Source organism: Clarias gariepinus, chromosome 28, assembly GCF_024256425.1.
Source record: "Clarias gariepinus isolate MV-2021 ecotype Netherlands chromosome 28, CGAR_prim_01v2, whole genome shotgun sequence".
Lineage (NCBI taxonomy): Eukaryota > Metazoa > Chordata > Actinopteri > Siluriformes > Clariidae > Clarias > Clarias gariepinus.
This window is the reverse complement of record NC_071127.1, coordinates 17535506-17679684: the sequence shown is the minus strand read 5'-3', so window position 1 is coordinate 17679684 and position 144179 is coordinate 17535506. Positions and strand designations below refer to the sequence as shown.

Here is a 144179-nt window from a genome sequence, read left to right as displayed (position 1 = left end):
GAAGGTCAGCATTGCGCATTTCTTCAGCAGGTAAACCCTGTACTTCTACGTGCTACAAGTTCAGTATCGTGGTGGCAGGAAAGGTCTTTTTGGCGGGAAGAAAGGACCCGCGGGTCTTGAAGGACCACCGAATGGAGCGGCGAGTCGCTTCCCTCTTTGGAAAGGTGGCTCGCCGTGATGAGAGACATGCGGCGGTGGAGGACGACGGAGCGGTCCCTGCGGTGGAAAGGGACCAGGACGTGGAGGGCGATAGTGATGTGGAGGATGAGGAGTCCTGTGCTCGAGGCGCGGACGTAACCTCGGTTCCGGATGATGCAGCGGTAAAGCTCTTTCTTCAGGAAAAAACGTGCGCGTATGAGATGAGACAGGGTGCTCAACGTTGTAAGGAGGAGGAGGAGAAGAAGAGCTGTTTGGGGGAGCATCACTGTGTGGATCCAAATAGGCGTCCTCAGAACTCGAAGCCTCGTGGTACCCTCGGACATGCCCCGGGGGGGTTGGCCGGGGCATACCAGGGTGGTGCTGATTGTGCACAGGGACTCTGGGACGATGGTTGAAGTCCCCAGGGCCGTTCTGGGGACCCGGACAAACTGGACGTGGCGCGACTGTGCCGCAATGCCGTGGCCCTGGGGCGTTCAAATGGGGATGGAAAGTCTCTTTTGCCGGGATCCGGTTGGGAAGACGCTCATCGTAATCATCGTGAGAGACAGGATTCGTTGAGCGATACGGCGGGACGTCGCCACTGGCCTGTACGTTGTCACCCATTTTTCCCAGCTCACTAGGATCTTTGACTCCGCCTACCACTGAGGGGAGGAAGTCTTGTGGAGGAGGTGGAAGCTGAGGGATCGGTGGAGGGGGAGGTAGTGGGTTGTTGAAGAAATTTGTCTGGTTGGTGTCGTGTCTACGTTCTTCAGATTGGTGCTGGTTTTCTTTATATGGTTCGGAGTTGGCACCAGAATGCTGGTTCTGATCGTGTCCACGCGGATCACGATACCAGCCATCGTTTGCCGAACTGGCACCGTCTGCTCCACCAACGGAGAATGGTGTCGTCAGGATCTCATTGTTCTTAGTAGTTTTCAGATTACTGTCTGTCATTGACGACGGCAACAAAGATTCAACAAGCTGAGACCGCCCTGTTACCCCTGAGCTTGGGAAGTCCTGTTTTAACGTAAAATCCCTCTGGTAACGATTTCCAGCTTGCTGCGACCCCGGACCATACTGCAAAGCATGCCTGTTCTGCTCCTGCCAGGAATTGTTAGTGTATGCGGACATGGGCAGTCCACCGCCCGCTCTAGGGACAGGACCAGCTGGTGCTGAAGTTGTTTGCGCAGGTCTTTCTTGATACGAGAGCGGTTGTGCTGCGGGCTCATCCATGACCTCGTCTTGCGTCGGTGTTGCGCCGGACTCATCCCTGACAGGAGTTCCCCCTAGGTTTTCTGTGCTCGCTAAGGGACTATCAACAGCTTTAGCGCCCCAGGGAAGAACAGGTGGGAAATTCATATTGAAGCCTTGCAACCCGGGATTCCCCTGAAGGAACCCATCGATTTTGGAGTCCAGTGTAGAGTTGACAGGCTTGTCTTTCTGTTCCGCTGCATCTTTTTGAGGATCCTTGGACTGCATAGTGCTGGGAGACTGAGAAGACTGGAGAGACACGGTCGTTTGAGGGGTAGAGGCTTGAACCACTTTGGGAGCAGGGGGCAGTGGATTGGTATTGGGAGACGCATGACTTTTGTAAGTGGGGTTTGGGGCTGTGTCCAAACTCAAGCCTGAAGGAGTTGAGTTCTGACTTGACAGGAAGGAAGACAGTCCTAAATGAGAGAAAACAGAGAGATTGTATTATAGCAAAGTCAACAATGCTCATGATTCTCTATTGTGAAGTGTTCTCTTGTACCTCATGAGATAAATCTAACTTCAAGACCTTATTATAGATTGTTTAAAGCGCTGTATAAACAATACTGAATTGATTGATGTTACAGTTAATCCTCACCAAACTGTTACTGAGTTAAATAAGTAAAATTCTCTGAGCATAAACTTGATGGCCACTAGCCCACATTCAAATAGTAGTGCATAATTCCCTCGTAATAACCAAGGAAAGATGAAAACAACAGCAAACAGCAAATAATACCTAGTCAATGTGTGTTTCAAAAGTTATACAAAATTCCTTTGTGCAGGTTCCTTTAAAAACTAACCAGCTTATTTGTAAATCTTTATAATGTTTACCAAAAATTTTTTAATGTTTGGGGAGGAAAGTCACTGGTTTACTGATTTGGTATTGCAACCAGCTTCTTAGAACAGCGCAAGAGGGCGTTAACGAGGCGGGGCTTATTTCTTTAGTCATCGCAGGGAATCACGCCCCGCGCGCGGGCAGGAACCCGTCATGGTGGCTGTAGGAGTAAAATTTTAGATCACACCGTAACTTTAGATGGCCTTTCTGTTCCATCAAATGCAACAGTGAAAGACCTTGGTGTGATTATTGATTCCAGCCTTTCATTTGAAGCACATGTAGATAATATTACCAGGATAGCATTCTTTCACCTCAGAAATATTGCCAGAATAAGAAATTTATTGTCGCTAAACGACGCAGAAAAACTAGTTCATGCTTTTATCACCTCTAGGTTGGACTATTGTAATGCCTTACTGTCTGGTTGTTCAGCTAGATGCATAAATAAGCTTCAGCTAGTCCAGAATGCAGCAGCGAGAGTCCTCACCAGAACCAGAAGATATGAGCACATCACCCCTATTTTATCTTCACTCCATTGGCTCCCTGTGAAATTTCGCATTGATTTTAAAATACTACTCTTGACATATAAAGCATTAAATGGTCTCGCGCCGCAGTACCTGAGCGAAATGCTAGTGTCTTACGATCCGCCACGCCTACTTCGATCAAAGGATGCAGGCTGCTTGTCAGTACCGCGTATTATGAAAAATACAGCTGGGGGCAGAGCTTTTTCTTATAAAGCCCCAAAGTTATGGAATAGTCTTCCAAATAGTGTTCGGGACTCAGACACAGTCTCAGTGTTTAAGTCCAGGCTAAAAACCTATTTATTTAGCCAAGCATTTTTATAAATAGATTTGCCATAGGTAAAGGAGCAGATCTGGGGGACTCATGGACGTAGAGTATTATGGTGAACTGGTATGTTTGGATGCTGTCTTCCTCACTCTCATTGATCACTCAGGTTTGCTGACGGTGAGGTGATTGTTTGCTTTACATCTCAGGAAGCCCTCATGTTTGTGTTTCCTTCTGGCTCTCCCTTTTAGTTATGCTGTCATAGTTAGTCCTGCCGGAGTCTCTGCTTGCACTCTACAGTTAATATACATTCACATTATACATTGTGTGACTGTGACCATACCTAACTGCCATCTCTCCTCTTCTTCTCTTTCCCCCCCTCTTTCTTTTTCCTCTCTCCTCCTGTCCCCCCCTTTCACTCTTTCTCTCTCTCTCTGTCGAGCTACACATGTCGTTCCTGAGCTGCCAGTGATCCAGACTCCCTCTGCCCTCCGGACCTGTCTGACCCATCCTGGTGCCCCGCTTCTGGCTGAAGATCTCGTCACATGGATGCCCCGTGTGTCTCTCTGGGATGCGTCTGGTGTCTGGGAATGATTCTCTCTAACTAGAAAATGGTTCTGGCCTTGACTGGTGTTGGCAACTGTTTCTCTGGGGACTTGACAGTTCGATAGTTCATGACTGGAACTTCTTACAAGTCTACCTGGGTCTTCAATAACTACCTGGACTCCATATTAACATCAATTAACATCAGCTATTATAGCTGAACTGCCTCCCACCCTACACACTGTATAAATGCAGATCATTTACTGCTTTCTGTTTCACCCAAATGAGGATGGGTTCCCTGTTGAGTCTGGTTCCTCTCAAGGTTTCTTCCTATTACCATCTCAGGGAGTTTTTCCTTGCCACTGTCGCCCTCGGCTTGCTCACCAGGGACAAACTGACCATTTTGATTCATACAAATTCACATTTCATACAAACTTAAATAATTCTTTAGACTATGTAAAGCTGCTTTGCGGCAATGAAAATTGCTAAAAGCGCTATACAAATAAAATTGAATTGAATTGTTTGAAAGGGAGTACACATTACTGTACCCGTTACAGTAACCACAAAGTTTTTCACAAGCTTTACAAAAGACTCAGTCTCATACCCTGAAAGCCAATCCCTTGTGCTTGGGTTTTAGACAGGACGTTTAGCAGGGTGCCAGGGTTAATGTCCACCCTGGATAGTATTTTGGCCAGAGAGTTAGATGCAGGAGCTGCTGGTGAAGAAGACACTGGTGGGCTTTTCATCGTTGAACTTGTTGAGGGAAGAGTATTCGAAGTACTGGTGGAGGGCCGACTTGCTGGGTTGACTCCTGTACCTAGAATGTAGGGAGGGAAAGAAAAAAAAAATGTATAAAATGCGTAACTGCAGAGGCAATATATGGTTATTACCATGGTTTAAGTGAGTCAGTATTTTGAGTCAGTGACATGTAGTCACAATGTTATAATATACAGTACAAACGTGCGCGAATGTTGATGCACGCCTACCGAGACGATTACCCACAATCCTGCACCGTGCAAAAAAGAAAAACCATACTATAGGATGCACATGTGATGATGGTCTTACCGGTGTTCTTCATAGCGTTTGTGAGTGTGCTAATAATAGAGCTGATTTTGCCCAGATCCACACCAGCCAGGTTAATGGGAAGCGACCCTGTTGTCGGGGTTGTGGCCGGCGCTGGGGTTGTAGTTCCGTTCTCCGGGGCAGCCTGACTAGCTTGAGGTGGTTCGGTGACACTAGGAGCCAGAGTCTGACTGGAGACACTGGCAGGACCGGGCTGCTCTTTCCTTTCCTCGACTTTGCAATTAAAAAACAGTAAAACAAAAAAGTTTGTCATATGTTTTTTACAATAAATTGCACATGATGCTATGCAATACAATACTCTTTCCTCTTACCTATAATGGCCGGTTCCACTAACTCCTCAACATCTGAGAGGTCCATGTCCTCTACATCCCGATTGTCTTTGTCCCCAGGAGAGGAAAGAGGACTAGGGACATCACAAAGGGCGATCATGTCGTCATCCAGTGCCTGCCCGTCCAGCTCTGGGTCTGGGGAATTGGTCTGCGTTAAACCGTGGAAAGGTGACTCGGAACCCGTGGGGGATGGAGCGTCCTCCGAAGGAGAAGGGATTGGCGAGTCGTCTGGATCAGGTAAGGAAGATTTGATTGCGTCCAGTTTCTTCTTAAGATGTAAGACTCTGTTGGCGAAAGTCTGATAGGCCTAAGAAAAAGGAAAATTTCTTTAGAGGGAACGTGCTGACCCTAACCCTAAACTTACAAGTTCCTGTTCAGCAAGCACGTTCGTAAGTCAGATTTGTTCTCAAGTACGACAAAGTGAATTTATACGCCTTTAACAGGAATATACGATGTAAAGGATACCAATCCACTTGACTAAATTCCTGTTCCGTTTCCCAACACTGCCACCATGTGGCCATAAATCAAAACTGTGCCTAAGGAAATCAATCTCACACGTCAAATGTGACAATGTTGTGCGAGGGGGAATCCTGAATGCCAATTTGTGTAAGCGTTGTTTTCCACTGTACTGGACTGTGAACTCTGTTCTGATTTTCCGAAAATAGGATTATTCACCATCAGGACAGCTTTAAAGGACGGACATTTTCCATTATTGTGTTCCCCGGACTAATTCATTTCTTGCGCACCCCCACACGCTGACACACACATACAGTATACCAGACATTTTATACATTCACTTACACACTGAAATTATTGCATATAATTGTAAATATTGGAATCTAGTCTATTTTCTTTGGACAATACACATGAGCTACGTCCGCGATTGGACCGGAAGTAAAACCGTGGTCTGTTCATGTCTGAGAAAAATTCGTAATTTGAAATGTTGGTAAGTCGGGGACTACCTGTACAAACTATACAAACAATGGGACTTACATTGGTAACAATCTTGACCTCTTTGTACTGCATCTCATAGAAAATGTCGGCGTTCTCCAGAGCCTCGATCAGTGCAGGTCCCTTTTTGACCTCTCTGTCTAGGAAGGCCACAAAGTCCTGCAGTTTTGCACTGCCGTCTTCAAAATCTTTAGAAAACCGTTTGCCACCTGCTTTATCTAAATAAACAAATGAGGGAAAGAAGAAGATTATGATTTAATTCCATATTAAGTCATGCAGAACATTCAATGTATAAGTATCACAAAGTTACTACAGAGTAAACATGATGCATTAATAACGTATGACTGCATCAACGCCCATGTGCACGCAGGACCAACCTTTGAGTTTCTTCAGAGCGACTGTGCTGCAGACGTCCACCCTCATCGCAGCTAGCTGCTTCTCCCTGAGCTCAACCTCATCCATGGAGCTCCTGTACTTGTTGAGGTGCTCAATAATTGCTGAGGGCTGCACCAAAAGGAAACGTCAGGCAGTGCGTACACTACAGCGCTACACGAAATATGGCATTTTAATTACATGATGTTAATTTGCAACATAGTAAAAGACACTCACCACAAACTCAGCAACTATCTTGGATCTTAAAGCAGCCTTCTGGTTGACAGGAGCTGAAACTAAAATTTTGATGCATGTTACTCATCTGAATACATCTGTTTTGTCACGCAACTTAAAAACGGTGTAGAGTGAAGAACACAGTGCCATCTACAACTACTGTGCAGTTCTTTAAAGTACACAAGACTTGACTGTCAACCACAAACCTTTATTAAATCACCAAATAATTCCTATATAAAACACATTTATTGATTGGAAAAATACAGATAAATACAGTTAAACCTCGGATTGTAAGCATAATTCATTCCGTGCTTGTATATCAATGCACTCAAATATCAATGTATCTCAAAGCGAATTTCGCCCCATAAGAGATAACAGAAACTCAGACGATTCGTTCCACAACCCAAAAATATTAATATAAAAACTAATTATTACAAAATATGAAGTAATAACAAAAATTTCCCTTTAAAAAGAATCGTGGCTGGTGTAAGGGAGACCAGAGAGAGGAGAGGAGGAGAAAGATGGGGGTTTATTGTGTAGGATGACTTTCTCACACACAAACTGAAATCATCTTTTTGTGTGACTTTAACAAGGTGCCTCTCTCTTATGACACTTGTGCTATTGCCTTGTTTTGAGGATTTTGAGAAAAATGTGACGTTGCGTTGACGCAAAACAGGTTAATCTTCCACACTGCTAGAGTCTTTTTAACCTTTTTTTATTTATGCAACCTGTTGTTGCGGTACAGTTACTAAAGAACAGTCACTACACTTGGACACAAAATATAATAAAAAAAAATACTTTACACACGCGCACACACATGTGGTCACAATGTTATAATATACAGTACAAACGAGACCTCGTTCGTTTATCTGTTTTACCACATTCAGGTTGTCCACTAGTAACGGACAGACCTTACCTTTGTGGAACCTATGGTGAAAGACAGTTACCTGGGGGTTCTTCTCGCTGGACGAGACCATCTTTTAGCTGGTTAATAAGCTCCTCAGAGTAAACGTTTCTCTCTTCCCAGATGGACAGAATCCTGTCCACTGATTTACGCACCTTGGAGTCTTTCCCAATACTGCAGAGAGAACAAGACGGAGAGACCGTAAGAAAGAGACAGCACACAATCAGCATACAAGATAATTAGAAACATCTTTCAAAGCTTTAGTCGAAGGTTCGGAAAAGTTCTCACCTGACGAGCTTCACAGCTTCGGGCAGAACGTCCGTGAAGGTGGTGCGGTAGACAATGGCGTTTCTCCTCTTGCAGTTCTGAATGACATCATTGGCCAGGTAGAAGAGATTGAGCCTGTGAGAAGGATCGGCTGAAAACGGAAAAAAAAGGAAAATCCAGTTTAGAAAATTCACACTCATTTATATGTTTCAGATTTGAGGACACTTCCATTAGATTCAAGAATCTTAAACATTTTGGTTATGAATCTTATACGATACCATAGTCATAGTAGTTAAAATAAAATGATTCTTAGACCATTTTCCCGCACAAGCTATCATTTTTACAGAAGATGCTTAGATATGGAATAAAATGCCCCCTTGTGGTAAAAAAACAGTAAATCAGGAGAAAATAGGGAAAAACATGCTTTGTATTAGGGCTGCAACTAACGATTATTTTGATAATCGATTAGTTGGGCGATTATGTTTTCGATTAATCGGATAAAACCTAACCGCTTCTTTCATTTGATATTTGCTATTTAAAAAAAAAAAACATTAATTAGGGTATTATTTATTTATAAAGATAAACATTTAAAAATGCAAAAGCCACATATAGAGTTTAATAATCTTTAATTTTGACATTTTAAACCTTAAATGAAATGTAGTATATAATATATACAATATATATATATATACATACACACACACACGCACGCACGCACGCACATAGTACATATATATATATATTAGTGCTGTCAAAATTAGTGCGTTAACGCATGCGATTAATTTAAAATATTTAACGCATTAAAAAAATTTAACGCAATTAACGCGGTTGCAGTTTTTTTTTTTTTTCTGTTGTGGCCGACGTGTGTTCAACGTGCAAAGAAGTATGGATAAGACCAAGGAAGGACTTTTAGACGGAAAGTTTCAGTATAAAACTCTGCCGGATGGTTCTGTGGATAAAACAAAAGTAATCTGTACATTTTGCAAAGCCGAATTTAAATACCACAGAAGTAATTCGTCTTTGACATATCACTTAAAAGCAAAACACCCCACCGAAACAAACTCTACAGGGCCTAGCCAATGTAAATTGCATTGATTGTTTTAAAATTCAAATGACACAAATGGCACATACCTGTGTTTTTATTTCTGTAATAAATATGGCTTTCAAGCCAACAGTTAATTTGGAGAATATTGATGGTTTATTGCAGGTATGTTGTTTACATGAGAAAATCTGTGTTACAAGTTAAACAAAAATCAATCATATTTGAATTTAAATAGTTTTATTGTCTTGAGTTTACATTAATTATTTACATTTACATATCCAAAAAGTTTCAGTCTTTTAATTGTGATTAATCGCGATTAATTGCAAAAAATTGTGCGATTAATTAGTTAATTTTTTTAATCGATTGACAGCACTAATATATATATATATATAGTTTAAAAAATACACTGATATATTCAGTTGTTAAGATATAAACAGCTAAAATAATTTAATTTTGTATAATAAAATGATGTATGCATAAGTAAAACCACAGTAAATTGCAAGTTAACTTTGTAGTGGACTATTAAAAAAACTGTAGAAATGCAAAAAGCTAATAGTCACAAATATACTGTTATTTGCATTCGCTGAAAACCACAACAATCACTAAATGTAATAATCTACTGTTATTCACACCGTGTAAATTAAGATAATCTAAAGTAGCCCCATTTAACTAATCACTATTGCTCATGAGGTGATTGCGCAATGTGATGTTAGCGAGTAGCACGTGAACAGATCTAGCGCGACTGTGCCGAAGTTAGCAAACAGTGTAAACAAAAGCACTTAAACAATACAACTTTTACAAGATGGAGATACAGTTTTTACTGACCCTGCTGACGTTTCGCCATCTGTAACACCAACACGTTTTCAGTTTAAGTGTTCGTGCATGACATGCCATGAAAGCTCGGTCTTACATAGCGTGCAGGTTACCGTCTTATTAGAGGCGTTTAATGTAAATTGCTATCAAACCTTGGAGGACTCGGGGCGCGCTTATTCCTGCAGATGCTTCTGGGCTCAGCGAGCGGCTGTGTATCTGTGTGTATTTGTGCATCTTGTGGTCGCGCGCCTCAGTGACGTGAGCAGCCCAACTAATCGATAACGGCATTCGTTGACAACGAATTTCATTATCGTTAATTATCGATTTTATCGATTAGTTGTTGCAGCCCTACTTTGTATATTGTACAAGTTTACTTTCAAATGTTTAAAGGATAAGTCTGCTCTTTAAATTACTGTAATCTTCGAGTTATCATCAAAGACGTTCTGGTATTTTAATGACTGAGAAAACATAAGATACATTTCATAAGAAACATAGGGTTCCTTTCACTTTTTTCTTCTTTTCTTACAGTGTATTACATCATTCTACAAAAATAAAAAAATAAAAAATATGCAAACATCTGCAATCAAACCAGTCCCATCAGCAATCAGCAGCAGCTGTTTGTTACTCGAGTGTGACTTTTCTTAACCCTTCACTGCTCAGCTGTACAATAAATATGAATGAATTGTTGCCGCAGATCTAATACACAATTCAATATTGTTGATATTAAGTTTTTTATTCTTTTTTATTACTCTTAGGAATTTTGCATATATCTAAGAGTAATAAATATTAGATATAGCCTTGTGTAGTTCAGTGTTGTTTTATTTAGCACCATATTTCTCGAGAAGTGTTGTTTTGTTTCACTATGTGCTGTTCTGGTTGTATACGGTTGAAACGACAACAACAGACACTTTGACCCAAAACATGTTTAAAAAGCAGAATTGATAAAAAAAAAAAAAAAAAAAAGGCTAACCCTAATCCTGCAATGGGCAGCTCAAATGCTTTCTAGTAACGATAAAGTCAGGGGAACAGCTCTCAAAAGTTTGGCATTGTTGTTGTGCTTACCAATAGCATTGCTGTGAAAGTAGAGACGTACATGGACATACATAGTGATGTAATGATGTGAATCTTTGGCACATAAAAAAACAGAGCAAGTTCTATGGAGATATGATCTAGCACATGATCCTGGTTAACTTTGGTGGAAATTCAAATTCAAGTTTTATTTGTCACGTACATGGTCGTACACAGTATATGACATAAAATATATATGAAATAGTATATGAAGTAAAATGCTTATACAACCGCAAATTTTTTTTACAAATATAAAAATAAAATAAAAAAAGAGTTTTCAATAAGAATATAAAGTATGGAATAAAATTTAAAAAAAATTCCAAGTTAGAAATATTTAAACCATTTCCAGTCATGAGCAAGACAATGTGAAGAATAATTTACAAAGTCTTAGTTCAAAGTTTAAATGACCATCTGTGATTGTTAAGCGTGATGAAGCATCATCACATGTATTTGTTTGGAATTACGCCTAGACCGGGCCAATGGCATGACCGAGAGACCTCCATGAAATACTAACAGACGCCTGAACTCACACAAAGACAACCGAAGTAGGTTTTAGGTCTGTAACAAACAGTGCATGTACCGTAACCATGCTATCTATGGAAACTTTGCCGCTGCTAATTCTGAAGTCTGTCGGCCAGGAAACTCAGTAAAGACGAGAAACGGCTATAAATAACGAGCGAACGGAAGTTCTTAACAGACTTGGGTGGATGCAAAAAGGAAACGCGCATCATCAGCACCCGACCTTTTAGAGCAAAAAGGGAAATAAATTATACATGACAGGAGTGAGATCTACTTATTACATTTATTTAGATCATTTCTGACTGTGCGGTTTGGCCCTGAGGCTGATAAGGCAATCTTATTGTTGATTTCACACAGCAAAGAATAACGTTCTTTATTTGGATCAGTGACATGCCGCATGTAATGTTCAAAAAAAAAAAAAAAACAAAAAAAAAAACCCTACATAAATAAAATATAAAAATAATTTGTCCAAACGTAACTTTTATGAGCTTTGTGTCACTCAGTGTTAGTAAAATGTCTCTGACTAAATGCCTTTTTCTCGCTACTTTTAAACAGTTAGGACACCGATGGAGCTATCCTACATCTTGGTGCAAATACCTAGGAGTAATAAATAGCTTTTACTCCTACTCCTAAAATTAGGACCAAAATAGCGTCATTCTGAGAATTTTTAAGCCACTTGGAGGGATTTTTCCACTCTGAGACACTTAGTTAATACGGGCCCTGATATTAACCTGTCGCCTCAGCATGCTTCACTAACCAACAAACTACCGTTGTGTCTCAGATAACGTACTCTGGACCACTATTGAGCACAATCACTAAGCAGCTTTTCTACCGCAGGTACTGCTTAAACTTTTTGTCAAAAAACCTTCAATTATAACAAACAGTCTGACCGATTTAAAGAGTAACAGAGTTTATCAGGATGGTTAATGTGACATTCTTACAGTTCACACGATGGAATGTTTTGGCTTCGACACATATTTCAGTACTAGATGTTGTCATGAGCTGCATGCGCAGGCGAGTCACGTCACGTTTTGAGTTTTAAGTTGGACATTAGACTAATGAAAATCCATTTCATTCACACACCCTCAAGGTCGAAGCTTATTTCAGGTCATGTCTTGTGAAATGTACTGATCGGGAGTGCACATTGTAGGTGTAGGAGATTTACAGATATGCAAAACAATAAAAAAAAAAAGAAAACTACAACCCCCACTGATGTACTTGACTTTCACTTCATCAGGTTTATTTTGTGACCAAAACCCATGTACAGCGAGTAACGCAATCCGAGTGTTCCGCAAGACAAACAATATATATATATATATATATATATATATATATATATATATATATATATATATATATATATATATAATTTCTTTTTTTTTTTTTTTTTACTTGGAAAACGAACAAGTCTTGGTTTACAAGTACCGCGTATAATGTATCATGCATGTGTTTCTTGTTTTGATGCCAAGCATCACATGATCACACCTTAGCAAACGTTTTTTCTCTCTCTCGTGTTTTCTCTCACACTGCAGAATTGTGGGTAATTGACTCCCCTGCTGGATCTTAGTGCCTAATTCCTCCTCTCCTCTTACCTTAACACACAGCGCCTGCACGCATAAACAAACACTTATCTGTTGCAATTTATTTTTACTTTTTTATTTTTTATTATTTTTATGTATTTATTTTTTGAGCTTCCATTATTTCTTATGGGGAAATTCGCTTTGGTTCACAAGTCTTGAAATACCAACCCACTTCAAAACCCACTGCTCGTAATCCAAGGTTCCACTGTAGTTAAAACCCAAAAAAACTCCAAAGCATGAATTCTTAAGAAAACAGAGGCAGAGCTTTAATCTAAGAACACTGAACAGTCACTAATCAATTTACATTTAGCGAAATGCAACATTGTAGCTGTGTATTGATTTGATAGAGTTGCTGTTGCTGGCTGCAAAATGAAAGGGAGCGATAAAAATAGCGAGCCAAGACAAGAAAAAAGCAACAAGAGAAAACAACAGAAATTGTCAGTAAAGGCCTATTTTATGCCTGAGCTGTAGATTTTAAAACTTTTTGTTCTGAAAGTTAAGTTGCACAACTTCGTGTTTTTGTAAAATTATTTATTTTAATGTGTGCGTTATGCGCTAAAATCCCCCCTGCCACGGAGCTGTTTTCCGCTGTATTAGACTGTGAACTTCTCCATCAAGATAGCTTTAAAGGACAGTCTTTTTTTTTTTATATCGTGCTCTCAGACTGATTTATTGAAAATGGTGAGGTTGACTTATTTCTCCCACACACACGATATACCGGACTTTAGACATTTTATACATTCACTTACACTTAAAAAATAATGTACATAATTGTAAATATTGGGATCTGATGCACTGCAGTGTCTATTTTTTGTACAATACACAAGCTACTTCCATGATTTTTTTAGAAGGAATAAAAAAAATTGTTGACCATCAACGTCTACAGAGAATTTTATTATGAAAAATGATCAGATCGTCTCTTATTCGCATCTGTGCGTATCTCTTTCCCACACTTCTCTCTTTAGCAGTTTTGATGCCTGACAAAATTAGGCTAATGTCACAAGCTGACTCTAGAGAAGCTGGAGAGGTTCTTTGAAAAATGAGATGACAGATGAGACTCAGACTGAAAACAAAAAGAAAGCTGCAATTAAAAAGACAAATGCTGAGAGTCCTACCTAAATTATGGCTTTATATCTCAACAAGGGGAAAAAAAAGGGGGGAAAAAAAACAGTTGAAGCCAAAAGAAAAGTTGAAAAGAAAAGCCAGTGCAGCACAAACCACAGAAAAAGCCAAACACCAGTCATAATGAAAAGTGCACATCAGTCTGTCGTGTCCAATCCAATTTAAATCCAAATTCCACAGATCTTAAACCATCAAAACCCACAGGATCCACTGCTAACATCCCTGTGCCAGACACCACAGCGCCCCCCAGAGGTCTTGTCGAGTCACACCCGAAGGATGTTAAGGCTGAGTGATGTGTATTTGTTTAAATTGCGGTTAATTATCAGATTAGCGTTAAAAATAAAACGTGTGCAAAAACACTGATCTACAACATCTAGTGATTTCACACACCAACCTGCAATTGCTTCATTTATTAGCTATTATTTGCACAAGAACTCTTTTCAATGTTTGCTGCGACTTGAACTAGAAATGTTTAACACTTCATGCTGTCTTTTGTATAGTACCAGGATAATTTTATTTTATGGTGGCAATTTGTTTTCTCTCAGCTGGTCAGCTAGTCAGGTGTCTTAGTTAGCTAGTTAGTTTTGTTAAATCTATGTCCTGGAGGAACGCTGGTTTGTTTCACTGTGTAGTGAACTGTACGTGTGTGAATTGACTTGACTTGAATAACTGCATATGATTTTTGTCTCCATAATCCTACCTGGGTCAAACTTACTACAATAACTGAAAATGTACTTGTACAGTTAGTGTCTTAGTGTCTTAGTACAGTTGTGACTACCACCGTCTAGATGAGAACATGGAAACGCAGAACGAAATTATTACTGAAATTTAATTCGCATTTTCTCCAGAACTGCACGAGGTCACAGGACTCGCTACTGTTCGAACAAATCTCACAAGCGTTCCAAGATTACTGGACAGAGTAAAAACCTTGTTTAACCTGGAGAGAGCGCGTGCATCATCGGCACAGAACAGGCCACATGTGACGCTAATCAGGCGACTACCGGTCACGGCTGCTTGATCTGTGCAACTTAGATTACTCTTTACTATTCAAGTTTTGTCCAAAGTCTTATAAATGATCAGTGAACTACTGATCAGTGAATTCTAGCTTCCATGTGGCGCAACAGAAACGCATTTTTATGCCGTTATGTTATCAAAAATCTTGCACATTAAAAGTTTCCGGTGTACCTTTTTCTCCAAACCCTGTGAGTGATTTTGTCTATTTTCATCCCCTAAAGCATATTTATGTGCTCTCTCTCTCCACTTTTATTAAAATTATTATTATTTTTTTTAAAATCATGTAAATCGGAGATGCACCAATTGCAATTTTCTTGGGCGAATTCGATTGTACTTTTCTTTCCTTTTTTTTATGTGGCCGATCTCATTTTTCTTTCCTTTTAAAAAACTATAAATGACAGGAGACTGGGGCAAAAATGATAATCACAATTATTAGATCACTACTGACTTCGGAAACATTGTGTATTTATTTATTTACAACTTGAAAAAAAAAGCCACCTGGTGTTTTTGACAGTGGTAATAACCATCAGCAACCTACTCATTACACACGCTTACACCAGTCTCTAATCCTGCTCACTCACTGTTGCGTTTTGAGGCTTTGAAGGCGTTTGAAGAGGTAAAACGTTGCTGTTCCTTTATAATCCTACAGGTCGCGCACTCTAAACTATTTACAATTACAATTTTTATTACGTTGGCTGATAGATACGAGCGTCTCAGTTTAAATGTTAAACTCTTGTATTTGATGTTAGTTTGTAGTGTTTAAATTCTGCGTTCGATTTTCAAGTGAGAAAAAAAAAAGTACTTAATAATGAATTTGTATAATTACTCGTAAAATGTTTTAAAAGGTTTAGAATTGTAATCGGGATATTTTTAAAAAATCATGAAACTTGTAGAATCTTAATTTTATTCCCAGCCCTACAAAATTAATAGATTCATATCTAGAATACGCTTTTTTTTTTTAATATATATATATATATATATATATATATATATATATATATATATATATATATATATATATATATATACACATTTACAGCGTCCAGCAGACAGCATTATTAAGAGGGACTTGCAGAGGAGCTTTGAAGTCTTAATCTCCTCACTCTGTCACCATCAGGGACAAAAAGCTCCACCTCCACATTTGCTAAAAATCACTCACTCATCGTCTATACCGCTAAATCCTGTGTATAGGGTCGCGGGAAGCCTGGAGCCTATCCCAGAAGACTTGGGGTATAAGGTAGGGTACTGTAAATTCTGGACAGGGTGCCAAACCATCAAAGTGCGCGCACACATATACACGAGACCCCAAGGGGGGAATCAAACCCGGACCCTGGAGTTGCGAGGCGACATTGCTATCCACACCAAGCCTTGGTTAAAACCAGTGGCTTTATATTATCGTCATTAACTACAGAATATATGAGACAATCAAAAAAATTAAACAGAGCTAATTTGAACATGCCAAAAAATAAAAATAAAAAAAACATGCTTGACCCATTATATTACACACCAAAACAATTAAACAACTTAGCTAGAGGTAAGGATCTCGTCAAGTGGTAATGGGTGTTATCAGTTATCAGTAAGCAGACGACTCCACCGTATTGCTACAGGACAAGCTTGCCATAAGTAAAACTTTCGGTTTTACTTTCAAACCTTTCAGCTTTCCCATGCCACGACAGTTGGCTTTGGTCAAGTCTTTTCAAAACTCTACACACCTGCAGTAGTTACAACGTGCACCTTTTACTTTTCATTTTGCTTCACAGTAACGATGTTGAACTACATAAATGTTAAAGCACCAGAGCTCGATCTGAAGCTCGATCACGCACTGTTTGCATACACACAGTCCTAGTCCTAATCATCTATTCCAAATAAAACTAAAGGATATTTTGCAGTCTCGTTTTTGTTAGTTATCGTTAGTTACTTACAACTGTGCTGCTGAAATCCTACAAGTGAAACAGGATGTCAAATTAATCCAAAGGCTATACACAGTTTAAGCAAGAGTTTTATTTTTTATGGCCTTTCTTGCAGGTCATGAGCTTTACCAGGTTATTGACTGGATCTTCAGGTGCTTAAGTAAATCTATATAAACTTTAAATAAGTTTTGAATATTATTTCTCCTTACTTTAACAAACCAAATGGAGCCTTGTTCGATAGCACCTTAAATCTCTCGTCACTGAAATCCTCCATTTTTCTTAGCACGAAATGTTGATGAGTGTTGTGTTGTATTGGGATAAACGTTAGATGAATTCCAATTTGAGCTCACGTTGCAATAAAAATCTAATCCGTATCACATTAAAGACACAAATGGAAAGATACCGTGTGGTTTACCATGAAAAGGAAAAGGAAAAAAGATCTGAGTCACATCTGAGAAACAAATCAGATTCGTCAGTGTGAACGCAGCCTAAGAGCCCCACCACAGGATCGGTCCACAAGTGTTTGTAAGATATGTTTATACTATTTTAGATTCCTGTTTTAATTACTAACGCAAAAATTCCGTTATTTGTATATGGGTATTATTTTACCCATATTTTATACTAGAAATTATCATGTTTTTTAAAAAATAACTTAATAATTTGTACTTTACTCCATATAGGTTAATTTTTTATTTTTTACATCATTAAACCATTTCTAAAACTGAGAAAAAAAAGGCGTCTGTGAATTGGACCTTTAATGGCGTTTTATGAGCGTCAGTGTAGGAAAAAGAGCTTCAGGAACACAATACAAACTACTTACACATGCACAAACATCATCAGCAAGACACTATCGGTTTGGTTTACACACACATTTAAACACAATTTTACTTAAAGATAAAAAGAATTACAATTAAAACTAGACCAATTGTCTTCTTTTTTTCTTCAACAAATTCTTTGAGAAAAAAAACAAAAAACATGAAATTCTGACTGAGAGGACAAAGTAAACATCAGAATAATTTCTTTTAATGTCTAAGACGAGGCGACGCTCGATGTATGATCACTATTTCTATCAAGACACAAATTTCCCGAGCGGCACATTCTGCATTTTTTTTTTTTATCACTTAAAACCTGATCTGTGATCAGGTGGTGGACTTTTGGGACATTTTGAAAAGAAAAACAAAAAAAGTATACAGAAGCCCCGCCCCCTTTACCCCAAGTTTTCACACACAGCTCTCTCGGTTTCTGTCACAGGAAATAGAGAATATTTTAAGTTTTGAGTAATGTAGAAAAGTCCATCAGCAGTGCACAAATTTCTTAACTTTTTCCTCAACAAAAAGAGAAACATCAGTAACAATCAAAAATTTATTCATTATTCATTGATCTATCAATAGCTGTTTTATTTAAACACTACTATAGACACAATCCAGTACTTCCCCACATGGTAATTTATTAGTGGAGACCTATAACAGTATCGACACACCAACCTGCACATATTCATCTTTTATAAAAGTTTTATGGGAAACTTCTGGTTCACTAAAGCCAAAAATATTTAGGAGCTAAAACGTGACACTTTAGATAACGTAAACAGGTGAAGGCATGTATGTATTAACACTGATTACAACAGAAATCCTGGATACTAGAAATTCAGAGAGTTTTCACATTACGACCCCTCAATCACAAAGTCTGGTTCGTTTTGATCAGTGAGAACACAATCGTTCCGCGCTCAGTAAGCAAAGCCTTCATAACACTACATTTATGAGTTAAACATGAACTGTAGAATATGGCCTGAGAAATATAACTTGTCTATGCGCCTTTTAATCACATAAATATCGGTATCTGGTGCACTGGTACAATATACGTAAGCTACTTTTTTTGATTTTTGATTTTTTGATTTTTGTGATTTTTTTGCATCTACGAATGTTTGTAGACTTGCGGTCTGTTTACATCTGCGGAACTTTGTAACTCGAATGTTCGTAAGTCGGGTAATACCTGTACTAAACATTATTTAAATGGAAAAAACACTACAGAAATAAATGTAGTCACTTCTTTTGTTTAGCAACTCACTTAATAAACTGCTCGTCAATTAAAAAATTGCAAATTACAGTCACTGTCTATCATTACAGGGCATGAGGATACAGTTATGGTGCAGCAATGATGGCGCTTAAGGATAGACAGGGCAGTTGAATGATCTGAAAGTTGTAATTAAATGCAGCCCCGCTGTACCATAAGATGCGCTCATGCTGGCAGATAGCCGCAGGAAATGAGAGACTATCACAGGATTTTTATGGAATAAAATAAAATGCATTATTTGCAGGAGACAGATGCGACAGGTGATGGTCAGGATGGAAAAAACTAAATCGTGGCAGTGGCACTGAAGAAAAGACAGGAGGCAGAGCTGGAGATATTGAGGTTCTCTTTGGGAGTGACTCAGCACTTAGATACCCAAATGTAAGTTTGTCTTTTTATGTAAATCCCTAATGTGTAATTAAAATTATGGCCAGTTTCCCTGTTGACAAGTTTATACAAGTTGAAAAGTTAAAGGAAGTAAAGAAATACAGAAAGAAAGTAAGCCAGCCAAAAACGTACCAAACAATGAACTTAAAGAAAATGTCATTAAAAGTGTGATTTTTTTTTTTACTTATTCTGGACTTACAGTAAATTCCCTCTAATTTCACCTTAACTATATCATGTACAGACTATTGTTCTATTCATACACAAAAAACAACAAGCAAAAACAAGGTTCATGTGTAAAGCTTCAACATTCGAGTCAGATAAACATGCTGGGATTTCTCTTTCCTGTCGTCTTTAATAAAGCACAGAACTGTGAGACCTGCAGTTTTTAAACCCATTATTAAATCAAAATAGAGCTGTATTGACATTTATCATAACTAGACCACCCCAACAATGTCAGCAGGAATACCTTCACCTCTTATCTGTCTAATACGAACACTACAATATAATCTACTCTGAAGCTTCCTAAAATCCAGAGTTTCTGTTTTTATCTGCTTAAAGCACATAGAGCATCTTATTCATATTCATAAAGTGCAATATGAGAATGTTATAATACTATAGTAGCGTGATATTAGATTAATAATAGTAAACAGTATATGTTGCATAAATGTATAAAGTAAAAACGTACAAGTATAATAAAAATAACAGCATGACATGTCATACTGTATACTGTATCATCACATCATATACTGTGTATGGTTGTGTATGTAATGAATGAAAATTTAAATTTTAATTTAAATATCTGTAACAGACATAACAGAAAAAAAGACTGTTATTAATTCCAAACTGCCTTTCCTCAAAGTGCTGCGTGTATAAAAAGTATAAAACATCACCTAAACTAATCGAAGATCATAAACACCTGAATATAAAAACAACAAACTGAAATCAGTTAAGGAACGTTCTAGAGCTTTTCACCCACAAAACCCACAGCTAGTGATGAGAATCATTAGTTACCTATTCAATTAAATTGCTATTTTTTTAATTATCCCAATTCAATATAGCTTTTTTTTTTGGGGGGGGGGGGGGGGACCACTGAGAAGGTTGTGCCATTGGTACAGAATCAGTTATATACGAGCTGAAAAACAGCTAATTCCAGTCACTTTCTGATTGATGAGCACATCACTATTATAAAACTAATACATAATTAAATAAAAAAAAAAAAAAAAAGAAGGAGTCAATGGCGCGATACACATCACTAAGGTCTCACTAATAATTATGTTTGCTTACAGGACAGCTTCTTAAACCTGAAACAATATGGCAGACTCACTGACATACAACTGACAAAAGACGCACTTACATATTGATGTCACAATGCTTTTCACCACCACTCCAATACACTTCTAGTGGTTTTGTACAAGACGAATTTTTAAAAAGTCCATCTCTCATCAATAACACGGATTCTAACATGCATCTTCCCTGTGAACGCACTTTGCAAAGTAACTGCTTATTCTTTAAAAAGTGTATAAATATCACACTGTTGCGATTTAAGGCTAATTTAGGAAAACTGAAAAACAGAAACTGGCCATGTTTCGATACAAAAAACAACAACAATATTTATCTGTTTGAACAGCCACAAAATATAAGGGTCCCTGGAGAGACACTACTGATGGAGGGAAAACTAAAGCACTTTTCTTTTGGCAGCTTTGGTTTTTGCGACACTTTGAGGCAACATTGATTACATAAACACATCAGCTTTCATGGAGAGTGCTTCAATCCCTAAAAATCTGAACACCATTGTATGTGTGTAATGCTCTGAACTGAAATTTAAAGGCTCACCACAGGCTGCGCGCGCACACACACACACGAGCTTCTCAGGAGAAAACATTTGTGTCTGACCTCAAAACAACAAGACAGCAAGTGTGTATTAGAGTGTGTTTATTGGTAATTCGCTGTGCACGCATCAGCTGCATTTTAGACAAGAACTCAAAGATTTTCCAGAGCAGATGCAAACATCTAACCTTGCGATACCACTTCAGAGTGCATTGGCAAGTTTTAAACAGTTAGTTAATGCTCGTTTAGATTTTTTAAACACTAAGCAGTTGAAGTTTGTTAAATTTCAGGTTAAAATAGGTAATAAATGTCTGAGCCTTTTTGAGCCGAACACAAAAACCATTTCATTTTGTGTTTTTCCCCCCCAACAAATATTTTTGATATATAAATTTCTTCAGTCACTATTCGCCCCACATAAATACCAGATTTTTTTCATGCTTGACCTTTTTTTTTTTAAATGTGTCAAAAAATTGTGTGTAAAATTAGTATTTTTTCATGAGAACATGCTTAAATAAAAAAATGAAAGAATAAATATTAAAGCCATGGTTATTATTTAATACTTATATTTATTATCACTAGCAAGTGATAAATATAAGTAATAAATAATATTACTAGATTAAAGAGATTGACAGATTGACAAATTTGACAGATGCCTCATAATTCCCTATCCAGTTAAAAAAAAAAAAAAAAAAAAAACTGTAAGTAAACAATTGACTATGGAGATTGCACAATGTTTGGAAAACTATCGCCAAGCAATAACCCCCCCCAACTGTTGCACTAAGCGCTGATAAACTCACAAGAAGAAAAAGCAGCAGCAAATGGAAGCTATTTGTGTCGTCTCCAAAAGCAGCGGTATATTTTTAAGAAACTTATTGCAACTGTAGACCATTAACCATTCGTGTGTGTGTACCTAAATAAATAAGGTGTAAAGTATAAATCAGTCAATCTAATCGACTGTAATGAGATTAATTAAAAAACCACAGAGCTGTACACAGCGCAGCTGATTCTGACTTGATTTTCATATCGAGAAATTTGCACATTAAAAACCTTTCTGTCTTTATATCTTAATGCGGTTATTTCAGAAAGTGTTTAATAATTTATACACCCTGTTTCACCTAAGTATATATTTTAATTTTTCAGACATAAAAAAATATATACATTGACTAAAATCACCGGAAACTAGGGCTGCAACTAACGATTATTTTAATAATAGATTAATCTGTCGATTATTTTTTTCCGATTAATCGGACAAGACCCAGCAGCCTCCGCTACGTATCTTTCCTCTAACTTCGCTCGTTTTTTTTTTTTGCTCTGCCCTGTCTATGAGGCGCCGAACTCTGCTAGCATTAGTGCGCGAGACCGAGTGTGTTCACTCAGCTCCGCACTCAAAGATATTTTTAATAATCAAATGTCTCCGCATCGCGCGACACAACGAAACGATTATGAAATTCGTTGCCAACAATTTTAGTAATCGATTTTTATTGATTCGTTGTTGCAGCCCTACCGGGGATGTCCTGATACAAAATTATAACAATTCGATATGTATTGCAATTCTTTTGGCATCATAATTAAATAGACTTCAAAATAGATTTTCTTTTAAAATATTTTTACATTTACAATAGAGATAAACATTGAACATTCCGTATTTTGAAGCGTTAAACGTAGCCATTTCTTTATAATCCTACAGGTGGCACACTTCTATCCCGTGTGGTAGGAGTGCATTACTACTTATATTATTATAAGGGACGGACTACGTTTAATTAATCATTTTAAAGTTTTAAAATTTTAGCAATATCTGGGGAATGTAATAGCGAATCAGGATGATTATAAAATCACAATTTTAATCGAGTTAGCATCTAGGTATCGTGATATCGTATCAGGAAGTAACTGGTGATTCCCATCCCTAATAAATAAACCTATATAAATATTTTAATACTAAATTTACTGCTATGCATTATATATGATAATGTTATAACATTATTAACACTACATTTGCCCACAACTTTATTTGAGTAAAATTGAATTGCACAATCATAAGCGTGTTTTATAAAAAAATTTGATAAAAAAAATTTTTAGAACAAGGTTTTTTTTAATTTTTTATTATCATGTCTTCTTTTCCTGTGGGCTGATCGCAATGAAACAAAGCCTATATGTTACCTCAAGTTTTTACGTGATCAATGCACAAACAGACAAAAATTCCCAAAAACATCTTGATGTGTTTTATTACTCATCTTACGTCAACACTAAATTATTATTATTTTGCAATCAATGTAGAGTCAAGCCATATTATTCGTATAATATACATCCTACTATTTCCTTGACCTGAAGTGTGTATACATTTTTTGGCTGACTCTGTATATTTTTATACTACATTTATTTATACGTGCCAGTAAATAAATCAGCAAACAAAAGCATTGTGATACATCACTGAATCAATCCATCCAATCACTGTGATCCACATTCACTGTGATACTCTGAGGTAAAATGCAAAAACCAAACAAGTTCAATATTTAACTAAAAAACTAACCAACCAAGCCATACCGTCAGATACCTTACACAGTGCTTACAGAATAGTGAGGGGTTTTATTTATTTACTCAATGATATTTAATCATTAATTATAATTAAGATCAAAAAAATTAAGGAACATACACACGAGTTGACTGGAACTCGTGATTAATTAGAATTAAGACACACAAAACAGACAGAAATCAGAAAAATTAATAAAAACAACAAAAATAAATAAATAAACACTATATACTTCTAAAACTTCTGTTTACTAAAACTTTACTCTCAAGTGTGTGCCCAATTTGTTCACTAACACTTGTTTATCGGCGCAGCACCGAAAACCGAAAGCGTACTCCAGTTACCAGGACGCTAACGCTATAGCTTTGTAGGATTAGCCAACTAATGTAGCTTAGCATTAGCGGAGAGGAGCGCTATATTAACATAAATAAAAATTAAATTAATGAATTCAAGTGTTACCTTCATAAAAATGCAGATAATGTCAATTTACAACCAGATTAAAGGTTAAATATAACCCTTTTCCCTGACAGTACTCTTTTATAAACACGCTAACATGCTAACAGATCACACGCTAGCTAAGCTAGCTGACGGTTTAGCCGTTGCTCTGCACTCAGTTAGCCAAACTGCTACTCACATTTTCGCATCCACTTGAGCCACGAGCGCACGATTAAGCTGTGGTATTTCTTGTTCTCGATGCACCAGGTGGATAATCCCTGAATGGACTCCATGGTGTTCGAAAGGCCCTGAAATCGCCGGTCTAAGGTGGACTCGAGGACCGCGCTAGAGCCGCGGCTATTCCCGCTAACAGCTTCACCGCCGGCCGCCATTTTACAGCAGCAGCAGCAGAGCCTCAGTGTATGTGTGTGTGTGACAGAGAAAGTGTGTGTGAGGTTCTGTCTCCTCACCGCCTCTGCTGTTTACCTCACACACAGCAACCAGGCGATGCTGTGGGAATACCCAAACACCACTCTTAAACACACTCAATCTTTATAATTAAATAATAATAATAATAATATCTGATATATTCACTGATTCACCTGTTATGTTCCTCTCTGACGTCACAGGGGAACATCTCTAGCAGTTCCCACTTTTTAACTCAAATTCAGATTTAATCATTGAAACTCTGTGATTATTTTCTCCTGCTATTTAGTTCAGGTGTTTGTTTATTGTTTTTTTATTGTTATTTATTTACATATTTATTTACATAAGTGTGCTTAAACTGTATAGCTTCTATTTACTCTTTATTCTGTTGACTATGGATAGTTAATTGCATGATTACAATTTTTTTCACACTTGAATCTTGTAAGTTATACTTTTATTCTTTCAATATGAAGGTTGTATTTTTTGTTTTGGATTAGAAAACAATCGTGTTAAACTACAGAAACTTTAACCAATTTGTTTGTTTGTTTGTTTGTTTAAGAGTGAGAAGACAAAGAAAGAGTTTTAACTTTTTCAAAATGTCATCTCTCAGACCACCTCAACATATCTCACACCATTAGTATTAGCCCTTAATTCAGAGCATTTTAGCCATTTATATTGTTTTGCTGTTTATTTAATAATCTATATAAATAAATGGAAGCTTCTGTCTGTACATCCGTACATCACTCTTCCAGTGATATCTTTATGTTTCATACATTAAAAGACCTGAAACCAGTTTTATGTCTGTCCAACCAGATTCACACCATAGTGCAAAACTGGCTGGACAGAATTTAATAGGACTTTGCCGGTCCTTAGGTATTCGCCTGCACATAAATAAAATCAACATGTTGAGTAGAAGTGAAGTTATGAAACCGTGAAAAAAGTTTTGACAGCGTAGTGCAGATGCGTCAAACTGTGTCAACCGCTGGACAGAATTTAAAGAAACTTTTCCAGTCCTTAAATATCTGCCTGATGTTTGACCTGCACTATAAGAGAAATGAAAATGTTAAGTAATAGCAATGTTATAAACAGTTATTTGCCAGATTTAATAACGACGTCGTGTCCCTGGCCAAAAAAAGTCGCAGTAGGACGGCAGTAATTGGTAAAGACTTTACCATATTAATTAAAAGCTAAACTGAATATTTTCACTGCTGAAATAACAGTACTGAAGTGGTATAAATTAATTTAAACACGTTGGGGTCGTTTGAAGCAAACAAAACTTCACCTTTATCTGATCTACCTTTTCAATTTCTCATTTGTGATTCACTCTCCGATTACTGAACAGGAAGCGTATTTGGCTGATGAAAGAAGTACACCTTAGTGAAAACAAGATACTCAAACTTACAAGTTTATTTCTTTGTATTTATTAATAAGTTAGAGAGTTCTGTCGAACAGAAAGACATGTACGTGAGCTTCAACCTGAAATAATATCACTGATTACATTAAAACTGATAAGCTCATTTTTATCTTTTAAATCTTTAACCATCAACGATGTGTATTTACCCTAGTAGATGATAAATGCTCCTTTTGTGATACACTAGAGGAAATGCTTCTTTTTTTCTAAAATGTCATCTCTTCGACCATTTCAATGTATCTTACTCCATTTGTATTAAAAATACAATTATTTCTTATAAAAATTCAAAAAATAACCTTTCCAACATGTAGTTAATTACTTACAGCACTTCTTTATTCTCTTAAACTTATTAGATTTAATAAAAAATAACATTAGACTTCCACATTTCTATGAAGGAAACTTGTCTCTTGGTTACACATCCCTCATTGTGTATATCTCATATCTATTCTCTCGTGTCTTTTTTCCTTTATTTTATACACTTACATTATTAATAGCGGCACAGTGGTGTAGTGGTTAGCACTGTCACCTGCACCTCCAGGTTCCAGGTTCAGTTCCTGCCTTGGAGTCTGTGTGCAAAGTTTTTGCATGTTCTTCCTTTGTTAAAGGATTTTCCTTCCACAGTCCAAAGACATGCATATTAGGCTAAAATAGTGTTCCCAAATTGCCTGCGGTGTGTTAGAGTGTGTAAATGTTGACCCGATGTCCTACCACGGTCATACAAAATAAGAATAAATACACTGGCCTCCACCGGTCCCTAGTTGGACTACAGAGGTTCCTAGATGGATGAATGGATATTATTAATACTTATGTTATTAATTATTTTATTGATGTACAAACATACAGACTGTCAGTCTGTCAATATTTTTGTTTAGGTCAAAATAAACAAAATAAAAATACTAAATATGAATTTTAAAATTTGCTTTAACATTGCTTAATTTTGTGCATTTTACAGCTTTTTCAAAGCGGGTTTACAGGGAATAGTCTGAAAAAAAAAAGAGGAAATATCCAGTGAAGGCAGTTCTTTGGGTGAAAATTCCTTGTTGATGCCAGAGGTCAGATGAGAACAAGCTAATAGAAATGCTATGGTAAATCAAATAGGATATCATTACAACCGTGGTATACTGAAAAGCATCTCACGTACAACACATCAAACATTAAATCAGATGTTCTACAGCAGCAAAAGAACAAATAAGAATAAATAAGCTACTGCAGAGGCACGCCCTTCTAGAGAACAGCATCAACTGAGCTACAAGCTGGGGGAAGTGGGAACTTCTTATATGAGGTCACAATAGGGTGACAATCCAATACACTATCAGACAACAAATTTGACCCTTTGCATTTGGCACTTTTTAAAGGAGACTGGACTGGAAGATCAGCTTTAAAAGGACGGCTAGAGAAGGGAGGATGAGACCTACAGTTGGTGGTAATAAATTTCCATAACTTGGTATACCTCAACTAGAGACAAAATAAGAAAAAGAAATCCAGAAAATCACATTGTAGGATTTTTAAAGAATTTATTCGCAAATTATGGTGGAAAATAAGTATTTGGTCAATAACACAACTTCATCTTAATACTTTGTTATATACCATTTGTTGGCAATGATAAAACATGGCAGTGATGTTTTGCGGTCACTGGGCAACACAGACTTTCAACTCTCTTTAAAGATTTTCTATGGGGTTGAGATCTGGAGACTGGCTAGGCCACTCCAGGACCTTGAAATGCTTCTTACGAAGCCACTTCTTCGTTGCCCAGGCGGTGTGTTTGGGATTATTGTCATGCTGAAAGACCCAGCCACGTTCCATCTTCAATGCCTTTGCTTATGGAAGGAGGTTTTCACTCAAAATCTCACTATACATGGCCCCATTCATTCTTTTCTTTACACGTCGTCCTGGTCCCTTTCGAGAAAAACAGCCCCTAAGTATGATGTTTCCACCCCCATGCTTCACAGTAGGTATGGTGTTCTTTGGTTGCAACTCAACATTCTTTCTCCTCCAAACATGACAAGTTGATTTTTTACCAAAAAGTTATATTTTGGTTTCATCTGACCATATGACATTCTCCCAGTCCTCTTCTGGATCATCCAAATTCTCCCTAGCAAAGATCAGACGGGCCTGGACATATACTGGCTTAAGCAGGGGGACACGTCTGGCACTGCAGGATTTGAGTCCCTGGCGGCGCAGTGTGTTACTGATTGTAGCCTTTGTTACTTTGGTCCCAGCTCTCTGCAGGTCATTCACTAGGTCCCCTCTTGTGGTTCTGGGATTTTTGCTCACAGTTCTTGTGATCATTTTGACCCCACGGGATAAGATCTTGCGTGGAGCCCCAGATCGAGGGAGATTTATCAGTGGTCTTGTATGTCTTCCATTTTCTAATAATTGCTCCCACAGTTTATTTCATAACACCAAGCTGCTTACCTATTGCAGATTTAGGCTTCCCAGCCTGGTGCAGGTCTACAATTTTGTTTCTGGTGTCCTTTGACAGCTCTTTGGTCTTGGCCATAGTGGAGTGTAACTGTTTGAGGTTGTGGACAGGTGTCTTTCATACTGATAACGAGTTCAAACAGATGCCATTAATGCAGGTAACGAGTGGAGGACAGAGGAGCCTCTTAAAGATAAAGTTACAGGTCTGTGAGAGCCAAAAATCTTCCTTGTTTGTAGGTGACCAAATACTTATTTTACAGAGGAATTTGCAAATAAATTCTTAAAAATCCTACAAGTTGATTTTCTGGATTTTTTTTATTTTATTTTGTCTCTCGTAGTTGAGGTATACCTATGATAAAAATTACAGGCCTCTCTCATCTTTTTACATGGGAGAACTTGCACAACTGGTGGCTGACTAAATACTTTTTTTCCCCACTGTATAATAAAACTGTTTGGTGTGTCTGTAGATTGAAGATATTTGCCTATCTTACGTAATAGAACTAAGATAAGTAATAGAACACATTTTAGGGGGAATTTTTTTTTGTCATGCATCTCGTAAATACTACCGAACACATTTTAATGAGGTTCTTACAGGTCTATTTGGCCGAGTTTGAGGTGATATATAAGCTTTGTTTCATCGCATTGCAAAGAGAGGATATGCTAATTTGAAATTTAAATGAATTGAAATCAAACGGATGACACTTTACATTTTTAAATACACGCTTACGTGTGCGCAATTGAAATTCACTTAATAAACATGATCTCACACCTTCCTTTCACACACTTAACGTTAACATGTAAATTTTTTTGTTCAATCCAAACTTCAACAGATGGCACTGTACATTTTTTAAATACGCCCTTATGAGTGTGCAGTTATATTCCACGCGAACCAAGTCACGGGCACATCTAGTATTAAATATTTAGTAAAAATATAAAGCTTTTTTATTATTATTTATTTATAAATAAAAAGTAAATATTAGTATAAACCTATTAAGAAATATTTAAATCTTTCAAAGCCAACACAGTTTACTGAATTGAGAAGGTAACTCATCATAGTTAGCCAGCTAGCTTGTTGCTAAGAGAAGATGTTACTGATGAGATTATGATGCCCCCCCACTCCCGACATTCAGTAGCTCAAACTAACAGAAGTGTAAAAAAAAAAAAAAGAAAAAAATGACATCATGACCAGGAATGCATCATTAAATCACATGACAAAAAAAAAAAAAATCAGAAAAGACACACACATCATCGTTTCACAGAGACGTTTAATAATTATGGAAAAGCATATAAAGAAAGTCCACACTGAACAGGAACATGATGGAAGAAAACTCTCGTGTGATCATCTTGTACAAGCATCACGATCATCTCCTTTTTCCGCCAAGAGCATTTTTTCACTCTCGACACGAACTGTCCGATCTGTCCGTCTTCGGCGCCAATCAACACCCCAGCCAAGGGTCCTGCCTGTTTGTCCTGGAGACGAACGAGATCTTGCGCGCCATTTCCATGTTGTAGATCCTCTTGCAGTTCTCGTAGTTCTCCCTCTGTCTCTGTCTGCACGGCTTCTCGAAGTAACGCCTGCGCTTTACGGTTTCGATGATCCCGTCCAGCGATAACACTCTGAAACCAGACAAAGGATGAGATTTAAGAATCGGAATCAGAGTTAAAGTGAGCAGAAAAACAGAAATGATCACAGAAACAAAAACTTAACATAAATGAAACTTGAGCAGGATATCCATCGCTTAGTAGATATATGACGCATATAAGGGACAAAGACAGATGATGTGATGGAACCACATGAGACCGAGTGTTGTTATCGGTGTATACACATTACAACGGATTTTAAAATCCCATTTTAATTCCAAACATAAAAAAATAATAGCTCATAACAGTAAGGTGCTTGTCTTGTAGTAACAAAATGCATTTCCTGTGCAAAAGTTTGTGCGCCCATGATAATCAAACTCCTGTGTCCTTATTGAACATCCCGTTCTTCACTGTTACACAGTAGCCATTAACGCTCCACTCTTCTCTCCTTTAAAGGCTTTCCACTGATGGGGTGCACATACTTTTTGGCCATATAGTGCATGATTACTCAGTGGTGTAGTTTTCCCACTAAAAACGGCTCCAGGATTTCCGTATACACACTTAAACTATAAAAATATATAAAATTAAACTATCTAAGATCAGACCCAGTCACCACACACACCTGCCTAACAAATACGTACACTCTCCGGCATTGCTCTGGAAAATACTGTAGAAAATAAATCCAAGCTTGTGCAAAAGTCGAAACTTTTGATTGGTACTCCATGTTTGCAACTGAGGTGAAAAAATATTGCATAAAAAGCAGTAATGTAAAACGCCACTGTTACAATACGGATTAGAGCAAGAATATATTGGCAGCAGTCCGAGACGAGGGCGTGTAAAATACCTGAACTGAGAGCGCAGTATGACAGATCAACCAGAATTCTCATTTATTTACAACCCAGTAGCATACAAATTAAAGTAGTTACTTATAATTGACAATAAATATTATTAAAATCCTAAAAATTTTTTATTGCTTATGTTTCTTATCGACTTACGACGACTGCTTATATAGAGAGATCTAAATTCTGACACAAATATACATTTCAGACGCCAGCGCGGAAAAAATTATATTGACCGGACCTTCTCAAATTTTAATTTGGTACCCCTGGTATAGAACATAGAAAATAAATACAAACTTGCGTCCAAAATTTTGACCAGTCCTGTACATTCACATTTGAGGTGGTAAAATGTCGCAGTTCCTCTATGATCCTACAGGTGGTGCTCACGAAACTGTAACACACTCATTTGTCCATTTAAATGAGCTATTTTGTCTTTTGTACGACTAAGTTTTTATATTTCTTATATATATTAAGTTTATATGTTTATATTTTGTTCTATTTTCTTATGCTTCAGCAATTTTTTTCTTGTTAATTGTTTTTATATTTATATAAGCATTTCACTGCATATCGTACTGTGTATGACTGTATATGTGACAAATAAAATTTTAATTTGAACTATGTGCAATTTGGGAATGCCATTTAGCCAATGTCTTTGGACAGTGGGAGGAAACTGGAGAACCCAGAAGAAACCCACCAAGCAAGTTTTGTCCTAAAATGACTCCAGCGCATTCAAATTCACTTATACCACTTCAGCGGTGTTATTTCAGCAGTAAAAATATGAACTAATCCCAGTAAAATTATTTAGTTTAGCTTTTCTAATTAAGATATATTGGTGCAGGTGTTTGTTTACATTGAGCAGGTAGATTATGAATAGATTATTTTAAAGTGGATTATTAAATCTGGCATTTATGGATAATTTTTACTAACATTAATTTTACTCAACAACAATGGATTTATGGTGTTTATGGAGTGTGACTCGAGACTCGAGACTCATCACACAATAAATATCAGACTGCACCAGAGCTTTTATCAACTTACTGTTTCCGGAACCGGAAGTAGAACGTCGTTGACAATTACAAAATAAAAGTCTTCTCGTATCTGTCATTTACATATTATTACACCATTCTTTAATAATATATTTGTAGCTCTTTAAAGTTTGTGTTATATAATATGTCTATACTGATCTTTAATATAACTAGCATTACAGAATAACATTAATTTTCTACCTTACATACACAGAATGTTAGCACAGATGACATGCTAACCACAGAAAAATAAAACTGGACCGGAATCGACTTGCTGATATTCATAGACATGAACATGAAGGTTAAATACCTATTAAGAGCTTTATATGCAGCGTCGACGTTTCCATCCTGAACCATCACTGTCCGGGCAACGAAGCGAAGGTGGTTCGCCATTTTGTTCTGGTGCACCAGGAAACGCTGCTCGGGCGGAAACTACAACCGCTTAGTAACTAGTTCCATGTGACTGTGAGTCAGGGTTTATTTATAAACAAATTTATTTATTTATTTATTTTTTAATTATTTGAAGGTGAGTCAAAATTTATCCGCACTCATGGTTATATTAAAACTTCTTATTTCATGGGTGCTTTTTCTTTCGCCCGAGTCACTGCTGTTCAGGTGTGAACGTGTGACATCAGTTCATTTGTAACTGCGGTGCGAGCAAAAATGAATGCTCCACTTTTTTATTCATTTAGATTTTTTTTTGTGGTCCGGGGGGTATACCTAGTACTGAAACAGCCTAAACAGAATCGGCGATCTACAAACAAAATTTGTGCCCACACCCTTAAGCAAGGTGTAACAGAGCACTGGTGGTCCTGTTGCCATGTGAAAGGCCAAGGTTCAGTTCCCACCCGATGCCCGAACCCCATCCACTGGATGCAGTGGCACTCCCAAGCCCGGATGAAAATGGGAGGGTTCCATCAGACATGGCATCTTGTGTAAAAACCTGTGCCAATCAGTGTGCGTGGAGCTGGTGGTCAACTGTGGTGACCCTTCTACCAGGGCAGCTGAAAGACCAACAACTCAGACTTAAAGAGAATCGTTACTGGTCCTGAGACATGGATTTATCACTACAAGCCTGACAGTAAACTAGAGTGTATGAAATTTAAACATCCTTAGGAAAAAAAAGTCCAAAATTTAACCATTACCTGGAAAATTCATCAATGCTTTCAGTTTTCTGGGATTCTCAAGGGCCAGTATTGGAACATTATCAGAAAAAAGGTTTAACAATCAACAGTGCTCATTACAATGAGATGCTTATTGAAGAACTAAAGCCTAAACTTCAGATTAAACGCAGAGGACTGCTATCTAAGGGTGTTGTGATCTTGGATGACAATGCATGTCCGCACACATCTGCCCACACTGTCGGTATTCACAGTAATAACTTGGGTTTGAGGTGTTAAAACATCCTTCCTAAAGTCCTGATCTCACTCCATCAGACTGCTGAAATCAGCCCTACGAGGATAAGGATTCACCCCTAATAAAGAAGTGAAGACAGCGGTGCATTCGTGGCTCGCAGCTCTTATACACCTGAACCCAGTATAAGGATCTATCCAATGATGGCACTTAAGCACTTTTGTAAGTCGTTCTGAATAGAAGCATCAGCCAAATGCCTAAATGTAAAATAAATTCTACACCCAGCGTGCAGATAAATTTTGACTCTCCCTCGTACATAGCCAAAATATTACAGCATTACTGTACTGTACTGTATTATCTCAGCATTACTGAGGTCAGGTGTTAATGTCAGGGGTCAAAGTCTGGCTTGCAATTACTAACAGAGTTCCAGTCTGCAAGTAGTTCCATGCAAAGTGGACTGCACAGTGTATTATGCTACATAAAGCCTGATTCCAAACCGTAGGTCCTTTGCAGAACCGCTCAGTTTAAAGGGAACTGTTAATGGTATAGGGAACTAGTGCACAACAGTTCAAGACTTTGCTGGAAGTCAACATGCAAAATTTCCCACCAGTCATTGTGGCTGCAGGGATTTATATATTATCATTATTATTGAGGACAACATAATAGATTTACATTTAGGCATTTGGCAGACGCTCTTATCCAGAGCAACTTACAAAAGTGCCTTGTAGTTTCCATCATTAGATAGATTCTTACACTGGGTTACTGGGTTACTAACTAAGTACCATCAGTCAAACACTGTTGGGGATTTTTTTTTTTGGTCAGAAATGAGGTTATTGTCTATATAACTTCTTGCTAAACAAGGAATTATTACATAATTCCCCATAATATTAATCCCATAATATTAATATGAACAACAGAATTTGTAATAAAATATAAATATAATGGATTAGAAGGATTGGCACCCTGTCCAGGGTGTACCCTGCCTTGTGCCCTGGGTCTCTTGGGATAGCCTCCGGGAGGGCCCCCCATGAACCTGCACACAGCATAAGCGGTATAAAAAATGAGTAAATTAATTAGTTAATTAAAAAATCTATTCAAATCTTTACTATTGCATAGGCTAGTAATCTGTAATTTACAAAAAAACAAACAGCACAATAATAATTTCTCCTTACATCTTGTAAATAAATCAAATAATTATTCACAAGCTGAACACATTTCAGTAGTATACGTTTTGCAGTGGTATACTACTGAAATGCTTGGTATTAGTTTTTATTTAAATAAATATTCAATATTTCATTTCATCCTTATAAAATTTCCACAGTAGCAGGAACAGGTATCCGGAGTGCTTACGTTACCAGTGGAGTCCCCTTACCTAACATTCCCTGCACAAGGAGCAGAATTCAGTTCATCCCAAATGTGTTCAAAGGGGCTTGAGGTCAGTGCTCTGTGTAGGTCAAGTATACTGTTGTCTGAAACACCTGAAAACGCCTCCAGACCATTATTCAGACATTATTGTTGGCTATATGCAGTATGCCAGTGGGTAGTGTTCTCATAGTAACCTGCCAGAACTTTCTAATTTATCTCTCTTGAAAAGTCCAGTGACGTGCTTTACATCACTACACTAGTGAGGTGATAAAAAATAACCTGGGTGGCTCAAAAGTTTGAATCACCCTAAATTTGAGCAAACACTGAAGTTAGCTACCCCTGACTTTGACACCTGTCTATATGCTCAATGCAAGCACAACAAGCATTTCTTAATGCATCAACATTTGTGTTGATGTCTTTGGACTGTGGGGATGAAACCCACCAAGCACACAGACCCTGAAGCGGGAATCAAACCCTCAATTCTGGAGGTGTAAGACCACAGTGCTAACCACTATGTCACCATGTTGCCCCTGCTGAGCTCCTGTGGTAAAAATGGTCAGTGGCTGGGAGATGGGCACCAATAGTTAGTGGTGTGGTTTCACCACATTTTACAGGGCTTCTCTTTTAGATACTGTATAAGGTTTTCTAATATTGAGTGAAATTTTTCATGTCTATATGTCCATAAAACAACCCCCTCATTGCACTTCCTTATTCTTGGGTAATACTTCCTATAGCCTGTGTCCAGACAAATGTACATATAAATGGTTGCAACCCATTTTTCTAACTGAAAATTACTAATGCGCTTCCTATTGTCTTAATGTTTCTGAGTTTCCATATGACTTACATGGTAATGACTTGTTCTTTTGTTGCACGAGATTTGCACTGTATGGAGGCACGGAGGAAAGTATTTGGCCAAACCTGTTAATTATTGCATTCAGGTGTTTCAATCAGGCCTCTTACCCCCAGTGAAGGGCAATCTTAATGCTTCAGCAGAAGACCCTTTTTAAATTCAACATGATTGTGCCCCAGTGCACAAAGTAAAAACTATAAAGACATGGTTTGATGAGTTCGATGTGGAAAAACTTGACTGGCCCGCACAAAGCACTGACCTCAACCCCATCAGATCTTTGGTATGAATTGGACCATAGATTTTGAGCCAGGCCTTTTCGTCCAACATCAGTGTCTGACCTCATAAATGCTCTACTAAATAAACGGGCACGAATTCCCACGGAAACACTCCGAAATCTTGTGGACAGCCTTCCAAAAAGAGTGGAAGCTGTTGTAGCTGCAGAAGGGGGACCAACTCCATATTGAAGTATATGTGTTTGGATACATTGTCATTGCAGGTTTGGCCGAATACGTTTATCCATGTAGTGGCACCTGACCAAAAGCATAAATAAGCTCTCTTTACTAATAATACTTAATCCTTTGGCCACTTGTTGTAATCTAACCTAGCATCCTGTAAAGCTGCTTTCATTGGTGCAGCACAAGAAACCTGTCAAGCTCTAGAATGTCATATGAACCCTGTTCATTCTCTTCAGACAGTAAAGAGACTGTTGTGGCTCTCTAACCAAAAGTATCAGATAGTATTATGGTACAAGGACTGGTCCTCAGAGGAGTGTGGAGACCTAGGAACTTAAAGCTGGACTCCAAAAGTTCTGCTGCTGGCTGCTGTAGATATTTAGAAGTTCACAATAAGCTTTTTGACCTTTCTGGTTGTTGGTGATAGATCAAGCTGGTAAACATGGTATCATTTGCAAACACTGTGATGATGGTGTACAAAACAGAAGAAGGCAGGAGGCCACCAAACTTTTGGGGATCAGGTCCACCATAAGGAACCTTACTCACTCATTTATTTACACCGCTTTGTTCTGTATTTAGGGTCACGGGGGCCCCAAAGCCTATAACAGGAGGCTTAGTGCACAAGGCAGGGTACACCCTGGACAGGGTGCCAATCCATCACAGGGCACACACACATACACTCATTCACACACCATGGGCAATTTGGGAACGCCAATTAGCCTAATCTGCATGTCTTTGGACTGTGGGAGGAAACCAGAGTACCCGGTGGAAACCCACAGAGCACATGGAGGACACGCAAACTCCATGCACACAGAGACGGGAATCGAGCCTGGCCGGGAATCAAACCCTGGAGCCTGAAGGTGCTAATCTCTACACCACTGTGCCGCCCCGTAGGGAACCATGGACATTAAAAGAAAATTTATGTTTTTTTCTCATTGTATCATAAATCCTCTGGAGAAGAGTGGTCACAAAACAAATCATAGCAGAGAAAGATTAGTCATTTTAATATTAATACTTTCAAAATACTTTGTTCAGCACCAGGAAAGAAGGCCAGTACTAGGTGACATTCATCTTTATTCTGGTTCAGAATATTGGTCACAGAAAAAAGTAGAAAAAGCATGCTAGACCTGACTGAACTTCTGCCACTGACTTGATGGCGGAAGGGGTACTGGAGTAAAAAAAAAAAAAAAAAGAATGCAACCCTTCCCCGTCCAACTTTTTTCCATATCCCTTTCTCATTCACTCTCCCCGTCCTTGTTTCTCTCTGTTCGTTTTTCCAGGGGTATCATTTATGCAGCCATGCTGAAATGGAGCTTTTGAAATGGGCCTGAGGGAGGGGGAAACCCAGAAAGAGAAAACCAGGTGAGAATGGGACGAGTGGAAAAAGGAGGACTTGGTAATTATCTCTGACTTTTTGGAGCAACAGGATCCCGTTTCCCGTTTTACGACCTCCCTTATCTACAAATTTCTTCCTTTATTCAACCCGTTTTCTCTCTCAACCTCTTTGTTTGCTTTAAATCAGTCTGTGCTTCTGTCAAGTGCACACACAGCAGCTGTAACGAGTATCTTTTACAATTTCTTTCCAATACATGCAAAAAAAATTATTATTTTTTAAATATTAAATGGGAGGGGCTAACCTTCTTTATCCTGCTGTAAAGTGAATGTGAGAGGATAATGTGCTGTAAAGTAACCTGATCTAAAGTTTATGGCTGTGGCTAACCTGATGTAAAGTTAATGGGTGTGGCTAACATGCTGTAAAGTAAATAAAAGGGGCTAACCTGCTTTAATCTGCTGTAAAATAAATGGGTGTGGCTAACCTGCTGTAAAATAAATGGGTGTGGCTGACATGCTATAAAGTAAATGGGAGTGGCTAACCTGCTGTAAAGTAAATGGGAGTGGCTAACCTGCTGTAAAGTAAATGGGAGTGGCTAACCTGCTGTAAAGTAAATGGGAGTGGCTAACCTGCTGTAAAGTAAATGGGAGTGGCTAACCTGCTGTAAAGTAAATGGGAGTGGCTAACCTGCTGTAAAGTAAATGGGAGTGGCTAACCTGCTGTAAAGTTAATAGGTGTTGCTTTTTTGGTGGTTTTGGCTTCACAATAAGGGGGATTGATGGGGAGAATCTTGATAATGTACTTCAGAGGGCCAAAATTAAGCTAAAGAAAAAATATTTTGGGAAAAAATTGAGAATTTGGAAACAAATAAGACTTCAGAAATCTAAAAGTCACATAATAAACTTTACGTGAGTTAATAATGTGTTGAAACAGGGCACATGATGGCATCAGAGATTTCAGGGATTACGATTAGGATAGTCTGTTGTCCTCCCTTCTCATGGGACTGCTGAATCCTCTTTCCCTTGCCTCATTAGCACACTTCTGCGCAGTGCATCAATCGCAGTGTGGTGTAGGCTACAGAGGGTAGAGACTTCTTTCATCAAATAATCAGAGCAGCTTAGTGTACAGTCATTTATTTTCGCTGGCTGAAGTTGTGATAGCTCATGTAGCCAACGAAAGTTTTTTTTTTTTCCAGGCCTCATGAGAGGATGTTAAATCTAGCAGGCCATGTGTTGTTTCCATTAACTACAACATGCAGCTTTTGAGAACTAAGCCGGGCAGATCTCCTAAAATATGTCACTGGATCTCTAGTATATTCTTTATATGTAAAAAAAATTCAGTTCTTTGTAATTTAGCATTTGTGTATCCTTCAGTCAAGCATACTGAGGCTTAAATGTTATAAATATTAGTTATGAAAAGTATTTTTCTTCTCTATCCACATGACCAGGCAGATGAGACAGGGTGCCATGTGGTTTCTGAATGGCAGGGAACCACTAGGAGTGTTTGCAAACATGCATACACATAGTACAGTATATATATTTCGAAAATTTGTTATATTAAGATCACAAGAAACATAAGCTATTGGTTAAAAAAACTATTTTGATCCCTTTGGAAAACCCCTTTGTTATGTCAAAAAATTCACAAGAAACATAAGTTGTTAATAAAAAATGTCAAAAATCATAAAAACAAAAAGTTCCTGAAAAACTCTTTTATCTGAAAAACAGCATGCATTATTTTAGAGATTAAGTCATTCACCTTCTATAGTATTAATCTGTACAGGCTTGCAGGGAACTAAAGGATATCCCAGTAGACTATGGGCAAAAGGCAGAGTACTCCCTGGATATGGTGCAAATCCATCACAGGGCACACACACACTACAGGCAACTTCAGAATGCCAACTATTCTAATCTGCATGTGTTTGGGCGGTGGGTGGAAACAGGAGTACCCGGAGGAAACCTACCAAGCACGGGGAGAACATGCAAACTCCACGCACACAGACCCTGAGGCGGGAATCAAACCCTCAACCGCAGGTGGTGCGACAACAGTGCTAACTATTACACCATCATGCTGCTCTGGGTTAATCAACAATTCATAATAAATACAATCGTCTTGAAAAACTTATGAATACAGTAAAATATGCAGTGTAATGCACATCTCAAAAATGTCTTTGTTGTGTAGATATCACAATAAAATATTTATCAAAAAGAATGAATTGTTAGCCCTAAAATGTTATATTGAGACTACAAGAAAGATAACGTATTAAAACAACAAGCAAAAACTATTTGTTACATCAAGTTGTTAACTTGTCATGAATAATTTATAACCTTTCTGTAAAGAGTATAACAGCTAAAGTAAAGTACAGTACTGCAGAACTGAGCTCAAGGACAATCTGGCACAATTTCTGAGTAGAGCTCTCAGCCAATCGGAGAGAGAGAGAGAGAGAGTTGGTGTTGTTAATATTGATGGTTGTGTTGTGTTTCTTTTCTATTGTTTATCTACTATGCTATTCTTTCAGATTTAATATGTTTATGATGTTTATAAATGCAGATTGATGTTATGTATAATGTAACCCAGATGGATTACGTTATATACATGCATATGTAGGCCTATATGTATATATACAATAAATCCCTTCTGAACTGAGAGAGAGAGAGAACAGAGATAGAAAGAGGGAGAGAGGAGAGAGAGCGACAGACAGGCAGACAGAGATAGGGAGAGACAGAGAGAGAGAAAGTGAGGGGAGAGAGACTGAAAAAGGAAAGAGAATGAAAGACAGAACAGAGACAGGCAGAGGGAGAGAGAGAGAGAGAGTTGTTGGTAATATTGATGTATTGTTTGTTTTTAATTTGTATCTACTATGTTATTCTTTTATATTTAATATGTTTAGCATTTTTATGTTTATAAATGCAGATTGATGTTATATAATGTAATCCATCTTTTATAATTGCTTTGTAACTGAAAGGAGAGAGGACAGAAAGACAGAGAGAGAGAGAGAGAGAGAGAGAGAGAAAGAAAGAGAGAGAGAGAGACAGAGAGAAAAAGAGAAGAGAGGGAGAGAGAATGTGGGAGAGGGTGGGAGATGGAGGAGAGATAGAGACTGAAAAAGGAGAAAAAAGACAGAAAACGAGAGAGAGAGAGAGAGAGAGAAAGACAGAAAGAGAGAGAGACAGAGAGAAAAAGAGAAGAGAGGGAGAGAGAATGTGGGAGAGGGTGGGAGATGGAGGAGAGATAGAGACTGAAAAAGGAGAAAAAAGACAGAAAACGAGAGAGAGAGAGAGAAAGAAAGAAAAAAGAAAGAGAGAGAGAGAGAGACAGAGAGAAACAGAGAAGAGAGGGAGAGAGAATGTGGGAGAGGGTGGGAGATGGAGGAGAGATAGAGAGAGCGCGTGAAGAGAGAGAGACAGAGAGAAAAAGAGAAGAGAGGGAGAGAGAATGTGGGAGAGGGTGGGAGATGGAGGAGAGATAGAGACTGAAAAAGGAGAAAAAAGACAGAAAACGAGAGAGAGAGAGAGAAAGAAAGAAAAAAGAAAGAGAGAGAGAGAGAGACAGAGAGAAACAGAGAAGAGAGGGAGAGAGAATGTGGGAGAGGGTGGGAGATGGAGGAGAGATAGAGAGAGCGCGTGAAGAGAGAGAGAGCGCGCGAGCGCGCGCGCGAGGAGGGAGAAAGACAGACAGCGAGAGAGAGCGCGCGCGCGCTTGAGGTTGGAGAGCTCTGTAACGGAGAGTGTGAGCTCGTGCACAGCGGCGCTTCAGAGCAGTAAATGAACATGAGCGAGTCGGTGGTGAATTTTTCCGGCAGCTGGAGGATGAGAAGCTCAGAGAACTTTGAGGAGCTGCTAAAAGCGCTGGGTGAGGATGTAGTTATCTAATTAATTAATTAATTAAAACGCATGAGCGCGTGCCAATGCTCACTTCTTGCGGAGTTTATTGGATGTTATTTAATAAAGCTGTGTGTGGTGAGTCTGTAGTCCACTGTACACATGAAAGAGCATTAAACACGTTGTACAGGATCAAACGATTCCGGATTTGTAAATATCACCATCACCATCCCTTTGTTCTGTAACGGATCCTCCAACTCTGTTTCTCTTTTGTTGTGCGCGAGCGGGGAAAACTTTTTTATTTTTTCAAAACTTTGGTCGCAAAGTGAAAAAAAAAAGGTCCTGCAATGAAAGACCATTAAAAAAAAAGTGTATTATGAAATTATGATGAGTGTGTAATTCACACCCAGTGCAGTGTGTAAATGCTGGGCAGTCATGAACACACCAGTCAGCCATAACATTAAAACCATTTGACTAATATTGAGTAGGTCCTCCTTGTGTCATCAAAACAGCTCTGGTCTTTCAAAACATGGACGCTACAGGACTACTGTAAGTGTGCTGTGGTATTTGGCACCAAGACGTTAGCATCCATCCATCTGGGACTGTGGAGGCCAGTGGTGATTACCGTTGTATTTATTCCCAAATTACAACCATGTGGGACCTATGGTTAACATTCACCCGTGCATTCACACCAATGACATGTCTTTGGAAGGAAGGAAGAAACCTACCAATTACAGGGAAATCATGCCAACTCTATGCACACAGACCCCAATGCACAAATCGAACCCAGACCCTGAAGGTGCAAGGTGACGTTAGTAGCAAACACTTCCAAATTAAAACTCAAGCGGCACAGGTATGTGTCAGCAACCCTACGTTGGTCAATGACGATTAAAAAAATATATATGTGCTTATATGGAAATTATGTCGCAAAAATATAGAATTCTTAAAGTGAGAACATGTCCTGCCGATTAAGATCTGGTGAATCTGGAGTCCAAGTCAACACCTTGAACTCTTTGTCATGTTTTAGGGTATCGGTGTGCTTTAACCTGCTGAAAGAGTTCACTGATATTAAGAGAATACTATACTCATGAAGGGGTGTATTTGGTCTGCAACAGTGCTTAGGTGTTTAAGTAACATCCAGAGGAATGCTCAAGGAACCCAGGTTTTCTCAGCAAAATGTTGCCCAGAGCAGCACACGTTCTTCATGCATCCTGGTGCCATCTTTTCCCCACATATGCAAAATACATACACTAAGTAAAATAAAGAATAATTCATCAGACCAGGTCTCTATTTCCCATTGCTTTATAGTCATGATTCAATTGCCCATTGTAGGAGCTTTTGGTTGTGGACACGGGGACTTCTTTTTATCACAGCCAGTGTTAACTTTTTCAGCAATTTGTGTTACAGTGGGAGCTACAGTGGTGTAGTGGTTAGTACTCTGGCCTTACACCTCCATGATCGAGGGTTCGATTTCCGCCTCAGGTTAGTGTGCATGGAGTTGCTTGGTGGGTTTCCTCCAACAATCCAAAGACGTGCAGGTTAGGCTAATAGTTTTTTTTTTTATTGGTCATAGTGTGTGATTGCATGTGTGTGTTTGTGCCCTGCGATGGGCTGGCAACCTGTCCAGGGTGTACTCTGCCTAGTGCTCATAGTCTCTGTAGACAGGCTCCTCAAAGTCTGTTAGGATAGGCTCCCTGAAGTCTTGGGGATAGGCTCCCCAAAGTCTCTGGGGATAGGCTTTCCAAAGCCTCCAGAGATAGGCTCCCCAAAGTCTCTGGGGATAGGCTTCTTGAAGTCACTGGGGATAGGCTTCCCAAAGCCTCCAGAGATAGGCTCCCTAAAATCTCTGGGGATAGGCTCCTTAAAGTCTCTGGAATAGGCTTCCTGAAGTCTCTGGGGATAGGCTCCCTGAATTCTCCAGGGATAGTCTCCCTAGAGTCACTGGGGATAGGCTTTCCGAAGTCTCCGAAGATAGGCTCCCTGATGTCTCTGGGGATAGGTTTCCTGTGACCCTGTGCAGGATAAGCGGTATGGAAGATTAATGAATTGATGAATTATGCTATAGTAAGTTTTCTGTAGTCCAAATGGACTAGCCTTTACTCCCTATGCACATCAATAAATTTTGAATGGCCACAACATTCACTGGTTCACCAGTAGTCCTTTCTTCACTAGCAGTTCTGTATGTATTAATGTTTTTGGCATTGCGGCTTTTTGACTTCAATAAAAGTAACATTCCTATTTCTTCATGCTAGTGAATTCCTTAGCCATTGCTCTTTTCTTTAAGTGAATAAAGCTCCTAACACGATGTCTCTCATGGCCAAATAATTATTCATGACTCGATATTTCCTTGACCGAGCTGCAAGAAATGAGGTTTGGTGAATCTGGTTTTAATTACTTCCAGGAATGTTTCTAGGAAACACATTCCATTACATTGAATGCCCTCAGGCAGGAAATCAGGTAACCACAAGAAGCAGTCTTTTGATCCAGCTACATTCTTATTCCTTTTTCTGTGTGTGTTTTCTGGAAGGCGTAAATGTCTTCTTGAGGAAAATCGCAGTAGCCGCAGCGTCCAGGCCCTCGGTTCAGATCGAGCAGCAAGGAGAGACTCTGTCGATACAGACATCCACCAGCGTCCGCACTACTCACGTGATCTTCACCGTGGGCCAGATGTTCAACGAGACCACTGTAGATGGACGACCATGCACAGTAAATTTAGTCAATTTATTTATTATTAATACACATCCATGCCTTGAAGTGAAACTTACTGGCTTTTCTTCGTGGTCAGCTTGTCTTTGTCTTTCCTTCAATTTAGAGTTTTCCGAAATGGGACTCTGACAGAAAGATCACCTGTGAGCAGACGCTGCTGAAAGGCGAGGGACCTCGGACATCCTGGACTCGTGAGCTGACCGATAACGGGGAGCTCATTTTAGTAAGGCAGTCATGGAATTCGTTGAATAAGTCTTAGTCACAAAACAAGGCATCCATGCCACCCTGCATATGGCACTCTTTTATTTATAGTGCATTTAGAAAGTTTTTCATTTTTCAAGCTACCACCTCAGCTGAATATCCTTAAGGCCTTTTCACATCCTTAGAGATGGGGGTTCAAATCTCACATCTGGTTTGTGTGTGGAGCTTGGTGGGTTTCGTCCCACAGTATAAAGACATGCACATTATATTATAATTAAAAACATTCTGAATGCACTATAGATTGCATATAAACTGAACAGAACTAACCAGAATGTACCAACTATGTACACATACTTTTTGCCATATAGTATAGTTCGGTTTATTTTGTAAGACAGTGCACCTAAAAAAAATAAATTAAAAAAAGCCTGAGACAAGGTTGATTAGCCAGATATCAGAACTAACCTTGTAAATCCATTAGGTTGGGCTGGTCATCCAACTCTCATTTAGTTAAATCCAGTAGTTTGTCAAGAAAAAATACAACATGGCACCTTTAGTTTGAACCAATATATATTTCATGTGGTTAAAACAATTGGAACCTATGGATGACCGGTGTTTCTGGTCGCCAAGGTGAATGTTTAAACAATTTATAGCGCTAAATGTTTGCTCTTGGTTTCAGCACTGGATTTTTTTAAAAATTGATAAACCAGCATGAAGCCCAGAGAGTTGTCTATGGGAACAACAGTAATTAAATAAGTACTACATGGACAAAAAGCAAATAAGGCTCTAGGTTGTTGATTTGAGGATCCGAGGATCGGGGTTCGAGCGCATCCATCGGTGGAATAAATGGGAAGGTTGCGTCAGTAAGAGCATGTGGTTTAAAACCTGTGCCAAGTTCTGTGCAGATCGGATGGTCTGCTGTGGCGACCCCTTGATGTCAGCAGACAAACGGAAGTTTACTGCATGTACAAATAAGCGATGTAACTTTATAGGTCAGTGTAAGAGATTGTATATAGTGCATAAGGCCTGGTCCATAGTGAAATCCTGAACCCTTAACTGAATTAATCTCACTTGCTTAATAATTCAATAAATCTATTGATTGTTTTTGACATTTTTTAAAATGTATTCTTTGTTTCAGACTATGAGTGCTGGAGACGTTGTCTGTACCCGTGTCTACGAGCGAGAGTGAGGGATCTCACAATATTTGGTTAAAAACTTCATTTAATCATGAATGCTGTGGTACAAGTGTTTATCTTGTATGTCTGCTATCTACTATCGGCCGCTCTCCATCTACAGCACCATGAAAAAGTGTTTGCCCCTTACAGATTCCTGCTCACTTTGCATATTTGGCACACTTACTTATTCCAGATCTTAATTTAAACAGTATTTAAAAAATGACTGAAATAGATCCTGACCAGCAATGTGAAGTATGAAAAATGAGAAATACGGTTATTGAAATACATCAGTCTGGAAGCCATTGCAAAGGCTCTGGTGCTTTATTTAAGGAAATTTAGGCTTTGTTCTTCCCAGATAGGGTCGTTATCCATGATGTTAACGGCGAAGAGCTACTACTAACACAAAGGATCATTAAAGGGATAGTTTTGTTTGTCTGCCTTAAATCATATACATTAAGTACATTAAAACAGGTCTTGGTCGTCCTCATTTTTTTAATTTAAGACAGACTTGAGCTATCCCTTTTAGGGGTTTGTTGTACATTTGGGGACATAAGGAAGACCTGGATAATGATCCAAACCTTTTGCAATAATTATAATGGCATAAAGATCCTTTCATCCATCCAGCTTGAAACCTCTGTATTCCCACTTAGGACCATGGAGGCCAATGGTGACCATTGTCTCTATTACTATTATTAAGACATTCTCTGGACAACATTTACACATGCTCTTACACACTTTACTCACTTTGGGAGCGCCGATTAGCCTAATCTGCATGTCTTTGGAGAATGAGAAAAGTCATAAAGATAACCCTGCATTTCACATGAAAAAACTTATGCCAGCCATGAAACATGGTGGTGGTAGCATGATAGTGTGTGGATACTTTGCAGGCTTGGCAGACTTGAAATTAATTGATTGATAATTGATAGACCCAGGAATTCTTTCATCCACAAAAAAGACAGCGATCATAAGCCCAAAAGGTTTGGGCTAAAAGGTTTGGTCTAGTTGGATCAACTTAAAGTTCCGAACCTTGTTGAGATGCAGGTTATTCTAGAAAGCCCTCGAGTGTGGTTGAATTAAAATTCTCCCTTCAAAAGGATGATCTCCAGTTATCGGTAGCACTGGGTTGCTGTTACTGTATTTCAGCAAGAAGTTATTAAATTTGGCGGGACAATCGCTTTTTTCAAATTGGGTGATACCGGTGTTGCATGACACTTTTCTTTCCTTTATAAGCTGTGTATATGTGTTTCCTCTTGCTCTTCTTTTTGTCTTATTTTACAGTGAGACAAATATGCAAATGTGTCAGTGTGACAAATATGCAAAAATACCTTAAAATGCACTCTATGTGAGAGGACTTGTACAGCATGTACAGCATAAGATAAAAGTGTACGTTTGTATGTTTAAAGCCCACTATTTCGGCCAGTTCATGACAGAAAATCTGCATGTTTTATAATCAATAAAAAAATTTTTAGAAAAATTGAAAATATATGTAGAGGCTCATCCTATTTGACTCAGCTTTTTATTGTGATGAGTGTGTAAATGTGAATGTTGTTAGTCTTTTGGCTACTCCCGTCGAGAGTATCTGGGCTTGGGACCAGTGGCTGGGGTTTGGTCACTAGCTGAGACCTGGGTCTTCCGCATGGGCAGGCGAGAAACCTACTACTGTGTTATTCAATTCAATTCAATTCAATTTTATTTGTATAGCGCTTTTAGCAATTTTCATTGCCGCAAAGCAGCTTTACACAGTCAAAAAAAATTTTTAAGTTTGTATGAAATGTGAATTTGTATGAATCAAAATGGTCAGTTTGTCCCTGGTGAGCAAGCCGAGGGCAACAGTGGCAAGGAAAAACTCCCTGAGATGATAATAGGAAGAAACCTTGAGAGGAACCAGACTCAACAGGGAACCCATCCTCATTTGGGTGAAACAGAAAGCAGTAAATGATCTGCATTTATACAGTGTGTAGGGTTAGGGGCAGTTCAGCTATAAAAGCTGATGTTAATTGAGGTTAATATGGAGTCCAGGTAATTATTGAAGACCCAGGTAGACTTGTAAGAAGTTCCAGTCATGAACTATCGAACTGTCAAGTCCCCAGAGAAACAGTTGCCAACACCAGTCAAGGCCAGAACCGTCTTCTAGGTAGAGAGAACCATCCCCAGACACCAGACGCATCCCAGAGAGACACACGGGGCATCCATGTGACGAGATCTTCAGCCAGAAGCGGGGCACCAGGATGTTATTAATACCCCAAAGTGTGTAAATGTGAATTGAACTTGTTAAGAGGATGAAGTTACAGGAAGTGGGTTGATTTAAGGCTCTGAGGATCCAGGTTCAAGCTCTGCCATTGGTGGGTTGCCACACCCCAAGGCCAGGTAGGAAAGATGGGAGGGTTTCATCAGGAAGGGCATCCAACGTAAACCCTGTACTGAGTTGTTTGTAGATTGGATGGTCTGCTGTGGCAACCCTTGATGAGAGCATAAAAGGATGAAGTTGGTATAAAACACACGTACTTCAATTTTTAAGTCATACTTATATATAGGAAATTTTCATAATAGACTGTCAGGCGAAAATAATACATTATGTGTTTGCCTTGTTTAATTCTCAGATAAAAATAAATAAATACACCACATTTATTGAAACATTTGAGAAATGTGGTTTGGCCATTTTTGGAAGCAAGTGACTTTAGTAAAAGGAAGCCCAAATTCTTTCACTCATCATTGGATCTGAGCGCTCGCTGATGTTTTGTCCATGGTGTACCTCGCCTCATGCCCTGGCATAGGCTCCAGACCTCCCCGTGACTTTGTATACAGAATAAAGCAATATGAGTGAGTGAGAGAGTGAGTGAGTGAGGCAGACGCCCCTCTCCGACAGCACATACTTACTGACTCATTAAAAGAATATGAGCGAGGCAAAATTAAATCCAGGTGTGTCTAATTAAATTTTAAGAAAACAAGCAGGCCCACACACAAATGTAAAAAAAGAATAAAAAGAATAAAAAGAAGAAAGCTAGAATCACAAGAAGCAGAAACACTGGGGGAAAAACAAAACACATAGACTAATGTAAGATCCATCTGACTACTTGGCACTTTCCTTGGCTAAATATTAAAAAAAAAACAAAAAAAAACATGTGGTTCTCAGAAATTTAAACAGGCGCAATGTTAATCATCATGTCGTCTTACAGCGGGTCACTGACTTCTTTCTGTGTGAAAACACTCTCTGTTGGTTTGGTTTGAATGGGGCCCTGTTTTCATCCCCCCACTAATCGAAACCATACTGACTGGAAACGGGGTACAAAACCCACAAGACATCCAGAATATGCTTCCAACCTCTGCCTGTTGTCATAGCAACTCGGCTCATTCCGGAGACGGTGATGTCATAATGCTGCATACCCCTTCATTGGCTGAGGATTTCATTTTTTATTTTTTAGAGCTGATGGCAAAGAAGGGTAGGTGAGCCGTAAAAGGAAAAAAACAAGCAAAGAATTGCAAGGTTTTTTTCTTTTCTTTTTTTTTAACATGCTGCATATTATGTTTCCATAGGTTGATAATGCAAAAATATGGAAACCCTTATATCCAATATTTAACACAATTTTGCAAATTACTTTAACATGTCAGGAGTTGCATGTTCGATTAGATAGGACAAATCATGACACAATTTTATGTGCATCTAATGTGTCATCATGTGTTTCTGTACCCACAGCCATTAATATACTGTAGCTTAATCATACAAAATATAGGAAAATATATACAGCACATTTGCAGGTGTGTTTTCAATACATCGATATGAAACAGTAGTGACTATGTAATTATCAGTGATTTTTTCTTTTTTTACAACCATGCCTTCCTCTGTTCAACATTCACACACCACAGGCATTTTGGGAACACCAATTAGCCTAATGTGCATGTTTTTGGGAGTAAACCAGAGCACTTGGAGAAAATCCACTAAGCACAAGAAGAACATGCAACCTCCATGCACACAGACCCCAAAGCGGAAAATGAACCCAGAACCTAGAGGTGCAAGGCGACAGACGACATTGTATTTCTGAACATGTACAGATGTGCATGTGTGTAAATGCCGTCCTTTGATGAACTGACCTTCATTCCTGCTTTACACCCAGTTTTTCCAGGATAGAATTTGAATCTTCTGCCCACCTTTAGTTCTGATTCCTTTCTATCTAAATCTTTTCAGCAATTTAAGCTATGGCAGCTGTTCTATTGAATCTGATTACACTCCATGTGTGCATTAGTGAGCTTTGACCACCCACGACCTTCTCACTGGTTCACAGGTTGAATTGTGATGGCTAGACGATGGCTAGCCAAATTGTGATGGCTAGACGACAAGGTCAGAGCAACTCCCAAAATGGAGTAAATATATAATAGATCATACAGTATAACTGAACTTTCAACTATTTTACAGCACAAAAATACATATGGTGGCACTGTCTGGTATCCCTGCTGAGTCTTGGCCAACGGCAATTATCCTAATCTGCATTTCTTTCTTTGGATTGCTTGAGGAAACCCACCAAGCATAGGGAGAACATGCAAACTCCATGGACACGATCCCGAGGCGGGAATCGAACCCGGACCTGAGAGGTGCAAGACGCCTTTTTTTTTAATTTAATTGAAAAGATTTTGTGTGTGATTCCTATGCAAGTACGCGCTTAGCTGCTAAGCCTCAACCTCTTCCTAGGAGAATGGATTATTGGAATATTGGCACAAATCTTAATAACTGCTTAAATATTAAGTACCATTTAGCTGATGCTTAGCCATCATTTTATTATTTATAAAAACGCACAGTATTTTAAAAGAGGCATACTGTACTTACAAAAGTGCATTTTATTATATCTGCATGTCTGACATGATTAATTCTCGTGGTTGTCATGTTTCAATGTTAACTGTTAAACCCATCTTTAAAGACAACAAAAATGAGCTGCTCAGGAAACATTACAAGGAAGAAGGATATCCTTAGACGGTCCACTGACACCAAACTATTACATTCTTCCTTTTGTTATGCTTTTCCACTCTTGTAGAGCAACTTCTTTCAGGTGTTGTGTGTTTTGGGAGGTTTCTCCATTCAGTCTCCTCATCAGGAGGTGAAATGCTGCTCAGTTCAGTTAAGGTCTGCTGATGGACTTGGCCAGTCTATAACCTTCCTGTTTTTTGTGTTACAATGTGTTTTGGCTCGTTGTATTTCTCTGTAAATGATCACACAGTATGTTTCATTTAGACTATGTGTGTATGTGATTTCTGTAGATGTAAATTGATTTTGCTGACCCATGATGAGTTTCATCATTAATAAAGATTCTGTTCCAGATGCAGACATGCAAGCCCAAGCCATGACTCTACATACACCGAGCTTCACCCATCAGCTCGTATATTTCAGGATCATCAACAGATCCTTTTTTTATAAACACTGTGGCCTCTCCATCACTTTGGTAGAGATTGTTTTCAGTTTACATTTACATTACAGGCATTAGGCCGTTTTACAACATTTGTGGCCTGTCTTTGTGAATTCCAGTCTGGCCCTCTAATTCTTACTGCTGATGAGAGGTTTACATCTTGTGGTTTGGTCTCTTTATTTTAGCTCTGAAAGTCTTCTTTGAGCATTGGATTGTGGGACCTTCATCCCTGCCCTGTAGAGGTTGTTTGAGATGTCACCGGCTGTTGTTTGGTTTTTTTTTTCTTCTTCACAGCTTTCACAATGTTTCTAGCATCAGCTGCTGTTTTTGCTTGGCTGACCTGTTCAGTGCCTGGTTGTTCGTACACCATTGGTTCCTTTCTTTTTCAGGATATTCTGAATTGTTGTTGAAGTATACCCATTGCTTATAAAAAAAAAAGCTATGATGGATTTTCCCTCTTTTGGTAGCTTTAAATTGGATTGTTTCCCCCAAGAGGCAGCTCTCTGATTGTCATATTAATTTATCCTTTTAAACACAAGTAAAACTCAGTCCTCAAACTAAGAGCAAAGTTTTTAAATTGTTTAAACAACCAACTGAACACCTTCATAATCACCTCCAATAATTCTGACTACATGAAAGATATGTGCATTCAAACCTGAATGTTGAAAATGAATGCTCAGAATTAGCTTTATCTTCTTATACAGGTAGTCCCCGACTTACAAACATTCAAGTTATGATTTTCCAGAGATATGAACGGACCGCGGTTCTACTTCTGGTTTAATCACAGAACTACCTCACGTGTACTGTACATAAATTAGACACTGCAGTGCGCAGATACCAATATTTACAATTATTTACAATATTGTCAGTGTGTATGTGAATGCATAAAATGTCTAAAGTTCTGTATATCGTATGTGTGTGCAGGCGAAATGAGACGGCCTCACCGGTTTCAATGAATCAGTCTGGGAGCACAATGATAGAAAATGTCTGTCCTGTAAAGCTGTCCTGATGGCGAATTATCCTATTTTCGGGAAATCCCTGAGAGGACAGAGTTCACAGTCCAATACAGTGGAAAACAGCTGGATTGGTATGCTTTACATTGTATATTCGTGTCAAAGGCGTATATGATTCACTTTGTCCGACTTGTCAGTTTACTCTCAGTTGAGAGGGTTTTGGGTCCACTGCTTTTTAAGTAATTGTGAAGCACATATAGTTTTTAATGAGTTTTATTTTGCTGATAGCTCGCGTCAAGTCACCGTAACTGATAAGAAGTGTTTGGCATTTTGACGGCACGGACACATGGAGGGCTGGGACAAGCTGAAATGTTTATATATATATATATATATATATATATATATATATATATATATATATATGATTTATATAAATCATGCAAATACACTACCAGTGCGTAGTGGCCTTGTACACCCCTGGTAGTGTAGCAATTTGACCTTACACCTCCAGGATTGAGGGTTCGATTCATGCCTCATAGGCTAATTCATCATCTTCTTATCTTTACCATTTTATCCTGTATGGAGTAACGGAGGCCATGGAGCCTATCCCACGAGGTGGTATACACCCTGGATGCAGTGCCAATCCATTAGGATTATACGAATTGCTATTTCCAAATTTCCCAAAGTGTGCCTGTAAGTGTGTGTGTGTGTGTGTGCCCTGTGATGGATTGGCACCCTGTCCAGGGTGTAGCCCTGTATGGAGAATTAACAGTATGGAAGATGAATTATTGAATGAATAAAATAATTTTATTGTCGTTGGTCCTTCCTCAAAAAAAAAAGGGGGTAAATAATCTTACTGCAGGCTACTTTGAAGTGACATTTGGACATTTACCTCCTAGAATCAGCCTCCACCAGGCCTCCATTTTAGGACGTGAACTGTTGCGACACAAACGCGCGCGCGCGCACGCGCTACGCCTCTTCCTCCAGATTCTCAGAACCGTCTCCGCTCGCGCGCGCTCCAGCTCCAGTTCTCTAGACTCTCTCCTTACGTAAACGACGCACGCGTTCTTCCGACCAATCAGATCCGAGCCTACAGATTACGTCAGTACTACTGCTGATCCTGCTGCGGCGGCTGCTGCTGCCGCTGCAGCTGCCGAGAGACACGCCCTCGCTCGCTGCTCACGTGCTCCGTAGCTGCAGTCACATGACTGTGCACTTCCGTGTTCCGGTCTTTCCTGCGATACGACAGAACAACAACACTGTAATGCTGTTCGGCGTTAAACGCACCGCGTTGAGAGGATAGAGAGGATAAATAAACACGCCTCAGACGCAAACAAGACGAGTGAGTTTTATTGACACGGAGGAATCTCTGTTAAAACACGTAAAAACACGTTTTCTCTGATCTCTAGTGCTAGGAACTGATCAGACATGTCCAAGTACACAAGTTTCCCTGAACCCAGTGAGGACCACAACCCATTCCAGGTGATTATTATTATTATTATTATTATTATTATTATTATTATTGTTATTCCTGAGTGTAGAATTTTTTCTTTTAATAAGGGTTAATCTTTGATCTCTCTTGCTCTCTATCTTTGTGTGTGTGTGTGTGTGTGTGTGTGGTTTTTTGAAATCTTCTACAGGATCCCTCAGTGACCCAACACAGCAGCTCAGACTACCCCACATTGGACCTCTACAATCCCTTCGACAACAAGGTAAAGAGGAGAAATCGCACATCTCATACACCATATGGTGGCTCAGTGATGGGTTTCTTGCTTCATCGATTCCCACCCAATGCCCAAACTCCAGCCACTGAATGCAATGCCGGTCTCAAGCCCTAATAAATCGTGAGGGTTGCGTCAGGAAGGATATCCGGCGTAAAAACCTGCGCCTAAGTTGATGTCCGGATCGTATGGTCCGCTGTGCTGACCCCTTGAAACTTCGGGGCAGCTGAAAGACTAACAGCAACCCCATGATTTTAAAGATCGACTAATCTTTCTCCAGTATCACTAACGCCTCCTTTAAATAATGCATGATCACCACACAAAACCAGGCTTTTTTGCGGTCGATTTTTTTTTTTTGTTTACTGGTTTGTGTATTTAGTCATCCAATGACCAAACCCCAGCCACTGGATTCAGTGCCGGTCCCAAGCCTGGATAAATCCGGTGTAAAAACCTGTGCCAAAGTTGATGTGCTGATCGGATGGCCCCAGGTTCAAACTCCACGACCACCAAGTTGCTACTTGTGGGCTCTTGAGCAAGGCTCTTAACCCTCAACTGGTCAGATGTATAATGAGATAAAAATGTAAGTCTCTCTGGATAAGGGTGTCTGCTAAATGTAAGGTAACTTTAACTCTAGAGGACTATTATCACGATTATTAATGCAAAAAATGATTCTCCACACAAACATGACTAAATTTCGTTGTTGGTCTTTGCTTTGGTCCTGTTGGATGCTCCCCTCGAGTGGATCGTCACAGCGGACCATCCAATCCGCACAACAGCTTGGCACAGGTTTTACTCCGGATACCCTTCCCATCCTGATGCAACCCTCCCATTTTATCCGGGCTTTGAAACGGCGCTGCATTCAGTCAGCTGGGGTTTGGGCATCGGGTAGGAATCAAACCCGGACCTACCGCATGGCAGCCGAGAAACCTGGACACTGTGCATGCTCCTGAATAAACGTCCATAATAATCAATCTTATGCAGATTATTTTGTGCAGATCTCAGGTTATTTTTTAATCTTTCGAATTTTTGAAGCTTTACAATCAGGGTTGTTTTCAAATTTTATTCACGGAGCGCTTTTATTGGTGGTCATTGGTGCAAAGCGGCGATACAGTATCAAAAGAACAATTAATAGAAATAATGAGTACACTACTGCTCAAAAGTTTGGTATCACTTGTAAATTTCTTTGTTTTTGTTTAGTGATTTATTTTTTACATTGTACAATAATAATGAGGATTTTAAAACCACACATATACAGTTAGGTAATTATGTAACAACAACATAAATTGTTGTTATTTTAGCAGCTGATCTGGACCAGTTCTTGCCAGAACAGTTTTTGTCAAGTGCATTTGCAAAACCCAACAAGCATCATGATGAAACTGTCTCTCATGAAGACCTTCCCAGGAAAGCAAGACCAAAACGTACCTCTGCTGCAGAGGAGAAGTTCATTTAGAGTCACCAGTTACCTCAGGAATCACCAATTAACAACCAGCACCTCAGATTAGAGGCGTTATGAAGGATTTACAGAGCAGAAGTAGCAGATATACATCTCAATATCAACTGTTTAATGGAGCTTATCGCATATTATAAGATTGTCCCTGATGAGCAAGCCAAGGGCGATAGTGGAAAGATGACGGGTCCAGAGGGCAGATGACTTTCATAGGGCTCAGGTTATGACTTTGTGGATTTGATCTTTAAGTTGAACATTAATCTTGAACTTTAATCGTAGAAAGTGATGTTTGTTTTAAGATGCCTACCTGTTTGTCTCTGGGACCGCCCACCATCAGACCCAACAAGAACCTGACCTCTTTTAATATCAGGAAAGATTTCAGTTTTCATCTTGGGTCTGAAAAATAGCAGGCGAGAGTCACGATGCGGATTTGGTGCCTTTGTTTTTATCGTAAAACTACAGGGTTGTCTTTTTATTTCTTGCATGTTTGTACATGTGTCTGAATAATAGAGAAAGGCCATACTGACTCTTAAAAGAACAAAAAATTTTATTTCTTTGTGGTTATCTCAATAACACACCATATCTCAAGATGGCATATATTGTTTTCTTGGGATAATAAAAGTCCCCCCCCCCACACACACACACTTTGCAACTTAAACACCAAACTATTTTGCTCGTGATGTCGAAATGCATGATTATGCATGAATGTGTGCATCCGTTTTTTTCCTTTTTTTTTTTTTTACTGTAATCAGCGATTGACATAGGAGGAACTCGTCTGGGTGGCGACAGCGTTGCTGTCTCTAGTTGACTTTCTCAAATATCATTTCTCAGCATTTATAAAGGGAAACTATCTGTCTAGCTAGCCTTATGATTGTCAGTGCTACACTGTTTCCAGATTGATGTCTGCCACAAATTTACAAACAGTGTGACTGCAAAACAATCCCTGTTATCACCCAGATGAGACTGGGTTCCTTGTTAAGTCTGGGTTCTCTCCAGGTTTCTTGCTATTGCCGTTCTGGGGCAGTTTTCCCGCGACCGTCACCCTCGGCTTACTCGTCTGAGACCATCTGATTATTTTTATCCATTATGGACAGTGCAGAGATCCAGAACAATGTACATTTGAGAGACGGAGACGTCTCTGCCGTTACCGTTTCTTGTTGAAAAGATGTGCATTTAAGCATGCAGTGCTTAAATGACATGTCAGAGTCAAGACCATGTCCTGAACACTGTCTAACTACATCGTGTAAATGAGGAATTTGGTGATAGAGAGCTTGTGTTTTAAGCTTGTGTGGGTTTAGTACAGACCTGAGACTTAATTGGTGTTGGGCAAAGTACAAAAAGAAGTCCTCTCTTAAACAAGAGAACTCAACCTCAAATTTACTTAAGTTTCAAAAGTACAGGGCTTGTTTTAGCTCAAAGTCTCCTTCCTCCCTCAACCCCGATTGTGAAAATTTTTATCGCTTTCATCGCTTCTGTATTCCACAGGTCTGCTTCTCATTTTAAACACCTGTTATGTTAAGTGTCTCAAAGGAAAGGGAAAGTCATCTAGTTACCATAATAGTCAGCAGATTGGTCAAATTCCCACTTCGGGCCGAGTTTTAGTACAGAGTCAGTTTTAATGCAGGCCGAGTTTTAGTACGGAGCCTAGTTTTAATGCAGGGCCGAGTTTTAGTACAGACCTTAGTATTAATACAGGGCTGAGTTTAAGTACAGAGCCTAGATTTAATGCAGGGCCGAGTTTTAGTACAGACCTTAGTATTAATACAGGGCTGAGTTTTAGTACAGAGCCTAGTTTTAATGCAGCGCTGAGTTTTAGTACGGAGCCTAGTTTTAATGCAGGGCAGAGTTTTAATGCAAGGCCGAGTTTTAGTACAGACCTTAGTATTAATACAGGGCTGAGGTTTAGTACAGAGCCTAGATTTAATGCAGGGCCGAGTTTTAGTACAGAGCCTAGATTTAATGCAGGGCCGAGTTTTAGTACGGAGCCTAGTTTTAATGCAGGGCTGAGTTTTAGTACAGAGCCTAGTTTTAATGCAGGGCCGAGTTTTAGTACAGACCTTAGTATTAATACAGGGCCGAGTTTTAGTACGGAGCCTAGTTCTAATGCAGGGCCGAGTTTTAGTACAGAGCCTAGTTTTAATGCAGGGCAGAGTTTTAATGCAGGGCCGAGTTTTAGTACAGACCTTAGTATTAATACAGGGCTGAGTTTTAGTACAGAGCCTAGTTTTAATGCAGAGCCGAGTTTTAGTACAGACCTTAGTATTAATACAGGGCTGAGGTTTAGTACAGAGCCTAGATTTAATGCAGGGCCGAGTTTTAGTACAGAGCCCAGTTTTAATGCAGGGCCGAGTTTTAGTACGGAGCCTAGTTTTAATGCAGGGCCGAGTTTTAGTACAGACCTTAGTATTAATGCAGGGCCGAGTTTTAGTACGGAGCCTAGTTCTAATGCAGGGCCGAGTTTTAGTACGGAGCCTAGTTTTAATGCAGGGCAGAGTTTTAATGCAGGGCCGAGTTTTAGTACAGACCTTAGTATTAATACAGGGCCGAGTTTTAGTACAGAGCCTAGTTCTAATGCAGGGCCGAGTTTTAGTACACCGCCTAGTTTTAATGCAGGGCCGAGTTTTAGTACAGACCTTAGTATTAATACAGGGCCGAGTTTTAGTACAGAGCCTAGTTCTAATGCAGGGCCGAGTTTTAGTACACCGCCTAGTTTTAATGCAGGGCCGAGTTTTAGTACAGACCTTAGTATTAATACAGGGCTGAGGTTTAGTACAGAGCCTAGATTTAATGCAGGGCCGAGTTTTAGTACAGAGCCTAGTTTTATTGCAGGTCTGAGTTTTAGTACAGAGCCTAGTTTTAATGCAGGGCAGAGGTTTAGTACAGAGCCTAGTTTTAATGCAGGGCAGAGGTTTAGTACAGATCTTTAGAAGTTTTAATGCAGGGATGAATTTTAACACAGTGGTTAGTATAAATGCAGGGCAGAGTTTTAATTCTGATTTTAGTTTAGATACAGACCTTAGTTTTAATACAGACCTTAGTTTTAATACAGAACATAGTTTCAATACAGAACATAGTTTTATTACAGACTTTAGTTTACATACAGACCTTACTTTTAATGCAGTAAAATGCCTTTTATTCAGAACATAGTTTTAATACAGAGTTTAGTTTTAATCCAGGGCCGTGTTTAACACAGGACAGAGTATTATTACGAGGCTGACCTTTATTATGGAGACCAGTAAAGGTTAATGCTCTGGATGCATGCTCTGATCGTGTCTAATTTGATCATGCTAATAGAGATGACGCACCACATCTATGCTCAACATGAATCATGTCAGAGTTGTATTACAAAAACACGAGCTACATCATAAGCAGCGATGTGTATATGGGAAATGACGACTTCGGTAGGATAATAGCGATCAGTATTATCAGCGGTCCCATTAGTCATTTCTTCCTGCACATTTGTATCATTCGGTTAATGTTTCAGGCCGAATGTGACGCGTCTCACAGCTCATGTTAAACATGTACAGTAGGCTCCCTGAGTAGCTTCGGTAAAATCTGTGTCTTATCATTAATCATTGTAGTGTTTCACTTAATGAATTGTAACAGCATGTGTCCTATTATTATATGACATCATTCCGTTAAACATGTCATTTATACTCTGATAAATGTATATCAGATGCCTGACAGTATATTAGAAACACATCTACTCATGACTGTGTATTAACAGTAAATCCCGGATGATGTTGATTCACTTCGTAATCATATTGATTTAGTATAATAATTCTTCTTATTTATTTTGTATATTACAGCCTCCGCCTCCTTATCAGGCCACGCCTCCAACATTACCACCGACCGCACCACCGACCCTCCCGCCTCAGACCCTGCCTACCAGGACTACACCCACAGAACCCAGGAATTATGGATCCTACAGCACACAGGTGTGTGTGTGTGTGTTTTTTTTTTGTTTTTTTTTTTTTATTCAACATGGCCATGGACGGTAGACACAGCGCTACTTTTTACTTTTAAATAAGTTACACGTGAAAAAGTATTTACCCCCGATTGAAAATTTTTAATATTCCACAAAGGAAACCAAAGTAAATACAAAATGCAATAAAAAAAATTATATGTGAAAAGGTGATTGCCCCCTAATAAGATAACCTAATAACTGGTTGTGACAACGACCCTTGGCGGCAACAACTGCAGTCAAGCATTTGCAATAACTGGTTAATCTTTGACATCGCTGTGGAGGAATTTTGGCCCGCTTTTCTATGCGGAATTGTTATAAATCAGCCACATTAAAGGGTTTGCAAGCATGAACAGCCTGTTTAAGGATCTCAATCGGATTTTTGTTGGACTTTGACTAGGCCGCTCCAAAATGTTATTTTATTTTTATAAAGCAATTCAGAGGTGGACTTGCTAGTTGTTGTGTTTCGGGTCATTATCTTTCTGCATAACCGAAGCGCATTTGAGCTTAAGGTCATAAACTGATGGCCAGGTTTCTGGTAGAACGCAGACTTCATGGTTCCATCAATGGCAAGTCGCCCAGATCCTGAAGTTGCAAAGCTGCATTTCGTATTTACTCAGGTTATCTTTGTGTATTGTTTCTGTAACACGCAGGTCTCAGAGCTTCTCCAGCTGACATGGCCTTCAGATAATGACATTTTTAACCCTAAATCCCTTTATTTCACTCCTCGTCCGAATGTGCTGTTCTGTTGTCTATGTAAATGAGCTACTGCTGAGCCACGCCTCAGAAAACTGCACAGCTAAAAAACAACCTGAAGGAGGAGTACTTATATGATGTCACAATAGGAGAAAAAAAAATGCTTGTTTAAGCCCCTGGCTAATACAAAAAAAAAACCCAAAAAACAGAGAATGTATTTATGAATTACAAAAATGTTTAATAGCTCCCCATTAAGATTGCACATAATCTAGGAAGAGCTTTATCATTGTAAGCTTTTTCAGCTTTTTTTTTGCGGACGCATCGAGTTTAACAGATAAATCAGCATCCTAGCACTCCGCTCTATAGTCATGTACGATACAGCAACATTGTTTACAACACAGTGCAATCAGTTAAGTGGCTTCTTTAATTTCGTTTTCTCGAAGCAATCTGCAGTGAACGCCACAACAGCCGACTTGCTGAAGAAGCAGGAGGAGTTGGAGAGGAAAGCGAAGGAGCTGGAGAGGCGGGAGAGAGAGCTCGACTCCCAGAGCCGTAGCACCGGAGCTTGTGAGTGAACTACACGAGTCAGATGGACGGACGTGCACGGACGACTCCGGCAGATAGTTTCGTTAAACACAATGCTTGAGCTTTCACTTTTCGTTTTTCTTAGTCTAACAGATTGAAATATTTGTGTAGTCATGTGACTTTCAGCCTCACATCAAGGCGTCATAGAAAAGAATACAGAAAAATTGTTTATTCTTTCTGCAGCTTTGTCTTTAATTTAAATTTAGTTTATCAAAGTATTTCCTCAACCTTGCTCTTGGACATCCCCTTTTACATTTTAGTCTTTTCACCAAAGCGAAAGTGATAGAGCATGGAAAACACTAGAATATACTGTACGTACACTACCGCTTAAAAGTTTAGGTTTACTTTCTAATTCCATGGTTGTTCCTGATTTTATTTATTGTTTTTTATTTATTGATTTTATTTTATGATATCATGATGTGTCTGCTACTTATACACTGTAAAGCCTTCATAATGGCTCTAATCTGAGGTAGGTTTTGGTCTTGGTTTCCTGGAATGGTCTTCCTGAGAGCCAAATTTGCAAGCGATCCCAAACATTTGAGCGGTAGTGTATATTTGGGCCAGATGATCCCCTAGGACCAAAGTCAGAACCCGCTGTTTTAACAGACCATCACTTGTTAGTCTCTTTGGATAAAGTGAATAATATCTTGATGTTTTTTTTCTACAATGTTGAATGACATTTAGTAACTCTGTTTTTCGTCTAAGCCTCCCAGAAGAATTGGCCTCCGTTGCCATCTTTCTGTCCGGTGGGCCCGTGCTTCTATCATGACATTAACGTGGAGATCAGTCAGAGCTTTCAGCGCATCGTCACCAATGTGTACTACTTCTGGATGGGTACGTATCACCCTGTTTGTTGACGCATGGACTAATGTGTCTGACGGGCCATGTTGTAAAGGTTTAATACCAAATACTAATACTTGGCTGTCCTGATGGTGAATAATCCTAATTTCTGAAAATCCTCAACAAAACAGTGTTTACAGTCCAATACAGTGGAAAACAGCTCTGAGACGAAATGGCGTCCGGGATTCCCCTCGCGATTTAAAGGCGCAGAGACAACACTTACATTTTACGCGAGATTAATTTCCTTAGGCACGATTACGGTTTTTGGCCACATGATGGCAGTGTGGGGACAGAGATTTTTAGTCAGGTGGATTGGTATGCTTTACGTTGTACATTCGCGTCAAAGGCGTATAAAGGGGGTTGGGATGTCATCACGGACATACGGTCTTCTTTAAACTATTTGCACCTCTCACGTGTTTTACTGCGGCTTAAAGTCGGTGCTCTGGAAATGAATTACATGGTCATTTACCAAAGATTTCATGATATCGTTTGATAATAATGCGGTGAATAGATTTTTTTTATTTAGTTTAAAATAATATTTTAGTATTTATATTTTCCTTATGGAATATAATGTATAAATCTTACGTTTTGCTCTGTGAGGAATTGATATTAATGCTTGCAGTAACCTATTTTCACCACTAGATGTCAAAATGTCACATTCACTTTTAATATTTAAAATATTCTTTATAATCAATTTAACTCCTACTTTAAGATGAATGCCTAAATTTCAGAATTCATGATTAATTAAAGAACTGACTGCTTAAAACTTGCTGTATTTATAAGTTTGCCTTTTGTTATTCTGTCCTTTTTTTTTTTTATTATTATTTTGGTTCCTCCATAAAGGTACAGCTTGCACTCTGGCCTTCAATGTCCTCTCCTGCCTTGCTCTGTTTTGTGTGGACACGGATAAAGGTGTAGACTTCGGCCTGGCCATCCTCTGGATTCTGCTCTTCACGCCCTGCTCCTTCGTCTGTTGGTACAGGCCTGTGTATAAAGCGTTCAGGTACAAACCAGTACTTAGTCCGTCTGCCTGACACCCTGGTCATGAGCCGTCTGCATCTCAGACAGTGAATACAGTAGCAGAGAGAGAGTGCCTTGCACATTTTATAGTGTTATACAAATCTGTCGGGACATTAATATATATTTAAAAATAATTTAAAACACAAAAACTTTTGAGTGCGTAAGTGTACACTTCTATTACTAGAGCCATTAAATTGGTTCTAGTGCAAACCACTGCAGAAGTTGAGAAGTTACTGTCGACTTTTGTGCAGTTAAAGCACTATACAAGGGGCGTTCAAGTCAAAACGGGACTTTAAATTGTACAGAATAACAAACACTGATATGAGAGTAAACCTCTTATCCTGCTACACTAATGTACTTATCCCAGTGCTTGGGTCCCATCAAGGTAGAAAGTTTTCTCATCACGCCGGAGCCATTAATGAGAAATGCCTGATTCACGTCGAAAACGCTGGCCTCCCAGGAATTCCTTAAATGTCCCAAACATGTGGAAATGTCTCAGAGCAAGGTCAGGACCGTACGGGAGATGTTGGCGATAACTACCAGCCGAGTTCCTGTAACGCTCCCGTGACGTACGGCCTTCTTTAAAACAATTGCACCGTTTAAATGTCTTACTGTGAGTAAGAGTCTCATCGCCGTGCTTGAAGTCTCCTCTAAATGTCAATCACTTTCATTACCCAGAAATTTCATCACAAGTCCTGGTTTGACTCGAACGCCCCTCGTACATTTGTTCCTGGACAGTCACAAAGATTGATAAAGAGCAAAAAAAAATATTTTTAATTCTAAAAGACAACGTGCTACCGGAGCAATTTTTGAATTTGTAAAATAACATTCACAGAGCATTCACATAAGGTCATACTTTTGCTTCTCTAACTAATGCACTTCTGGTCTACCTCGTCCTGGAATTTGACTGGGTAAGCCTCCATTGGTCCATGTTGTGTCATATTCTGTCATTTTTCAAGTTTAGAGGGGAGGGAATACTTCTGCACACCACTGTAATGTTATTTAAAGTAGGAAAAGCTGCTCATATTGTACAACATTTCCTAGAATTAGTTTAAGACAATGTGTGGATCTCTCTGTTTCTCCTCAGGAGCGATAGTTCCTTCAACTTCTTTGTCTTCTTCTTCATCTTCTTCGTCCAAGTAGTGCTGTACGTCCTTATGACTATCGGCATTCCTGGCTGGGGCTTCAGGTGACACGGATATCTCATTAAAGGTCCTGAACTTTCCAGCGTCCGTCCCTCTCCCTCATCTCACTCTGGTCTTCTCTGTCTCTTGTCTTTCTCTGTGCTTCCGCAGCGGGTGGATAGTGAGCCTCGCCGCGCTGAAAAAGAGTACCGGAGTCGGGGTGATCATGCTCTTGAACGCTTTGGTCTTCACTGCTCAGGCTGCCATGGGAGTGGTTCTGCTCAAGAAGGTAGACTCAGATCCTGTCTTTCTTTCTTTTCTTTTTTTCTCTCTGCTTAACAAACTGTGTGTTCAAACACCTTTCAGCATTAACATTTCTCCGAACACCCCATGTGCATCAATGAGCCCTGGCCCCCCATGATCCTGTCTCCGGTCTTCCTTCTTTGAAGCACTTTTGGTACATCCTGACCACTGTAGATGGGGAACATCTCACAAGAGCTGCTGTTTTAGAGTTGCTCTAGCCATCACAATTCGGCCCTTGTCAAAGTCGATCAAATTCCTTACATTCGGCCACTTTAGGAACAAAATGTTCACCAGTTGCATCATATCATATCGCTACCACTCCCAGGTGTCACTGTAACGAGAGAACCAATGTTATTCACATCACCTGTTGCCGATCATGGCGTTATGGCTGATTGATGTATGGTTGAGGATAAAGGTTTAAATAAGCCAACGCTAACACATTTCATATTATTTCTGTGGTCAATCAGTTCAAGGCACGTTTATTTAATCTTTAATTCGATCAAATTGTTATTGTAAGATCGATGGTCTTATGGAGAATTGGTATTTTTATTTTATTGAGAAAATAAGGAAAAGAATAAGTTTTAAGGATGGAGGGAGGAAAGAAGTGAGGATGTGCACGTGCAGGTCCGGAGAAAGGCTAAGATTCTTGCGAATTCCTGTCGGCCAGTGCTATAAGACGTCTTCATTGAGAGTGCACACTTTTAAAACCCCTGCTCTATTTTTGTCCTTATAACCGTATTTAAATCCCAGTCTGGTTCTTACCGAGAAGCAATTTCCAAACAACCGACGATACCATGAAGCATCTGCGCAAACAACTGTGTGCAAATATAAAGATCTTGGGAATTCCCCTTTGTTGCTGTCGATGGTGTCCCGCTGCGCTACAGAATGTTTATGGAGATGACACCATTAACAAGAGCGGTGTGCACAGACGGAGTAAGAAGTTTAAAGGAGAAGAAACCAACATTCAAGACAAAGAGGATTTTAATAAAAGAGGATTTGAGAGTTGGGTTCAAAATGGCACAAAGGCTTCACTTATCAAGTCGTACATTTGTATAGAGAGACTTACTTTACCAACACGTGCAAATCAAACCTCCTTTTTCAGGTAATAAAAAAAGTTACACCCACTTTCCTATGCATAACTTTCGGTAAAACTTTTATAACGTTGACTGAAGCTCGAGGCACATGTTCAGTGTTAACATATTGTATCAAGAAGGGAACGTATAGTGACATCGAATAAGATTTTTTTTGTCTGTCCAACTTGGCCAATTTAGATTTCACATAAAAAGATCTAAACCTGAAATTGTGTTTTATACTATAATGTAAAATTGTTACGATATTGCAACGTGAATTTGACACGGTTACGGACACTACCGTTTTGCTTTATAAGCTTTTACGGACAAAAAAAACAATTAAAGCAACAATATTTACAGGTCATATGCTTCTAGAAGCTTACACCAATTTTAGCATCAATACTTAAAGAAATATGAATCATTTACATTTTAACCTATAACGCATTTTTGGGGCACATTTTAAATCATCTCTTTAAAAACGTCAAAATGTTAAAAAAATTAAATAAAATCAGCACCAATACTTTGTTTTGTGCGCACACAAACATCTAGGATGTTGTAACGGTTCTCAGCATGCGACGAGCCATGATTCGTGCTTAAACAGTCGAGCCCTGAAGCCGTGCGCCTTTTTTAATGTCCTCTTCAGTTAGGAAAAGCAGCTACCGAACGATAGCCTCGACTCATGCAAAGTAGAGTAACATTCAGTCAGCTTGTCTCATTTCCCTATCTGCCTTAATCGCCCGCAGTAAAGACTCAAGCCCTCTCGTTTGCATGATGTCTTTGCTTGAACGGTCACTCCTTCACTGCGCTCTTTTATCTCCCTCGCCCAGGTTCACTCTCTCTACAGGCAGACCGGCGCCAGTTTCCAGAAGGCCCAGGCGGAGTTTACCACGGGAGTGCTTTCAAACGACGCCGTGCGCCAAGCCGCCGTGAACGCCACCGCCACGGCGGCGCAAGGAGCCTTCACCGGGGCACATTAGAGCGAAACGAGGGATGGTGGGGGGAATGGAGAATGAGTACGAGCACCCCCTTACAAAAACAAACAAACAAAAAAAAATAATAATTCTACAGGTATAGAGAGATGTCTGTATATTTTGCTACTTGCAGTCTGACACTGTTACAAACTAGACGCTTGGGTGATACAAGAGATCAAGGCAAAATAAATAAAACATTTTCCTTTATAATTAGGCTTGTTTATCATAATCGCGACATCTCGGCTGTCATTTCTGATAGATAGTCTAAGAGTCAGTAAGTTTTGTTTCTTATTGATGACTCGTATCGTGACTAATAGGAAATGAAGGAATGCACTGCCAAATAGATTCAACTGCACCACACAGGCATCTCTCTCTTTCTTTTGTTAGAATGTAAATGCTGTGTAAATGGCAACAAAAAAAAAATCAATGACTCAGATCTGACTCAATCAAGCAAAAGTCCAAAAACACACATGATAAAATAAAACGGTTATCTCCTTACCACTGTAGGACATGTAATCGCTTGTTAATCCGCCAGAATCATCAGAAATGGTATACGAGTCAAGTTCCAGTCATATCTCCACCACATCGTCTTCTTCGTAAGCCCCATTTCTGGGGTTGGGGGGGGGGATGGAACCCTATAGTAATGGTGCTCCCTGTAGGCAAGGAAACAAATGACTAGTGTATGCTTTTAAAAACTGATATTAGATCATATAAAAGTTGCTTCATGGTCTCGCTGTGTAATCTAATACCATGTGCCAAACTTCCCTAGACTCTGTAGACAAATCTGCAAGGAGAAAGATGAATTATTTTAAGCTCTTGTCTACAAACAGGGTTATTTGTAAAAGATTAGTCGCTTCATTCGAGTGTGACGCTGCGGCTCGCTCCTCACGCCTTACACTTCCAAGATTTTGTTTGCTCTGCATGCCAGATAATTTTTTTTTATTTTATTTTTTTTTACCCCAGTCTACCTTGACGTTAATAGACGTAGCCGCGTTTTAAACCATGTCTGCCCTCTCGAGACAGTTCATTACTTACCGACATAAAACTGTAAATTGTACATATCGCCAATTCTGAATTAACCGCCTAGCTTTTTCACTGTGTCGTCGTGAGAGTGAAACACTTCCAGACTGTTAAGAGTGAAGCAACCTGTCGACGCCCATCATCATAACTATATTCAGTGAATTTTTTGTTGTTGTTGTTGTTGTTGTTTTGTATGGAAATGTGTAAATGCTACCTAACCGTCTAAACATTCTGTGCTCTTCTATTGTTTTCCTCTGATCTCCAGTTTTGTTTTGTTTTTTGCACATTGCCAAATGTATTTATCCAAGTATGTGTAATTTTTGTTTTTTTCAGATTTTTTATATATATACTACTAGACTATATATACTTTCTCCAACGCACTTGATTTAAGCCTGTCTGTTTTTGATATATGTATGTTGTGAGATCAGGTGAACACTAAAAATGTGCTGCTTGTCATGTTTGTCCGTGTTGTTTATTTGTTTTAATAAAAATTAATACATTTGCCTCAAAGCATTGGAGCTTTCTTTATATTATCTCTGTAGGATTTTTCCATATGGATTATAAGATTATTTCTTAGAATAACTAGTTCCTTGATCAAAGTGCTGTTCGTCATGTCCGGACTCAGGAAATCCTTCGTTCCCAGGGCCGTGCGCTGCTTTAGCACCTCTTGACGTGATTGAGATTTTTGGTCGTTTTTTTTGGTCGATTTTTGGTTTGTTCTTCAGCCACTACTCACTCTTAGTTATTCATGTAGTTTTCCTTTCATAACAGACTTATACCATTCATCATGTACCCTCATCTACATCGAGCTTCATTATCTCATTCATGCATCACTCACTTTGGGCATTGCTGTCACTTTTAATTTGCCATGTCACAGTTTTTGCACATCTCAATTTGCACTGATTATACAAGCTTATTCGCTTTTATTTTGCACATATTCACCTCACAATTTAGAAACACCAAATAGTGTAAACTGCATGTCTTTGGACTATGGGAGGAAACCCACCAAGCACGGGGAGAACATGCAAACTCCACGTACACAGATTTCCAAGATGGGAATCAGACCCTGACCCTGATGTTAACCACTATACCACCCTACCGTTGACTGAAGTCACTACTAATGTAATCATATGCAGTCACCATTGAGGGACCACAAGTTAGACAAATTGCTAGCCGTATACATGACGTAATTACATAAAACTGTGTTTTGTCATTAAAAAAATCATTTACAGATTGTGAAATCTGCTTTTTCTACGGCGGGGAATAAAATCCTATTTTTACACTTTCTGGATTTTTTCTTTTTTTTGTAATAATAATACTGTAGTAATAATAGTAATTATCATTATTATTAGTTTGTTTTTTGTTGTTTTATTGCTTTCTAAGCTCCAATTTAGTCTGCCTAACAAAGCCCTTTTAAGTATTTTACATTCCAACATAACATTCATACAGGAAATACTTTACTGTAGTGGGTGTTAAGTTAACCTAATAAAGTCCAAATTTATACTGGTGCCAGAAAAGAAAGAAATAGCGTGAGTGGTAATAGGCAGGCACGGGAAACACGTCAGATTTTGACAGCTGAACTACTGTCATCCGTCGGTTTAAGCCGATGGTTAACCGCAATGATCTATGACTTTATGCCAGCAGTCACTTCTGTAGGGGAACCCAGTCACTACACACTGTGGGCAATTTGGAAACGCCAATCATCATTCTACGTTGTAGGTCTAACTGTCAGAGAAAACCAAAGTACCCACCAATCACCCAAGGGGGAAAACATGCAAACTCCATACACACAGACCAGAGGTGAGATTTGAATCTCCAACCTTGGGTATGTGAGGTGACTGCATACCACTAAAGCACCATGACTTAAACAATTTTTGTTTCTTGGGTCCTTGGCATCCCAACAAATTTAAAAGCTCTGTCCAAATTCACTCAACACGGCCATTTGGTAAGTTGTGGACGTTTAGACACAAGGCTTTTGCGTGTGATCTACACTAGACATTTCCGTATTACAGTAGGCATAGCAACTTGAGTTGTTGGACATTGAGTAGCATTGCATCTTGACATTTTCAGGGTCCGTAGTTAGATTCTGAATGCATGTCATTAACTCTATTTCTCCTAAATGTGTGCGTGTATATGAAGATGTGCGGATGGATGCTTGCAATGGATTAGCGTTCCATCCTGGCTGTACCTCAAAATAGGCTTTGGCTCCACCATGACCCTGGCCATGATCAACCGGTTGCTGGAATTGAATGAATGAAATTGCATGAAATTGGCAATGACTCAGTAGTTCAACCACACTATTGCTATTTCTTTCCTGGCTGTAAAGCTGAAGCGGAGCCCAAATTCTTTTTGTCCTTATACGTCTGAGTATAAAAATGGGTTGAATGTGTTGTCCAAGACGTGACGCCTTAGGCGTTAATGTGCAAACTGCTCATATTCAACTAATATTCAAGTTACAACCAACCGATTTGTGTTTGAGCCCTGCTGCTTGACAGTAAATTCTTAAGAATGTCATTAAAAATGGTTTAGAAATATAATTGAAGGGAAATATTGGAACCGCATGGATTACAGAAGGCAATCAGAAAAAGGAATTTTGAAGGAAAAGAACATTTCATGGCTCATGTCAATGACCTACTTGTGACTTGTATAACTGGATGTCGTAGATAAAATGCATTAAATAATCTATGTCACCTTAGTAATATGAAGGGGCTAGCGAGTTACTTGCGAGTAAAGCTGAGATGAAAGAAATTTCAGCGAAGTCATTTATTCATAGAAGAGTTGAGATGTTCAAAGCCAAAGAAGTTAATTGTCACATAGCGTTTCTCTTAGAATCCTGACACGTTGCAATTCTTGCAATTAGCACAATTAATTATTTCTCTGATTACACGGGCAAATTAATTTGGTAAATGAAAAGGGACGATTTAAAGAGCTGGAAACTAATGTGTTTTCATTGACAGCAATGAGATATGTGTGTGTCTCATTTGTTAAGAGACTGCGGAGAATGCGGTAATAAATAGCGATGCTCCCAACCACTAATAATATTTTGGTGACTGGCCCTCAACTGAGGTGATGTGGTCTAATCTGGTCCACTTTGAACACCTCTATCCCAAATCAAACATAAAATGCATTTGTTTTCACGTGATAATTGCCTGTAAAGTCTCAAGGCCCTAGACTTCAGTCCAACGCATCTAACCCACAGGCAAAGGTCGGAAACCTGTTAACCAGTTTAAAATCCTAAATATATTCAAGCTGGCACATGGTCCACCATGGGGCCCCAAGCCAGACATGGCCTTAAAGGAAGCAATGTGTAAGAGGCCAGCTTGACTGACAGGACGTTAAAACCCCTTGATCCTTTACTTCCCTGGCACCTCCTGTGGTCGAGGGTTCGATTCCTGCCTCAGGACCGTGCTTGGTGGGTGTTCTCTAGGTACCCTCCATCTGAAGACAGGCAGATTGGGCTAATTAGCCTTCCCCAAATTGCCTGTTGTTTGTGTCTGTATGTGTGTGTGTGTGTCCTGCAATGGGTTGGCACCCTGTCCAGTGTGCACCCTACCTTGGATCCAAAATCTTCTGGGATATGCTCCAGGCCCATAACAACCCTGTACAGGATAAGCAATATAAAAGATGAATGAATAAACAAATTATCTATGTCCAGTAATTTATTTACTCAGTGATGTTACCTTTGGGTCAGGAGTCAGCTTGCGGCCTGGTGAGTAATACAGCGGGCCATCACAACATTATCCAAATAGACTCATGCACAGTGGTGTCTCAAAAGTAGACCAAGGAGTGTTTTACTGCGACAATTTCCAGCTGTATGTTTTATTTCCACACAGCTGTTGCACAGGCCTCCTGGGACTTTCTCTGTAACACCACACCGTCCCCAACCAGTGATGGGTACGTTCATGCTGGCTGACTCTGTCCCATTGGGCTCTATTCTCAAGTGGACTCGTTTTGTAAGAAAAGCTGTGTCTCCACCAGAACTCCAACAGGACTACTGTTTTAACTGGTAAATATCCCTCCTTATCCGGGCTTAAGACAAATACACACACTCTGCCACTCATTTACACCCTACGAACGATTTGGAAACATCAATTAGCTTACCCTGCATGTCTGTGACACTCATATATTTAACTCGGGTGCTGTACATTTCTTCTGATCATCCTTGAGATGAAGAAGGTTCTACACCTTCATTTGAGTCCGACTGTGTTTGATTATACTGATTGGACTTGATTAGGAAAGCCACACACCTGTCTATATAAAACCTTACAGCTCACAATGCATGTTAGAGCAAATAAAAACCTGAGGTCAAAGGAACTCCCTGAAGAGCTCAGAGACTGAACTGTGGCAAGGCACAGATCTGGCCAATTTCTGCTGCTCTTAAGGTTCCTAAGAGTACAGTGGCCTCCATAATCCTTAAATGGAAGATGTTTGGGACGACCAGAAACCTTCCTAGAGCTGGCCGTCCGGCCAAACTGAGCTATTGGGGGAGAAGAGCCTTGGTGAGAGAGGTAAAGAAGAACATAAAGATCACTGTGGCTGAGCTCCAGAGATGCAGTCGGGAGATGGGAGAAAGTTGCAGAAAGTCAACCATCACTGCAGCCCTCCACCAGTCAGGGCTTTATGGCAGAGCGGCCCGACGGAAGCCTTAGTGCAAGACACATGTTGCATCTTTCCCAAAAATACGCATGGCTGTTTTAGATTAAAAGGGTGCGTCTACTAAATACTGAGCAAAGGGTCTGAATACCTAGGACCATGTGAAATGTCAAGAATTTTATTCTGTGTTTTTCTGTCAATATGGGGTGCTGTGTGTACATTAATGAGGGAAAAACTAACTTAAATGATTTTAATATAACAAAGAGTGAATGGGTTTAAATGGGTCTGAATACTTTCCATACCCACTGTTCGTTTAGGAAAGGATGCCAACCAGAGCCCCTTATTTTCTGTTGATGTTGATCCTCTTTAGGAGTCAACAATGGAACAATCCTAGGTATGGCAAATATCTGGCAAGGGTGAAACTATGATCAAGAATATGTTTCACCCAAGGTAAGGCTCAGACATTGCACTGGGGCAGTGCTGACCCTTAAGAACTCCCCAAATGTAGGAATTTAAACTACATAGTTTATGACAGTGAGGGACTGCAGGTTAAGGCTTTGGGTTACTGATCAGAAGGTCAGCAGTTCAAGCCCCAGGTCCATTAAACTGCGACTGTTGGGCTCTTGAGCAAGCCCCTCAACCCTTGCTGCTCCATGGGTGTCATACCATGGCTGACCCTGTGCTCTCACTCCAGCTTCCTAACAGGCTAGGTTATATGAGGAAAATCATTTTACTGTGCTGTAAAGAACATGTCACAAATAAAGGCTTTTTCTAATTTATTTGTGAGTAAATTAGGGGTCAAGGGCTGCAGAACCAATCACAGGCAACAGACTCCCAGATGCATAAGACATTTACCCATCATGGTAGCTGGGGACGGCTCACATGGTTACACCAAACTTCAGTGACTCAGCACACAAGCTGTTTTCCAGACTGCCATATGGACGATGTTACCAGGACACTCATTAATGGACAGAAACAAGCTGAAGAGCTCAGTGAAAGTCAATATCATGCTTTTTATGTGAAATATTGTTGTTTTTTTTTTTGGGGGGGGTTGGTTGAAATTCTATTTTCCATTCAGCCTTTGTCAGTTTGCTAGTCATAACCATGGCTGACACTAGACTCTGATAAACAAATCACAAATAAAATAATATAGGGATTCTGACTATCATACCGTGTTTCAGTTTTATTTATTTATTCGTTTATTTATTTATTTTCCGATCAGATTAGATGTACTTCATGCATTCTTGGAAGGCAATCTTAAAAAGACCTCTCATTTAATTTTATATAAGTCTTTGGTTCGTCCAGAATCAGTAGAACTACAGTATTCCTCATGTCCAGCCCTGCAGTCTGTTGGATCATCCATTTTCAGACACATAAATAGGTATAGTGTTGTACTTGATGATGCACTGGCAATTTTGTCCTCTTTTGTTAACAGTACAGTGCAAAGGTCTTAATCACCTCCTCCCCATTTCTTTTCATTTTGCCATATCTCCAAAGAGACAGATTTTCTGGTATTTTTCTGTAGTCTTGAGAAATAGCTCTCCAGACTTCCTGAAAGACTTTTTATTACCTTTCATTTTTTCGTCCATTCCTTGTACCTGAGCAGTTTCAGAGGAATGTTTTTATGACCTATGAATCATTCAAGCATAAAAAAACAGACCTGAACCAGTCAGAAACAGGTGATCAGGCCGGTGATTAGTATACTGGTGATGTTGAATAACGCTGAGTGGGTGGAACAGACGAGAGGGGAAATGAGGTTGCTGCTGAAGTTGTTACATAGAAAAGCAATTTTTAAAATTGTATTTTTAACCACTTTGCAGCTTGTCACAGTAAAACATTTCATTTAATATGAAGAAATAAGGGATTCATTTTAAGACTTTTGCGAAAAGGGTTAAAAGGCGAGTTTTATTCTTGAACATGGACTGGAATTAGTTAAAAGTACTTTTTGTAATACTAATCAACTATACCTAAGGATACTAAAGTAGTGCAATTTCTTGACTATTGTCCATCCCTAGGTATACACACTGACATTACAGCTTCATGTTACCTTGCCTGAGGTTTTTCCAGAGGAGTTTAAGCAATCAACAGCAACGTGCGCAACCAGACCCAGGGGGGTGTGTAAGAGCTAAATCCGTCAGTGAGAAGTGCTTCCGGTATGCACCATGCAGGATTAGTATGACTTATATACTGTGAGTACAGCCAGATCATTTCAAATGTTTTTGTATCACTATGCCCAGGACGTATTTTGACATACTGGAACGCTTTAGGGGCTGGGGTATACTGGCATTCAGTTTGAGAAGGTTATGACACTGGCATAAAAGTGGCAGATTGGTGCTTCATGTAGTGTAACTTCATGTAAAGTTTATGTAGCATAGGAAATGTTTACGGTTTAGAATAGACATTTGGATATAAAAATCATTCTAAACTCGCATAAAGGGCATGAACAAAGGTTATTTTGCAATTTTATTTAATTAGCAAGATTATATTCATTATCAGGCTTCAAAATTGGGTAAAAAAAATCATAAAATCATAAAAAAAAATCTGTAAAAAACATAAAGTGGAAGTTCTGATTCTTTAAAATCGACAGATAACTCGTCGCCAACTTGGGGAAGCCCCACTCCGGCCCCACTTGCACATTACAGGAACTCGGCTGTGAGTTATTGCCACATCCCCCGTACAATCCTGACGTCACTCCTAACCATTCCCATATGTTTGGGCCATTGAAGGAGTTCCTGGGAGGCCGGCGTTTCAAACGTGAAGAAAGCAGTCCAATCATGGTTCTGATTGTACTGAGAAAACGTTCTACCTTGATGCTATCCAAGCACTAGTGAAACACGATAAGTGCAGCAGGGGATTATAAAGAGAAATAAAGGGAGGTTTTACTAAAAGTCCTGCTTTGACTTGTATAATGTACTTATAGCCTTAACTTATATAAACTTACTTATGTACTTTAGCCTACTGAAAAAAGTTTTTTGCTGTATGTATGTATAGCATTAGCCTCATATTAGCATCACTACACCCTTAAAACAGTGAATGTCTCATCGTGTCACCAAAGAAACACAACACTACTGTGTGTATGAGTTCAGGTTCTAATGCAAATATTTAAACAGACTCAAAAGGTTGAACCAACACTGACCAACTATGTTGAAGTCCTGGAGGTTTTTCTAGTTGGTATTCACTTTGCATATGTTTTAAGACAAATGGACTTTTAATTATAAAACATGGCCTATAACTTACTGTAGGTTGAAAAAATACATTGGAATTTCCATCAGGTCACCTCCGGTCATTTATGTACTAGTATAATAGGATCATATCATAGCCATAGTGTTAAGGAAACCTGGTTAATAGGGGTAAGGGGGAGGGGGGGGGAGCATGGGTATGGGTTCATTGAGCATATTATTAGATTGTTGACGTCCTCGTGACATCTTTCTACTAGTTTCTTTGGCAATTGATAATCAAAACATTATTATTAGTAGTAGTAGTTGTTTTGCTTTTGATTAAACAAAAAAAGCTTAGGACTAAAATTCTAATATTAATAAATGGCATTTTCAGGTGCAGGTTTTGGTGTTTGTTGGGGTTTTTTTTGGACTAGAGTCCACTTGAAACACTATGATCTGGCTACAAAAACATGTTTTGTAAGTAATTATTTTGATTTTGATGACTCTCTCACCGGCCACAGCTGCTAGGCTGAGTTTCAGGCTGGAACAGACAAATATTATTCCAGACTTTCTACAAAAAAATGATATTTGCTGTTCCTAATAACGCAGCAGTTCCAGACTTGTAAATGCAGTCTCTCCTTCGCCGACCGTCCACTCACAGGTGTCTGATCCATTTGCTGAGACTACAGCATGTGCAATCTCTCTAGCTCTACTGCCGGAGGTTGCTCATTTCTTCTTCTTTTTTCTCAGTAACTGTCGCAACTCATTTTTGTCGGTGTCGATAATTACAGCCGGCTCTGTCGATCAGAACAATGGGCGGTGTGTTGGCTTCAATAGCTCCGTCTATGATAATTTCCCACAGTAGTCTCACCTTGCTATTGCTGAGATTTTGATCCGGCTTACACACGCCAAAGTATTCGCACCCCTTGAACTTTTCCACATTTTGTCACGTTACAACTACAAAGTAAATGTATTTTATTGGGATTTTATGTAATAGACCAACACATAATGGCACATCATAGTGAAGTGGAAGGTCTTTGTGTTGGTCTATCACATAAAATCGCAAATAAATACATTAATGTTTGTGGTTGTAATGTGACAAAATGGGTATGAATACTTTTGCACAAAAAAAAAGGGGTCGGGTTGCTGGCTTGACACCCGATTGTCATTCACACACTACAGGCAATTTGGGAACACCAATTAGCCTAACATGCATATATTTGGACTGTGGAGGAAACCGGAGAATCCGGGGGAAACCCACTAAGCACAAGGAGAAGAGACTCCAAGCAGAGGTGGAAATCGAACCCTCAACCCTGGAGGTGCAGGGCGACAGTGCTTTGATTTGATTGAGTGTATGCCTATAAACAAGACTAATTATTGGTTCCACCTCTAGATCATGTTTCTTCACACCTTGTGTCTCATGAAGAAGAGACACTGGTTTGGCCTGGTTGAGATACAGGTTCTCAGGCATCATCAGCGTACATGGAACACGTTTGTAGTTAATGCTTTGTGAGTCATTTGCATTGTGTTACTACATACTCCCTTTATAATACTCCACCGGTGTGACCGAGGGACCGTACTAATAATTATCTTGTGCTATATATCCGGAACATTGCAGTTAACCCTCAGAGACAGGGAGTTTACTATGCACTTATCACACAGGTGGGTGGTGGCGACCACTTTCGTATGATTCGTATGATCTCCAGCACTCAGCTCACTTCATTTAAACCCTGGTGTTGTTTTATTCCAACGCAGTCGTCAGCGAGCTCTGGCTCTTGGCCAGCCGACAAAAAAGTGACCTCATCCATTCCTGCCATCCACATCTCCTCGAAGCGAGCTGGTGAGTTCCCATCATCCACTGAGTCATCGCACAGACCACCATCCTTCGTGTGTTGCTGTGTAAAAAAGTCCACCCACATATTTCTGGAAGAAGGGAATTTCCAGCTTTTGCTGTCATCTAATGAAGAAAAAAAAAAACCTTTACTAGCAGTATGTATTACCGTATATTATAGGTTTATATATATATATATATATATATATATATATATAGTATCAGAAAATAATATAGTAGCAGATATTTCCTGTAAGCATGATATGTAGTAAAACTAATCATAAAAAGTGTGTGTTAAATCTGTATCTGTATTATATAATGCAACTAAAGGGATGAAATTTTAGTTGTAAAAAATCCAGATGTTTTTATACAACATGATTAAATCCTTGCACTTTGTTTGGTTGCCATATTTACATTTAATAATATTTCCAATTTAATTCCTTTAATTCCTTCTTTTTTCACCTTCTCTCTCTCTCTCTCTCTCTCTCTCTCTCATTCTCTTATTCACACCCCATGTATAAGGAGGAGTGCCACTACCCACCAGCAAAAGGAGAGCATTTGGTCCGACAGCTGCCGTCTATGCTATTTTCACCCTGACCCCGTATTGCTTTGGATACAATTGGTGAGCGATGACAAAATGGACACAGTCATCTGATGCCTCAAAGGGTACACAGTTCTTTATCTGCTACAACAATACACAGAAACGTCTCTCTGCTCCTTAAGCTTCATTCGTGTTTCCTGGATTAGTATTCTTGTGGTGCGACTTGTGTGTTGTAGTACACTATATAGACAAAAGTATTTCTCCAAATCTGTTATTATTTGAATTCAGGTGTTTCAATCAGGCCCCTTATTCCCAGAGAAGGGTAATCTTAATGCTTCAGCATCTTGGACAATGCCATGCTTCACTAAACTATGAGGCAACAGTTTGGTGAAGCCCCTTTTCTATTCCAACATGACTGTGCCCCAGTGCACAAAGCAAGGACTATAAACACATGGTTTGATGAGTTCAGTGTGGAAGAACTTGAGTCCTGACCTCAACCCCATCGAGCACCATTGGGATGAATTGGAACAGAGATTGCGAGCCGGGCCTTCTCGTCCAACATCAGTGCCTGACCTCATAAATGCCAACTCCAAATTAAAGAATATGTATAGGATACAATGTTAGGATACAATCCAGAGCATGCTTGAGCAGTCAAGATATCACTTCAGGGCAGGAATTTTGTTCCACAATTTTGGCAACACTCTGGGATTTAATTAATCAACTCTCATGTTCTTACTCGTGTGGTCTACACTGCTTTTTCTGTGTACATGGTCGTGGGGAGCCTGGAGTATAATCCCAGGAGATACATTGGCATTTCCATCAGGGAAGAATATGCAAAATCCAAAAGACCTAAGGTGGGACTCGAACCCGGAACCTGGATGTTCGAGGTGACAGTGCTAACCACTAAGCTTAACTTTAATGCTGACATTTGGAATAAACATAAGAAAAATATTCACACACCATCTTAGTCTCATCTTAGTCTAGTTTTATTTAAAATACATTTAATCATAATACCTAGATCTGGAATGGAATGTTCAGCAAGAACATATAGTTGTGATGATTGGGCGTCCACAAACCTTTGGGTCTTTAAACCCATCCCATTAATATTACTTAATAAAGGCTTAGTGGTTAAGGTGTTGGCCTGCTAATCAGAAAGGCCCAGGTTCAAACCCAGCACCAACAAGCTGCCACCGTTGGGCCCCTGAGCAAGGCCCTTAACTGATCAGGTGCCAAATGCTGTAAAAATATAAATAAGCTTAATTAAACTGATCCACAAGAGGTTATGCCAAAAAGTTTTTCATGATGTGGAAGACAAAGGGAGAAAGAGGTCAATAAATAAAGAAATGAAAACGAGGAATGTATGAGAGACCCAGGGTTGTGGAGATGCTCAGAGATAGAGTGGAGGCTGCACCAGGAATAGATGCGAAAGAAAATATCATAAGAATATATATAAGAATATATAATATAAGCAGATTAAACATCTGTTTAATGACCAGATTTATATAGCCTGTTCTGTGACATCTCCTAATTGCCATACTTGCCCAACCGTAACACAGAGATGTTCAGAGAAGCTTAGAATCCAGAGCTCTTCTTGGTTTCTGTTATCAAATAACGCATACATACTGGGTTAGACTCTGCTCGGCACATTCACACCCCAGATTTATTTATCACATACATTTAGACACTGGTTTAGAGTTATATCTTTGGGGAGCTTTTTATAAGGGCATCAATGAACCTGTTATGTCCCTGATAATACATTTCATTTAAAAAAAAAAAAAAAAAAAACATAATTGGAGGCAAGGTAAGTAGAAATACAACTAAATTTAAATGCTCAATGTGCTTAATGTTTCTTTAAATAAATTTGTTTTAGCAGATACATTACATTTGACATGTGAACATCTTTCTTTAAAATACTGAGGTATCTCTGTTCCAATTCATCCCAATGGTGCTTGATGGGGTATTATATGTACAGTATAATAATTTGTGATAACATTTGTGTTAATGATGTTATATTCAATATATTAATAATCATATCTTTATTATATTAATATTCATATTTAATATTAACTGTACAACCACATACTGTTGTTTAAAACACCAGTGATTGTTCTAAAGGACTAATCACTGATCATCATTGGACCCCTCACACCCAGGCCACCTTTTATTTATACTTTTGCCATCGGGGCAACGCTATAGAGCACCTAACACTAGGACAGTCAGGCACAAAAACAGTTTTTTTTCCCCAGGACATATCCCTCATGAACAGTTAAACATCAACTGTCAATAAATATATGTGCAATAATTGTGTACAGTACCACAGTGCAATATACTGTATAATACCACAGATTTCAGATATTTATATAACTTATATATATATATTTTTTTGTGTCGTGCTGTTTTGTCTTGTCATTTGTTTTCTGTTCTGGAAGCTCTGTCACTAAAACAAATTCCTTGTACGTGCAAGCGTACTTGGCAATAAAACTCTTTCTGATTCTAATTCTGATTCTGATCATTCCTCCTAATGACCAATCAATTATTCTTATTGTTCCCAATGACTAATCACTGATCTCTATTGTTCCTATTGACCAATCAATGATTTCCATTTTTCACACAAAGCCTAATCATGGATCACTGTTGTTTCCAAAGACTAAAGATTAATCACGGATCATCATTATTCCCTACAGATTTATCATGAATCACCATTGTTCTTAAAAATTTATTTGTGGATCACTGCTGTTCCCAAAGACTAATTACTATTTACAGTTTTTCCTAATAGCCAGTCAATAATAGCCATTGTTCCCAAAGATTAATTACTAATTACTGTTGTTTCTAAAGATTAATCACGGATCACCATTTTTCTTAAAAGTTAATTACGGATCACCACTGTTCCCAAAGATTAATCACAGATCACCATTGGTATGAAGAATTAATTATGGATCACTGTTGTTCCTAAAAATTATTACTAATCACAGTTGTTCCTAATAGCCAGTCAATAATAGCCATTGTCCCTAAAGATTAATCACAGAGCCAAAGTTCACAAACATTAATCACAGATTGCCATTGGTCCCAAAGATTAATCACAAATCACTATTTCACCTAAAGAATAATCACAGCTCATAATTTTCCCCAAAGATTAATCACAGATCAAAATTTTTCTCCAAGATCAATCAATGATTTTCATAATTAGCACGAAGACTAATTGCTAATCAGCATTGTTTCCAATGAACAATCAATCATTTACATTGGTCCCAAAGACTAATCATGGGTTAAAATATTTCCGGTGACTAATCACTGATCACCATTGTTCCCAAAGACTAATTTTGGATTACCAGTGTTTACACAAAGACCATCATCATTGTTCCCATTGTCCAATCAACAGTTTCCTTGGATCTCAATGTTTTCCAGTGATTAATCACCATTCAAAAGGACTAATCACTATACACTATTGTTCCCCATGACCAATAAATGATTCCAACTAATTACTGATCATCTGTTTCCAAAAACTAATTACTAATCACCATAGTTCCCAATGTCTAATCACTGTTCAGCATCATTTGTCCAACCCTTGTTCTCACTGATTATTATTGTTTGAAATGACTGATCAATCATTTTCATTGTTCCCAAGGACTAATCGGAGGTCACAATATTTCCCAGTGACTAAGAAATGACAAGAAGTGACAAGAAATTTTCCCATTGTGGGACGAATAAAGGTATATCGCTAATCATATTGTTACTGAGGATTTATCACTAATCACCATTGTTCCCAATGTCTAATCACTGATCACCATCATATGCCCCACCTATGCATGTCTTTGAACTTCAAATTAAGGCTTTATGGGTCTTGCACACACACACACACATGGGACGGCATGCAGTAAAATGCTTTTCATGACTGCTTGTTGACCTAAAAACAGAATTTGCATAAACCACAATTTACGTGGATACAAGAAGACAAAGAAACATTTCTTTGTTTTAAACTCTTTTATTTTTTTTTTGGTTATATTTACGAATAATAGGACTGAGATTTTTCTAACCGTAACCGTTTCTGTCAGTTCTATTACCAAACTGCTTACTCACTGATTATAAACATGCAAATATGTGGTTTATTGTGCCGTTGCCAAAGCATTTTTTTTCTAAATGGAATAAGTTAAATCTATTTTTCATAGTTTTATTCTGACAACGAAAAGCTTCTATTCTGCTCTCTTCTATTCTTAATTTTTCCCTTTCATGTAACACAGTTTGATATGCAAATTATCATAACGATTGAATGAATGTGCAAATGAGTGTATATCTGGCAAATTCGAACACCTTTAATGGACTGCATTAGCTGCTTTCTCAGGAAAAAGAGTTGTAGAACCCTGGAACAACCTTCATCACCATCAATGAACAACATACACTGCATCATATGGCCAAAACAAGTGGACACCTGACCTCAAATATACAGTACCTGTTGACCAACCTATTCCAATTTTTCGGAGTGCATCTGTGGTGCATGATAGGGAAGCCTGCCAATATTTTAGTGCGTCCTAAAAGTGTTCAGTGGGGGTTGAGGTCAGTGCATTGTGCAGTACATTTATATATTTTTTTCTTGTAGTCTGAGGGTGTACCTGGTGTGGAAATAACTTATGGAAAAGCGTAAACAGAAGTGTTTGGATATCTGCAAACAAAATTTGGACTGACACCCTGAGTAAGCTGAAACTTTGTAAGAGAGAATCATTACTGGTGACGAGACGTTGCTTCATCACTACAAGTATGGAACGAAAAGTACAGAATATGCAGTGAAGTTCTTTGTGCACATCTACTCCATGTTTAGAGGAGTTAAAGCATCCTCCCTATAGTCCTGATCTCGCTCTGTTGGACTTTCGCCTGTTACCTCGAGGATGAAGATTCACTTATGATGAAGGCCTGACAACAACGGTGCAAAATTGTAGTTGGTCTTTCGGGTGCTCCTGTTGAGGGGTCGCCACGGCGGACAATCCGATCTGTACAACACATTGGCACAGGTTTTACCATCACTGAAGCAACTCTCCCATTTTATCCAGATTTGGGCCCTCTCACAGCCGGAGGTCTAGAGAGAGCTGATTGGCCGAGCTCTCTCAGAGGGGAGGGATGAGAGGTACGTAGCGCTCCCACGTTAATCACGGCTCTACAGCCAATCAGGGGTGTCTGTGAGCTTGCGCACGCGGAAGGAGCGGATAGCGCTGTCCTCCAAATGTGCGTTATGCCCCAACGGTTTGCGAGCGAGCAGTTTGACAAGATGCGGTTGGCTGGCGTCACGTGGTTCGGAGGAAACGACTGAGTGGTAGTAGTAGCCTTAATGTGGGAGCCCCCTAGTGACGGGACGGAATTGGACCCAACCAAATTAGGGGAGAAAATATTTTTTAAATATCTTTGAAATTTTTGTGATTTGATTTCGAGCATACAGTATGAGACAAACTTGATTTAAACTTTCATTGGTGTTACTCATACATTGATCAATCCATCCATCTTTGAAGATTCAGTTTTCATAGTCTACTTTCCTTTTTTGGAGCCATGCCAAGAGTAAAGCCATGCTGTGCCATGATTTTATTTCTGTGTTGTGAGGATTGCGGCTTGTAGGGGAATTACTGTAATTTCTGTGTCTTCCGCATACGTCTATACACATTAAACTATTGCGTTGATTGGCTCCGTTGAGTGACGTGGATACCCACGCTCACCACGAAGGAAAAAGCTCTAAATATGGGGAAAAAGGCGTTAGATGCTGTAACATAACTACCTATAACTTTATTTCTACTCAACAATTTGATTTAATTTTAATCTCATAAAGGTTTAACTTCAGGGAAAACCCTAAGTACTGGCAAAGTTTCATTAAATTCCATAAGGCCAGTTTTTCGTGATGCTGTGACAAAATCTGGCTGGACAGACACACAGATATACAGACAGAATTTTTCCATTTCGCATCCTCCAATTAATGAAACGTCGAGCGAGTAGAGCGAGTTCTGACCAATAACTGGATGAAAACCTTTCTCAGATTTGTTATTTATAACAAATATTTCAGTTATAACCTCATTATTCCATGGGTTATTACACGTGGAGTGGTGTTATCTGATGCATAACGCTTTAAAAGATTTGACACAACAACTTGACCCTGTAATCTGGCTGATATCTAAATAAAATAAATAGCTCAGTTAGGTCTGTGTATGTGTGTGTGCAGGACATGTAACTAGGCATGAGGATTGAGCAACGCTAAAGCCACGCCCACTTTCTTTCTTTTCTTTTTTTTTTTTTAACCTTCAGCCAATAGGCGAGCTGGAATAGGCGCGAGCGTGGAAAAACATCGAGTGAAAACGGTCACACACGCACGAGCCCATACATATATATTTGTGTGTGTGCGCGCGCTCCCCCCCCCAAACAGACACACACCTCCTCGCGCGACTTCAAATCCATTCCTGTGGGAGTCCGAGACACGTTCATTACTCTTCGTAAACTTGTCAAGTTTAATAACCATCATACCCGCTATTATTATTAATAATAATAATAATAATAATAACGATAATAAAAGTAATATATGATTAATATTATGATTGTGTTCCAAGTGGTCGCATGGGGGAGAAAAAAACGAATATAATCAACACAATAAATATTTCATACGTAGTATCGTCGCGTGGACTTTCGTTCTGTTGCTAGGAAACGGCCGCCATTTTGGGAGAGACGCAGAATTAAAACGTTTATCCGGGAGAAAGTGGAAACATTCTGCGTTTTCTCTCTCTCTCTCTCTCTCTCTCTCACACACACATATACACGCACAGTGTGTGTGTGCCCGCGCGAGTGTGTGTGTGTGTGTGTGTGTGTGTGTGTGTCCCTATGTCTCCCTCCCCTCTCCTCCCCTCCCTCCTCTCTCACTGGGAGAATGCCCGTGTTGTACTGACAGAAACGCTACGGGCTCATCAGACATGGAGGCCCGCCGATTAACGGGCACAGGCCCTTTCTCACGCCTTTAAACACACCACCCTTGGACGAAGGAAAGCCTGGAAGCATTTCAGGATATTACGGGTAAAACCAACAACAACAACTCCGAAGACGAGAAATTCGCAGAAGAAATTCGAGGCAGCGCGAGAGAGAGAGAGAGAGAGAGAGAGAGATCCATTTCGGGTTTCTGTTGATTCAACGCGGCCGCCATTTTGTTGACAGTTCGTGTTATTTTTAATAACCCTCCACACTCGGGTTTCCAACCCCGGCGCTCGGGTTGAGCTCGGCGTTTTTTTGGCGAGTTTTTTAAATTTGAATCACTGTCATTTACTCAGGAATGGTAGTTCGCTAAGCTAGTTGTAGCCAGGTTGTCTGGTTAGGCTAAGCTAGGCTAGGCTACGCTACGTTGCTCGCTCGCTGTAAGAGTTAGCCAAGCTAGCCGTGTCAGCAATGTGCCACTGACAGGATTGATGATTCCTCCTCCAGCAGCAGCAGCAGCAGCATTCAGTCGGCGTGTTTTTCCACGAGAATAGACCTGATTTGTTTACTGATTTCAATCATGAAAACGACACGATTAAGTCATGTGGGTTACTGCCACGTTGGTAGGAAGGAAGGAAGGAAGGAAGGCCACCTTGCAGGCAAACCCTGAAAAATGATAGCTAGCCCCAGTGTGAGTAGCTACTGTAGCTGGAGAGAAAAGTAGCATCTTGACTGCTAATATATATATTATATATATACACACACTAAGTGTCTGAGTAGTCAACCATTCTAAGATCTATATTAGTGCGTATGTTATTATCATTATTATTACAATCACTTATGCGTATTAATGTTATTGGTGCACGTCTAAGGTTTGAGGGGTCCCTGTTGTGATTTTGTGTTTGAGAAGAGGATCCAGATCCAGATCTATTAAAACCCATTTCTACAGTCCGGATTATTTTTTAAGTTCCCTGTCTTTTCCTCCAGGATTTTCATCTTTTTTTATTTTTTGTTTCCCCCCCCTCTCTGTTTTGTTTTGTGTTTGTTTGTTTGTTTGTTTGGGACATCAGCTCAGCAGTTCACTAAGGGAAACATGCTGCCACTGAGGAATGAATCTGAATGATGTGAAAGCTCGTCTTTGACCTTTAAAAACAAACCAGGGTAAGTCGTTTCCAACTTTCTTTACGATTCCTTCATCGATGATGTACAGCAGGAGGAAGAGTTTGTGTGTGTGTGTGTGTGTTGACTGTTAAGGAGGTGTGTGTAGGTCATTCCTGCAAAACATCTGCAGGGGAAATAATAAAAGCACAGACGCACGCACACATGCTGGTGTATTTATTATTATTAAAGCTTTTTATTTATTAGACATCTGTAATTTTGATGTTCAGCTGGAATCAGATTAAATAAAAGTGTGTGTGTGGGTGTTTGTGTTTTTGTAAAAGCCCCGAAACATTTCCTCTGGTCTGTTTGGGTTGAAAACGTATTAATAACTCTGTGTGTGTGTGTGTTAGTGTTCAAAGTGACCTAACGTTTTGACCCCGTCACTAATGTTAAGTAAAAGCGACATGCTAAATGACGTCTGAAACCTTTCGTTCACCTTTGACTCTTGACCCCCCCCCACCCTCCTCCTGACTGCCCCAGCAATGTCAACGGCTGTCAAGGCAACTTGCGGCTCGCCTGGGCCTTTTCTTCTCTGCATACTTTCAGTTGGAGTTTAAAAGCGTGTCGTAAAAACATTGACGGTGAAGCGACAGTCAGTTAAAAATAACTAACTCGTTCAACTCTGAAAATCGTTCGCTTTATCGACATGGATTGGATATGAATGAATGTGTGCGATTTTGTCTTGCAGAAATTCGTCATCATTCCTGAAAATCCTTTCTTTTTTAAAGGAAGTAAAGAAGAAAAGAAAGAAAACTTGTACTCATGTTTTAAAGTTTTAAAAATCTCATCTATAAAAAGATTATTAAATTAATCCTAACCTCGACTCGATCAATGTCAAATCACACTTTTGCGCAAGTTACTTATGCGCTTTTTATTTTTTTTTTGATCAAATCTAGAATATACCGTTATGGTTAAACTGTTTGTTTTCAGTTATGTTTTACCGCTGTGTGTATCTGATGCCACTTATCTTATCAAAAAAAGAGCTTTGTTTTTTTCCCCTTAAAAACAACACACATCCTTATGCTGGTAAAATAAAAGAAAGATTAGACAAATGCACATCTTAAAGGAAAATAAAACAAGTATTTAATAAAAGCGAACGAAATTATGCAATAGTATTCTTATTCTTATTATTATTATAAAAGTTTTTGGCATAGAAGTGAATAAAAGAATATCCTTTAGATTTTCATCCTTGACTGTTTATTTCCTGCTCCCAGCTGTATGGACACAAGCCCTTTTATGGAGTTTTGTGGGCGTCGCTACATGCAACAATGAGCTGTTACAATAGGTAATTATCATTTGTATCAAGGTTTTTTAAAAACTAAAAAAAAATTTCGCCAAACAACTTTACTTAACGATTAGTACACGAGACCCAGTGCGTGTGAAATTGCTCCTGAGGGAATCTGTTCAACTGAAGACAGGCTTTAAAACCTTTATTCTGAAAGTGATCGATAGTTTTTGTCATTGTTATTAAAATAAATCTATGATAAGATGAATCTCTGTAAGCTGCCCGGAACAGCTGAGATCTGTCCAGCACCTAGTGTTTTATATACACAGAAGTCTTTTTTATTTTTTATTTTAACGAGCTTGTTTTAACGAACCGTAACCTCCTCCAGTCCTTTAACGCCATATATTAAACGCATATGTTAACAAGCAACTCCCAAGTCACTTCCACACAAGCCCGTGTACGCGACACGGACAAAACGTGTGGACAAAACTCAGCTGTTAAACTCTGTAAAACTCCGTCCCATGTCTCTCCCTCTGTCTTTTTCTCTCTCATGTCTTTTGAAACGTGAGACGGAAATGTGGATGGTATTAGCGGGATTAAAAGGTCGCTGAAGCTTTCGATTTGGCACCGTATTAATAAACTCTCCTTTTTAAAAGACAAATAAATATGCTGTCACTGGGAAAAGTTGTAGCGGTTGAGTTTATAAGAAATAAAATTACTAATGATAGAAATATGACTATGAAATCTGTCCGGCCTTGTATTCACATCTGGTCTGAACAGTCGTGAGAAAGAAGAGAAGAAGTATTATGGCCATGGACAAACGTGTAGTTTAAAAAAAATAATAATAATAAATATATAAGAAGTCACATCATAATATTATAGAAATAGTAATCATTTCCTTAACATTATACAGTGTATTAATAGTATTAATGAATAAATATATATATTCATAAGAGTTAAGAGTTAAAACTTTCTTCTGTTGACCAAGTTTCTTTACTTGCTGTGAGGCGTTATGAACTGTATCCACTTTGAGTGCAGTCTGTTTTTGACCAACAACGCAGGACTAATTTTGGATTACACGTGCTTTGTTTATGTTGCTGCGGTACGTAGCTATCAGCTTGAATGAAGCGTGGCGCTGTAACTGACCGGTTTCTAAACCTGAGGTGTTGTAGGCTAAATCGATTTTTGCTTTGGTTCGGGTCGGAGGAATTTAGCCGAATCAACATCTTTGTGTTTTTGTTTGTTTGTTGTTTTTAATATAGTATATCAGTAAATCTTCGACAGGACCTAGCTTTGATCTACTTCATATTGATTTTATTTGTTTAGAACTCTCATAAAACAGCTTTATAGAAATTTTTCAATATGTTAATAACATGATAATAAATGTAATATATAGTCAGAGGCGACACCGGCAAAGAAAAACATGAGTTTTCTCTCTCTCCAAAGGATGAAACCTTAAATGTAACCACACTCATAAGCCTGGGTGCTTTTTTTATTTTTATTTTAATCGCTAGATGTGTTTAAGTCAAACCAGGACTTTTGATTGTGCAGATTAACAACAGAGTTATAAGATTCTCTTTATAATCCTCTGCTTCACTAAAGCACTTATCCCAGTGTTTCACTAGTGCTTTGATACCATCAAGGTAGAAAGTTTTCAAAGGATACCGAAGCCATGGTCGGACTGCCTAACTGATTCACGGCTGAAACCCCGGCCTCCCAGGAGCTCCCTTAATGGCTCTAAACATGTGAAAATGTCCTGAAGTGAGGTCAGGACTTCACTGGGGTAAACGTCATTTAACCTTCATTCATCAGAAATTCCATCACGAGTCCAGGTTTGACTTGAACGCAACGTAACCGTGTACTAGAGAGTGGAAAAAATAGCTCGATGTGTTAACAAATAGCATAAATGTGAGTTTTAGGGTCGTTTCTGGAGTCATTATAGTTGTAACGTTAAGCCTTGAGTCGTGAATTGTTCTACAGCTGTCTGTACAGTTTCTCTCATGGTATTTACATCCTGCGTGGTGATCTTAAGACTGCCGGACATTGTCGTCCTCGGCTGCAGCCAGAGATATCGTACAGCGGCTGATATTTGTGGCGAGGCCAAAAAAACGCTGTAATAACAGCACTGTCCTTCTGTTTAATGTCAGAAACGATGCAAACGAGAGATAAGCGTTGAGAATGACATCACCGATTTTTCGAGAAAGATGTGATTTATGGTTTCGTTCAGGACGTCAGGGCCAGAGCCGTCGGACGATCTCGTCCTGAGGCATGAGGGATCAGCGGCGGCGGCGCCAAAACCTCAAGCTTTAAAGTGAAAGTCAGGATGAGAGAAAGAAGAGGCTTCGTGGCGTTCTTTTGTTACGCTTGCGGTTACAGGAACAAAGAATACGTTTCAGCGTGTGTGTCTGTAAAGCCTTGAATGAAAACTCACGGTACGCAAACTTTCAAGCGGCACAAAAAGTGTGGGTTTAAGCTTCTTCTTCTTCTTCTTAGATTATCAAAAGAGAAGCCAAAAAAGCACACAGTGATTTAGTTTTTTTTTTGTCCACAGCAATTTTTCTGAGAAAGGTTTCACTCCTTAGAAACGAGCAGTGTGTGTGTGAGTGAGAGAGAGAGAGAGTGAAAGAGCAAGAGAGAGAAAACGTGACTTAATAACTATGTAGTGAATAAGTTTGTAGAGCCAAGAACACTTAGGAAATAAGAAAATGATTGTCACTGAGGGAGGGATAGACAGAGGAAAGAGAAGAAGGGAGGGCTCACAGGAGAAAATGTGTTTTCGATTACCGAGAACACAGCAGCTTTGACCGCTGTACTGTGAGCTTTCCAAGTGAGTAAGAAACGAGTACAAGTGAGTAAGAGGGAAAAGGCGATGGATATTAAACATGGGCTTGGTGTAGTCGTAGTACAGCAGAAAGAAGCCTGATGTCATTCGACAGAAATTACATTATTGTTTTTTTTTTCTTGTTTTTAAACGTTTCTGAGTAATCGTAATAAACACACGAGACAAGAAATCATGTAGCGCTGGCAGTAATCCCTCCGTAGACCAGAATTCGTCTCTGCTCTGTTGTCAAGGCTGTGCTTTGCCCTTAGCTGGGCATTAGGAAAGCCATACGCATGCCTGTACTTTGGTATTCTGCCTCTTTCTTTTCCTTCGTCACCGCTGTTTTGATTGGCGATCACACAGCAGGACCGCAGAAGCCAGCCAGGTCCCGTGACTCCCGGTGGGAGGGGCATGTCTTGACTGAGGCCGAGGTCACAGCTCTGACTTGCCTCTCTTGATTATTTCAGCAACAGAAACCACCTGCTCCTGCGCAGGCCTTCATCTTTAACACTTTGAAATGTTAAAGGGAGTAGGATACAGTCGCGTCATGCGATTCTCACATTTAAATCAACGGCAGCGCTATTAGACATTCCTCAGGATGCTTGGACTCGTGTGCGTTGGGGCGTCACTGACAGACAAAGGGGTTCGGTCAAGGTAACTGGGAATGAGTAGCCCCTCTAGGTGTTCATTTTTGAGCTTCTCTCATCGTTAAGGAAGAGGCGAATCGTAGATGTTAATCAAAGCAGTGAGAGATTTCAACTTCAACCGTAACACAATATGTCTTTATTAAGCTCATGTCGTGCACAGGCATGCTTGGACAGGACATGATTGGGTCCAGTGAAGGGACACTGATGAAGACATTCTATACAGTAGGGCAAAAAAGTATTTAGTCAACCAACAATTGTGCAAGTTCTTCCACTTAAAAAGATGAGAGAGGCCTGAAAATTCTATACAGTAGGTATACCTCAATTATGTATACAAAATAAGAAAAGAAAAACCCAGAAAATCACATTGTAGGATTTGTAAAGAATTTATTTGCAAATTATGGTGGAAAATAAGTATTTGGTCAATAACAAAATCTCAATACTTTGTTATATACTATTTGTTGGCAATGATGGAGGTCAAACGTTTTCTGTAAGCCTTCATAAAACATGGCAGTAATGTTTTGCGGTCACTGGGCAACACAGACTTTCAACTCTCTTCAAAGATTTTCTATGGGGTTGAGATCTGGAGACTGGCTAGGCCACTCCAGGACCTTGAAATGCTTCTTACGAAGCCACTTCTTCGTTGCCCAGGCGGTGTGTTTGGGATTATTGTCATGCTGAAAGACCCAGCCACGTTCCATCTTCAATGCCTTTGCTTATGGAAGGAGGTTTTCACTCAAAATCTCACTATACATGGCCCCATTCATTCTTTTCTTTACACGTCGTTCTGGTCCCTTACGAGAAAAACAGCCCCTAAGTATGATGTTTCCACCCCCATGCTTCACAGTAGGTATGGTGTTCTTTGGTTGCAACTCAACATTCTTTCTCCTCCAAACATGACAAGTTGATTTTTTACCAAAAAGTTATATTTTGGTTTTATCTGACCATATGACATTCTCCCAGTCCTCTTCTGGATCATCCAAATTCTCTCTAGCAAAGATCAGACGGGCCTGGACATATACTGGCTTAAGCAGGGGGACACGTCTGGCACTGCAGGATTTGAGTCCCTGGCGGCGGTGTGTTACTGATTGTAGCCTTTGTTACTTTGGTCCCAGCTCTCTGCAGGTCATTCACTAGGTCCCCTCTTGTGGTTCTGGGATTTTTGCTCACAGTTCTTGTGATCATTTTGACCCCACGGGATAAGATCTTGCGTGGAGCCCCAGATCGAGGGAGATTTATTAGTGGTCTTGTACGTTTTCCATTTTCTAATAATTGCTCCCACAGTTTATTTCTTCACACCAAGCTGCTTACCTATTACAGATTTAGGCTTCCCAGCCTGGTGCAGGTCTACAATTTTGTTTCTGGTGTCCTTTGACAGCTCTTTGGTCTTGGCCATAGTGGATTGTAACTGTTTGAGGTTGTGGACAGGTGTCTTTCATACTGATAACGAGTTCAAACAGATGCCATTAATGCAGGTAACGAGTGGAGGACAGAGGAGCCTCTTAAAGATAAAGTTACAGGTCTGTGAGACCCAAAAATCTTGTTTGTTTGTAGGCGACCAAATACTTATTTTACAGAGGAATTTGCAAATAAATTCTCAAAAATCCTACAATGTGATTTTCTGGATTTTCTTTTTTTTAATTTTGTCTCTCATAGTTGAGGTATACCTATGATGAAAATTACAGGCCTCTCTCATCTTTTTAAGTGGAAGAACTTGCACAATTGGTGGCTGACTAAATACTTTTTTGCCCCACTGTATATACAGTCGAACCCCGAAATTGGTGAGGCGTTATGCGTTCCTAAACCACCTGCGACTCGGGGAATTTTTTTATTAATTTATATATATTTTTAGTTTAAACCCTTAATATGCTTCGAAAACAAGCAACTTCCAAGTTGCTTTTTTTTTTTTTAAATTTCAGGCTCAGTTTAATACATTACCCTTAAAAAAGTATATAAAAGTAAACCTGTATACTGTACAGTACTGTACTGCTGTGTCTCCCGCAGTGATGGAATGTAAAATACAGATGTTACCCCTCTATATGTACTGTAATTCATACAAGCGTGTGTTCTTTGGTATGTGCTGTCTTTCTTTGGTATAAGTACTTTAGGGTAAATATGATAATAATTCCCAAGCCGCGTTTTTTCTTCCACGGTCGCTTTGTGTTCTCTCTACAGCGCTAAAGAATTGTATAGTATTTAATTTTATATGAAAATTTAGCTGAAATTATTTTAATTTTTAGGTTACAAAATGAGTTAATAATATTGTTCTTAATAGTTTAGCATTACAACACATAAAATATTATATATTGCCACGAAAAAGCCAGCAAACAATTATTAGTTACTTTTAATAGAAAAATCCGCCAACAACTCAGGACGCGAACTCTGAACTGCGACTTCAAACCGCAGGGGTCGACTGTAGAAATAGAAATCACAGTGACCACAGATTTGGTTAATATTGTGATTCTGTAAGTATCATGATTTTGTACAATTTCAGTATTGCATTTTTTTCTTTCGATTTTTATTACAATTTTAAGAACCATTAAAAAAAATTTGAGTCATAAATCAGAAAGTTTTATGCCTTAATTTTATTTAACAGCTTCACCTTAATTTGAATTTAACGAGTAATAAAATGTAGCTCGTTCCTTATAACATTCATTTTCTCATTTAAAAACCGAGCGCAGCATTTAAACACTACAAACAAACTTCAGATACTGTATAAGAGTTTAACATTTAAAGGCTTTTATTATTATTATTAAAAAAAACTTGTGCTCGTGCCACATGGGATGCCGGTGTGTAAAGTTATACTGTAGGATTATAAAGAAATCTTTTTAACGCGGGCAGCTTTTAATAAAAATGTGTTTCTGTTGCAGCACTCTGAAACTTGTGCACTCCAGGTACAGAATCTGTTTTGTCAAACATGATCAGTCTTGTCTAGTCAAGCTGAAAGACAGCTAATTCCGGTTACTTTCTGATCACCTGATGCATCTCTTTGATAAAAGTAAAAAAAAATTCAAAATCGATTTTGAAGTCAATGTGGCGATGCATGAATCAGCACACAAAAGAATCGTGATTCCGAACAAATTTTTTTTCCCCGCCCATCTTTAATACGTTTTTTGTGAGAAGAACCACATATGGTCAGGTGTGCACAGGAATTGAACTGAAGGAAGGGAAGAATGGTGATTCGGGCCTCCTGACCCACAACCCCCAGTTTAGGTTCCAGATGTTTTTTTGCGTAGTTGCGGGATCTGAACCAGACAGTCTGACTTGGCTGACACGCACATATAGAGTACTGGTGTTGTTTTGCTTGCAAATAGATAGTCGCGATAACGAACAGGTGATTTCCGTCTCGTTCTGACACTAACACACAGTAACGAAAGGCACAGTGTAATTCAAGAACGAATAATTTACATTTTCACCTGGAACATGTCAATTTTTTGGGGACGTTGGTGGTTTTGCATAATGTTTTGTGTATCTATCTTGCACGCTGATGCTGCAAAATAAACCAGCAACAGACAAATCGATAACTATGAAATCTGAAAAAAGTTTTTGTCATTTTATGATAGCTGTTTGTGTTACCCAGCATGCATTTGTTACCAGGCCAGTTGTTTCAGTGACTGTGATGTAGGTTACTGATTTGCCAATGCTTTGGCGTTGTTCATAAACGTCGGAACACGAAGCAGGGAAAAATGTCAAGCTGGAGTACGAATGCCTTGATTTGAACTAAAATTTTGATGCCAAAACAAATCTGGATGTTTATTTGAGTTTTTGAGACAAAATTCAAGGATCCACAGCAGCCAGATTCTTTCATATCACTAACATTTATCAGTTTTTTAAAGTTTTAGTCTACTTTTAGAATTACTATTAGCCTACATATATATTTTTAACCGATTGCTTCATGCTTTCTCGCCAGTTTGAAGGTGACGAGGGCTGGGCAGCCAGGAAAGAACAACACTGCTTCAACCCAGCATCTATCAATATAGCACCCCCCCTTCCCGTTTTCCACCTCCAACTGGATTCTGCACCCCCCAGTTCTGTACTTCTTGCGAGCACGCACTGCTCAGCCCCTCTCTGTTTCTCCTAACATCAATGGATCAGAGGACACAAGGAGGGCCCACCACACCACCTCCTCTCCCCGCAAATGCCCTACCAGTTGAGTGTGAGAAAGAAGGAGGAGGTGGGAAGAAGGACGACGAAGATGAAAAAAAGAAGCGAGAGAAGGAAAGAGATGCGCAGTCGGCCGCCGTCCCGTGCAACCCGGAGAGTGGTGCCGGTGACCAGCAGCAGCAACAGCAGCAGTCTCAGCAATTCTCTGTCAAAGAAACAAGCTACTCAGAAGGCAACGTCAAGCTTAAGATAGGCGTCCAGGCCAAGCGAATGAAAAAGCCGCCTAAAATCCTCGAGAATTACGTGTGCCGGCCAGCCTTCAGAGCAACAGTTAGACCTGGGAGCCGAGGCGGTGGACGAGGCAGTCGTCGAGTGGGACCCTCCGATGGTGGTGGCAGCACTCCTGGTGTACCACACGGTAAAGAAGCAGAAAAGGACTCCGCTGTTAACCCAGGAGCACCTCAGTCATCAGTCCATCCATCAAATACTGCGCCTACCACCGCTTCTCTTCCGCTTTCTACAACCACCAGCCCTGAAACTTCTGTAAATGGGAATACTCCTGCTAAAAGGGTAAGGTTGTGGCTGTGGCGTTTGTGAAATGGAATTTAAAAAAAAGTTACATAATTATTTTGCTAAAATGTAGATTAATGAGTCCAAGCTAAAAATGTTTATTCCAATGCTTAAGAGATGTAAGAATTTACATTATATGCCCAAATGTTTTGGACACATGACAATCACAAAAAAATAAGCCCTTCCTTGATTTAGTAATCTTCACTCTTTTGGGAAAGAGCTTAAGTGTCTTACAGTAAAGGGAAATGTTAGGGGTGGGGGGGGGGTGGCTAGGTGTCCATATACTTTTGGTGCTGTATCGTGATATTGTGATGTTTAAGCCTATAGCCATAAGACAGACCATGCAAACTTAGTGTGGTTAGTTTTTTTTCCCCCTCACAAATGAGTGCCTGTGCTACATGCAAAATAGTGTTAAAAGAAAGAGAGAATGAAAGGTTGGATGGATAACCACAGCCTACAAATATGCTTAATTGTTTTATCAGTTTTTTTTTTTTTTTTTTTTTTCATTTCATTTAGTCATTTTATATCTCGGTATCTGTATGGCTGATAAATCTGTACAGGAATTTTCCGCAGTACAAATGCTGGGCTTGGTTTGTAATATGGGAATGATTAAAATCATGCCAAATACCTTCAATCCCAAGATGAAAATCAGGCCCTGATATCTACATGTTTTTTTTTTTGTTCTCATTTCTTTCTTTCCTTTGATTGTGTTTTTTTCTGTCAGTGTATTGTCTCTGGAAGTCTCATTTTCTTCTTTCCATATGTCTGTAATACTGATTTCTTGGGGAAAAAAAACTATAGAATTTTTTTTTGTATCATGTTAAATCAATACCACTTGTTTAATTTTGGAAATACTTTAATTGTTGTTTTTCTTTTCTCAATAGGGTCCCCCGAAGATGACTTGCAAGTCAGAAGGAAAGGGTGATGTAAAAACCCTTTCATCTTCAGAAAAATCCCTTAACAGTCACTGCCCCGTATCGGACGGCAAATCACACTCCTCTGGAAAGAAGAGCCTGGCACCCCAAAACAACCCACCAGCTCATTCACTACTAACTCCTCCTCCCAGTGCGTCTCCTCATGACCCCAAAATCGATGGAGTCACAAAGCCCCCTCAATACATTTACACAGATAACCAAAGGGAGCAAGAAAGAGGAGCTCCAAACTGGGGTGCGCCTACAGTCACTGAGAAACTCGCGCAGCTTATAGCCACCTGCCCACCTACTAAGTGTCCTAAGCCCAAAGTCCGGAAAGTAACCCCAGCTCCACCACACAGCAGCTCGCCTCCTCTGATCTCCAATTTGCAACGGCCTGAGCGGGCCATGGCCAACAGGAACACATATTCCAGAGTAGCTCACCTTGCCCCTCCTCCACCCGTGTCACGGCCCCCAGGTCGTCCATATGGCTCACGAAACAAAGACAGTATCCTGGAGAAGTTATCTGGCATACCTAGAAAAGAGGAAGCTGGTGGACTTTCAAAGGACATTACAAGTAGCAACAGTACCAGCAGCAGCAACATTCCTGTAGTGTCTTATAGCAACAGCCGCTTAATAACCAATACTGATAGCAACGATGACGATAATAGCAATGGAATAAAATTGCAGTCTCGCCTTGGGCCACATTCATCCACACCTTCTCTCTTCTCTTCTTCCTTAGAGAGAATAGGGAGTGCAATCAGCCACCAGGTGATGCCTGTCTCTCTTGGATCAAGGATTACTGCAAGCCCCTCACGAACAGAGGAATCAATTGATAGAGAGAAAGAGAGGGACAAGGACATATTCAGTCTCAGAGAAATAAGCAAAGGCTCTTCCCCGATTTTGTCAGGGAAGCAGGACACTAAAGAGAAGGGGCTGTTCTCTATACCTCGTGGAGAGAGGGGAAAAAGCTTAAGTCCATCTAAACGAAGTCCTGCACAAGAAAGTCGAACAAGTGGGGAACATAGCCCTGCTGAGTCCACTAAACGCACTGCTTCTCCTCCTATCCCTACCAGTTCTAGCAGCAGTCTTTCACCACTTTGTGACGACCATGACCCTGCGTCCCCTGGATCTCCGACAGAACAGGAATCTAAGCCTCTTAAGAAACGGCGGGGTCGAAGACCTCGCTGGACGAAAGCGGTCAGTCGCACGCAAAGAGCGATAGAAGACGCCACTCCTAGTCAAACCAAATGCACCATACTGCCTACAGACCTGTCATCCTCCCCACCCATTCGTCGACCTGTAGGAAGGCCCCCCAATGCTAATCGCATGCTTTCTGGATTCTATTCGCCACCACCCAAGAAAAGGGGGCGGCCCAAGTCCAAAATGCCAACACTGGATGCACCTGCACGTGGTCGTTTGCCTCTCAAAGTTACTCCCCAAAAAGTTTACTCCATGTCCAAAGAGGAGCAGGATCCCCCTGTTTTGCACCCAGAGGTGGACCTGAATCCTCCTAAACCCATGCCACGCAAAAGAGGGAGACCAAAACGCTTACCTCCAACCCTGCCACAGGAGACCCAGCCTCCAACACTTGCTCCAGAGCCAGGTGATTCCGCGGCAGGTGATAAGAGTTTTCACAACAAAGGCAATGGGCAGCTCATAATGAAGACGATTATAGGCAAGATCAACAAAATGAAGACTGTGAAGCGTAAGAGGCTTCTCAGTCAGATACTGTTGGGCTCAGGACCGGGAACTGAGCCAGAGGTCCCCAAAACTACAAGTATGTCTGGGACAGTAGCTTCTGCTTCACAGTCTCTCTCAACCCTTGCTGCAACATTTGGTGGCAAACTTGGACCTCAAATCAATGTAAGCAAAAAAGGGACAATATACATGGGTAAAAGAAGAGGCCGCAAGCCAAAAGCACCAGCCAACAATTCCCCAGGTGCCCCTACACCCCCACCTGAACCCTTTTTGACCCCAAACACTTCCTCCCCACATCACTCACATCAGTCTTTGGTTTCACAAAACCAGCAAAACCAGATTCCCCCCTCTGACATCTTTCCTTCCCCCTCGCTTTCCCAATCTAGTGGGGGTCAAAGCCCCATCAGCGACGCTAGTTTTGTGGAGCCCGGGTCAGTCCACTTGATGCCCCACTCACACTGTAGCCACCACTCATTTCCCTTTACCCCACCAACTCTTTCAGCACCCTCCCCACGTTCTTTGGGAGGTTCGGCGTCTTTACACTCCTCGCAGAAAAAGCCTTCTTGCAGAGGTCACCATCACCACCACCACCACTACCGACAGCATTACCACTGTCGCAAGCTCTCACCCCCCAGGCCCCTATTGCCTACATCCCCTGCTCCTCTTAGTGAGCTGAAGGAGGCCACGCCTTCCCCAGTCAGTGAGTCTCACAGTGAGGAGACCGTGCCTAGCGACAGTGGCATTGGAACAGACAACAACAGTACATCTGATCGTGGGGAGAAGGCTGGGAGTGCTAGTGGTTTACCTGGGTTAGGCGTCTCACAGAGTATGACCAATGGGCTACTAATGCCTGGAATGATGGGGTCATCAGTGGGTATCGGGGTAGGGCATAACCCAAGAGGCAGTAGGAGACATTCGTCTACTGTACTTCTTGATTGCCCTTCACCCACACCATCTCCACTTGGAGAGAGGTCATCAGCTGATTCACGGCGACCACACCCACTGGCTCCTGCTTCAGCACTAGTGGGCCACAAGGAGAAGCATAAACATAAGTGCAAACGGCGTGGTCATGGATGCCCAGGCTATGATAAGTTGAAAAGGCAGAAACGCAAGCGCAAGAAGAAATATTTGCAGTTGCGTTCACGCAGACAAGATCCCGACTTCCTGGCTGAGCTTGATGAGATATGCGTGCGGCTTTGTGGAATACGGATTTCACACCGCACACCTGTTCTTCGTCTGGGCAGCAGCTTGGGTCACGCTGCTGGAACATCTGGCACGAGTCATGGGGCTGGTTTGGGTAGTACCAGAGCCGGCAGTAGCATTGGTGGTGGCACCAACCCCGCACCTCATCATTATTTGCATAGAGACCTTTTACCCACAATCTTCAGGATTAACTTTAGTGGGTACTACTCACCCCACCCAGCCTACCAATGCGATTCTCTGCACTATGTTCGTAAGCCTGATCTTAAGAAGAAGCGTGGAAGGCCCCCCAAGCTTCGAGAGTCAATGTCAGAGGTGCCTTTTGTTCCTGGGCTAGGGTTCCCCCTAACAAGTGGAGGGTTCTATCATCCTTCCTATGGTGTTCCATACTCCTCGGCCCCTCTTGGACTTGGTTATTATCGGGGTTATCCCCCAGCCAGTGCACTGTACCCTCACCCTCACCACCAGGTTCCACATTCTGCCTCATCTCACCATGGCCACCATAGCCCGTCCTTCCCTCCACCGCCTCCTCCTTCATATGTTCATCATCACCATCACCCTCCCCACCTGCTCCTCAACCCTTCTAAATTCCACAAGAAAAAACATAAGCTTCTACGACAAGAGTATCTCAGTGGGGGGCGTTCAGGGGTGCTGTACCCTCCTATGTCTTCAGAATTGTCACTCAGTTGGCACCACAAACACAAGCACAGACATAAACATCGTGACCGCTGTGGAGAGGAAGAGGGTGACGATGGTGGAGGAGTTGGTGGTGGTGGAGGAGGAGGGAGAAATGGAAGCGATGGTATAGGAGCAGGAAGAGTGGAGAGAACGAGGAGAGGCGGAAGCATGGAATCGCTCAAGCATTGTGGGTATGGTCCAGATAGCTCAGCTGACTCCAGTGTAAACAAACAAACAGCCGCCATTTCTGGCAATTCCCCGTCTTCCTCCTCGTCATCCTCAGCTGAAAGGTACAAGCAAAAAGAAGCCTCTATGTCCTGTCTGTTGCCGTCAAGATTATCCTTGGGCCAGGGGAATCGGGGACACCATCCTGCGGACTCCTTGTTCCGGATCGGCAGCTACGATGTTGATTACTCCAAACTCTCCCACAATCAGACTCTTGGACAGGGGCCGTTCTCTGACGGGCATGTGCACAGCTCTGTGGGTTGCTCGGACAGTGAGGATGAAGATCATGCTTCACCAAATGAGGAACAGGACTCAGGCTCCCACCACACTAACCTTTTTGCTTCAGCCCTCACTCGGACTTCTCTTAGATGTAATCAGGGCAAGAAAGGTGGGAGCTCAGAGGGCTCAAGTCTGACGCGTCTGGACCGATCACTGAGGAGAGACCTCTCCACTTCTGCTGAGAGAAGAGAGACAGGTAAATGATTTTATCAAGTTTTTAATAACAATGAAATGGACTGTCCTGCAGTTTTTAGGGTTTACTTAGTCAGTCTTGACAAGTGACTAAATAAACATCAGATCCTCTCAAAAGTGACCCAGGCTTAACATTGTGAATGTTGTACGATAAATGCAGCAAAGCGTACTCTTATAGTTGTTAATCATATGTCCTTCAGAAACTTATCCTGTTATTTCAATGTATTGAGGAATTCTTGGCTTTTTTAAACACCTTGATGGTTAATCTTTTATAGAAGAGAAGACTTTTATCAGCTACACTCATGTCAGGTTCATATAGCTATTAGCTTTCTACTGTCTTAGCCTGAATTTACACCAGAATGCATCACAGGAGTATAATATAGTGGTTGTCTGTTTTACACCCACTTGGCACAATTTATTTTCATTTCATAAAATTTCATGCTCAAATATACACCCTTGTCTGTGAAACATTGGGGAGGGGAACAAGTGAAGCTGGGAAACTCTAATTGTAAAACAGGGTAATAAAACCATGGGTCAGTGTACAACTTGGGCATTTTTTTTTTTTGTCTGAGTATAACGACATGGACAACAGGCATAACCTGTAGTTGATGAAAGCGAGGAAGCGCTTCATGAACATTCCCTTAACCTACAGTTCAACGGTAATAAATGTCTGCCACATTACCTATACAATAACATATCTGAAATATCAAGAGTTAACAAGTATTGGTTCATACGTACTGTATGTGTATGTGCTTATGTAGATCATCCCATGCGACCAAGAGTAGAGTAGCAGGAATCCAGTCAGAGTAAGCCATAAATGGCTGGATATTAGGTGTTCATTGACTCTATATACGAGCTACATTGATTAAAAGAAGTTTGGGGAATGGAACAGGACATAGTGGGTTATAATGTTACACATTTTGAAATTTGTTAAAATTTACTCTTTACCACTTCTGTAATGCTCGCTCAAGCTTCTTTTCGTCTGGGTAATCATGAACAAACTTATCTGCATCTGGAGGACACTTTGAAAAAGCCATCCCGGAGTTAGAAGTTAATCAGATAGGACAAAGTTGATCCGCTTTTTGCTGAACTTTATTAGGCAGAGCCTGTGACGCTAATGACCCAGTTAGATGAGAAGAAAATGAAGCAACTTTTAAGCCATTATTTAAACCAAATGCAATTAACCAAATGCAATTAACCAAAGTCCAGTGTAGTTCTTTAAACCGAAATAGCTGGAAGATGCAAATTAGCAGTCAAGTGTGCCCAAAACCATTGCCCGCCTTTATTTTCAAATGTCCAACCTGGTCTGTGCACTGTTGGTAAAATCACCAGGGTGAGTCAAAAATTATTCGCACTCTGGCTCTACGATTTGTTTTCACTTTTAGAAAAAACAAACATCTTTTTTGGGGCATAATCCTTTTTTTTTAATTTTTTTTATAGACTTTGTCCATATGTCAACAAGCTTTCGTATTCCCTTATAAAAAAATTTTTTTAGCTGAGCTGCGAGCCAGGAATGCACCGCTGTCTTCACTTCTTTATCAGAAGTTAATCTTTGCTCTCATAGAGATTTCAGGAGACCTCACAGGTAAAAGTCTGATAAAGCGAGCTCAGGACTATATGGAAGATGCTGTAACAGAGTGGGCAGAAGTGTGCAGACTGCCATTGTCATGACATGTCGTGGACGTGGGCGGACGTCCGGCTCCTTTTTTGATGGCTAACACTTGTGCGACACACACTTGTCATCCTTGAACTTCTCTACCCATCCATACACACTTTTTTACAATGGAACACTTTCTCCGTACTGCGCGCAAAGTCTTGGATAAATAACAGCAGCAGGTACACCCTCAGACCACAAATAAACTAAGCATTACATGCTGCTCTTCTGTCATCTAAATCACAAGTTGGGTGTTAATTTTTGCTCGCACTGCAGTTACAAATGAACTGATGTAAAATGTTCAAACCTGGGAGACAGTAGCCTTGAACGAAAAAACGCTAAGGATAAGACAGTGCAGCCAACTAAACAGTGGTTAATTTTTGACTCAACCTTGTATAAGAGCTATAAGGCATGTCGATGTCGTTTTTAATCAGGCAGCTTCTTTTGACACTTTTATTTGTCATCAATATGAATAAAAAATTTCTTGAATTACATTATACAAGAGATTTATGAAACACTGAAGTCTAAAACAGCTAAAATATTACTAATAATCTTCTCAATTTGTCTTAAAGGATCCTGTGGTATACAAACACGATACGGCCAGTTCAGCCCACCCGATTTTTCTGACACGCCCCCACACCGACACCATCACCATACTCCTCTGTCTGTCTCCCACTCGTCTTCCTGCATCACCGCCTGTGGCCTGGAGCAGCCCGGAGCGAGTCCATCCCCTCGCTCCTCACAGCCCACATGCTGCTTGGACTCCTCCCCGTCTCGTCCTTCCCAGCGTTTGGCCCCGCTTCCTCCCAAAAACAACCTGCATCATGTCAACAAGATTCTTCGGGCCAAGAAGCTGCAGAGGCAGGCACGCACAGGAAATAACATGGTTAAGAAAAGAGGACCGGGACGACCCCGGAAGAATCCGTTACCCTCCCCGTCGACGTTGCCACCCACGTCTCCTCCACCACCAGAGCCTGAACCGGAGAAGCATAGCAAAGAATGGGAGGAAGACACAGTCACAGACGCCATCGAGTCTGTTATACAGAGGCAAAAGCGAAAGGGTAGAAAGAGGAAGCATTGGGACAGGGATGAAAATATTGAGGACGAGGATGAGACCATGCATGAGAGGGAAGAAGAAGAAGAAGAGGAGGAGGAGGAGGTGGTGGAAACGAGTCCTGAGGTCAGGGAGGAAGAGACAGTGACACGGGGACAACCGGCAGGAGGGAAAGGATGGCTCTTACATGAGGAGATGCAAAGCTTTCAAAGGTTTCCCTTTTTTTATATTTCTTGTACAGCTAAGTTTTTGAAGTTGTGGTAAAACTGCGGGCTAAAAAATTTGACCAAATCATTCAACACGAGCACGAGCGAATACTCCTAACATAATTGTATTTACCTTTTAGTGCTGTGGAAGGGAAATCTGATGGCCACTCCTCCCCTAAACGCACAGGTCAGACCCCCATGGTACAAGCCTTGCCCACGCCGGTGACGGCCCAAAGGGAGAAAAAAGCTGCTAGGCCACCGAAGAAGAAATTTCAGAAGGCTGGTCTTTATTCTGACGTCTACAAGACAGACGAGTATGTACAACGAAAATCTTTTCAAAAGTTTGTAGACAGCCATCTTACTGTCGTTTCCTTATGATGTTTATCTTTCTGTCTCATGATCAGTCCTCGTGGTCAGCTGCTACAGCTAAAGAAGGAGAAGTTGGAGTACATTCCGGGCGAACACGAGTACGGCCTGCTTCCTGCTCCGATTCATGTTGGTGAGTCCGATTATCAAGAGCCAAATGATGTGTAAAGTGTTTGTGTTAGGGCTTTAGTTTCAAATCTGTGGTTCAATCTTGCTCATTATCTTGTTAGCTTCCTTTTATATCCCTTTTTATTTTTTAAGTAAAGCTTAAAACACTAACAGACCTATTAAAAGTTTGATTAGTTATTTCTCCGATGCTGAGATTGAACAAATTGTGCAGGTGGCTTTTATTTCCATTTCTGTTCAGAGCATCGATTCATTTGAGGGTCGCAGAGCGTCAGTGCTGATTGTTAGTTACACATTTCCCCGGCTATCGGGTTATAAATTGATTTCAGCTAGGTATTCAGTAACGTCGGCATTTGTGTGAAAACCACATTTTGCAAGGTTAAACGTAGTGGTCCGGCATATCACCCCTCCCTTCTCTCTCTCTCTGCCTGTCTATTATTAACCACCTTTTTGCCTCCTTTTCTCTCCAGGGAAGTACTTAAGACAGAAGCGAATAGATTTCCAGTTGCCTTATGACATCCTGTGGCTTTGGAAGCACGACCAGGTAGCCTGCCCATCCAACTTTGCTTTATTTTTGTACACAACAGTCTAACAAACTGTTAACAATGTATTATTTGTTTCAGCTGCATAAGAGACCGGATGTCCCTCTCTACAAGAAAATAAGATCAAGTAAGTTTTCTACAGTTTACCTACATGCGCATCTTGCATTTCGTAGGTCGTGTGTGGCTCGTCAATAACCAGTCCCGTCTTTCCTCCCTTTCAGACGTTTATGTCGATGTAAAGCCGCTCTCAGGCTACGAAGCCACTACCTGTAACTGCAGGTCCCCCGAGGATCACAGCGCCAAGGGCTGCATGGACGACTGCCTTAACAGGTATTACACGCTTTAAAAAAAAAATTTTGACCTGGATTTTTTTTTTACTATTATTCATAATGTTTGAACAGTCAGCTCCATAAATATTTAAACACATTGTCAATGTTGTTGTTATCTCAGCTGTCTATTACAGTACACAGGGGCTGAATTTAAATCATGAATATGATCTAAAAGTGCAGTGCTGTTACAGCTATTCGCTCTCCAATAGATGTATTTCACAAGTATTTGAACATCCGTGTATTATCTATAGCGCTTATCCTGTCCAGGAAGATTTAAGGCACAAGGTGGAGTCCAACCTGGATGGGCTGCCAATACATCTCAGGGCACACACCAAATAGGGGCAGTTTGGAAATCAAACTACACTGCATGTCTTTGGTCACTCTACTACGATCCTCAAGGATGTCTAATCGGTCCACAGATGTTGTTTCTGTTTATTTAATTTTTTTTATGTTTACTGGCAATCATGAAATTTGAGCTTAAAGCTGAATACTTTTGAGGATGTATTTATTTAAGAACGATTCAGGTCTTCTCTATAGAAGCCAGACATTTGCACTAACAACAACGTTTGTCAGTGAACAGATATTTATGAATATAACCAGATACACAGACGGGGAATGGCAGCTTAGTGGTTAGCACTGTCACCTTGAACTCCGGGTTCGATTCCCGTCTCTGTGTCCATGGAGTTTGCATGTTCTCCGACCCCTGCTTGGTGGGTTTTCTCCAGGTTCTCCGGTTACCTCCCAAAGTTCAAAGACTTTCAGATTAGGTTAATTGATGTTCCTCAAATTGCCCATAATGTGTTAATGAGTGTGTTTGTGTGTGTATGTGTGTATGTGCCTTGCAATGAATTGGCATCCTGTCCAGGGTGTACTCCGCCTCGTGCCCTAAGCTACTGGGATAGGCTTTAGGCATTATAGACGATAAGATGAGACTGGATATACTGGTCATGCTATGTGTGTTTTAGTGTTACTGCTACTCTTATATGTGCTTCAGGCTACCAGGCCTGGTAACCTCCCAGGTACAGTCGACTCCCGCAAAGAGTTCGGAGATTTTTCCTTTAGAACGTAACTTCATAATAATAATCGTTCTATTCGTAATCATTTTCATAACAATATTTTAATATGTTTTCATGCATTTTAACGCTAAACTATCAAGAACAATATAATTGACAAATTTTCCAATGTAAATACTGTGCGCTTGTATGAATTACAGTACATAAAAAGGGGTAACATTGGTGTTTTACATTCTAGCACAGCAGTAAAGTACTGTACAGTATACGGGTTTACCTTTACATTCCGTTTTTTTTTTTTTTTTTTTAAGGGTAATGTTTTAAGCAGACTTTGAAATGAAGTGAAAGTGTTTTGGGAGAATATTTAGGGTTTAAACTATAAACCCATGGGTGCTCTAGGAACGCGTAACCCCTGCCAATTCGACTGTATATGGTAATAACTGTTTAATTTCATAAAAGAACAACTCTTTTAGCATGATATCAAACTCCTTCCTTTCCCTTAGTGTACGCGTACAAACCACTCAGACACAACACCCCAAAAAAACACAATCTTTTAATATAGGATTTTAAGTTGTTAATACAGGATGATAAAAATAGTTGATTAGTAAATGAGAGCATTTTGTTATGTCTTGATTCGTCCAGCTTCCGCTCTGATTTTTCCTCTCTCTCTCTCTCTCTCTCAGAATGATTTTTGCCGAGTGTTCCCCCAGCACGTGTCCATGTGGAGAGCACTGCGATAATCAGAGAATCCAGCGTCACGAGTGGGTCCAGTGTCTGGAGCGTTTCAGGACGGAAGGGAAGGGCTGGGGCATCCGCACTAAAGAGCCGCTGCGTTCTGGCCAGTTCATCATCGAGTACCTCGGAGAGGTGGTCAGCGAGCAGGAGTTCAGGTTAGCCAAATACTAGCGCTAGTGCAAGAAAACCATTTTAAAAATCACAAATAGGTTGGTTTGGAGTCTTGTTTAGGAGAAAAATGTTAACAGAAAATGCCTCGAAACAATAGGAGAGAATGTAACTTCTAACTTGAGATGTTTTTTTTTAAATACTGGTTATTTGTGTCCACATCGACATAGCAAACCACTTAACTAAGCAGCTAGTGTTCAGGTTATACCTGTTTGTCATGATTGTAGTATTCAAGTTAACTTTCACATACCTGCAATGTAAGGACCTTTGAGGGAAGGAACATTTAAAGCATTAAAAAAACAAAACAAAATATTTCAGGAGGTTGACTAACCTGCTTGGTCAACAGGTGTTTGGCTAGAAAGTTTTATGGCCCTGTGACTGATCTTGTTAATATCTGCTCGAACTCATTTTCAGCTTTCTGCTAAAAATGCTTCATGCTTCGACTCATCAAGGAGGTGGGAGACCTGAGAAACAGTTAGTTCATAGCATCCTTCCTTAAACGGTCAATTCCGGTATGGCCTCCTTATAAATAAAACGATCAGAGCTTCCTGAAAATGTAGTGTATTCTCTGTCCCTGTGGTATGCATCCAGTCTAGGCTGTTTTTTAAAGCGCATCTTTGGGAACTCGTAAGTTACCATCACGTCCGCTATGTCTCCCAGGAGGCATCTCCTTTGTCTTGGCCACTTGACCTAAATGGCAACATTGAACATTTGTACGGCGTTTATCCCGCACAACTCAACAAAGCTGACCAAGAAAAGATGACTAAACGTCCACTGTGGAAAACACACCTGGATATCATCGATAGCCTTCAGCATCCCCTTTAGCTTCTCAAAAAAAAAATTGCCTTAATCTCAAGGTGGAAGGCTAGCGTGGTCAAATGAGTAGTCATTTATTATAATCATGATGCAAATGCTAGTCTTAAGGTGCAAACAACCTTTCAAAAGGTGCAAGGTGCTTTTGTGTGCCCTGACACAGGCGGTACTGAATTCTAACAAACCCAGAGACGCCCTCACTGTAGGGCGCACAATGCAATCAAGAAAGTAATCACCTCATAGACCACATCCTGAAAGTAGTCTGATCTGTGTAGATATGAGATGTGAGGCAGGTGTTAACACAATCTGTGCCCTGCGCTTTGTTCAGCCTGGCATTATGGAGAAAATTCCTGCTGATACAGCATCATCAAATTACACGGGTCTAAAAAGTCAGATACTAAGCTACTAGTTTTACTTTCGTTGGTGCCTGGATTGTGGACACCATATAATGTGTTAAAAAAAAAAAAACAGTGACGTGGATCTCATCCATGCAAACACAGCGAATATTGTTTCCCATACCTGCAAACACATGACTCTTTCCTTTACACAAATGAAGTGCTGTCATAATTAGAACCGTGGTTCTAATCAATATTTTTGGTGTGTAAGTAAAATACGATGGTAAATAATCCTAATTTCTGAAAATCCTCAACAAAACACAGTCCACAGTCCTATACAGTGAAAAACAGCTCTGAGATAAAATGGCGTCCAGGATTCTCCTCACGATTTAAAGGCACAGAGACAACAGTTATATTTCGCAATTATGAATGTTTTGGCCACATGATGGCAGCGTGGGAATTGGGGACACGTTTAGTACAATGTATTGGTATGCTTTACATTGTATGTTCGGGAAAAGGCATAGATTAATTACTTTGTCGGACTTAAGAACAAATCTGACTTACGAATGTGCTCCCGGAAACAGAACTCGTTCATAAGTCAGGCACTACCTGTATTGTACGAAGTGGAATTAGCTATTACTAGTATAAACGAGAATAATCTTGATCTGGGGATGTGATTTGCGGCTGTCGGCCCACAAATGAGATCTGATGTCACGTCAAGAAAGAAAATGCCGGAAGTTTCTGTCCCATGAATAAAAACGTGCCTTGCTGAAACAGGTGCTGTTTGAAACAGGTGGTATAAATCCTTGCCACTTGTCCAGGCACAACCCTATAACCTCTGAGGGTAGGCTAAGCTAATAAGCCTGGCAAAAAAAAGCAGAAGGGCATGACATGACATTTCTGTCGTTGTCCAGCAGATGTTACTTAGATTGTGTATCAGATAATACATTTTTTCACGTCTGTAACTAAACTGTTCTGTCTGTAGGAGTCGAATGATGGAGCAGTACTTCTCTCACAGCGGTCAGTACTGTCTAAATCTGGACAGCGGCATGGTGATCGACAGCTACCGCATGGGCAACGAGGCACGCTTCATCAACCACAGCTGTGAGCCCAACTGCGAGATGCAGAAGTGGTAAGAAACACAAAGTACCACTAACTCGGGCTGATGAATTTCCATTTGCCTACAAGAAAGCAGAAATCCGGTCCGAGTTCGCGGTTAACTAAATCAACACTACCGAGAACTGATGTGTCAATTAAATATCGCGCGATTATACAGTTAGTATATAACTGAAACCTGGTCGTTCTCTAGTGACGTAGCGTCTGTTACTCTAGCCGCCGTTATACCCCATGATTTATAAACGATTAAACATTTTCTACCAATTTAGCTCACAGATGTTGATGATAATAAATGGCCTGATTAGCCATACATAAACATCCTCTGGAACTCAAGATCTAGGTTACAGAGCAACATCTGCTTAGTACCAAATGATTTACACACACACACACACACAAACACACACTCCACACGAACACGCACACCACTGAAAGAGTGCTTCCAGACTAGGAGCTAGTCGGTCGTCCATCTTGTCATGGAAGAACGATTGTTTAGTAAGAGAGGGTGGAGGACACAGCTGTGCTGCCCACTAGACACCGATACCCACAAATGTGCATTCCTTCTCCCGCGCATGCTTTCTCACACACCCAAAGCCATGTGTGACCACGACTTCAAACCACTCCATCTTACAGGGCCTCGATGGAACTCAAGTTTCTACCAGTTTTTTTTTTTACGACTCATAGCATAGCGCATATACGACTATATGACTACGGGATGAGGCCGCGAGGCAAGCTGATTATATATAAAAATAAACATTTACACCTCATCTAAAACATTTTGTTTGCATTTAAAGCTTATACCAAAAAAAAAACTAAACAAAAAAGCTAAACCATAGTTAGCAATAGGCTGTGTTATAATGTAGTGAACATTTTTTGCAGCAACGCAAAAAAACAAAACAAAGGATGATGGGAAACAACAAGCAAGTCAGCTGATGTGATTTATTACGAGTGTTAGAGATAAATCATAGTGATTATTTTGACCAGAGTGGTATGGTCAGTGTTATAGATAAGCGTAAACGGGATCCATAAACAATAAAGGAACTGGTACTTTAAAATTCATTTAAAGTTTAGATGTAAGTTCTGAGATTTATTTTTTCCAGTTGTAAGCAGATGTAGCAGTTGTTGTAAGCGTAGGGCGTAGACCGATCGGGTCGCAGGTAAAACAGGAAAGAAAAATCTGAAAAGCAAACATGAACCGGAAGAAGAATGGTTAGGGTAAGTAAGGGTGCTCCGATCGATTGGCCACCAATTAATTACGCAATTTCTGCAATTTGGTTGTCTTTCAACTGGCTGATCCCATAAACCGATACTAACGTAAGGACGCAGAATACATCAACATGCCGTCTCTGTAAAAGTCACCAAATTTGCAATATGCAAAGTTTTTTTTTTCCTAAAGTGAAATCGTGTTTGGGAGTGTCTACCAACAGGAAACCTTGTATAACGCAGAACGAATAATCTCAGTGAGAAAAGTTCCCCGCAAAGCCCAGTAGTTGAACGTCGACCATCACTCAACCACCTACAGCAAAAGTTCCCGTAAAGCCTTTACCGCTTCATGCATGTGGGCTGGCGGTGAGCACGGCTGCACACATTCTGGCTGATAAGAGGAACAGGCTGTCTCTTAAAAATGCAGACATTCTGATATATTATAAAGAAACGCTTGCGCCTGCTGCTAACTCATGAGCAGCCATCTTTTTATTCATTATTGCAGCCGTGTTTCCATGTGCTGCCGGGTGTAGCGAGTGAGTATTACAGGACAGTCAACATTTTATACAAGTATTTCGGCTAGTTAGGGAACAGAAAACTTTTTTTTTCTTTAGTCGATCATATTGGTTTTAGTTTCTTTATAATCTACATGAAATAATAAGAGAATGGAGTATGTGGAATATGTCACCTTTCAATAAATACACATTTAAAATTCATGATACTTTCTCAGATCTCTTAATTATAATTATGCCCTGCTTTTTAGAATAGTTATTTCCTAACTGTTATAAATTGTAAATAAATAAATAAATTATACTACACAACTTTAATTGGCAAAGATCGTAATTGGCAGATTCTAAAGAAGAAGCGCTAATGTTGCAAAATATGAGTATTTTTAGAAGAAGCATGCTGTTTTTTTTTTTGTTAAAGCTCTTTTTTTTCCTTTTTTTTTTAAGATTTGAAGAGTTACCTAAATAAAAATTAAATTTGAATGGTTAAATTAATAGTATTTGCTCTCTGTGCATGTCCTTAAGGCGAAGTCCAAATGGTCAAAGTCTTAATTATACAAACTTACACATTTCCTTCTGTCCTGTCCAGGTCGGTGAACGGGGTATACAGGATTGGACTGTTTGCCCTGAAAGACATGGACAGTGGCACGGAGCTCACTTACGACTACAATTTCCACTCCTTCAACACAGAAGAGCAGGTGTGTTGTGTATACAAGTGTCCGGGTAATGCCCTGCATGCCAGATACACACATGGTCTAAAACACAGCATGAAGTCATGAAGCGCACTATTTGTTTACATCACTTAAGGGTCGTGGGAATAGAGCTTCGAGGCCTTATGTAGTGAAAGGAAAAAATTTGTTTTTCACTAGGTCTCACTTTAGTGTCACAGAGTTGGCATAAGCCTGCAATAAAGCATGACTGTCAAACAAGCCTTTTATAAAAAGTTGTATAAAAGTAGTGTTAATTTTGTCAACGGAAATAATGAAAAATATTCAGACACCTTTTTTTTTCCCGTGATGACGAGACATCACGGATAGCAATGAACAGTAACAAAATCAGCATGCAATATTGTTAATTAAAAGAAATTAGACTAAAATGTGGAGCCACAGTATCCCTACCACAGTCCCCTTGTGTAAATTCATTAAAAATAGAAGTAAAAAAGTTTTAAACACTGCATTGTCCATACTGCTGTTCTGTAGTTTCAAATATAATGAAAAGTTACATTTTAAATGATAATTATTATGTGAAAAACCTTTAAAGAAAGGTTTTGCCTGGACTAGATTGACTGTAGGGTTAATTAATAATAATCTTATTGCTAAAATGTTATATTTATTAATGACTAAAACTAGACTGAAGTGTCCAGACTTTTATTCGACTAAAACTTGACAAAACAAAAATAGGATAAGAATGACTAACAGGGAGATTTATCCTGGGACTAAGACCAAATCTGAAAATAACTGGGAAAATTAACACTAATAATGAGGATATGTTTTTTAGGGATTTTAAAGTGATCTAGAAAAGAGTACAAGGTTCCGTTCTCCACCAAATAATCTGAAGCTTGTTCTTTAACGCTTAAAGCTTTTGCTATCATTTATTAGACAAATAAGATTATTGTAATGTCTTTATTCTCCAACAGCAAGTGTGTAAGTGTGGCTCAGAAGGCTGCCGCGGCATCATCGGAGGAAAGAGTCAACGGATCAACGGGCTGCCGGGCAAAGCGGGAGGATCAGGAGGCGGAGCCCGGAGGCTCGGGAGGCTGAAGGAGAAGCGCAAATCCAAGCACCAGCTTAAAAAACGGGTAAGACGTTGACCGAACACAAAGACTAAACGTTCCTGAATCAACCAACACCGGAGCTTTTCTTTCTTTTCTGTTTCTTTTCTTTCTTTTTTTTTAGTAGTAACACACGCCTGTTTTTGTCCCCAGGAAGAGGAGTCCAGCGACAGCAGCAAGTTCTTCCAACACCTCCTGATGAAGCCGATGTCGAACAGAGAGAGGTAGAATCTGATCTTGTTTTTTTTTTTTTTTTCCCCCCGATGACAGATCGGGAATGTTGTTTTATAATTCCCAGCATGCTCAAACCAAGTGCTGCTGATTGCAGGAATTTTGTGCTGAAGCACCGAGTGTTCCTGGTTCGCAACTGGGAGAAGATGAGGGACAAGCGAGAGCTGCTGAAGAGGGAAGGAGAGCGGGAGCGAGATAAGGACGGCAGCCTGTCGCAGTACGCCCGCTGGGGAGGAGTCATCCGTGATGATGGCAACATCAAATCAGGTGTGTGTGTGTGTAAACACACCTGGGTCACATCTGTTCACATGTGGGAATGTGTCTTTACAACTTAACTTAATAATTCACCCTCTGTGTGTGTGTGTGTGTGTGTGTGTGTGTGTGTGTGTGTGTGTTGCAGACGTGTTCCTAACACAGTTCTCAGCGTTACAGACGTCTCGCTCGGTGCGCACGCGCAGACTCGCCGCCGCCGAAGAAAACACAGAGGTCACTCGCACGGCTCGTCTGGCGCACATCTTCAAAGAGATCTGCGACATGATCACCAGCTACAAAGGTCAGCACATTTGTGTATACACACACTCACCATTAAGAGGTGAGACATAAAAATCCTGACACACGTTCCTGCTTTTCTTTTTCTATCACACTCCCTCAGCACCTCCAGTTAAAGTGTTATATCAGTGTTAATGAGCAAGCTGTCTTTGCCTCTCACACACACACTGCATTTTGCTTAATAACAGTAAACCCAATGAGTTAGCAAGCTTTAACTCTTAATTATTAAAAATTACATTAGGAGTTTAATCAATCTCGTTAAGATGATTAATTCTGTGCGTATGAACTTTCAAAGATACGAAAATGCGTTTGCACATATCTAATAGCAGAAGTTAGATCAGTACAAGTGCAGTACATCGGCAGTACGTTCAAACACTGTACTGTAATACACACTGAGGGGGGACTTAATATATTTTCATCCAGGTTCAACTGACTGTTACGGCATTGAGAAATGTTAACACTTTACAATAAAAAAAAAATGCAAATTAATCATACGACCAAGTTTGACCCTAGTGGCTTCCCATAATGTGTGTGATAACGGCACGTTTAACACGGATAAGCAGACAACTGAGGAAACTTCACCAGACGAGCTGAACGGCAAGTTTAGTTATAAAAAGATCACAGATGGAAGTTTGGATAAAACCATATAAAAGTTGTGTGCTCTGGTTACTCTCGAGGAGAACTAATTTTACACAAGAGTACATGAACTGTATGTGTAACTGAAAATGGCTGTGAAAGTGAGGCAGTCGGTTATCGCACTTACTGGAGACCACTAGACATCAGTAAGTAACCATAACTACCTCGGTGTAACACCGGTATAGCACACCCAATAGATGACAAATGCTAATGCTGTATGTGTTAAAAACAAAGTTGTAAGGGGGATAACAGACTCGCTCACTACTATAGAAACGGACAGCTCACAATATGGTTGTTCCTGCAAGGAGTCTACTATATTCAAGAGATTGTTTTACATTTATTATTTGTTAAATGTTAATTTTTTAGATATTATAAAACTGCATAATCAATTTCAAGAAATCAAAATCAAATCAATCAAAAAACCTGTTTGTTATGCATTTCTTTATTCCAATGGTGCACGTTTATAATACAAGTGAAATTGTTATTAGTCTAATATGACTGTGATTAACTAGGGTAATTTTTTTTAACTGATTGACAGCACTATTTAATTTACATTATATGAAATTATTGAATGTATTATCAGGGTCCAAGCACTATGACATCAGCCCTATGTTGTTATAGTGTGTGAGGAACCTCTTGTTTATTCTTCCCCTCTCTCTCTCTCTCTCTCCCTCTCTCTCTCTCTCTCTCTCTCTCTCTCTCTCTCTTTATTTTGCTTTCTCTCTACAACATTTGTCTTTGTAGATTCCTCGGGCCAAACTCTTGCAGCTCCCCTGCTTAACTTACCTTCCAAAAAGAGGTAAGAGCACATGTTTGATAAGCTGTCATGTTTTCCAGATAGAGTAATAGTGACAAGATTAATTGTTTATGTTCTCCTTAGAAAAACAAATGAAATGTCTAAACCTTAAAGGGGCGTTAGAGCATTCTCAGCTTTTTTGCTCGAGTGCACCGCCGAATTGCCTTAAATTGAAATTCTTTACGAGTTGGTAATGAAATTAATAAAAATATTTTTAAATATTATAAAAAATAGCCTTATTTTTTACCACATCCAAAGTTTGTGTTTTTTCACAATTCCTAGGAGCTCTAGGAAGGTATAACCCCAGCCAGTTTTGGGGTCGACTGTGCTTATGAAGTACCTACGACCTTTTACGAGTTGCTATAATTTGTCAAGACCTGCTAATAATATTTTTATCTGGATGCCTGTGTTTTAGATCCATACAGAAGGTGTGAACCTGCCGCGCACTTCTGTAATAAACCTAACCATACAGAGTGTAGTGTCTATTAGAGCGTGTTATTCAGTAAGTTTAATGCGTGATCGCTCGAATCAATCAGTTGAATTAGGTTGAGAACATTTTCGAGTTTTTGACTGGTAGGATTTCTCACACCCTGATTAACCCGTATTGATTTTCTATGATCTCGAGATTTTGCCAAATTCAGAATTGTGGCCAAGCCCCTAATGCAATAGAGTCTTAATTTTGTTTAATGTAGCTGTGGTAATTGTTTTTTTTTACTCAACAATATTTTTATTGATTTTAAACAGGGATATAACAGGGTAAACATGTAAAGTTTCAATATACTATAGATTCTATGACCCCCTTATAAACCCTATAGCACCCACCCCAACCCTCCCTGACTCCAAGCCAGCTATACATGTATAAGAAAGGCTAGACGCCAGGCATCTAAAAACAGGAGAAAAATTGAAAAAAAAAAAAATATATATATATATATATATATATACACATATATCTACATATATATACACATATATATACATATATACACACACACACACACACATATATATATATATATATATATATATATATATATATATATATATATATATATGTATGTATGTGTGGAGCCGGAAGTTTTTTAGTTCTGCATGCAAAAAAAAAAAAAGAAAAACAAACAGACAAACAATTAAATAAGAATGGAATCGAACTATTAATGTATATGAAAAAAGCGAAGGAAGGGCCCCCACACCTGCTGAAATTTCAAGTCTGAATAACGGATTGAGTAATGAATCTTCTTCAGGGACAAACAGGACATAATATCTCTGAGCCACTGGGCGTGAGTGGGTGACGTGGCATCCTTCCACTTGAATAAAATAGAACGCCTAGCAGGAGTGTCGCAAAAGATACCAAACGCTGTTTAGCTGGAGCTCTCCAGTGACACCAAAGAGAGCGATCAGAGGGTCTGGTTCAAGGTTGCATTTCAATATGTACGACAAGGTTTTAAAAACATCCCTCCAGAATTTTTCCAAATTCGGGCATGTCCAGTACATATGAATAAGAGACGCCTCTCCACTTTTACATTTATCACAGCAAGGATCAATGCCTGGGTAGAAACGGTAAAGTTTAAGTTTGGAGAAATGAGCCCTGTGTACAACCTTAAAATGTAATAAAGAGTGGCGAGCACATAAAGAAGTTGAGTTGACAAGTTTAAGAATTGAATTCCAAGTATCATCTGATAGTGACAAATTTAAATCTTTCTCCCAAGCAGTTTTAATTGTACTTAAAGGGGTGTGACTCAAACCCATCAATCCACCGTAAATAGTGGATATTAGGCCTTTACGCAACGGGGACAAACAGAGGAGATTATCCAGAATATTTACATCAGGAGCTTCAGGGAAATTTGGTATTGAAGAACTAATGAAGTGTCTTACTTGCAGGTATCTAAAAAAATTAGAATTGGGTAGGTTGAACCTTTCAGAAAGCTGCTCAAACGATGCAAACTTATGGTCAACAAACAGATCTTTGCAAAGCTTGATGCCCTTATTGTACCATTCCTGAAACACTGAATCATGTAAAGAAGGTTGGAAGAGATGGTTAGAGGCAATAGGACTGGACAGAGAGAAGCCCAGAAGACCGCTGTGCTTTCTGAACTGAGCCCATACTCTCAAGGTATGCCTAACAACTGAGTTATTGATAGATTTAATTGAGGGGATGGGGAGTGCAGAGACAGAGAGATTTTTTACGGACTTTATCTCCATTTCCACCCAGGCAGGCCGATTAGGTTGGTTGTGGAAATATGCACATGGATATGGATCGGGGATCTTTAGAGACATAAGAACCGGAGCATGATCTGATATCACAATGCTCTGATAAGCACAAGAATTAACCATTGGGATCGATTGATTATCTATGAAGAAATAATCAATTCTGGAGAAAGTATGATGAACATGTGAGAAAAATGAGTATTCTCTCTTTTTTGGATTAAGGAAGCGCCATATGTCAGAAATACCAAAGCTGCAGAGGTAGGACTGAAGTAGCATGGCAGATTTACTCAGAGGTATAGGATTGGGAGATGACCTGTCAATTGATGGATCTAAACAGCAGTTAAAGTCTCCCCCTAATATGAGAGAGTATGAGCTCAGATCTGGTAGAACAGAGAAGAAATGTTTAAAGAAGGAAACATCATCGTAATTAGGGGCATATAAATTAGCCAACACTACATTAGTATTAAATAACTTCCCTGAAACAATGATATAACGACCATGCATATCCGCAATAGTATTATGCTGCTCAAAAGAAATGTTTGGATTAATGAGAATTGAGACACCCCTAGCTTTGGCCTGAAAGGTCGAGTGGTAGTGCTGCCCTCCCCAACGCGACATAAGACGAGAATTATCAGAACTGCGAATGTGAGTTTCTTGTAAAAATGCGATTGCAGTGTTAAGTTGTTTAAGGTGTGAGAGCACCTTCCTTCTCTTGACTGGATGGTTTAAACCCTTAACATTCCAGCTCACAAAGTTTAAAGAACTATTCATTCTCCCTGAAAGGAGATGCACATAGATAAACATAAATAACACTGAGATGCCTAGCGTCAGCCTTAAAACAGAAGTGTAAAACACAGAGCATCACGTTAAAGATACACCGTGTATACTGAACTAACACAATACTGGCTTTGGAGATCCCCCACCCCTGCCCCACACACCCCACTACCCCCAAACAAACAAAGATAGCTGCTAAGAAACAAAGAAGCAAGCTCTTCCATTCTTCCATTTTCCACCTAACCAATCTTCCTGCCGCTAACCACACCATCTTCTGCTCCGACGCAATTTACAAAAACTAAGAATTAAATATATAAATAAAACATTTCCCCACTCCAATACTGAAATCTCTCAATAAGAGAAAAACACAAAACAACCCCCTCCCCCCACGTCACATTGTAACTCTAAAAAATAAACAAACATGTAAATTACACGTGACTAGAAATAGAGAAAATAATAATAGAAAACTAACAACAACTACACGTGTCTAACACAATACTCTTACCAGTAAAAAACGTAAGTTAAAAAGGGTACTTTCCTGAAAATTGTAGTATTAAAAAATAAAACTATAATGCACTACGTAGTTTTCGGCAGACTGTCTATGTGTTTCTGTGCCTCTTCTACCGAGCGAAGCCACTTCTTCTGTCCGGTAGAGAGAGTTATCCGGAGCCGTGCTGGATACAGGAGAGAAGGCCGGAGTCCACGGTTGTATAACTCAGTCATAACGTCTCTATACTCGGCTTGCTGACTTAAAACTTCAGGAGCGTAGTCTTCCACGATACGAACCTGCTGACCGCGGTATTCCAGCTTCCCTCTCCGCCGAGCTTCCCGAACCAGAAGGTCTTTAACCTGGTACCGGTGCACACGGAGAATGACCGGCCGAGGTCGCTGACCTGAAGCGGGTTTGGATGTAGGTATGCGGTGGGCTCTGTCAATCTCTGGGAGTGAAACGCTTCCATCCCCGCCTAACACCTCGCACAGAAACTTCGAGAAAAACTCGGTAGGGAGTCCACTCTCAGTACCCCCTGGAAGACCCAGGACACGCAGGTTCTGTCTCCTGCTCCGGCCTTCTAGGTCTACGACTTTGGCCGTTAACTTAGCGTTGTTTTCCCGAAGTCCGGAGCAGATGTTCTCTAACTCGCTCACCCGCTGGCTCAGGTCATCTGTAGCGAGTTCTAACGAAGGTAAGCGCTGTCCATGGTCCTCTACTTGGGTTTGGATTTGGTCCAGTTTACTTTCTAGTAAACTAAACGATGATTTAAATTCAGACGCTAACGCTTCACGATGTTTATCTAACAGCGCAGAGATGGCCTCGACTGTTAGAGGGGTCGCAGTGTCGTCTTTTTTCCCGCTTTTAACACTCCTTGTAGCCATTATGGATAAAAAGTAGTTAGCCGTGGGGTAGAGTATAAAGTTATTGTAAACTAAGGATTTAATTCAGCATTTAAAGACGAGTAAGGGAGTAAAGAAATAAAAAATTGTCGGAGCACCTAACTCACACGTCTACTCCATGTGGCTGCTAACCGGAAGTCCTGTGGTAATTGTTTTAGCCTGCAAAAAGCAACCATATGGTGGTTAGATGGCACAACAAAAGGTGCAGAGTACACTGGCAGCTCGGGATGTCATTGGTCGCGTTGCTCGGGTTTGTTTGTAAAATTAGATTAAATCATTTATAGAAGTCATTCTTAGCAAGTTCGGATTTCATCCCTGATGTTTTTTTGGAATGCAGATGTGACCATGTTGTCTCATTGCTTGAGGCTTGTGTGTTTACACAGGAACATGCAGTACTATGAGAAGGTGTCAGATCCTCTGGACCTTAGCACCATAGAAAAGCAGATCCTCACCGGACATTACAAAACAGTGGAGGCCTTCGATACGGACATGCTAAAGGTGTTCCGCAACGCAGAGGTCAGTCTAAGTGCACAAACTTTATTCTCATACACTCTGTACATACACAAACTTTATTTTTGTACACTCTGTACATACACAAACTTTATTCTTGTACATTCTGTATATACACAAACTTTAATCTTATACTTCCTTTACATACACAAACTTTATTCTCGTACACTCTGTACATACACAAACTTTATTCTCGTACACTCTGTACATACACAAACTTTATTCTCGTACACTCTGTACATACACAAACTTCATTCTTAAGCACAAGCTTTCTACTTATACACCCTGTACATGTTTCTTATCTCTTTAAGCAAGCCTGCTAACAGCTTAGACTATTCACGACTCACATGTTTTCGGTGTAATAGGATAAACAGGGAAAAGTTAGAATTCTCAGTAAAGTTGGCTTTAATCTGAATTCCAGCTGTAAGTAAAAACAAATCAGACTCCCGTGGAATGTAATGGTCTTAAAAAAAAAAAAAAAAACTCCCGCTGAATCCGTGCCCAGTTCGAGGAATGTCAAAACAAAAGCATTTTCTCCTAACTTGTGTGGTTTTTCTGTAATAAATGATATCACTGCCTCATTTTCTTTTCCGTCTCGTAAAGAAATACTACGGACGGAAGTCTACGGTGGGCCGGGACGTGTGCCGGCTGCGCAAGGCATATTACGGGGCTCGGCACGAGGCGGCCGTGCAGATCGACGAGATCGTCGGCGAGACGGTCAGCGAGGCGGACAGCTCCGATTCGATGGACCGCGACCAGGCTCACCACGTCAACAAAGACGACGACATCATCCGCTGCATCTGTGGCATGTACAAGGACGAGGGCCTGATGATCCAGTGCGAGAAATGCATGGTACTTAGCGCAAGAATTTACTCATACAAAAACTGTCCAGGTTTAAATTTTAAATTACTTAAAATTTTATTATGAACTTGTGAAATTAAAATAGTTTTCTAGTGATTGTTAAAGTATTGAGAGATCATGAGGCGTTGATAATTAAGCTGGTTAAGGAAAACTTTAAACATTGTGTGTTAAGATTCTGCACTTAAAAATGTTGTGTAGCTAAAGTGCTTTTGTTTCTCTCTCTCACCCTCTTTAAGGTCTGGCAGCACTTTGACTGCATGCGTTTGGAGGCTGAGGTAGAGCATTATCTCTGTGAGCAGTGCGACCCTCGCCCGGTGGACAGAGTATGTCACCTTTTTTCTTTTTTTAACCTGCTCCTGCTTTTACATCGGCAAAAAATTTTTTTCACGATGCGTAACTTCCTGCTCCTTTTTATTATCCAATAGGAGGTTCCGATGGTTCCTCAGCCAAGTTACGCACAGTCAGGTTCCATCTACTATATCTGCCTCCTCCGGGACGAGCTGCTGCTACACCAGGGTACGTGTGTGTTTGAGGCTAGATAATCTGTTGGATGTGAAAACATGTCTTGATATCATACTGTACGTTTCACACCGGCTATGCGTGTGTTTTTTTTCCAGGTGACTGCGTGTACCTGATGAGGGATAGCAGACGCACGCCGGAGGGCCAGCCACTGCGCCAGTCCTATCGCCTCTTGTCCCATGTGAACAGGGACAAACTGGACATCTTTCGCATTGAGAAACTTTGGAAAAATGAAAAGTGAGCTGTTTTCTAGGCATGTGCCGATCAATTTTAGTACGCTAGACAGCGATCAACAGCAGAAACGATGTTATTAGGACGGATTCCGCTTAATCTGTTCCATTCACGCTGTAGCCTGGATTTATGGATGGCGTTTGTGCAAACAGAGAGGAATCATGGGTATTATATAGGTAGGGGGTTATGGGTATGATATGAGGGGGGCGGTCATAGGTTATATGTAGGGAGGGGGATCATGGGTATTATACCCGGGGGGTCATGGGTATGATACGTAGTGCCGGGCGGGGTCATGGGTATGATACGGGGGGGGGCGGGGTCATGGGTATGATACGGGGTGGGGGGCGGGGTCATGGGTATGATACGGGGTGGGGGGCGGGGTCATGGGTATGATATGGGGTGGGGGGCGGGGTCATGGGTATGATACGGGGTGGGGGCGGGGTCATGGGTATGATATGGGGTGGGGGGCGGGGTCATGGGTATGATACGGGGTGGGGGCGGGGTCATGGGTATGATATGGGGTGGGGGCGGGGTCATGGGTATGATACGGGGGGGGGGATAATAGGTAATACACGGGAAATCATGGGTATTACGCAGTGGGGAAAGAATGTGTATTATATAGGGAGGGGGATCATGGGTATTATACTGGGGGGGGTAGTTTCACGAGTTTGGTACAGGGGGGTGGTCATGGGTATTACACGAGAGAGGGGTCATGGGTATGATACAAAGAGAGCTAATGAAGACAGATGAGCTTACACCCTTTTTAATTCATAATCAATCACATAAGATATCTTTCCCCCCAAACAACATTACATTCAGTGCATCCTCATATGGTGCATGTGCCCTCTAGGATCTGATTCTCTTCAAGTGTCCGCACACATCATCCTAAAACAGTGCTGTTAAACTTCAACAGACTTTCTTTTTTATTATATATTTAACTTTATTATTATCACGTACGGGCTTTTAATCATTTCTGTTTTTTTATCTTTAGGGGTGAGCGGTTTGCTTTTGGTCATCACTATTTCCGACCTCACGAGACTCACCACTCGCCCTCACGCCGCTTCTACCACAACGAGCTGTTCCGAGTGCCGCTCTATGAGATCATCCCTCTGGAGGCAGTGGTGGGAACGTGCTGCGTCCTGGACCTTTACACCTACTGCAAGGGTGAGTGAAACATACTAACCTCAGGACATCACATGCTAAAGGTCACAATCTGACCTAAAAACGTTTTCTCTCTCCCTCACTCTTTCCTCTTCTTCTTCCTCCTCCACGGTTGCAGGTCGGCCGAAGGGTGTGAAGGAGCAGGACGTGTACATCTGTGACTACCGGTTGGACAAATCTGCTCATCTTTTTTACAAAATTCACCGCAACCGCTATCCAGTTTGCACCAAGTCCTACGCCTTTAACCACTTCCCCAAGAGGCTTACGCCCAAAAGGGACTTCTCAGTAAGTTTCTCATGTTCTGTCTAGTCGTTACGACAAAAAAAAGATTAACCAGTACGTTTGCATGTCAGGGTGTTTAAGTCAAACCGGGACTTTTACAAAGTCCCTTTATTACTCTAAATAATCCCCTACTACACTGATGCACTTTTACCAGTGTTTCACTAGTGCTTGGACACCATCAAGATAGAAAGGTTTCTCGTGATCGTACTGCTTGTTTGAGTCACGACTGAAATGCTGGCCCTACCGGGAACTTCCTTACTGGCCCAAACTCGTTAAAATGGCTTGAGGTGTGGCAGTAACTCCCAGCCGAGTTCCTGTAACGTGCAAGTGGTGTCTGTGAATGATTGTGTGTACAGTTCCCACAGACGGATGTGTCTCTTCTGCAAGTCGACCTCAGGCTTTGTTCCACTCGATAAATGTTGAAGAGAACAGCTGCAGGAAACGCTCTGCGTTTATTCGCCAGAAATTTTATCCAAGTCCCGGTGTGACTTGACCGGGTCTAATCGAGAAATTTCTGACACTACCCAAACACCTCACGTTACACGTCGTAAAGAAAGTGTTTCTTTAACCTGTTCCTGGAAAAAAACACTGATTAGTTTAATGATTTTTGAATCACTCTTGAAAAAACTTGCGCAAAAGTTATATTCATTATATACGTACAGATGTTACGTCCTGATGTGCAATAAACATGTCAAATAATTCTTACCTTCTTCAGTATAATCTTAAGTTTCATTTTAAGAGTAACTGTTTTCTTCTGAAAGTAATTCTTCTTCTTCTAACCAGAAGCTGGAGAGACACTTTTTTTTTTTTTTTTTTTTTTTACACATTTATTGGGTCTAACCCAATGTAAAAACACAAAACATGCTGGCAACACGCATCGTTTGTTTACCCTCATGTTAGTAGAGCAGAGAGTAAAGAAAGTGCTCCAGCCTTCATTATTATTACTTTCCTATAAATACTGAAGTGTTTTACTGTTACCCAGCAGATTGGACATTTTTTTTTTGTTTAGATGTTGCAACCACAGCAGATATTTTGACCTCGGTAATGATTATGTAAATGCTTCTAAATATCCCGCGGTAGCGTTTACACACTCAATGGGAAAGTCGACAGTTGTCAGTGGTGGGCGAGTGTCATTCACACTGAGATTACTCATAGAAAATGAAGTAAAATCTCACCGAGGGTTATTACCCTGATGGAGGAATAACACACACTGATCTTGGTCAAAGCAAGTGCCAGAAATCTGGGCTGGAATTTGGGGAAGAAAAAAAAAAACGGGACAAAAATTTGATGATGCATCCGGCGCCAAAATATGAGTACAAACTAAACGTCTTTATATTTTAGGCCAAATGGGCAACGCTGAAGAGTCAAGTTTTGCATTCGCAAATTCACATATCACCGCAGCACATCGAGTCTCAAGTATCACCTCAATGCTAAACATGTAGAGTTGAAGAGTCATTATTCAATGGTATACTTAAAATCCATATGAAAAAACTTACTTCTCACTGTTCTCAGGTCAAATATTTATATGCGATTAATTTCGATTAATTAATTACAAAGCCTGTAATTAATTAGATTATTTTTTTTAATCGAGTCCCGGCCCTAACATATATATATATATATATATATATATATATATATATATATATATAAAATACTTTTTTTATATTCCTCGCAGCCTCACCACGTTCCCGACAACTACAAAAGAAATGGCGGGCGTTCGGCCTGGAAGACTGAGCGCTCTAAAGGTCCTGGGGCGTGCGATGAAGACCCCTCCCAGAGTGCGACATGTGACCAGCTGCCCTTCTCACGTGACGCCGAAAGCAGAGGAGCAGGAGCACACACGGTCTGTAATCACGAGGAGTCCTCGACAGTGCTGCCCGTCTTAGCGCCCCCGCAGGAGCAAAGGAGGCCCGGCGAGGATGAGGAAGAGGAGGAGGACGAGGAGCTGGGCGAAGAGGAGGAGAGGAGGGAGCCGGAGGAATGTCAGGCAGAGAAAGGAGAAGCGGAGGTGTCCCTGCTCTCCGCGTCACCACTGCACATGTCTGTTTTGGGACGAAGGGAAGCGCAGAGGGACCGACTTAACAAGATCCTGCTAGACCTCCTGCACCGGACCCCCAGCAAGAACGGTAAGAGACGAGCGCTGAAACAAATATGAGAGACATACGTGAAGAGAAAGCTTCCCCCCCTAGTAGAGTAGACTTAACTCGCCTTTTGTCTGTCCTGCAGTTATAGACGTGACGTATCTCCTCGAGGAGGGCTCCGGGCGCCGCCTGCGCAGACGCACACTTGGACTGAGTGACTTTGTGAGCAGGAAGTGATGTCACCAGTGCAGGTGATGAGCTAAATATAAAGAAAGAAAAATAAATAAATAAACATCAACAATATGCAGGAACAGGAAAAGAGGGATGAAGGTATGAGAGAGGATGAGACGCTCGGAACCTTAAAGGCCCTCCCTTTTCCAAACGTCAGTCCTCCATTTTGCTCTATTTTTCCTAAACGAACTACGACTTGTGTCTGTGCACAGGACATGAGGGTTTTTTCCTTTTTTTTTGCCAGCAACGAGAGAATTATTGCCTTGATGCATTTTTAAAACAAACAAAAAAATGTTGCAATGACAAATGAACATAGGAATATGTACTATTTAAGTTTATCGATATGAGTATAAACTGTCACCTTAACGGTCTTTTTCCGTTAGACAACGGAGGTCAGCGTTTTGTTTTTTGTTTTTTGTTTGGTTTTTTTTCCCCCTAGGTGGTACTACATAGAGAAATAAGGAGGCCTCCAAGAAAGCAAGCGAGTAGGTGAGAGGACTGAGACCATCACCTCTTGGTGGATAAATAGAAATATTTATCGCGACGTGAGAGGGAGGACGCGAGACGCATAGGAGGCGCAGCGTGTAGCGCACGTACACGCTGAAGAGAACAGAAGAAAGAAAAACAAAAGAAAGAAAGAAAAAGCGAGCTGCACTTTTTTCCAAACACGGACGTCAATTCAGTCCCGGAGGTGTACACTAACATGACACTCGTCACAGTATTGGAAAGAAAGATGCTGTGCGGTGCAGTGGGGTAAAAAGTGCAAAACAAATAAGTACATTATCTGTTTTTGTTTGTTTGTTTGTTTGTTCTGTCATACTGTAATGATATTAGGATTGGAAAGGGCAGGATGGATGAAAAGGGTTTCTCTTCTTTGTAAACTTGGAATAGTGCCGCGAGGAGGCGGGCGCAGAGTGTTATCCCGTGTCTATTAAAAAAAAGAAAGAAAGAAAAGCACAGATTTTGGTCTGAAGAAGCTTGCCCTGTTTTTTTTCTTTTTTTTTTTTTTTCGATTTACCAGCTCAACAAGATGTTTAACCAGTGAGGGTGCACTGACTTTAACTGTATAACGCCTTAGAATGATCTCGAGGAGTGTGTGAGAGAGTGTGAGTGTGTAAGTACGTGTGTGAGAGAGAGAGAGAGAGGGAAAGAGGGAGAGCTCTGCCGTGAATGTATGTAGCCTGTTAGAAAAAAAAGTCATCACTTTTAGGAGTTTTTTAAAATATAAATAAGATTTGCAAATTGATTTTAAAAAAGTAATAATAGATAAAATGGAGGACGTCCCTGGGTGTTAATTGAGTGATACGATTGGGCGAGAGGAAGAAGAAAGGGGGATGGGCTTTGGATTTTAGTTGTGTTTTCTTTTTTTCTGTTTTCAGATTTTTTTGTGTGTGTTTAGCTCACAAACAGACAATTCTTTTTTTTCTCTCTTTTTTTGGCCCCAAGCAAACTGATGTTTTTGGATAAACTGACAAATGAAAGAGAGAGAGAGAGAGAGAGAGAGAAGGGGAAAAAAGCGGGGTAAGGGAGGGGGGATAAAGTGACAAAAGAGGAAGATGTGTATATGATGTGCCAAGCTATGTATATATGCAGACGGGAATATGTGAGAGAAATGTCTCCAAAAAGCAATATCTTGATAATGGATTTTTTTTTCTTTTTTTTTTTGTGTGTGTATTGTATTGTACAGGATTCAACCCTATATGTATTATTATTAATTATTAATTATTATTATTATTATTACGCCGTTTGTATTGGCATCGTTGTTCATTTAAGCTTGGGGCTTGAGAGCAGGACGTGGCTGAACGTTGAACGAATTTTGTGAGCAACTTGTCTGAAATTTTTTGTCGACATAGGAGGAAGGTGAGACGGACTCGGCGACCCCAGACCAGACAACTGTCATTGTAATTATTAATTTTAATGCTATTCTAATTATTATTATTATTACGTTTGAAGGGGAGGGAAAAAGTCCTCCTCGTTACGTTGCTGCAAAGTGTTGAACACTAAAAAAACAAACCAACATAAAAATGTAAAGATGCTATTTTGGGAAATAGCAGAAAACAAACAAAACTAAACAAGGAAAAAAATATATATCAGCTGACTATCATGTTCTTAATCTATTCTTTTTTTCCCCCTTATTCAGTTTTTTTTAGGGGGAAAAATTAAACAGCTCCTTTTCTTTTTTCCTTTTGTGATAACGGTCATATGCTCGTATTTCTTGTATTTGTGTGTTTTTGTGTGATTTGTTTAGTTCTTTTAGACAATCACAAAAATAACATGCAAGCATTGTATATGGACAGACTGACAAGACATTTTGTGTTGTGTACAGTTTGTCGAAAACTTTTTCCACTCTGGTTAAAAGTTTGTAATTATGATTCTAAAGTCATGAAAATGCTGTTGGTTTTTACTTTTTTTTTGTTTGTTTGTTTGTTTTATATTCTGTTTTTTGTTTGTTTTGTTTGTTTGTTTTTTAATAAAAAGCACTACATTGTTGTGAATATACCTGCCTGTTGCTCTTACATTTAGCCAAGAATCATGTGATAATTCTTTACTAGGTCATAATTATTGATACTCAAGGTATACAGTCAAAACATATTTTAATTGTATGGATAGTCAATTAATACATCTGCCAATAAAGTGAATTTTAACTATTGCATAGAGCTTTTACATTGTCGACCGTTATTTGAGTTTTCAGGTGTGTCCCGTGACGACAACAAAAAAAAGTCATGTCCATTGAACGTTTGTGGACAGAGCGCTGCCTTGTTCTGGACAATTCGTTTCATCGTCGACCAGACTGAAAAAAAAAATGAAACAAGGGATCAGTTTGTTGTGTCTAAATTGTTTCCTGTACCCTGAGAACTACAGAAGTGATATTTCTGTGTTCAGGGAGGGGAATGCCCTGATATGAAATTATCACAATACTGATTTCAATCTGTCTTGTAATTCTGTAAGTATCCTGGCTGAACATCAAATTTCTTTTCCAGATTTTGTTAAAATTCTAATCAAACTTGGCAAAAATGTAGTATCTACCACAGGTTGCTCTGATGCATGAAGAGTTCAGAGCCTGCCACCTACAGGATTATAGAGGAACAACAAAACATTTTACCACTTCAGATGCAATTGTATATACATTTAAAATTATTTTTTTAATTGTGTGGTGATGCTTTAATTGCCACAAACGAAATTGTACTGAATACATAACTGAATTGATTTTTCCTTACATTCCTCTTAAATAGTATTTAATAAATACTACTAGATTTATTCAATGCTCGGACCCCTGTTTTTGACAACTAAGATTACTTTTGTTTATCCAAACACTACTTCTTCATCTTTTACTCTGCGTTTTAGGCTTATTTCCTACAGTACCAGTCACCCTTCTAATTCAGTGTTTTTGTTTAGTGATTTATTTTCTACATTCTACAACAATACTGGAGATTTCAAAACTATTAAACAACACAAATGGCATTAGGCAATTAAGTAACAACAACAACAGTCAGTTGTTATTTTAACAGCCTTTCTGGAACAGTTCTTGCGAGAACAGTATTGTGAAACTGTCTCTCAGGTAGACCTTCCCAGGAAAGCAACACCAAAACGTCCCTCTGCTGCAGAGGAGAAGTTCATTTACAGTCACCAGTTACCTCAGAAATCACCAATTAACAACCAGCCCCTCAGATAAAGGCTTTACAGAGCTTCAGTAGCAGATACATCTCAAGATCAACTGTTGAAAAGTGATTGTTGCATATTTTCGACGCCTTCAGCTTCGCTTTACAGTGAGGTTGAGAGAAATAAAAATCAGGAAAGACCATGAACACCATGTTTTGGAGCCACTGACCCAGTCGTCTAGACCAGATCCGTATCTACATCTGACACAACTGTCTGGACAGAATTTAATAAAAATTTTGTTTCATTCAGTACTTGGGTATTTGCCTGAAGTTAAACATGTGACATAAATAAATTCAAAATGTTGAGTAGAAGTGAAGTTATGAGCAGTTGGATTGGCTTGAAATGTATTTCAGTCGCCCTGGTCTGGTCTAGAGCGCCATCTAGTGGGGATTCACGTCGTCTATACAAATAAAGGAAAGGTTTTATCTGTACGTTGGTCAGAACTCGCTGTTTCAGTGATATATCTTTACGTTTCATACATTGGAGGACCCAGAAATCAGTTTCTGTTTTAAAATGTCTGTCACACCATCAGGCAAAACTGTCTGGCAGAATTTTAAGGAACTTTTGCAGTACAACTTTTGCGTGAAGTTTAACCTGCACCATTAGTGAAACAAAAATGTTGAGTAAAAGCGATGTTATGAGCAGTGCCGGATTTAATAATCTACATTTACTTGTAAAAAAAAAAATACATATATATATATATATATATATATATATATATATATATATAATTACATACTATATAAGAAACCTACATTTAAATGGTATCAAACACGCCCCTCCATCATCCAATCAGCGTTCAGCTCAAAGCCCCGCCTTTTTCGACGCACAGCGCCGTCGCAGACGTTTACGCACAGCGCGCGCTCCCATAACCCTCTCTGCACTGCGTCGCGACGCAAATATACAAATACCAATAAAAAAAGAACCTGCCACAAAAACAAAAAACAGGCAGGTTAACTATTACACCTCTCACAGTACATTTTAAAACTAAAAATACGTGCGAAAATTTTAGCAGCGCCCAATCTTTTCTGATCACTACGGGTCGCTATGCGACGCGTCACTTCCGCAATTCCGCTCGTGGAGCGCAGAAGGGTGGTTGTTATGGCAACCGAGACACATAGCGAGAAATCGATCGATTCTCACTCTATGGAAATGTTAATGAATTCATAAACAAACTAGTAATTTTATCATATAAATATAAGCAAGTCAAATTGAAGTCGAGTTCATTTACATAATGGTTATTAGTTTTATTTAAATGATAGGCAAAAGTCATATATATAAAAAAAAGCAATGAAAAAACGTCCGGAAAAAGGCAGCAAGGAGAAAGGACATTCAGTAGTCGAAGAAGAGCCTGTACAGCCTGCAGGTTGGAAAAGTTTATATTTAATTTATCCACCTCACTGTAATCTGTTTTATCTAGATTTATATGTCGTAGATAGGAAAAGAGTTTGCAGGAATGGTTAAAAGGTTAAAGCTAGAAATAAGCTGGAACGAGATAGTATGTTGTGGCCATGACTTACTGATGTAGGGAACGAGATACTCACATACAAGAAACTAAAAGTCCACATCTTTTGATAAGTAAATCTAAACAGGACCAGAAATAAATGTACATTTTCATAATTGGAGTTTTTTCATACTTGACATAAAAAGAATATTTTCAAATAAGGGGCAAATTGATAAATGTATAAATTAATACCTGTAATAAAAAAAATGGAATATACATAGTTAAACACTCTATTCACATAAACTGAATTATATTTTTTGAGGCGAAATAATATGTATATATTAGTGCTGTCAAAATTAGTGCGTTAATGCATGCGATTAATTTGAAATATTTAACGCATTAAAAAAATTTAACGCAATTAACGCGGTTGCAGTTTTTTTTATTTCCTGTTGTGGCCGACGTGTGTTCAACGTGCAAAGAAGTATGGATAAGACCAAGGAAGGACTTTTAGACGAAAAGTTTCAGTATAAAACTCTCCCGGATGGTTCTGTGGATAAAACAAAAGTAATCTGTACATTTTGCAAAGCCGAATTTAAATACCACAGAAGTAATTCGTCTTATCACTTAAAAGCAAAACACCCCACCTAAACAATCTCTACAGGGCCTCGCCAATGTAAATTGCATTGATTGTTTTGAAATTCAAATGACACAAATACCTGTGTTTTTATTTCTGTAATAAATATGGCTTTCAAGCCAACAGTTAATTTGGAGATTATTGATGGTTTATTGCAGGTATGTTGTTTATATGAGAAAATCTGTGTTACAAGTTAAACAAAAATTCCAATAAACAATCATATTTGAATTTAAATAGTTTCATTGTCTTGAGTTTACATTAATTATTTACATTTACATATCCAAAAAGTTTCAGTCTTTTAATTGTGATTGATCGCGATTAATTGCAAAAAAATGTGCGATTAATTAGTTAAATTTTTTTAATCGATTGACAGCACTAGTATATATATATATATATATATATATATATATATATATATATATATATATATATATATATAGCGATAGCATGTGTTTCCACTTTAGGAGTTTGAGTATTTCGTGAAGAATGTTGTCACATGACAGATTAATTAAAATATATCACTGTTAAAATGAGCAGAGCGTTGTCTTTTTTTAAGACGGGATGGTTAAAACAGCAAAATGGACCTCATGATTTATTACTACACTTTAAGATGTGAATAGATCTGTTAAAAACCTGAAAATCTGTTTGACATCAGCAAAAACAGTGGTTTCTTCTCACTACTTGCTGTCTTATTATGTCTCTTGTCATTATTCAGTGCCAAATATCCAAGAAAAATGCCCCGTCCAGAGCATAGGTAGGTGGACGACCATTTGCATATTTTTATATATATATTGCTCTGGGATCAACTGTTAAACTTTTAAAATGTTATTTTCTGTTCACAGATGACTACCAGTGCACAGGCAATGTGGAAGTGGATTTCCCAGAGCTGTGTGCTATACTTGGCCTGAAGAAAGTCCCTGATGTGAGACCACTAATAGCACATTCAGCAGAAAGAGCAAAGGGTATAAACGTTCCTCATCTCTCTGTGAAATAAGAACATTACAACTCAAAAGTCTAAGTACAAAGAGCTGGATGATGCTCGGTTTTAAAGTAGAAGGCAAGGCTTATCTTCCTCCTGACTCAAATCCTGTTGGAAATTGGGGAGAATCACCAAAAATCCTCCACCTTAAATCCTGCAGTTATCAGAGGGGGAGCTCATAAATGATTTGGCACAGGTGGACCTAAAGAAAGTTAAGGCATATCAAGGCTGATTGGAATTAAAATCTGGAATTAAAGACAGTTTGCAAGGAAGAATAAGACCCAAAAATTTTTTTTACCACAATGCTGAAAAAAAAAGGAATTCTTGAAACTGAAATTACATTGTAAGAAAATATTAATATTGTGTATACTAATATATTTGCTCGTTCGCATTTATAAGACGTTCAGACACCAAATTTGAAGTTGAGATAGTCACTAGAAATAGGCCTACATCACCACCACTTCAACAGATTCAGTTACTCCACTTACTACTCTTTTACTCCTGGTACTGATTAGGAGGATTAGATTAGGTTTCAAAATAAATTCTACACTTTGCAGATATACAATTAAATTTGTCTGTTAAAATGACAACCCATGGTTTTCTGTTTAGACAGTAGCCAGGAGCAGATTCTGTCTGAAGGCTGTACGGTGACGTGGTCCCCTAAACCCTGCCTTCAAATAGAAAAGGAGAACGAGGACGCTCGTAGCGTTAAAAGAATCCGGATATCTGGTGAGGCAATTACTATTATACATTTATACCAAACTCTGTAATAAACAGGTATGCCATCGTAAAATAATCATTGCATCATCCGTAAGAAGGGCCTCATTAAATTCTGATATTAGAATGTAGTGTAAAAGGTACAATCTGAACACATGAAACTGTATTGTACTAATAACATTTTTATATATCATTATTTCTATATACTAGATTCACATACAATAAGAAATTATAACATGGTATGTTTGCTTATTTGCTGATATAGTACGATGGAGGGTTTTACAGTGGTACATACTTTGGTACAACAGTACATGTAATATACAGTAGTATAATATATGCTTCTACCATGTAACGTAGAATGTTACTGTGTACATGTACACCATGTTATACATATTTTAGTACTGCTTGTACTATACCATACAGGTCGTATGTCCGAACATATCTGATATGATACATATTTTATTCAGTATGTGCGAACATGCCATATTAGATGCCAGCTGAACTTTTGTAGCCATTGTGGTTCTCAATAAGTTCCATAGTACTTACCAAAGCATTGTGGGTACACACCATGGTACCACCACAGTACCCAGTGAAGTGCCACTGTACCTACCCTGGTTCTCTATAAAGTTATATTGTACGTACCATGGTAATGTCTGAAGAACCACAGTAATGCTATCATATATAATAGTATGTACTATACAATCGAAAACTATAGCACATACCAAAGTAACATTTCTTATGGTTAAGCAAAATAAATCATATATAACCCTTACCCTAATCCTGATTAAAAGAAACATGACCAATGATTTGGCAGCTCTTAAAATTAGGAATCTTGCAAATAGTATGTGAGGACAATCTTTAAAAAAAGCAATTTCTGTGATCTCTGATGTGATCTTGTTTAGGATGGAGGGTGGATGAGGTGATTGCTCAAGTGCTGAGTAAGATGTTACCATCCCTCAGTAATCTACAGACCCTACAGTAAGTCAGGACATTCAGACAGATTAACTGATGACAGAAAGGTGATAGATCTACAATTGACTTAAATGTTTTTATTCAAGGGTTTTTTTATAGAAAGTTTATAGATTTTTATTACTTGTATACAGTACATTACCATGATTATCCAGTTCTTCTAAACTGGGTTGACTGAACACACAAGAACCCACGTTGACCCAGGCGTTACAAACCATTTGAGTGTTTAGGAAAGTTCCTCATTTAGCTTTCTCCTGGACTTTAACTCCTAAAGTCCCTGCGTGATATTTAATGAAGATTCTGGTCCAGTCATGTGACAATCTGTGACTTTGTGTACCCATGACATCATCAGGCTTTTGACCCTAATAATGTCAGGGAAAAATGCCATGAGACATATGTTAAAACGTGTCCCATGTGGTCTATTTGGTCTATGTTATATCCCTCATAATTTTCTCATAAAGGAGAAATAGGTCTGGGAACTTATTGGTTCATTTCTAACAAAGAAAATACCAATCAAGCAAAAAACAAATAAAATGCATTAACTACAGTATCATGCTCTATTCATGCTACAGGATGTGGCGGGTGGGATTGACTGATTCCATTTTGACCTCCTTGAAGAACACTATTTCTATGTGCTCAAAGCTCAGGTGAGTAAAGCACTCGGCTGTATGTGTGCTGCTGGAAGTTAAGCTTAATTCAGCTGATTCTTGGATCTTTTAATGATTACATTCATAAAAGCCTTATAATATACAGTTTAACAATTTTTATTGTTATTGCTATACACTGAAGATTAATATGAGATAATAGATCAGAATTGTAGCTTTTATTTCCTTATATTTACATCCAGCTGTGGCAAGCCACTTGTTACCTTTTGTGACAAACAACTCCATATTTGGGTGAGCAAAAGTATTGGAATAAGCAATTAATACTTTATATTTGATTCCACAGCTCTCGCTTGTGATACCTGCATTAACCTGGTGTCCCACTGACATCACCAAACGTGCTGCACTCTTCACAATTTTTTAAAATGCTTTAATGCTGTGCTGATGGACTGCGTCATTTAAAAACCATTTCAGTATGTTTCTCTTTAAACAGAATGATTCTGTAGGATGCATTCTGCTGCTTCACCATGAATTCTGTCATCAATAAAGATCAGTGATTCTGGTTCAGAAGCAGGCATGCAAACCCAAGCCATGACACTACCTCTGCTGAGCTTTCACCCATCAGCTTGTACCTTCTGGATCATAAGCAGATCTGTTCTCTTTGCACTCTTTGGCATTTCCATCACTTTGGTAGATGTTCAATTCCTGCCATTGGTCTATATGCATGGAGTTTGCATTTTCTTCCCATGCTTGCTGGGTTTCCTCTGGGTTCCTCCCACAGTCCTTGGACACACAGATGAGGATGACTTGGCGATCCCATGTTGCCTGTAGTGTGTGAATGAGTGGGCGATGTGCGAGTGTGTATGTGTGCCCTGCGATGGATTGCCACCCTCGCCAGGGTGTTCCACTCTCAGCCCCCAAAGTCTAAGTGCAGGCTCCAGGCCCCCCACGGCCCTTTACAGAATAACCGGTATATACGATAAATGAATACTGGTTCTTCAGAACTTTTGTGTCCTTAAGTTGTCACTTTTAAACTGCTTCTAAACGGCCCCAACAACGCCTGTGTAACACCAATCAGTCACATGATCACTAGCAAAATGGGTGGGTTCATGAAAAAGGTGCCATGTTCTGAAATGTTCGACACATTAAGATGTAAATATCTGGATATGAAATCTGAAATTATGATCTGTTGTTTCATCATAGGTGTATTCAAACAATAGAATTGGTCATAAAATTCCAATACTTTCGGAGGGTAAAACTTTTATCGTCGTGGATTTCAGACTGAAATTTTGTTGCTTTAGGCAAACAGAAATACATCTATTACTGAAGAACCAAGGTTAATTGTCGAGGAATATCAACTGAGCATAATCTCTTCTTTAAATTTATATTAAATATTTGTATTTTTCACATCGTAATTTTCCCGTACTACATTCTTTATATTTTACACATATAACTAAACCTGTATGTTCTTACTCTGTCTGTGGCAGGAGAGTTATTTTAGAGGGAACCCCTATTCCAGAAAATAGTTACCATATTCTCATGGGAGAGGACAGTATGTAAGTGTCTTTCTTGATGATGGTGTATGAATTTTAGTATGTTAGTGACACTTTAAATAAATATATAATGTATTGTTATGTATGAAGACGTTGTGACATCCATTCAGATCACCTCTGCTATTTAAAAAAGTGTGTGAATTATAGTTTCATTCAAATTCTCATTTTGTGATTTTATCAGTTGAATTGAATTCTCATCATGTCATCATGTAAGTCTCTTAAGCTGATATGAGCAATGTTACGTGAATGTTATGGTTTACCACATTACAAGCAAAAATGTGTAATTTAGTTACGTTACTTAAGTTGTTGTTGGTCTTTCGGCTGCTCTACGTCCTTAACTGATGCAACCCTCCCTGCACTTTAGTGGCTGCATGCTTAAATCTGATTTAGGTCCTTAAACAGGCCATTCATGCTGAAAATCCTCCATTGTGGCTGAATTAAAACAATTCTGCAAAGAAGAGTGGGCCATAATTGCTCCACAGCCATGTGAAGGACTCATTGCCAGTTATTATATAAGGGTGGCACAACCACTTAATAGGTTTAGGGGCAATTACTTTTTCACGTACTGTAGGGCCAGGCAGGTTTGGATACCTTTTTTTCCCCCCATATTAAAATTTGATGATATTGTTAAATTGCTTACTGTATATGGTAACATTTATAACATTAAGAAATTGTGCTTGTACCATCACAACACAGTGCAGTATTTTTCTGTTTCTGTCATTTTATATTCATATATATATGTCCAAGGATATCTCATTTATCACTGCGAAACAATCGCATAGGAGAAGATGGAGCACGTCTGATTGGTTTAGCTCTGTCCAAGAATCTTCGGTCACTCAGTCTGGCCTTTAATGCTATTGGTGATGCTGGTGCTATTCATATTGCACAGGTGAGATTGATTGTAATAGTAATTGATTATATATATTAATATATATTATTCATTGACAAAGTGCATAGTAAAGATTAAAAGCAAATACATTTTTATGTTGTCCTCTTCTGCAAACATTCAGCCGCTTGCCTAACACCCTCATAGTCAAATGATATTACACATTTTTTATTGAATTTTTTACAGGGGTTGTGCCACAATCACACTTTGTTAAATCTTTCCCTGGCCAACAATCACATAGGCGATGTAGGAGCAGCCCAGGTGGCTCAGGTGAACCATCTTACACTTTTATATTATTAAAAGCATAATTAGTGCTTTAAGTGGATTTATGTATCCATGTTGATACAAAAGTAGCAGCTGAACTGTGAATTGTTGTGCATTAGCGCTCAGGTTGTCTACAGTAGGTAGGTCTAGAATTCCTTAAGATGTCTTAGGGTGGAAATATACTGTACTTGCTTTAAACTATGCGTTAAACTGCATTTTGCATTTATTCTGATTATCTTTGTCTAATATTATTTTTTTTGATGATCTGAATAATTCAAGTGTGAAAACCATGCAAAACAAACAAAAAAACATTTTCACAGCACTGTATACATGTCATGTCAAAACAGTTGGCGGGAGATAAGTACAGTATTATCTATCATTTAACTGCTTGCCTAGCACCCTCATAGCCAACCATCGTCTCATTTTTTTTTTACAGGGGTTGCGTCTCAATCACACTTTGTTGCATCTTTCTCTGGCCAACAATCATATAGGCGATGTAGGAGCAGCCCAGCTGGCTCAGGTGAACCTTCTTATACTTTTAGATTATGAATAGCATAATAAGAGCTCTTAGAGGATTTCTCTACCCATGGTAATGCAGAAGTAGTAGCTAAACACTATCCGAATCACAATGTGCGATCCCTGTGCTCATGCAGAGTAGCCCCCAGGTCATCTTTAGAAGGTCTTTAAAATCTCAAGACTCCTTAAGAGGCCTTAGGGTGGAAATGTACATGTCTAGTATTTAACATTTTTAATTATCTGAATCCTTCAAGTGTGACTTGCAACCAGAGGTGGAAAGTAACTAATTACATTTACTGTACTCGCGTTACTTTAATTGAGATTTTTTTTGTGTGTGTATTTCTACATTTTAAAGTAGTTTTTAAAATCTGTAATTTTACTCTAACTAAAATATGTTTTGTTTTAAATCATATTCGTTACGGAGTAAAAAAATAATAAGTACAGTAATATCTTGCTCCTTTATTGTACCCATGTTTGTTTACCACGTACAACTCTGGAACTCTCCAGTTACACACATAGTATATAGGCAAGTACTGTATCTGACCAGATAAGCTCATGCTGTTGGTGGTTGACTATATGGGTTTACCATCAGAGCTTGAGCTCTTTTAGAAGTGTCTTCTCTCTTCCATGATTAAAGTATTTCGTGACTGCATTGAAAACTCAGTAGAAGGCTTGATAGAAAAAAACATTGCATCACACACACAAATGAAAAGAGAATCCTGTAAAGTGAAATTTTGACTTGTGTGTGAACACACTTTCGAAACAAACAAGGTGGATATTGTTCATAATATTTTCGTCCACGTAAGCTTATCTATCATTCTCTGAAGGTGCTAGGCCCATTTGCCCTGACACATGAAGAAATTGTCGAGAGAAGGAGGGAGTTGAAAAGGAAGGACCAACTGGTAAGAAACAAACATGCCATTACTAGTTTCAAATTATTTAAAATTAGATAGCTTTTTTTGTCTGTCTCGATGTTGCTTTTCCTCACATCTCTTCATCTCATTCTCACAATACCACTTTTTTTTTTTTTTTTTTTTGTTAGATAAGATGAAGATTTAAAATCAGAGTCAGGTAATGATGTAAAGTAGCAGTCCATAGGTAAATTTTTTATAAAAAATTATTATGATAATGTATTTCAACATTGCTCACAGGCTACAAACTAAAATTCCATACTCTGGCCAAAATATAGGTGGTGCGAAATATACTTTTTCTATTTTGAAAAATAGATGCATCTACAGTAGGTTTATGAGAAAAGCTACAGGTTTAGGGCAATAGTATATCATTAGTTTTAGCCTTTACGTAAAAGTTTGGAGAAATGCAGATGTGGAAGGTAACCAGTTACATTTACTTTGTTACTGTTCGTAATTACATATTTCACGTATCTGTACATTTCTTGAGTGGGATTATTATTGGATATATTTACTCCAGTACATCCAAAAACAAATATCTGTACTTTGTACTTTACTATATTTGTACATGGCATTGCGTTATGTAATGACAGTGGTACAGTATGTAGCTTTTAAAACTGAGAGAGAGAGAGAGAGCTATAGTGGGCTAATTCAAGCTCAGTATTTGTGATGCAGTAAGTAAATTTGAAGGTGAGTACTTTTTTCTCAAGTAGAACAGTAAATGCAGGACTTCAACTTTTTATTTTAGTAATATTTTACCTGGAGTATATTTACTTTACTTAGGTCCAGGACTTGTTTACTTTGGCCACCACTGGGGAAATGTCACATGACGATAAGAATGTTTCCTTATTCATAGGATGCCACCAAGAAGGATGAGAAACATCAGACAGTGATAGCAACAGGAAAAAAAGAAGACCCCAAAGTGGAAAAGAAAAAAAGTAAACACTTACCCTTCCTTTCTGTGTTTTTGCTAAAAATACAGTATCGTAAAGAAAAGTGTTTGCCTCATTTCTGATTTTTTTTTATTTTTATTGGCATACTGTATTTGTTATACTTAGTGACTTGGGATCACAAACTAATTTTAATATTACACAAAGATAACCTGAGTAAATACAAAATGCAGTTTTTAAATGCATTTCATTTATTAAAGAGAAAAGAGCAGTCCAAACCTGCTTGGTCCTATGTGAAAAAGTAATTGCCCCCTAAACCTAATATAATAACTGCTAGAACACAGAATTCATTGTCCCAAAGCCTCAGAAATGGATAAGTATACATTTCCAGACCGATACATGTCAATTACTTTGTTTCTCTACTGTTTGTGAATTTCTTTAGATTTTGTTGCCTTTTTAGATCTGTTAGTGTGCTTCACGTCACTTTCCAGACAGGTTCTGTAAAGAGATTTCTTAAATCAACGGGTCTGCCTGTTATCAGGCCTGGGTGTTGCAAGTAAAATTTAACTCAGCTTTCCAAAAATCAAGATTTAGTAAGAGGGGCAATTACTTTTTCACATAGGGACAGACAGGCTTGGACAGGTTTTCCCCTTAATAAATGAAATCATAATTTAAAAACTATATTTTGTATTTACTCAGGCTATCTTTGTGTAATATTTAAATTTGTTTGATGTTCTCGCCTATTTAAATGCGACAAATATGCAAAAAGGAAGGGGGCAAACCCTTTTTATAACAGTGTATAACACTGGCGTAGAAATATTTGGAATTTAATATTTACTTGGAACTTGGAACTAAATGAAAGTCAACACTGGATGAATATACAGTATGTTGGCATTTAGGCTTTGGAAAAATATCTTACATAATAATTTGTGGTCAATCTCAGCCTCAGATATGAAGATGCCACAAGGCCGAGGTGCAAAATCAGATGCAAAAGACATGCATTCTTCAATGAAAGAACAAGAGGTAAGAAGGTGGAAAACATTACTCAGGGATTAAAACTTTTAATTAATGGCAGTCATTTAATCTCTTTTAATGCAAAATGTTTGTTGTCCTGATATAGACTCAATGGGCATTTTATTAGGAATTCGTGGATGCTCTTAGTAACTGCTAATCAGACTCTTGATGGCAATAAAACACTGCAGCTCTGTTCCCTTTCACACTGAAAATGATTTTTCAAATAAATCTTTGTGTGTGGGTTTTTTTTTTTTGTATGAAAGGCAGAAGATGTGGGTGAGACACAAAGCCCTTTGCTGAATCCTGATATACAGAGCATTGGAGGGAAGGTGATTTATCCAGGCAACACCACACTCCTCTTTTTGAACTTGTCAGGTCAGTTATTAATATGTCTTCCCATTACTTGTACATGGATGCCTGTATGTTAACAGCATTCCGTCTTATTTATACAGGCAATAAACTAACACAGCAGTCACTTCAGATGTTCCTGCGTTCTCTGGAGTGTCAAGGGAAAGAAGGGCTTCAGTATATTTCTCTTAATGTGAGGTTCATATATATACATAAATATATACTTTTCCTTATACAGTATGTTCCATTTACAATTATTAATAAATAGGATTAAAACCTTTTTTTTTTTTTTTTTTTTTTTTAGAGAAACAGCTTTCCCCTAGATTGTGAGGCCTTCCTGAAACTACAGGAAATGATGTCGCTTAAGGATCCTCTGAACAGAACCGCCTCAGCTCAGGTGGAGCCTGAGCATGGACAAGCAGCATAGCGTTGCATGATTATTTTTTAAGTCCCAAAATTGTATCTCAGAATTATAGTTTTACTGGATAATGCTGCTTTGTGTTGTGACTGGTTTACAATGTTGACTGGATCACAAGAGGGAGCGACACGGTCGCAAACTTGAGTTTTCCATGTGTGTCCACTCCGCAGCGAGATGAAAAAATCTTTTTTGGGATTAAAAAAAAAAACTTCAGAACTTCAAAATCCTACAAATGCAACCCAGGTCATGTAAAAGAATCCACAAACAAGAAGCAACCAATCAGCTTCATCCTTTCCATCTTTCTGGCTCAGCTGTTGAAATTTGTGTTTTCTTTGTGCTTAAAGGATGGAAAGCACTCAAGCATCTGTTTTTCCCCTCTTTGCCACAAATAAAATAGGTAGCAGAGCTTAATGCAATGGATTTTCTGTGCTGGAAATCCATTTTTATCCTGCAACGTTATCATGGAGAAGACGGCTCATGGTTGCTTAGCAACGGCAGATGCCACGCTGCTGTGGAAGGGAGGAGAATGCAGTTTTTCCACACATTTTTACTTCAACTCGTTTTTACCTTTTACTTCAAAGTCATTTTAATGTTACAGTGTCTTATTTTGTTTTTCTTTAAGGTCAGTTTCTTTAATCAGTTTATTCAGGCATCGAAACAAATACACAGCTTATTTAGTTTGCTTTGACGTGAAAAATCACTCAATGAAGATTTTCCTCTTGTAGTTCAAATTTTATTCTAGAACACCTGTAAAATTTGTAGCGTTAAAAGTTGGACCTGCTCACTTGGAATTCTGAATCTTTCTCACACTTTCTTATCTTTCTGACACATGAATGTAAGTTGCTTTAACATTAGATTTGCTTTGGTTTATTCATCTGAATGCAGTCCAACAGTGGCATTGTTTTCCACTAGGCTTAAATATATTGACCTTCTCAAATGTAAATGTACATTGCTTGTAAGTTAAAAGTGTCTTTAATAAAAGTCATTTGCTTATCAACAATGGCTCCGGACCTTTGACCTTGAATAGAAATCAGATCCTGACCTTTGCATATTAAGTTTGAGAAGCTCTGCAACATCATGTGGTTGTGTAGCTGCCTCCTAAGTGAGGAATAAATCACAGCGGAGCATGCTGTTATAAAAAAAATAATGAAAGACATAGTGGTGGGATAGTGTGAGGCAATGTCCAGGGTCACTTTCAGTCCAAAGTTGATTGGTTGCTCTTAAACGTGAGGTCCAATACATTTAATTCTTCTTATACTACTGTATTGTTATTATTATTATTATTAATAATAATAATAATAATAATAATAATAATAATTACATTTAGTTGTTTTATAGAATGTCTGTTAAACGCATTAGTTCGCTTGTATCACGAATAGCTGTGAGAATTGCCTCTGCTTTGTGTCAGGTCTTATGATGACACACTGTGGTGGATTATTTTCCTATAGCAGCATGTATTAATATCATATTAACTGCATATCCAGTTGCTTGACACTAGGAATGCGACAGTTGTACCACATTTCCTGATAACATCTGTGCATGTTGGCTCTTGAAGCATTGACCCCAGCTGCAGTCCACTCCTTGTAAATCGCCTCCAAGGCAACACACGGCTCCTGTTATCCTTGTTGCCTGTGCTAATATTGCAAAGAAATCAGATCTATGCCAGCATATCTAACCTGTGTCCAAAACATATCATTTATAAATATGGTTGCTAGGCTAATATGGTTGCTAATATGGTTGCGAGGTTCATAGGCATTTTCTAAGCTATCTCAATTAGCTATCTGTTGCTGTGTGATCCATATATTTTCTAGTTGGTTGTTAGGAAGTTTATATGCTATCCCTATGGATAATTAGGATACTGCTAGGTGGTTGCTATGCTAACCATGTTACTAAGTACTTGCATATACTGTATCAGGTGGTTGATAACATGTTGCTATGTAATTGATATAATGTTTTAAGTGGTAAGTAATATGTCATTAGGTGGTTTATATCCTCCTGACTACCAGAATTTTATTTTTTTTTAATTACTTTTATTTTTCCTTTTTCTAATTGTTTGAAAGGCAATGCGCATACTGACAAGTTTTTTTTTTTTTTTTTTAAGTTTTATTTTCACAATATGTTGTGTCCACCACACTGGACAACGGAAGTTAGTATATTCGAAAATGAACCATGAACACAACAAGGAAATTACAAAGAAAATATCAATTGAGACCAACATCAGCTATGACATCATAGATATGACATCATAGTTATGTCTATGATGCCACGGCAAGCACCACTCATATTTTCTTCAGGAAATGTGCCTCTCTAGTATGTATTTCTTGGTTATGGGGTATGATATTTCAAGAAGCGATAGCCCCTTCTCCACCAGGGTGTTCAAAAGGTTGACGATCATAAAGTATTGGTCAAAGAACAAGTGGGTTTCTCTGGGAATGGATTTAGTCAAATGAAGAACAGCTTGTGCTCCGATGCCCTGTTCTGCTGTGATTGGGAAGGTGGTCTTGCCTTGGTACACAACAAAATCAAAGACCACGCCATTTGTTGTGGCCAAGACAAACACCTTCAGTCCAGTTGGGTATGGTTTCCCCGGAACATACTGGCGAACTGGCGAATCTTAAAAAACTTTATTAAATTTATCAGAACATATAATTTATCAGAAAAGTATAATTATAAGTAAAAAGTAAAAACCTATAGATACTGTTAATAGTGATATATATTTAGAAGACAATGACAGGGTGTACATTGTAGTCTTGGCCCAGAGGAGACGATGACCAGATGTGGATGGTTGTTCTCTCGCTGTCTCTGTCTCTGTTTGCCCTGTCTGAACATCATCTGTGCTTTCTGACTCCTCTGACTCTGCCTCAAACTCTGCATTTTCATCTTCCTTATTTGACAACTTATTATCCGAGTTTTCACCAACAATTTGCAGCAAAATTCTCTCTGCCTCTGAAAGTGACTCCCTTTCTGCTTACGATAATCAAAATCTTGGTAATAATTACAACTGTCCACTAAGGAGGACATTTTTTAAATGCTCACTTATCATGGAAAAACATTCATACATTACATTAGAAAACTCATTAAAGTGTTTTTTAGAGATTCATGTAAAATAGAACAACATTATTTCAAGATAAAATTTTATCAATAAAAAAGATTAACCACTACTTTTTTTTCTTTTTATAAAATGTCCTGGTGGTGATAGATGCCATTTTCCTAAAGGAGGAAAAGGAAGTTCCCAAAGCCCCACCCCTATAAATCTGGTATCATTTAAAAGTCCTGAATGTCCTCTTTAAAGCACAAGTGGTAGCATGCAGGATATAGGAGATATTCAAGTTTACAAATGTCCTCTAGAGAGGACAAATTTTAACTGCCGGTAGTCAGGAGGATATGATATTCCATGTGGCTGCTAAAATGTTCCACTTGGTTGCTTTGTGGTTACTATGCCAAGCCATTTGGTTGATAGGGTCTTGGTAAATTGTTTACTATGGTATCCCTTGTTGCTAGGTAAATAAGCAGTTGCTGTGATAAGCCAGGTAGTTGCTAAGTGGTTAATATGGTATTCCAGGTGGTTGCTAGTTTATTTGGAAAGCATTTTCTGGTGTAACCCAGGTAGTTGGTAAGTGGTTGCTGTGATATCTCTAGGGGTTGCTGGGTTGTTGGTAAGCAGTTTTTATGGTAACAAAGGTAGTTGCTAAGTGGTTGCTAGGTTATTGGTAAGCAGTTTTTGTGGTAACCCAGGTAGTTATCATATTGTAAGGTTTTAAAATAGTGTAAGATATTTTAATCTAATAAGAAGATCCCTATGCTCTGAGAACAGACCCCTCACTGTGCTTCCTCATGCCTTATGTGGTAACACCTTCTATACCCTGTATTCAGACGAGGACACATCCAAATGGCTCTTGAGCTGAGCTGAGCTGAGCCAAGTGGACTTCTACACTAGCACCACTGACCTGTGGTCCAGTCGCACGACTGGGCCCTACATGAGCTATACCGTTCACTTTCTTACTCAAGATTTTGAATTAAAAACACGCTGTCTGGGTGTTGTGTACTTCCCCAAATCCCACACTAGTGAAAACATAGCCCATGGACTGCGGGATGTTTTAGCCAGCTGGAACTTATAAGAGGAAAATCAAGCGTCCATTACAACGGACAACGGCGCCAATGTGGTGAAGGCTACCGAACTCAATAAATGGGTCGGACTACAATGCTTTGGTCATCGCTTGGTCATATGGCCATGGGTGAGTATTGAATGTTTGTATTTGCAATAATAATTATTTAATTAAAACTAGAAAAAAAAGGTACAGTTGTTTGTATAGATGCATGTAGTATAGACATGATTTTAAATATTTGAATATTTAAGATAATGTGTTTTATTTAGGAAATATATTTCACAGAGGTTAGCAAATTGTAGTTGACAGTTTCAAATAGCTCACATCTCAAATGTTATTTAAAATTGTAATTATAATAATGCAATGTTTTTTTTTCAACCTGTATGTCCTTGTTTTTTGTTTTTTCTTTAACTCTTCAGAAAATGCTGTTAAAGGTGATGAGCGCGTTACTCGAGCTGTTGGTCTCTGCAAAAAGTTAGTCAGACATTTCTCCCACACCTGGAAGGGGAAGATGGCACTGAAAAAAGCACAGAAAGAGCACAACTCCCTCATCACTGAATGCCCTACAAGGCGGGGTTGGAGGCAGAGAATGATTCAGAGGGTTCTAGAGCAGCAGCGGACCATCTCCTGGGACGGCCTTCATGAGAGCCAGTTTCATTATGGTGCTTGGCGGATTTTGCAAATGCACTTGACAATACCGTTCATGCAAGGACTGTTACAGAAAGGCTGACCTCTGTGTCTCAAAATAACAACTAACTGTTGTTTTTGTTGTTGCTACGTAATTACCTAATTCCATATGTGTTATTTTATAGTTTTGAAATCCCCAGTATTGTTGTAGAATGTAGAAAATAAATCACTAAACAAAACCAAAAGCAGCTTCACATAATTCAATTTATGCTATGTTTAGTGTCTGTATCCTGTAGTAATCCTGTAGAAATTTCTGAGTAAAATATACGCACCCAAAGGCCCCTAATAAAAAAAAAAATGTGGGGGGGGGGATTGCAACGCGTTAGCCTCTAGGGACGCCGCTCACGTGCGCGTGTGGGCCCGGATTTACTACAAACC

The 144179-nt window shown here is 39.5% G+C and overlaps 7 protein-coding genes across 8 annotated transcripts in view; 5 read left to right on the top strand and 2 right to left on the bottom strand.

Annotated features, from left to right (window-relative positions):
* rprd2a (regulation of nuclear pre-mRNA domain containing 2a) overlaps window positions 1-24445 on the bottom strand; it is a 24549-nt gene extending 104 nt beyond the window's left edge. Inside the window, exons 1-10 of the mRNA XM_053489962.1 lie at window positions 24195-24445; window positions 7709-7838; window positions 7464-7594; window positions 6520-6578; window positions 6288-6414; window positions 5953-6128; window positions 4942-5266; window positions 4613-4843; window positions 4152-4364; window positions 1-1805 (exon numbers count right to left, since the gene is read on the bottom strand). The exon at window positions 1-1805 is cut by the window's left edge and continues 104 nt beyond it. Of these exons, the coding sequence (XP_053345937.1) occupies window positions 61-1805; window positions 4152-4364; window positions 4613-4843; window positions 4942-5266; window positions 5953-6128; window positions 6288-6414; window positions 6520-6578; window positions 7464-7594; window positions 7709-7838; window positions 24195-24387 (3330 nt within the window). The 5' untranslated portion in view covers window positions 24388-24445 and the 3' untranslated portion in view covers window positions 1-60. The remainder of the gene's footprint in view (window positions 1806-4151; window positions 4365-4612; window positions 4844-4941; window positions 5267-5952; window positions 6129-6287; window positions 6415-6519; window positions 6579-7463; window positions 7595-7708; window positions 7839-24194) is intronic.
* Window positions 24446-29500: 5055 nt separating this feature from the next.
* On the bottom strand, window positions 29501-32133 carry mrps21 (mitochondrial ribosomal protein S21). Its single transcript, XM_053490202.1, has 2 exons — window positions 32009-32133; window positions 29501-29870 (listed from the first exon to the last, which is right to left on the bottom strand). The coding sequence occupies exons 1-2, from the start codon at window positions 32089-32091 to the stop codon at window positions 29690-29692; spliced, it is 264 nt and encodes an 87-aa protein (XP_053346177.1). The 5' UTR covers window positions 32092-32133; the 3' UTR covers window positions 29501-29689.
* An 8591-nt stretch (window positions 32134-40724) lies between these two features.
* Window positions 40725-46442, top strand: crabp2b (cellular retinoic acid binding protein 2, b). Its single transcript, XM_053489654.1, has 4 exons — window positions 40725-40900; window positions 43397-43575; window positions 43682-43798; window positions 44912-46442. Exons 1-4 carry the CDS (start codon window positions 40813-40815, stop codon window positions 44960-44962), a joined length of 435 nt encoding a protein of 144 aa, XP_053345629.1. The 5' UTR covers window positions 40725-40812; the 3' UTR covers window positions 44963-46442.
* A 6068-nt stretch (window positions 46443-52510) lies between these two features.
* Window positions 52511-65981, top strand: scamp3 (secretory carrier membrane protein 3). 2 transcript variants are annotated; one of them, XM_053490092.1, is made up of 10 exons: window positions 52516-52636; window positions 52704-52776; window positions 52935-53006; window positions 58272-58400; window positions 59566-59689; window positions 60413-60541; window positions 61391-61550; window positions 62655-62756; window positions 62863-62980; window positions 64892-65981. In XM_053490092.1, exons 2-10 carry the CDS (start codon window positions 52723-52725, stop codon window positions 65039-65041), a joined length of 1038 nt encoding a protein of 345 aa, XP_053346067.1. In that variant the 5' UTR covers window positions 52516-52636; window positions 52704-52722; the 3' UTR covers window positions 65042-65981. The 2 variants fall into 2 exon arrangements, with proteins under 2 accessions (XP_053346066.1, XP_053346067.1); XM_053490091.1 differs by having other exon boundaries at window positions 52511-52776.
* A 17057-nt stretch (window positions 65982-83038) lies between these two features.
* Window positions 83039-125859, top strand: ash1l (ash1 (absent, small, or homeotic)-like (Drosophila)). Its single transcript, XM_053490177.1, has 27 exons — window positions 83039-83210; window positions 84176-84266; window positions 92867-93630; window positions 94515-98820; window positions 101043-101736; window positions 101871-102044; window positions 102135-102229; window positions 102693-102766; window positions 102846-102891; window positions 102986-103094; window positions 104787-104993; window positions 107140-107286; window positions 109566-109674; window positions 110613-110774; window positions 110901-110971; window positions 111076-111245; window positions 111379-111531; window positions 112908-112962; window positions 117714-117846; window positions 118444-118692; window positions 118938-119024; window positions 119127-119217; window positions 119319-119457; window positions 120443-120615; window positions 120731-120897; window positions 122570-123020; window positions 123121-125859. Exons 3-27 carry the CDS (start codon window positions 93043-93045, stop codon window positions 123210-123212), a joined length of 8742 nt encoding a protein of 2913 aa, XP_053346152.1. The 5' UTR covers window positions 83039-83210; window positions 84176-84266; window positions 92867-93042; the 3' UTR covers window positions 123213-125859.
* Window positions 125860-128097: 2238 nt separating this feature from the next.
* Window positions 128098-139160, top strand: lrrc71 (leucine rich repeat containing 71). Its single transcript, XM_053490326.1, has 16 exons — window positions 128098-128232; window positions 129660-129698; window positions 129787-129906; window positions 130533-130652; window positions 131543-131618; window positions 132182-132256; window positions 133699-133767; window positions 134512-134653; window positions 134837-134920; window positions 135351-135434; window positions 136258-136332; window positions 137195-137276; window positions 138172-138251; window positions 138506-138617; window positions 138695-138783; window positions 138895-139160. The coding sequence occupies exons 1-16, from the start codon at window positions 128157-128159 to the stop codon at window positions 139015-139017; spliced, it is 1446 nt and encodes a 481-aa protein (XP_053346301.1). The 5' UTR covers window positions 128098-128156; the 3' UTR covers window positions 139018-139160.
* Window positions 139161-144166: 5006 nt separating this feature from the next.
* Window positions 144167-144179, top strand: part of setdb1a (SET domain bifurcated histone lysine methyltransferase 1a) — a 16642-nt gene continuing 16629 nt past the window's right edge. Inside the window, exon 1 of the mRNA XM_053490173.1 lies at window positions 144167-144179. This exon is cut by the window's right edge and continues 138 nt beyond it. The gene's annotated coding sequence lies outside the window, so the exon portion shown is untranslated.

Excerpts from the sequence above, each read along its gene's own strand:
- crabp2b (XM_053489654.1), top strand. The coding sequence starts at position 40,813 with ATGAACATGAGCGAGTCGGTGGTGAATTTTTCCGGCAGCTGGAGGATG. Across the intron at positions 43,576-43,681 it reads TAGATGGACGACCATGCACA|AGTTTTCCGAAATGGGACTC; the intron begins GTAAATTTAGTC and ends CCTTCAATTTAG. Across the intron at positions 43,799-44,911 it reads ATAACGGGGAGCTCATTTTA|ACTATGAGTGCTGGAGACGT; the intron begins GTAAGGCAGTCA and ends TCTTTGTTTCAG.
- scamp3 (XM_053490091.1), top strand. The coding sequence starts at position 52,723 with ATGTCCAAGTACACAAGTTTCCCTGAACCCAGTGAGGACCACAACCCA. Across the intron at positions 53,007-58,271 it reads ACAATCCCTTCGACAACAAG|CCTCCGCCTCCTTATCAGGC; the intron begins GTAAAGAGGAGA and ends TGTATATTACAG. Across the intron at positions 61,551-62,654 it reads CCTGTGTATAAAGCGTTCAG|GAGCGATAGTTCCTTCAACT; the intron begins GTACAAACCAGT and ends GTTTCTCCTCAG.
- lrrc71 (XM_053490326.1), top strand. The coding sequence starts at position 128,157 with ATGAAAAAACGTCCGGAAAAAGGCAGCAAGGAGAAAGGACATTCAGTA. Across the intron at positions 132,257-133,698 it reads TCTATGTGCTCAAAGCTCAG|GAGAGTTATTTTAGAGGGAA; the intron begins GTGAGTAAAGCA and ends TGTCTGTGGCAG. Across the intron at positions 138,784-138,894 it reads TTCAGTATATTTCTCTTAAT|AGAAACAGCTTTCCCCTAGA; the intron begins GTGAGGTTCATA and ends TTTTTTTTTTAG.
- mrps21 (XM_053490202.1), bottom strand. The coding sequence starts at position 32,091 with ATGGCGAACCACCTTCGCTTCGTTGCCCGGACAGTGATGGTTCAGGAT. Across the intron at positions 29,871-32,008 it reads GCATATAAAGCTCTTAATAG|AGTGTTATCGCTGGACGGGA; the intron begins GTATTTAACCTT and ends GTCTGGTTTCAG.
- ash1l (XM_053490177.1), top strand. The coding sequence starts at position 93,043 with ATGGATCAGAGGACACAAGGAGGGCCCACCACACCACCTCCTCTCCCC. Across the intron at positions 98,821-101,042 it reads TGCTGAGAGAAGAGAGACAG|GATCCTGTGGTATACAAACA; the intron begins GTAAATGATTTT and ends TTTGTCTTAAAG. Across the intron at positions 102,230-102,692 it reads TCCTGCTCCGATTCATGTTG|GGAAGTACTTAAGACAGAAG; the intron begins GTGAGTCCGATT and ends TTTTCTCTCCAG.